The sequence below is a fragment of the Crocodylus siamensis genome, chromosome 7 (genome assembly GCF_052110815.1).
Source record: "Crocodylus siamensis isolate JL-2025a chromosome 7, ASM5211081v1, whole genome shotgun sequence".
Taxonomy (NCBI): Eukaryota; Metazoa; Chordata; order Crocodylia; family Crocodylidae; genus Crocodylus; species Crocodylus siamensis.
This window is the reverse complement of record NC_143401.1, coordinates 76687483-76809378: the sequence shown is the minus strand read 5'-3', so window position 1 is coordinate 76809378 and position 121896 is coordinate 76687483. Positions and strand designations below refer to the sequence as shown.

The 121896-nt window shown below is 40.1% G+C and overlaps 1 long non-coding RNA gene across 1 annotated transcript; it reads left to right on the top strand.

Moving 5' to 3' along the window:
* Positions 1-5340: 5340 nt before the first annotated feature.
* On the top strand, positions 5341-83138 carry LOC149859992 (uncharacterized). Its single transcript, XR_016443670.1, has 3 exons — positions 5341-5404; positions 82021-82068; positions 83101-83138. It is a non-coding gene; the product is annotated as an uncharacterized LOC149859992 (long non-coding RNA).
* The last annotated feature ends 38758 nt before the right edge of the window (positions 83139-121896 follow it).

The window sequence follows — 121896 nt, the reverse complement described above, 5'->3', positions numbered from 1 at the left end:
TGACTATACATTTTAGGCCCATAAAATGCCTTCTCACTATTACCAATTATGTGACTTCTCTGTTTGTGTCATTTCACCTTTTTGTTCTGAACAGTTGTTCTTCTCACAAAATAGCTCCATTATCAGTGCATTTGCCTGTTTGCTGTAATGAAGACAACTGGATTCGTAATAGTCTATTAAATGGTCTGTTAAATAATGTAGTTGCTGGAGGGACCCTGGTAATACAGTATGGAGTGACAGGATAATAATTCTGTGATTCAGATGTTTCATGGATTTCCTTTCTATTACAGCTGTTTGAAACATTTTCTTGAGAGTTTTCATAAATCTTTCTACTTCTCAGTTGGCCTGCGGCCAGCACGGATCCATTTTTTTTTTTATTAGAACCTTAGATACTCAGTATACAAGGCAAATACTTTACTGTTAAACGTGTTATTCCATTATTGGGTTGCATGACTAGTGGTATGCAAGTTTCAGAAAATATCCTGTCCAGAGCGATCATCTGGCTGAAGTTAGAATTGCAGTTTTGGTTATAGAAAATATAAATCTAAGTAATGCCAGAGAACATAGCTACAGAGTTGTTAGCGTATGCAAGAGGGCAGAATATGGCCCAGTAGCCACAATTTTTGTTGATATTTGTTTTTGTATTATAGTCAAACTTATAGATCTCAACCACGATTAGAGTCCCTTTTACCTGATATTGTCTAATCAGATATTGTGATAATCAGCTTTTGTGCTATTGGAGTTTGAAGTTTAAATAAACAAGACAGGCTTTTAATGTTGTTATAAGATCATTTTTGAAGATGGGAAGTGAGGCGCAGAACAATTAAGTGAGATTCCCAAAGACATAAAGAAAGTCTGTGGCAGAGTTAGGAACTGTGCCTGTTTTGTTTTATTTTCAGGATAAGTACATTTTCTTAGTTAGACTATGAACTTTCACTGGGACTGTCATAAGCACCATGATGAGCAGTTTGCTGTAAATTACACAAGATTATCTTTCTCTTTCATGTTTGGTATGTATACCCAACTGTTTTGCATTGAAAATAACTAAGAAGCAATGCAAATAACACAGCACTTAAATTTATCTAAAATGCTTCTCTTCTCAGCACTGTTTTTGTGCTCATGTCTTGTTGCTTGTACTTAAAGCTGAATGATTAATGCTCTTTTTCTCTCTCTGACTACTTACGTTCTTGACAAACAATTTTCGACATGTTCTTATGGTATTCTAGGTGCTGACTTGCATCCGGGCGAAACCAATGATATCTTTAACAGTTTGGAAGCGCCCTGCATTTTAAGAATAAGACCCCTTTTTTGGTTTCCATCCTAATTTTGGAGTGGGTATGTGTTGGAGGCAGGGATGTGAGAAATAGTAAGTTTTATATTGTTTTTCTACTAGTCTTAGATAATAGGATAACATGTTTTTTCAGAGAAAAAGCAACATATTTTTTTCCTTACAAAACTATCTGCCATGAATCTAACTCTTGGGTCTGCGATGAGCAGAAATCCCCTGAAGCCTTGATGTTCTTAGGTGACGTGTAGATGTTACACTTAGATTGACTTAAATAGGGTTCGATCGATCTAAGTGATGAACTGTGCATATGTTTGGGGAGTTTAAAGTGGACAGAAAATGGCTGGCCCGATCTAACTTAGTTCACCTAAGGAGGTGCATTATATAGATGAAACTAACCCATGCCCGATATAACCAAATGCCTGTGCATATTTGAAGTGCAGCCCTGGGGCTGGGAAAGCCCAGCTGCTCGCCTCAGTCCAGGGCTGCACTTTTCCTACCTTGCCCCCAATGTTGACCAAGCTATCTTTAGTCCTCTGACCCCCCTTCCACCCCTGGATGGACGATCACCTCCATGGGCCCACCACTTCTCCACATCCTGCCAAAACCCACTGGACCAGCTAGCCCTGACTGATCCTGCCTGCACCTCCTCTCACTCCAACCTACGTGGCTCCCAGCACTGGTGACCATGTACACAAGCAGGGACCTGATCTATGACTGTGCATCAGGTCCCACAAGCAAATGTATGTGCCCTTAGTCTCAGAGAATGAGGAAAAGCTAGTGCCCTAATGGTGGCTCTAGTCCTCCTCATCTTGTCTTGGTCAGCAAAGCAGCTGCACCTCCATATTTACTACTTGTTTTTTCTCTCTCATTAGCTCTAACATATTGTTTGCATGTCCTTCCAGGCAGGTCCATATTGTTGTTAACATTTTTGTTTCTGTTGAGTGCTTTGCATCTGTTGTACAATGCCTGACATGGCTGCGTTGGCATTGCTTCTTTAGTGTTTTGGTTATTATTATTTTTCATTGCTTCAGTTACTCTTTTTTGGCACTTTGACAGTTGCTTTCATGTTGCAGTGCCTGTTTTCTGGTGCATTGCCATTTTGGCACCCCATTTTGAAACGCTCTTTAGGGCTCACACTTCAAACTGTGACTGCTACCTTTAGGGACCAAACAACTTCAAAAGCTTCCAGTTTTGTGCCCGGGAACTGAAACCCTTCAGTGAGGACTCTTATGGAGTGATACCTCTGGAGAAATAGAATTGCATGTCTATCATTTTTCCTGTTAACTGTGTGTGGACCTGACTCAGATGCATTTGCTCAGCTTCTAAAATCACGTGGTTCGTACTAGACAAGGTCAGAGGCTTAACAGAGTGACTAGCCTAGCATCCTTATGGTTATGTAATTCAGCTATTTGTACTTTCAAGAATCCAGTATGCACAGAAAATAAAGTAGCACGATGGGAGTAAGGATACAGTTTTATTTCATGGTGATCACCTGGTCAGATTTATTTATTTTTTAAACGGCAGCTATTTTAAAAATTAGTCAGCTATAGCTGGTTTGCAGTACGATGCCAGTTGGCACCTGCACACTCCTATATAACCAAACATACATCATTATCCTTATGGACTTAAAACTCAAATCATTCTAGTTAGTTCTTTAGCATTTCTAGGCATCTGTAGGCTATATATTTGTAACAGTTAGTTTTAGGGGAGTCAGTAGTTTGGTTTTATCATTAATTTGAAGAGTTCTAAAAATGTGTCCTAGGCCTTTAAAATTATGCTAATAAATTGAAACAGTTTGGGGAATCTGTTCATTTAAATAGCTTATAAAGTGTAAAAGACAAACTACTTTTATGGCACAAAAGGAATGTCTGCCTACATGAATGGTGGCAAAGATTCAAAAAGGGGTGACTAGAATATTATGATTCAGTGGCCACCTGGGATTTATGGGGATGTTAAATCATGCCACCAATCTAAAGCAACTCTCTAACTTTTGGAGACCAAATGAGACCTAATATGAGCGAAACATTGCCACCCACTTAAGGGTACCTGTTCTTCATCTTCAGCATCCGGCACTGGCCATTGTACGAAGCGGAATAATGGAATGGTGGATGGCCATTTGGCCTGGTTTAATATGGCAATTTCTCTGTGTGTGTATTTATATATAATATAAATATCGTGAACATGGGCTTACCCTCCTATAGAAGCACATCGGAGTCTAGAGTGTTTGTTGTTTATATTAGCACTTTAAATGCGCCTTCCTTACCATCCTCACTGATCATTTTCTAATGTCATTAAGAATCACTGGGGTTCCTACTTCTATGAATATCTCAGCTAGCCCGAGTTAAAAAAAAAAAAGCCTTTTGCTTTGTCAGATATGTGTGTACATATTTGCTGTTATTGGCAGACTGTCTATAGTGAGCCTGAGTTTTTATTTGACACTGTGAGGCATTTTTACAGATTTGTGTTTCTGTTTCTTATCTGCAGTCAATCTAGATTTGCACATTCTGCCAAAATGGCTACATCTGCCACAGGCATGACAAGCTCTCTTTTTGCTGGTTGGGTAATAGAAAGGGTTCATGCTACTGTATGCATGAGCCACCATAACTATATCAGGTTTCCTGAGGGTTGCCACTTGTTTAGGATTTGCTTCTGTCTTCCAATCCCTCTGAGGGAACTTTTTATTGCCATTACACATCATGAAACTGGATCACTTATTCTCTCATCGCTTTGCCTTGCTTGCATTTCTCACATTTAGTAAGCTCTAAGTATGTCTAAAAGTTTTGTTAGCTTATTTTTGGGTCATATTTGGCACTAAGGCCTGGTTGAAAAGCATCTTGGATTTGGATTTTATTTATTTCTTCGTGCCAACCTCTCTGTAGCAGCAAATTTCTTGCTGCTACCAAAGCACAGTTTAATCTTTCATTTGTAATGTATAGCATATGTATCATATTCATTCTTCCATTATAGTTAGAAATGCCTTATCGGTGCACAGTCTCTTAGTTCCTTGTGTCTGTTGGCATATCAGAATTTTCCTGCTCAGGCTCCTTTGCATTAACAGGTACATTCCAGGATTCTCATTACTGTCTAAAGGGTCTAGTCTCGTTTCAAAGCATTTCAATAATTTTTCCAAATTAGATTCTTACGGTTCTTGCCACTTTCTGAATAGCAAAGGCAAGAAAATGCGGTGGGTCTAGGATTGGCATTTAGACTCTGTAATGCAATATGATAGAACCTGGTGATTCACTTTGTGTGCACACTAGCTAGTCCTGACTGTTTTGAGAAATTATTTAAAATGATCACAGGTCACTACTAGGTCCCTTGTGCAGAGTAATGGGTTGCATCATATGAGCATTAGCTTTTGCTCTTTTTAACAATCTGGGTAGGCAAGAATCCACACTGAGGATGCCTGCAAGTGAGAGAGGTCTTTAATGATCTGGAAATTGGCTTTGGCTGGTGGGCTTGGAGCAATAAAAGGGAAGATTTCTATGTGTTCCAGGAGTCCTGGATTCTCCAGGCAGCAAAGCATTGGAAGTACTCCAAGGACCATATGCTCAGCCCAGAGAGTACTTTGCCTAACAGATAGATACTGGACTAGAAGTCAGAGACCTGGGTCTGCAGAATGGAGATGATACAGAAAATGTCACATGAGAGCAGGGATTGTTCAATCTGGCTGACTGAAGAACACCCCTCAGGGATACACAAGCAAGCAAAATCTAGCCTCCCTTTGGAATGGAAAATTACCATGATTTAAGTTCTTTAAAGGCTCTGGGAAGAGAGAAAAAGAGTGAAAACAAGGACAGCCTACAGGTTCTGCTTCCTGCAGCTAAATTAAGTTTTGACAGGACTTCCTTGACACAATGACATTATGCTGTTGTGCATGCAGTATTGAACCCTGCAGAGTAAGCCTCTGAGTCTGTTGTCATCCTGGGAAATCACAAAACTGATACGTGCATTTTATGCTGCATCTACGCTGGTGAGCAAAACTTTGGGAAAAAATGAACAAGAAGTACCTATATTCTTGTTGCTATTGTTGCACCTCGTAACCGGCGTACCCTTGACCTACGAACCTGGGTCAGCACGACCGGCTTGGCGCAGAAGGGATAGATGACCAGACAGGTGGGGAGTAGCAGCGAGTAGGAGTCAGGAGGCTTGAAGCGTATTGGTTGTATGAAAGGTTTATTGTACTTACGCTACCGATGGTCGCGGCGTAGGCAGGATAGCTGACTTGTTCAGTTACAGTGTGTAAAACAGAACGGTCTAAAGGGGTCTGTTGGTTCACGGGGTTCCTGAGCCGAGCCCTTGCTTTCTAACCCGGAGGCTAGGTGTGGCTGCCCGACTCAGTAGTCCCAGAACTGGTCAACAGCTCATGCACAGGGAAAAACTATAATGCACTTTCAATCAGTAAACTTCCGAGAGCTCTTTGATGAGAAGGACAGACGAACCGGTGAGAAACGAATACGCCAAAATGAAGGACGGTGGTGGGGAGATGTCTACAGGTGGCCAATCTGCTGACTGCGTCTCCTTGGTGTGCTCGGAGTTCTCCGCTTAATGGCGGGAATCTGCTCTTAGTTATAGTCAGCAGTGACCAATCGCTTCATGCCAATGGTGAATATTTACTGACCGTCAATTACATTCTTACACAGTGACCTAGATACATATTCATCTGACCTAGATACCTATTCATTTGACCTAGATACATTATTCATCTGGCTGCCCTCAGCGGGTTCAAAAGGTCAACCTTATGACTGGCACCTGCAATACTTATCATTGCAGACAACAAGCTTCTTCTAAGTGTGGAGAACAACTTTTAACAAACTCCAACTGCAATGCTTCTTTTAGCAAAGAAATAAAGGCTACTAGTAGTGAGGGGTCTTTATGGCCTGAGTCCTTACTAAGTTATTATGGTCTTTTGCTTTGCTGGCATCGGCACTCTAACTGACAGGTAAAACTCAGACATGACAGCTATGTACACTGCTGCTGTGCCAGAGTGGATTTTCAGAGAAACCAGAGAAGTATCCACAATGCTAAAAATGCGCAATGCTAAAAATGCTTAGAAGAGATAGGGCTTCCCACCATTTACCCCGTGGTAACTTGGTTTATTCACTATCCAGCTGTAGGAACGTCAGAAGTATAGGAGATGTAGATTTCTTCAATGGCCACCTGATGGCAGCACAGTTATGAATGTATTTCTCCATTTCCCTAGCACAGTATTGTACTGAAAGCCAGATGCTCTTAACTGCTCCAATTGCACCACATGCTTTCATGCTAATGATGGTTCAGGGTTTAAGCAATCAAAGAAATAATTCAGCATATTTTTCCATGATATTAACCAAAGATTTTTTTTTTGTTTAAATCCTATGTTAAAATGTATCTTTAGAAAATAATCCACATAGTTAAGGCTTATGGGAAATTAATTGCTGCAGAGGAAATGCTGCAGTGAGTGTAAAAAGGACCTAAGAAATTCTCAGCATGTGGTCAAAATATCTATTTTCTGAGTGAAAGAAACTGGGTTTTAGAGTTTATGCTTGTGCTACTGGAGCCTAAATTAAGTCATGAAAGAAGATAATACAATGTACCATCATTTTAAAGTAATTTAATCATGAAAACTAAAAATTTGGAAGCAAACAGATATTTTACTTAATAGAAACCATCTGCACTGTACAGTAGGCAAATTGTATAAAAATGAATAAAACTGTCTCTGGAGGAAAATGACTCAGGCACCAGCTTATATAATGAAGATGTATATGTGCCTTTTAGCATTTGCATTGTCTATTAGACTAGGTAAATCGCAGCACTAGTGTAACTGAAACAGTTACAAATTTTATTACCATCATATGACTGATGACAAATGCAGTAATAGAAGTAATGCATATTAGACAGGGCTTATTCCAGACCCTAAATAGCTTTGTGTTCAGGTCACTCTTATGTAGCTAAATCTTTATTGAGTGGTGGGTCACTAGGACATTTTAGTCTAGTTACTATTACTTTAGTTGATAAAACCCACAAGGACAGTCTTTTAACTTGTTTAGGCTCTGAGTGTACTGTTTGATTTGGGCCCACTAGGGAGGTGGCTAATTTAAACATGTCTGGAGTGGCTTGCATACTGGACTTTCTACTTGAAGAATCCAGGCAGATGATCTTTAAACCATTCCTTTAGTCTTATCAGAGAGCAGCAGAACGTACATACAGATGCTTTTCATCTTCTGTAACCACTGCTGACATGTAGCTTCTCCCCTGTTGTTGAAAGACAGATTTCTGTATTTTCCAAAATATTTATTCATTTACCTTTGGCTTCAGTAAATGATCACACATAATGTGAATTATTCAATATCAAGGCTATGGGAGGATAATCGACTTCTCAAATGAAATTTATAATGGCTGCTTTTACCTGCTGCAATTTAACATTGCAAATAACTGTGCTCTATTTTTAAAAGCTCTTTGTCACTTCTGTAACATTCAAAACCAAATCTGTTACTAAGAGAGCACGAGAATTTTCTGTGATGCAACATTTTTATGAACCATAGAGTTGCGGGGGGGGGGGGGGGTGGACATCTCACACTCAGCCCTCCTGATGACATTTATACTAACACTTCTCTGATGGCATTTTAAAAGAGGCATGGGGGGAAATCTGTGTAGTTCAAAAGCAGATTTAGTTTTTGTTTTATGAAGAACAAGTCAATGAAAGCTGAATCTGCTTCTACTTGCATATTAAGTATATTTGGCAAGAAGAACATTTCACATTAACAAATATGTGAAGTAAAAATACCTCCCAAAAGATTAAGACTTCTGTGAATTCAAAACAAATTAGATGCAATTTTCAGTGCTAATATTCTTACTTTCTGTTTTGCTTAATGTTGTTCTAATGTAAAAGTCCAAATGTGTAACCTGCACTAATAACTAAGCAGAGCTACGCTGAGCTGTTGAGCTGATATTCAAACTCTGGAGAATAAGCCCCTTCCAAGCTCAAAAGCTTTATTTTGTGTGCTCTCTGACATCTCCCTATTGTATCCCTATCATAAGTTTGTGATGAAGAGCATGTTGAAAATTGCACCACTGAGCTGCCATGTCCCCGGAAAAGTTCAAGCAGTTCTGAGCAGACTGGGGTAAAATTCCAACAAGACAAGGATTTCCTGGTGCCTGTTGAATCTGTGTGTCCAGTCCAGGGGGTGAGTGAAGGAGAGAGGAGACTGGGGGAATATCAAATGCGTTCTTATAACACACATTTTTTTTAAGTGCTTTTAATCTTTCTGAGCACAGCCGTTTATTTCTTTCCCCTGAAAAGGAAATAAAACAAGAATATGAAAAGCAGGCATCATGTTAGCAGTGCAGGGACCTTACGTCTTTGAACACCATCCTTTTCATTGTGCTACTCTGGAAATGAAGTATTAAATGTTTTTTGTCAGTAGAGGGAGCACAAAACACTGCTTTTGTAAGAGTCCCACAAAAAAATATTTTGGTGTTTTTCCCAACGATTGAACTCTGGAGCTCTTTTTAAAAACAAATACTTGGAATCCAAAGGATATTCCTTATTAGATAAAAATAGTTTCAAGGTAGGTTAAATTTTGGGCATGAATTGTTTAGTAATGAATTTATAATGGCAACATACTCTCAAAGGGCCTGAGCCAAACTTGAAGTTGATACAAGTCTTCCCATTGACTTCAGTCAGTTTAGATTAACGACTCATTAACAAAAATGTAGCTGTTTTGTTTACCCTGCACAAGCTGAGCTCCATAAAAATCTAGCTATCAGTTTCAGTGGAATAAGGATCATCCCCATCATTTTAAATTTCTTTCTTTTTCATAATATTTAAATGACTTACTATTAGAAATTTAAACAAAAGAAAAACTCCTTTTTTGCTTCCTCTATTAGTACACAATTTGAAATGTGGAGGAAAAAGAACCTTCTTCTTTAATTATTTAAAATATAGTCAGATTTTAACATGCAGTGTTAAGAATTTGGACCTGCTTAACGTACGTAGAATTTAGAGCCTTCCAAAACACTCAAAAAAATAAACTCTTTTCATTTAATGATACCAAAGCCTGGGCATAAATATCAAACAGTTGCTGTCTGTGACATTATCATGAAATTAAGTAAAGCATAATAAATCGAGATGCAAAAATTCACCTTGTCCAAAAGACAAAGAAAATCATTTCAGAATGAAAGCTTTTAATTTATTGTTGCTTTCCTGTAACACGGTTTATTTAGTTTCAAATGACTTAAGCTTTTCCAGGCAAAAATGAGTTCTACAAACAAAAGACAGCAGTAAGAATTAGACTCTTTCCCCCTTCAAACCCCTCCAAGCACCAAAATAATGATTAATATTGATGATCATGTAAGAAGAAAATGAAAAATTTCACAAGCCAGAAATGGATAAGCTAAATAATGTTAAAAAATAGACTCATTCAGGAAATAAGTGAAAGATGCTGAAATTTGGTGATTGTAGGATAGATTTTAAAGTGACTGTGCAGTTTAGGATCACAGTCCCCACTAAAAACTGATGGATTATGTGCTCCTAAACCACTTAAGCTTTTCTTAAAATCCTACAGTAATTCTTTTGTTTTGCTACTTGATCAGGTTTTTGCTTGTTCTGAAATCCCACTGCTTTCTGAGTCTCCCAGAGAGTTTCCCCAAAAGGTGAAGGCCAACATATAAAAAAGTGACCAGTGATTTTTAGGTGTCTCAATGGGGAAATGAAATAGTCAGTTTGAAAAGCCTTAAATGAGATTTTTAGGGATGCTGAGTACCCACATTTAACTTCCACTAGTAATATGAGGTTCTTGGCTCTTCTCAAAATCAGGATCAAGGTATATAAAGTTGGGCACCCACAATTAGTGGCCAATCCAGGTGATTTTTGGCTTAAACTTGCACAATTCTATCTGAATTTCAATCAGTGTCAAATGGAGAATGTTCATTCACTTACTGCTCTTATACACAAGATGGCACTCTTAAGCTTTCAAACAATTTTGGTTTCTCAGTGCATTTAATGTGAAATCTGTCTTTCCCTCTGCCAAAAAACTAAAGTGGGGGGTGGGGGGGGGGGAAGAGAGATTAGGGGAGTGGAGAAATAAAAGTTGGAGTCCCTCTTAACCTGAGAAGTTCAGGTTTCATTTCTAACCATGTGAGACAGTGTCTCCTGTCACCCTTTCTATCCTTTTTACTGTTTGCTTGCACTTAAAGCCCATGCTTTGCCTTTCTTATATGTGACATATCTTTGGCCTATGTTGGGTGGATCAGAACCACAGCTGAATCCCTCTGGGGTTTTATTCCTGTGTGCCTGACTCTGTGAAGGGCTGAGTGCCTTCAGTTGTCACTGATTTACAGGAAGCAAGAATGCTCAGCATCACCCCATAGGATTGGGCCATGTTGTTTGAAGGGGAAAAGAAAGTAGTTAAAAATATTAATTCAGGGACATCAAAAAACTGCTGAGAAACCTTTGGAGTAGCAAGAAAGCCATAAGCTCTGTAGCTCAAAGGCATACTCTTATTTGGACATTTATGAGCCAAAAGGTCATATTTTTGTTTCATGGCTTATTCTGCTCAGACTAAGCTGTACAAAAGTCAGAAGTGCAGATAGTTTCTTGCATAGCTTTAGCAAGTAACAAAAGTCTTCTAAAAACAAAACTTTATTGCTGTCAATCTGACATCTTCTGTGAAGTGCTAAATTCATTCAAAATTAATGGTGGTGGTGAGGGCGAGCGGGGAGGTGCTCCTATTTTTCTAAACCCCAGTTATTGTAATGACTATATCTTCCTGTCTGGGAGATATGTGTGTGCCTGTCTGAAAAGTCAGCAAATCACTGCACACCAGCAGGGCCATGGAAACAATTTCAACTCCTTTTTCTCTGCCTGCCAGGTGGGTTTGGCTGTTGTGGATATGGCTATGGGAAGATTTTCCAGCTCTGCAGTTTCACTGCATATGGCCATTGTTCAACCAGTCTATACTTAGGATTAAAGCTCTATACTTAGGATTAGATTTGTGCAAACATTATGGATCTGACATATTTACTCTGTATTACTCTCTATTATCTGGGAAATGCAAGGCCTTGCTCTTCTTCACCTGAATGCACTCCATGCGTCATCCTACCTGATGGAGTCTATTGTATACAGTTCGTTTTTTATGCATATAACTAACTAGGGTTACCATATATCCAGGCTTTCCCAGACATGCCCTCTTTTTTGGCCCACTCTCCTATCCAGGCAGGTTTTTAAAATGTAAGCAAATGTCTGGGTTTTTGCTGTGCCTCTGCTTTCCCCAGGCACTTCCAGCTTGGCTGCTTGGGACTGAGGGCAGTGGGGAAGGTGATTGGCTGTCAGGGAATCACATGCTCGGTGCATGGGACTCTGCAGCTGCTTGCAGGTAGAAGAGAGAGACAGAGACAGAAGTGGGGAGAGAGCGTGTATGCATGAGCTGCATGGGCAGTGGGCAGCAGGCAGGGACTACAGGTCAGGAGTGAGGGGCACCGGCAGGGGTGTGGGGGAAGGGGGCTGTGGCTCAGGACTGAGGGACACCAGCAGGGCTGCAGGTTGGGAGTGAGGGGCACCGGGAGGGCTGCAGGGTGGGGTGTAATATATCAGGAGTGAGAGGCAGCAGCAGTGCTGGATGGGCTGTGGTTGAGGAATGAAGGACAGGGATAGGGCATGGGCATATCACTATCCCTTCCCATAATCACATACCTCCTCTCCCTCTCCTTTACCTCCCCCCTTCCCCCCCCCCAAGGTGTCCTCTTTTTTGATACTGGAAATACGGTAACCCTAAACTAATCCATTCATAGCACTGATCACGGGGTCATCAGTCATATTATTGGGTGGACAGCACAACCTCACTTTGTGCCACAGTTAAGTAAGCTGCTGTGTAACAGAAAACTCACCAGATCACTAGCAGCAGCAGTTTAATACTATTAGGCACCTATACATGGGCGTGAAGGCTGTTCCAGTGCACTGGAATTCCAGCGCATTGCAGTCTGTTGGAATGCAGCAATCGCTGCGCTTCAGCAGCCTCCTGTGTCTTGTGTATCAATGTTCCCATGCTTAAAAATGGTAGCGGAGACAGTTTATCTCAAGCTCATTGAATGAGCTTTAGTTCAAGTCACCCTGCCACTGTTTTGAAGTGGAGATGCTAATACATGAGATGTAGTGGCACTTTAATTGGAGTGGATCTTGGAACTGTGCTAATTAAAGCACTGCCCTGCCACTCTGAAAGCACATGTAAAAGTGCTCGGTGTTACTACTACCAAGTTTTTATGTATATTGTGCCTTTAAGCAGTCAATCTCCAAGTGCTTTTGAAAAGGACGTCATTATGATAATCTGCATTTTATAGATAGGAAAATTAAAGAACAGAGAGGTGAAGTGACCTGCCAAGGTTATCTATTAGGTGAATGGTAGAACAAAGAACATAACCCAGTTCTCCTGACTCGCATCTCAAGCCCTGGGGGCTAAAGTTAGGGCCTTGTTTTGCAGAACCATATGCATGTTTTTACTTTATAAAAGCAGGGTAACAACACTACACAGGGGAAAACAAAAATTGCTGGGCAGCTTCAGCAATCATTACAGGAAGAACGTATCTCTGATTATTTGCATACAACATAATGCATATCAAGGGGCAGGTCAGTGATGCCATAGATAATGCACATCTCCAAATACCTCAGTGAGTTGCTGGTATTTGTTACTACAGATCACTAGGAGGTATTGACACATGCTCTTGTGTTTCAGCTCAAGGCCTTGAATTGAAAGCTCATTTGGTACCAGCTACAAATATAAGGTTTCATAGATTTCATAGACATTAGGGCTGGAAGTACCTTGGAAGATCATTAAGTCAGCCCCCTGCCCAAAGGGCAGGAAGTCAGCTGGGGTCATGGGATCCCAGCAAGATAAGCATCCAATTTACTCTTGAAGGTGTTCAATGTAGGTGCTTGAACCACCTCCGATGGCAGGCTGTTCCAGACCTTGGGGGCTCGGACAGTAAAGAATTTCTTCCTTATGTCCAGCCTGAAACAGTCTTGTAGTAGTTTATCTCATCATCCTTTGGGGCGCTCTGGTGAACAAACGTTCTCCCAGATACTGGTGGTCACCCCGATAAACTTATAGGTGGCCATCAGATCACCCCTGAGCCTGTGCTTTTCCAGGCTAAAGAGCCCCATGGCTCTCAGCCTGTCGTCGTAAGGTCTGTTTTCCTGACCTCTGATCATGTGCGTGGCTCTCCTCTGGACTCTTCCACACTTCTCCACATCCTTTTTGAATTGCAGAGCCCAAAACTGGACGCAGTACTCCAGCTGCGGCCTCACCAAGGCCGAGTACAGGGGGAGAATGACGTCCCGGGATTTGCTTGAGAAGCATCTATGGATGCAAGCCAGCGTTTTGTTTGCTTTACTAGCTGCAGCATCACATTGCAGGCTCATGTTCATCTTGTGGTCAATGATGACTCCGAAGTCTCTTTCTTCTGTAGTGCTAGCCAGCGTAGCACTGCCGAGCCTATAAGGATGCTGTAGGTTTTTCTTCCCAAGGTGGACAACCTTGCATTTTTCGGTGTTAAACACCATCAGGTTCTCATCCGCCCATTTGCTGAGGTAATTAAGTCCTATCAAAAAACATGCTGAAGAATAAGTCTAATTCCAGAAGGCACCATGTACTCTGTTCTGTGCTTCACTTGTCTATTCATGCTAAACTCTGCATTCTCTTCTGACAATATTTTGCATGCCATGGCAATTACAGGGTTGGGATGGCTCAGGGGATGATTTAACAACCCTGGAAACTTTACAGTAGGGCTGTGAGAAACTTCGGACCCTGATTAGATTTGGTGGAGAACATGAGCACTTTTAAGAGCAGTTTAGAAAGAGACATATCAATGCTAGGGCAGATGACATTAGTTACAAGCTGTCAAGCTGGGGTAAGAGACCATACTCAAGTGAGTCTCCAGAGTCAATATTTTGAGAGACATTGGGTCCAGTGCAGATGTTTTGCAAAAAGGGTTCAGAGAAGCTTCATTACATCTGGGAAAGCAGACTAATTTATTACTTATCTCTACCCCCCCTCAAATATTATAGTAGGATATGAGTCTTAAGCCTTAAATAGTCACACACTTACTTCATGCATGAGATCAATGCTGTGGAAGATAGAACCAAAATGTGCTACTCCTTGGTTTTAAGGCAAGTTCCTGATATGTGAGTGATCAGAAATAATCTGTTTCTCAAACTTCTTAAGTTTCAGGCTAACTGAAAAGAAAATATTTGTACGAAGCAGGAAATGATCGCTCATTAGCTTTTAGTGAAGTTCATTACATGTTAAATATGTTACAACTTTTTACTAGATAATATATGCTTTTACTGTGGTCTACCATTATGATTAGAACCAGTGTCCATTATGTCCCAAAGCCCAGCTACTACTATATGTTAATTTCAGCATGTGTCTTATTACAGTGCATTCAATAGAAATGATGTGTGGGTTTCCTAGACATTTGATCATGCATATAAGCTTATGCTGAAAAGTGATTCAAATCAAGCATCTAGATGCCTAATTTCCCCAGGCTCTGTTGCAATTCAGTACTAGTGTAGATCGGCACCTAAAGACTGTCTCCAATCTTTTAGCCATATGCAGAGCTTACCTAACAATTGATTTAATTCAGTGTTGCACGTTTCAACTTTCTCTTTCAAGCATGCCTGATGATGGTGGCTGTGTGGTACCTATATTCTACACAAAACCCTAGAGGTTAGAGCACTGTTTCTCAGTCTTTTTTGATTCAAGGCATTCTTTCCCTTAGTTTTCACTCATTTTTTGACTACAAAAAAAAAAATGATAGGGCAATTTTTCTATTGCCAAGAGCCCAGAAAGACTGCAGCAGGTCAGAATGTTTTTAAAAGTTGTGGATTCCTATTCAAAATCTCTGGGTTTATCCTGTGATTCTCATTTGCATCCCTAGCTAACATCACATAGCACCCTGTGGCATGCTTGAAAGGATCTAAGGGCACCCCAGGGTGCTGTGGGACCCTGGTTGAGAATCATTGGGTTAGAGCAAGTGCCCAAGAAGTGGTAGACCTAGTTTCTATACTTCTTCAGCCTCAGGGGGCTCAAACTCACCTTTTCCACTTGCGTATTATTTGTTCCTGTTACTATCAAAATACCATTGTTGGGTGAGTGTATGGTCTGATATGCACCAACTCTAAGAGCACACTGCAATGAAAGCTGTAAAGCTGCAGTGGTTATTGTACACAGGAAGGATTTACCGCTGTATCAATATTAAGTTATTTACAATACATTTATTTCTATTTTAGTTAGAAGAGGAATGTGGCAGGGATTCCTCAGTGCAAATGTTCGTTGCAATTAATGTAGACCCCCTGGGCTCACCTGAGTTTTCAGCTACATTTATCTCAAAGGGAGTATAATTTATCCCTCTTCATTTTGGATTTAGGGAGCAGAAGACACACATTACTTGTCTGATGAATGCAGTATTTTGATGTTATATTTGTAATCTTTTCCTCAGTACCTTCCTCAATTTCAGTTGAAGAGGACTGCGCCTCAGTTTTGTTTGGTGGGGATGGGGAGCAAAACTGATCTTTTACTTAGAAAATGCAGAATGTTCAATGGATGGCAAAAGTGCGTTTAAAAGGGGCTCGTGGAACACTTTGAAAATATTAATTAGTGTGTTGAAGCAGTCTGCATAGCATATCATAGTAAAACTGCTCCAGGGGGTTGCTTGGAATGAATTATTAATATGAATCTTTCTCTCCCTTATGCTTCACACCCTGATTTTATGGGATTTGGCGTGGGTTGGGGTGTCTATTAGATTCACTTATTGCCTGTTTAGTGGGAGTACTTTGTGGACTGCATCAAAAGGTCATTCTTCTTTGAGGGTCCCAAATGAATTTGGTAAGAAAACAAGATTCCCCAAAATGCACATGACAAGTGATTTAAAAGAGAGAGAGAGAAAGAAAAAAACAATTCAGTTGAACAACTGAGGATTATAACTTTATCATTGTTGTGTAATACGGAACTTAGTTGCTGGCTGCATGAATTGTAATGATCCCCTACCCCCCACCCTTCTTTCTGGAATTCGGGGGCAAAATTTTCCTAGCTATAAAACTTGGCAGTTGTATCACATGTGTATACACACACACCCTCTCCAAATTGTCAAGTTTCTGGGATAGGAACAATGTAGTGCATATGTGTTTATTTAAAATATGCTCAGGATCTATAGTTAATATAGTAATGAATTAATCGGCAAGTGAAACAGGTCATTATAGTCTTTTTGCAGGGCTGTGCAAAGGTTCAGGTGCTGATTCAATTCAGAGGAGATCTGGCCCGATTCAGTGGCTGAATCTCCAAATGTGAATCGAATCAGGGGACCAATTAAAAGGTCCAGATTGTTTTGAAGCTCTCTAAATCTTCAGAAAAGATTCAGAGAGCTTCAATAATTTGGATAGTCCCTGGTGGCTGCAGCAGGGAGCTGCAGCCGGACTTGGAGCTGGTAAGTAGGGGCAGGGGAGGGGGGCTGGAGGAGGGGAGAGGGAACCATGGGGGGACCCCTGCCTGCTCCCCCAGGCCCGCTGACCCCCACCCATTCCTGCAGCCCCCCACCATGGCTGCCCTGCCCATTGCTGGACTGGGAGAGAGGGCAGGGGGTGGGCCTAGCCTGGCTGAGTCAGAGATTCAGCAGCAGCCACATTTCTGAATGAGTTTCAGTCGAATTGATTCCGGACAGTGATTCAAATCATCAAATCAAATCACTTTTTCCCGAATCGGCTGAATCTGAAGCAAATACTAGCCACTGCGGTGAGGCCTATCTTTTTGTTAACAGTAAAAGAGAATGAGCTGAATGTTGAAGAACCTTAAAAACCTAACAGTCAAACAAAGTACTTTAAAAAGTAGAAAACGTATGAGATGATTGTTGGCTGATCTACTCAGTTTCATAGGTGCCTGCTTTCTAAAAATATAAATATCTTGAAGTAATTTAAAATTTTGTGTTTTACTTTAATTCAGATTTGGATTATAGAAATATCTGTATAGCTATAAATTGAAGCCATGCATTTTAGATTATCTGGTTTTAATTCTTCTAGAGCTGAAGACATACTAAAACAAGGGTTTGTGGAAAGTAATACCTTCTTTTTATACATGCTGAATATTATAACAAAATGTAGTTTTCATGTCCTAATTCTAAGGCTACAGATGTAACAGAAGAGAGCCAGTGCTTTAGACCTGATGTTCACTCTTTGTACACTCAATATTCCCAACTTAAATATGAGCAGGAGATGACTTTTATGTACAAACAGTGGATGACTGGGACTGTTGGAAATGACAGGAATGTACTATCATGCGTTTTCCCATAATATTTGAAAACATAAGGGCATGAATAAGGGGAGAAATTCTTTCTGCTCCTGAAAATAGCTGCTTAAAAATAGATCCATCTAATATTTGAAAGGCTGAAAAGAGAGTTGATTGGGGTTTTGGTCAAAAAATGGGCTTAAGTTAGTCTGAAAGGGAAATTTAGTCTGGAATAGCATTAATGTTCTTGAAATGTATTAGTTTTCAATGAATCACAATGCTAAGCAATTACCTTATTTACATAATTATTTTTAAAAAGTGAATCAGAGCCTTGTTACTTGGTAATTTGGAGCAGCTCCTGGAGCTCTTGGCAACTGGATTTGTCTGCACATTAACACCTGAAACTAGTTTTAAGCACTTGTTATGCAGCTCAAAGTTACGCCACTCCAGGGCAGTATTATCTCTGATCTGTGTTACCCAGCCTGTGTTACACTAAAATGTAGCCAATGCAGGCTACATCTTAGTGTAAATACTCCTTTCTCCCTGCCTCCCCCTCCCCGCAATGGCCCAGATCTGGCCTACTCTGTGCCTCCTGCTTACTTGTGGCTGCCTGTCCCAGGGGAGCAGGCAGGAAAGGGTTAATCTGCCTGCCTGGTCCCTAGGGGCCACCACTGATGCTTTTTTTGTGGGGTGGGGCACTCATCCTGGAGAAGAACAGCAGCCCAGCAATGGCAAGCAGGCAGGTTAACTCTCCCCTAGGACAGACGGTGCAGGCAGCCAGAAGTAAGAGGGGATGAGGGTAGAGGGGGAGCCCCAAGGGCAGAAGGAATCCTGAGAAGTAGCAGGGGAACCCCCGAGGTTGGGGAGAACGGGGAGAGCCCTGAGGGGCAGGGGGGAAGCCTAAAAGAGTTGTGGGGGGGTGGGGGGCAGGGGGGAGAGGAAGAGAATTCTTACCTTTTAGTCTTCCAGGCCTCTGCTGGCCCGAACACGTGACTGCTTCAAACTCTCAAGAACACCAATCAACATTTGTGCATGTGTAAGGCATAGCAAGACCCTTGTAGTGATTTAAATATCAGGAAAATCATTTATCAAACCAAGTGTTAGATAAAGCTGCATATAATGCTGCATTCTAGTAGATATTAAAGTCTGCACCTTCTGCAATATATATTCCACTGCAAACCTTGAAACATATATACACATGTATATACATATTTTTAAATTTGTTTTTCAACTGTGATGTATTATCTAAAAGTACTGCCAAACCAGGAAATTAGCTGAAGTTTTTGGTTGATGACTACTTGCTGCAATTATGACAGGAGCTGATCATTAGCAGTCAGGGAGACCTTTCATTCAAGAAAGTCAATGGCTGTTTCATTCTTTAAGAAAACAAGTTCTGGATCAAACCCTGTTTCAGGAATTAAAATGATGATGGATTTTTCTAAGGAAGGGATTGTCTTACCATTTCTCAAGTTGTGAATGTTATTGCCTATATAATGTGCTTTTTAAAATGTTGTATAAGTTTCAGAGTAGAAAGGTTTCCAGCTAATTCATATTTTAAACATGTAGACAACTTGCAGACCTTACAATTCAGAATCAGATCCCCACCCCCTCAAAAAAAACCCCCAGCTTCTCTGTTAAAGACCCATTTCTAGAATTTCACATGCCCAAAATTAAGCACAGATAGAAAAAATGAGTTCAGCAAACAGTTAAAACAATATCATATGTAATCTCTGTGGAGTTTGGTTAAGATTTCAGCTTCTCTCTTAATATTATGTGGGTCAGTCTTATGATGAGACCAATGAATGGGAAAATATGTTAAATTTCTGAAGCTGAATCCTATTTCTATTTAAAGAAAATGGTGAAAATTCTTAATGTCGTAAGGCTGGAATGCCAGTTTGAGCATTAATATATGCACAAGGTAATGCAAAGCAAGTTGTAGTGAGCTACAATGTGTTCCTCTGGATAATTTATGAGGAATTATTTTTATTTATTATTCATCTGAGACTTTAAATATTCCATATTCTAATCTAAAAGTGTAAACTGGAAAATTGAAGCTTTGCTACAGAATAAGATAGATTAAAGAGATGAAAAAGAACTTTTTTTATAGCTCTAGTTGCCTGGCTAAATTCCAAATCTGTAATTACTTTTTGTCTACCCAAATTCTCTCTCTGTTATCTAGTGGGTAAGCTTCCCCACCCCCATTACCCTTCCTGAACCCTGTCCTCCAGTGTAGATCACAGGCTAATAGTAATCCTTCTGTACACTGTGGGCCAAATCTTGCTCTTAGTCATGCCGTTGATTTGATCAACATTGGAAGAGTTGGTCAAGAATTATGGTAGTGGAACTATGGACTCTATATGGAATACAGTCCCAAAAGTGCTTTGAAACTTTTCAGTTGAAAAACACTCTATTTGTGTAGAGCTGGATTCTAGTCTCATTTACCTGGTTTCAAGAGTTACTTTTGATTTGCATCCATATACCCAAGGGAAGAATCGAGTACCTAGGGTCTCACCCAAGATCCTCCGAAATCAAATTGGATTAAGTGAGCTTTGGATCAAGCTATTCCATTACCATAGTTACTTATTATTTTTATTTTCTATCTATCCTTATTGCCAAATTATGTATTGTATCAGTTGTGTAGATTTAGGTGGTAACTGAAGTGTTGGTCATGAACATATATAGGTATTCTGTAGTATGTAAAGTCATTCATGTTAATGACAACAGGATCAGTGTTTCATGAAAAAAGAAAAGAGGTCCCTTCCATCTTCAAAGAGCTCCACTGAAGTTGGTCAGGCCTTGGACAGATCTGACTCTTTCCCCACATATATCATGTTGAAGGCTGAAGAACAGTGTACACTTCATAAGATTTCTAATGGAAAAATCTCTCTCATCTCTATTGCAAATTGAAGGGATGCATAGTCCAAAAAGAGTCAGGCAAAAAAGAGATATGCTTGACTTGAAGTAGGGAGGGCAGGGGAAAAACCAGATAAATCTGGCAGTACTCAGGTCTAAAATCACAGTGGCTTTTGGAAAAGCCACTTAAATATATTCAAAGACCTTCATGTCCTTCAGCATCCTATGATTTTTATTCTGTTTCCTCATTAACCTTTTCAGTCCTTCACAGTACCCAATATTGTGTTATCATGATCATTTTCTTTTGAGATTAGTGCACTATTACGATATATCGGTGTACTGAACAGCACAGCATGTGCATTCTACCTGGACCTACCTGCAATTTTCAAATGGAATTAGACTGGATGCATATTCTTTTTATGGTAAAATCTGCATCATATATATCTGTGGAGAGGCGCACATCTGTTGTAAAACCACAGATGTGCATCTCTGCAGATATATATACTTCAGTGTGATATATTATGTTTTATAATTAAAATTTTATTGAATTTTAATATAAAAACAAATTCATACATTAAAAATTAAGTAGAGAACAAACATGTGTGGTATCAAGAGAATACGAAGCTGTGGTACTGTAGGACAACAACATCTGACCCATAAAAACACCCTGCTTTAGTTATAAAATACCTTTGTGGCCAGGAGATTAGTATGATATATTATTGAGGTTCTCCATATTTAGAAACAAATAACCATTTTGTCACTAACTGTGATTTAGCAGCAGTTTTAGTGTCCCTTTATTATACATTCTAAACCAAGTAGAGTTAGATGTGGCATAAACATGGTCTCACTACAAATAAGATAGCTATTATTTACATGAGTAGAGAGAGGTAATTAGTCATGTTAGTCTGAAGTTAGGCAGAAGGCAGTGCAGGGTAGTGCCTTTTGAAACTAACTCATTCAGAGAGACGTGCTTTTACAGGCTACAGTCTATTTTGTCAGATGCTGTGAATGGATTTATAGGCTAGGGACAGTTGCATATAAACAGGTTTCAGTGATCAGAAACTGGTTTAAATCTGTTAAATTGGAGTAGAAGGAATAGAAGTTCAGTGCACATAAACCAGTTTCAAAATGGTTGAAACTGGTTTAAGATAAATCTGGTTGAATGTAGGATAAGACAGGTATGTAGAAAAAACATTTAAAGCTGTGTCTATGTCTAAATCGCCAAATCTTTCCAAATCTCTCCAAATTGATTCGGAGGGTTCTGATTCGATTCAGAGAGATTAAAGCAGGGGTGGGCAAAATGTGGCCTGGAGGCCAGGCCATTCTATCTGACCCACGGGGCCCCTAAAAAATTTAGAAAATTAATATTTATCTGCCCCGGCTGCCTATTGTGTGGCCCTCAATGGCTTGCCAAAACTCAGTATGCAGCCCTCTGCCCAAAATAATTGCCCACCCCTGAATTAAAAGGTCCTCTGATTCAGTTTGGGTTTCGAGATTTGGCCACTGAATTGGGCCAAATCTCTGCTGAATCGAATCAGGGACCGAAAGTTTATACAGCCCTAGTAGACAGGGCAGGGAGCAGAGAGCATAATAGCAGAACAGACAGGGAGCACAGGGCAGGCAGCAGAAAGCGGAGTAGGAGATTATGTGGGGTAGGGTAGGATTGGCATGATAGCAGGGGAGGGTGCAGGGCTAATTTGAAGATTGGCTCTCACTGATCTAATATTCACATTACATGAGATAAAGATAAAAAATAATAAACCTCATGCTTCAGGGAAAGAGCCCATAACCAACTGATGGCAACAGGGAAGGATTTCTCCAAGTTTTTTCCACTATGAAATGTTTTGCACCTTTCTCAGTCTTCGAGTACTGGTTTCTGGAACAGGGATCAATTTTGTAGCTATGTTCGTCTGAAAAAAAGAGATACACAAAGCTCTTGTGTCAGAGGTGATATATTTTACTAGACCAACTAAATAATGGCAAAAAAGTCCATTCTTTTCAGGCACATACACCCTTCCTCAGGCTGAGGAGAATTCAAAAGATTTTAAAAGTCCTCCTAGGTAGAAAATAAACTCTGTTTTGCACAGGGGAGGTAGAAGTGGAAGTGTATTCCCCTGGGAATCTGAGAGTCCTTTTGTGAGAGTGTTGCTCTGTGATGTGCACATTAGGTTGTCTTCATCCCTGGAGGTGCCCAATATCTCCTCAGCCTGAGGAAGGGTGTACGTGCCTGAACGCTTACAAAGAATGGATTTTTTTTGCTACTTAGTTTTTCTAATAAAGGTATCGCCTCTGACCCAAGAGCTTTGTGTATCTCTCTTTCTCAGACCAGCGTGGCTACAAAATTGATCCCAGAGACATGGAAGATATCATATTTTAGCCATTTGGAAAAGTACCCTTCTTTTTTCTTTGGCAATGAAGGTTTTTTTCACCTCCCTGGCTGCCTCTAGGGAGGAAGGCAGCCTAATTTTCACATCTAGGAGCAACACTCTCCCAAAATGATTTTCAGATTCCTAGGGGAATACACTTTGTACCTAGGCTGACTCTTACAATTGTTGAATTCTCCTCAGCCTGAAGAAGGGTGTATGTGCCCAAAAGCTTGCAAAGAAAGGAATTTTTTTGCTACTATTTAGTTGATCTAATTAAAAGATATCACCTCTGACCCAAGAAGGTTCTATAACTGACGCTCAAAAATAGAGGACCACCAGTTTCTTGTCAGATAGGCATAGCAGTTCCTTTCTTCGTTCCTTGTAGTGTGATGATCTTCATTGAAAAAATGCAGTAAAGCCTGTGTCAGAGATGCAAAGTAAGATAACATGGATGTAAACAAAACAAATGTAACTTTTGTTTATTTTAATGAGTTTCAGCAACTTTTGTTAATCTGCATTTTTTTCAAAGTAGTACGCATCAGGAAACACAAACAGATATTTCTTTGGTTAACAAAGACAAGTATATCATGATTACAGAGTCTAAGAATTCAATGAACAGATTTTCTATTAAAAATAAGAAAACCCCACATAACAATGGCATGTACTTAATGTGACTATGGTCCTTTAACTTTTAACACACTTCCCCAATTAAGCTGTTCAGGGCTCACACTTAAATAGCTGTCCACAGCTGCTGCAAATTGATTTATCCCCTGATGACAGTCAGAGCCACTGACCAAATTGCTGGAGAGAAACAGCTCTTTAATTTGGGAATTTTTTCTATGGACTTTAACCTGTTTTATTTTACAGCTGTTCTAATGTTTTCACAAAATATGGAGTTTACACTAAAATACATTCTTACATTTTATACTATCTGGAGTTATCTTTACTTCTATCTTTTTGAGAGAATGCATTAAAATCTGACTTTACTGAAATACATAAACCCAAGATAGGACACAAAAGTTGTTTTCTAAGAGAACATTGTGAAGAGACCCCAGTTTGCTGCTTACTTCAGTGGTGCCAAGCTATTTTGTTTTAAGATCCAGCTGAAACAGTGGATTTCAGAACAAAGGTGACATATTTATTCAGTCTGTGAAAATATGATGGCTTCTTCTCTGATGAAAAAGTGGTATTTTCCTCTACCCATACATTTACTTTGTTAATCTGCAGACTTCACAATACATCTCAGCATGCAGCTGAGTTATATACCATTTACAGTTTATATTAAATGTTGCAGCCCATCCAACATAAACCCGTGATGAAAGACCGTGTTATACACAGATAATCTATAGCTCTCTCAGATGATCATTTTATGATCGTGCATACCAAGAACATACTTTTGGTCGTTCCTCTTGCTTATTTTTGGTTAAAAAAAATGCAGAATGATTAACTATAGGCATCAGTCATCTGTTTTCCAGAGACAATGTCTTTATATTATTGTATGTCCCATTATCCTAGTAGAAGGAGATTAATTATATACAAACTTAACGGTGCTTTCAATTATTTAAATTGGAGGCAACATCCACAATGGAGACAAAAACTGGTCTTCAGAAATTAGGGGTTGGCATGTTTCTTATTAATATCCTTGCAGCCAAATTTTTATATAAATAAAGATGGGAACAGTTTTACTTTTGTACTCATTGTACTAGTTATTACTAACCCCAAATAAGCTGTTTGAAAAAAACCCTTTCTATTAGAGATGATAAATTCTGTGAATAAAACAAATTCCTGGAGTGTTATGCTAACTCAGTACAATCCTGGATATTTTAATTAGTATTCAGGCAGAAATAGGACCAATAATAACCTTTCTGAAACACAACTGTAAGTCAGTGGGCAAGGTTCCTTAGTAGAGGATGTGATGGGTGTTAAGGGAAGACTTTCTAAGTGAAGTAACTCAGTTTCCATGGCAAAGGTATGCATGTGGGGCCAGATAGCGCTCTCGGTTTGTGCATGTAGCTCTCATTGACATCAGCAGGACTTCTGTGAGAGCAGTATATGGTCCTAAGTAGGGATGAGTGAATCTCAGAGAACATGAAGCCTGACAAGCCTGTCATACTTATGTTTGTGTGCATGTGTGGGAGGTGAAGGAAGACAAACCTGGTTATAATTCACAAGCCTCTATTTTTTCTGAAAGGTGATTCAGTTAACCTCACTAATCCCCGATATTTTGCCTTGTCGAGTTTTGTATTAGGGCCAAAAGTACCCTTTTAAAAGCTAGGTTGGGGCAAGCTAATAGCCTGTACGTAGAATGTGTATTTCCAAGGGAAAAAAGAGTTGCAGTATTTTTCTAATTTTTGGTCTCTCTTTCTCCCCTACACATTCCTTTTACTAAATCTCTCTACTTGCTTCTCTCTGGTCCAGTTTCCACCCAGATTTCCCACTGGATTTTTTTCTTCCCCCATAGATTCTTCTGATCCAACAAAAATCAAGTGCTTGAATTCCATATTCATTCTCTTTGCAAATGATTCTAGTCGCATCTTTATTTCCCCCCCTAGTTTCTGTAGTGTTGAAGTTTGCACAGTTTGAAGACTTTGGATTCCAGGCTACCTGCACTGATTACCACAGGTAAAGATCCAGTTTTAAAATAGCTATTTTTATATATTGAGGATATCAAACTCATCCAGCTGAATGAGGGGCACAAGGCAGGTCCCATAGACTGGCACTGCACACCAGAGCCAGTGTACACCCCGCACACCCAGAGCACACTGCAGGGAGCACCCACACCAGACTGGCCCTGCACACTGGATCTGGTACACATGGCAGATGTATGGGCCCAATCCAGTATATAGGGCTGATGTAGCATGGATGTCGCCTGTAGTGTGCACCCTGGACCACCCCCACACAGCACATGCCATACGCAACAGACTGGCTCTGATTGCCATGAGCAGGGTGCGGGGCCAGTCTGAGACCCACAGACACTACTGCAAGCTGGATGATAGGGCTCCACAGCCTGGATCCAGCCCTCAGCCCATATCTGTGACACCCCTGTTATATATTATAGGGCAAGATAAGGGAAAGCTGTACTGAAGGTTATATCAAGACTTCTAACCCTTGGTTGTTACCTAATGTTCTGGAAAATTCACCTTTATGGTTTGGTTTAATCCCACAGATAAGGATTTTTTTTAGGTTTGAGGAAACATCCTTCAGCAATTTTGATCCTTATAGATACATTTTCTATAAATGAATAGAAAATAACATTTATGTAGGATTTTTTAAATAAGATACCATCCTATAAGAGTGGATAGCGTGTTTTATCCTGCTTACAGCTATTTGAAGAACTGTATTTTTATAAAAAACCTGGATAAACATTATCATTCTCCATTAGGTTCTGTAGGTTTTTGGACTGAAGTGTATAAAACATTTAAGCCATCATTTAAAAGCATATAGAAATCATCCTACTGAATTCAATAGGAATGTTTTCTAAAGGGATTTTAAAAAATCCCAATTTTCCATCATGTTAGGACTTTCTCTTGCACATGCACAGCTCTAAAATATCTGGAAAAGACCTGAACATTGTACATGTTAATAGAACGTAATGAGGAATCCAGCCTTTGCTAATTTGGAAAGAAAACAGAATTAAGCATCTGAAAATCATGACTAAAACAAAGGATGGTCATTTGCTAAGTATCATATTTTGCAGTGTTTAGGTCAACACAGAGCATGGGTTAACCACAGGCTTTCCAGTCTGAAAGGTAAGGATTTTCATAGGATTAGTGTATAAATTGGGATGGGGATTGGGCTCAGCTCATGCAGCCCTATCCCCTGCAAGTAGCGTCAGCAGGGGATGGGGCCATGCTAGCCAAGCCCCAAATCCAGCCCCAGTCCCATCCAAGGTCCCCTGCAAGCAGCACCAGGGTCACAGGGGACGGGGCCACTACGAGCAGCGCTGCCAAATGCTGAGCCCAGTGCTGCTCATAGTGGATGAGGCTACGCCAGCTGAGCGCTGAGCCCAGGCCCAACCTCTGAGAGTAGCACCGGGGCTTAGCATTTGGCAGCACCGCTTGCAGCAGACAAGACCAGGCTCAGCGCTCAGTTGGTGCAGCCCCATCCCCTGTGAGCCCAGTGCTGTTCTCAGGGGATGGAGACGGGGCTGGGCTCAGTGCTCAGCTGGCACATCCTCATTTCCTGAGAGTGGCACCACCAGCTTTACTTGCAGGGGATGGGGCTGTGCCAGCCAAGCACTGAGCCCAGCCCTGTTCCCAATTTTTTGATGCGGCATGGTATACAAGTTGAGTTTGATTTTTAAGACACAAAAATTGGGCTTCAAAACCCAGCTTATACACTGTGGAATATGGTAATATTTATACAAACTCTTTGAAAGCCTAGCCTCCACTGTGACATCAAAATGCACAATTTCACTCCTGCTTGGGTTGCTAAATGGTCATTTTTGCAGGGCCACAGATTATAAATCGATTATGAAAACAGTCTGTTTCCTAGTTTAACTTTTTCCTAGAATTGTAGTAAAATGTCTTCAGTCAAACAGCCACCGCTCATTCACTTCTGTTTTCCCTGCTGAATACTGTTGGGCAATTTTTCTGGGAATGTGGGTCTCTCTAAGCTGTAGGTTTGTGAGTCTCAAGAGTCACTACAAGCAAAAGCTTGAGTTATACACTACTTTCTGTGAGCTAACTGCAAAGTACCACACCTTCAAAACCTTGCTACTCATTTGGATGGAGAAGAAGCACAGAACTTTCTTTAAACATTTTTTTCAACCTGTAGATAGTTCTAGTGACAGTCCAAACAATGGTTTGGAGAGCTTTCACACAGGCAAAAGCCCAGACTCCTCTCCTTCACACCTACTGTCATCATATTTTCTCAGGCCTGCCTCCAGCATACTCCCAGTCTATTTTCTCACTAAGTCTTCCTCAGGATCACTAACACCATACTTTCCCTGCCAGGAAAGTCGCTGCTGCCAGGTCAGTGTAAACCAGCTGGCCTGAAGAGCAGTTAGAGTTCTGTTTTTTTACCGTGTGGCCCTTCTCGCTGTCTGGGCAGATGTCAGATGGCTGGTACAGGATCTGTTGGCAGGAGGGACAGGAACAGTCATTTTAGTCTGTACTCGAGTTGATTGAATATTTTTTTGACTGCAAAAATTTTCCAGGCCTTTTTGCTCTGCAGGCATTCAAAACTCACTATTGAGGAAGCAGAGGCATTTAAAGGACAAGGGTTCAGAACATCGCAGTGTGCTCCTGGGCAAGCTGCATCAGTCTCTCAAACGTCCATGTGGGGCTTGGGCACCATTTTGCCCCATAAATTGTAGGTGCAATCAAGATCAATCCTGTTCTAAAGTAAAAAAAAAACCCCCACCAACATACCTATTTTTATAATAATACACCTCCATTTTCATATAAATAGATTCCTATGTACAGACTGTATACATCCATGGCCCCTACTGAAAACATACTATTCCATGGATTGGTCCCCTGTAGACCTCATTGAAATCTGGATCATCACTTTCTCTACAGATTTCAGTGCATACAGGATTTTTCTAAGAAGGAGTATTTCTCTGGGAAAATTTCTCTGAGAAGGAATATTTCTCTGTGGTTAGCTGATGCTAAAACATTTTCTGATTGCGCAACCTATTACAATCTCAGCCTTTCCTAAGTCAATGCTGCTTGCCGAGTTTGATCTGGCTGTCTCCAAAGCAACCAGAATCATCTCAAATCTAGCCACTCAGTATACTATTTGTTACATAAGCTTCATTTTTGGTGTCTTTTGTTTTGTGTAGGTGACCATGAGTAGCTGTCCCTCACAACCCAGACTCTTCATATCTCTAGTACAACCAGCTGGGTCCATGAAGTAGGATGGCACCCTTCTTCCCTGGCCTTAGTTCCAAGTGCAATGAAAAGTCAGCTGGGCCATGCTGCAGCTTCAACCTGCCATTTTCAGGAGGTTTAGGTGGGGGTGGGGAAGGGAGCCTCCCTTGCCACTTGGCACTGGCTCAGCCGACAAGACCCCAGCCAACAAGCTGTGGGGGGGTGGCCTTCATGTTGCGAGGGCTCCCTTATTCATAGAGTTATAGGTGCTAGGGTCAGAAGGGACCTCAGTAGGTCATCGAGTCCTACCTCCTGCCCTATGCAGGAAAGAGTGCTAGGGTCAGATGACCTCAGCTAGGTGCTTGTCCAGTCTTCTCTTGAAGACCCCCAAGGTAGGGGAGAGCACCACTGCCCTTACTGTGAAGAAGTTCTTTCTAATGTACAACATAAATCTGCTCTCTGTCAATTTGTGGCCATTGTTCCTAGTTACTACAGGGGGTGCCCTAGTAAATAGAGCATCTCCTATTTCCTGCTGCCCTCCCCTGATTAACTTATAGGCAGCCACAAGATCACCTCTTCCAAAGGCTGAAGAGATCTAGGTCCCTCAGTCTCTCCTGGTAGGGCCTTGCCTGCAGGCCTCTGACTGTATGAGTGGCCCTCCTCTGGACCCTCTCAAGATTCCCTCTTGAAGTGCAGTGCCCAAAACTGGACACAGTACTCCAACTGCGACCTGACCAGTGCTGCATAGAGGAGAAGCATTACCGCCCTGGACCTGTTCATCCTGCATCCGCTAATGCATGATGAAGTGCGGTTAGCTTTGTTGATCACTTCATCACATTGATGACTCATGGTCATCTTGGAGACAACTATGATCCCTTTCTGCTGCTGAAGTCATTCCCTAGCCTGTAAGTATGTTGGTAGGTTTTTTTTGCCCAGATGCAGCAATTTGCACTTGTCTTTGTTGAACTGCATCCTATTTCGTTCTGCCCATTTTTCCAACCTGTCCAGATCTGCCTGGACCCATTCCCTACCCTCTGGTGTGTTAACTTTGCCCTGTAATTTGGTGTCATCTTAGAACTTGGACAAGGTGCTTTCTACACCCTCATCCAAGTCACAGGTAAAGACATTGAATAGCACCAGTCAGAGGACCTAGCCTTGTGGGACTCCACTGCCCACATCTTTCCAGGTAGATATGGACATTTCCACCACCACTCTCTGGGCATGACCACCAAGCCAATTTGCCACCCACCTGACCATGTAATCATTTAGATCACAGCCTGTTACTTTATCTAAGAGAACAGAATGAGATACTGTATCGAAGGCCTTAAAATCTAGGTAGATGACATCTACCTCAAGTCCCGTGTTTAATCATTTTGTGACCTTCTCCCACCCCACCCCTGGGGCAAGCCTCCTGACAACAACAGCCAGAAGTTGTAGCATGGGGCTGCCCATCTGGCTTTTTGCCATGCCAGGAACTGGGGCTGCTGGGGAAATGGAGCCTCTCTGATGCATGGACCTGGCCTGGCCCCCATGAAGACCCAAGCCTACAAGCCTGGGGGGAAAGGCTTCCTCCCCCATATTTCCTGATGGGGGAACAGAGCCTCTCTTCCATGTGGGTCTCCCCCAAGATTGTGGGCATGGGTCTTGGTGGGAGCTGGGCCAGGTCTACCTGGCAGAAAGACTGTGTTCTCCCAACCCTCTGCCTGGCGTGGCAGGAGGAGACGGAGCCTTTTCTATCTTCTCTTGGTGACATCCCAGGGGTAGCTCTGGGTAGGTGCTTGCCTGAAGCAAATAAGCACCAGCTGAGGCTAGGAAACCACCCAGTGAGGGGCCCTAAGATGGTGACAGAATACGACCTACTTTGTAGCATGGTGGATGTGGGACAGGAGTTCAAAAATTGCTCTAACCTAAAATGCTTTAATTTAATACCACGTCCATTGACGGTTAACTTAGAGCCAGATCAGCCATTTTTAAAGTGCTGTGAATGGCTGTTCTGTTACAGCTTCAAAGTACTTTCTGTGTGCTTAGTGTGTGTTAAGTGTAATGTTTATACCTAGCCTGATGATATGTGTACATGAACCTTTCAGGAAATAAAACACTACCTTGTATTGTGCATTTTCTCCAAAGTCTACCCGAGAGAGGCTGGTTTACTAGAGGTGGTTGAAAAATGTGATACATAAGGAAGTCTATATACAGTCTGTCTTCCTTACTCTTCTTAGCTATTGTCCATTCCCTTTCTACCATTTTTATAATGGTTCTTAGTCCTAGAATTTGGTGTTTAGGTTCAGGTGTCGTGATATATCTGGTTGGCACTGGCTCCTGTAAATTTCTCTGCTATCTGAAAAAAATGCTTAGTTTTCACTGGAAAAGGAAGAAGCAGAAAGATGGTCCTGGTTCTGGCTTCTACTGACAGTGAAAAAAGGAGTTGTTGAAAAGTGGGGAAATGTGGGCATAGGGACTGGAGAGAGATCTTTACTAGCATACCAGAAATTTCTGCACTGCTTAATTATTTTTTTTTCAGCATAAATGCAGTCTGGGCTTGCTGAATTCACAGAGGTAATGGATCAAATCTCTACTTAAGTGTTTGGGTCCCCTGAGTCCTGTGAAAAGTGAACTAGGGTATAATTGTGGGGCAGGCATGCAAGATGTTTCTCTGTACCAGGAGCAAGTCATGGACCTTAAATCTCCCCTGTATGGAAGACTTTATATTTAAAAAAAAAATCTTTCAGATCTTTGACACCTATACAGATTCTTCACAGGACAGCCTCAATCAGGTAACACCATGATCTAATCACTGGGAAATATGAGTCTCTAAGCTGCCTTTATCCTGCCCAGAGACATGGCAAGCTCCTTCAGTACCCAAGCAGGGGAGGGGAGGGGTATGCCATCCACTGTAGACCAGGGCAGGGGGTGAAGGAAAGTGAAGTCTTATCTGCCCCAACTCTCTGCACACTGAGGCAGTCGCTGCTGCTGTAACAGCATCATCTCAGGTGGCAGCAACCTCATAGCGTAAGCTCCTGGGAACTCTCCTTGGTGCCTTGTCTGCTCCATGCCTCCCCACCAGATATGCTGTTGGGAGCAGGACTGTGCCTGCTGTGGCAAACACTCCTCAGTGGGGAGCATCATTGGGGAGCACTCACTCCACTTGCCTCCTCAGTGGGGAGCACTCACTCCACTTGCCCCCTGTTTGCCAGATTAGACTGCTGGGCACAGGGCTGTGCCTGCTTGGTTTCTCTAGCCTAGTAATGCAAGGCTGCCTTTGCTATGTCAAAGACCCCTGCAGGGGCTATCCTGGTACCTTCTCATAGGTGGCATCCAAGGCTAGTGCTTCACTTGCCCCGCCTAGCTATACTACTGATTGTGTCTCTTAGGGTGCTCGTACATGCAATAAAACTGGCCTTTAAAGTGGCTTAATCCTAAATCAAGATTTTCATCAGCGTACTGAACTTCACCGACAACTAAGTAATTCATACAAAGATTTGAATACTCATGGTACATATGCCAAACAGATTGCCCTATTTGGAATGTGGGCAGCTGTTATCATGAAACACATGTAGCTTTGATATGGCCTTCAAGGTATTTCTATATAAAGAATATTGAGAAACTAGCTTGGAGTTGATGAAAATGTGGAAAGCCATTATGAGGTCAGAGCCCCACCCCCCAGCTTGTACTTATTAGCAGTGTAAAATGTCACAATTAATAACTGTTCCAGATATTTGCTACAAGAATACACATATCCTTGGGTGTGTAATATAATAATATTTGTTCAGGCTTCATAAATTCCTGAGGTTAGATCCATAGTTATGTACAAAGTTCACTTTTGCAATTATTGTTGAGATAGAGATCAATTTGAAGAAATTGATTTGGGCTGCATGCAGACATTCAGGGAGGTTAAGGGAGATTAGGTAATGTTAAAAATGGCCACCCAATCTAATTGAGTTTGCCCAGGTGCAGACCTTGCACTAGTTAGGTGGATGTTGTTGTGAACTGTACAGAAGTTCAGGACAGTTAGATTGGTCTAAAAATGGCCTACTCAATCTAAGTTAACCCTACCTCTGAGGTATACTCAATGTAGATCAATTAGCCATTTATAGGCTGATCTAACTGTCCTGAACTTCTGTACAGTTCCCAGTGCGGCCCCATGGCTGGGTAAACCTAGCTACTGGCCACAGCTCTGGGGCTGCACTTTTCCTACCCCCCCCCCCCCCCACTCCAGGATCAGGGATTATTTTTAGCACCTCCCCCTGTCTCCCATCCCCAAATGGACAGCCTTCCCAGCCCCTGAGCCCACCAAACCACCATCCCTCAAGCTGCTCCTAGTGCCATTTTTACCGGTGTTCCCCAGTGTCAGGAGCCAAGCAAGTAAGTCTGGGTGGGGAGAAGGGCAGGTGGGATGGGGGAAGGAAGGCAGACTGTATATAGACTTCCTTATGTATCACAGTTTTCAACTACCTCTAGTGAATCAGCCTCTCTTGGGTAGACTTTGGAGACAATGCTTAATACAAGGTAGTGTTTTATTTCCTGAAAGGTTCATGTACACATATCATCAGGCTAGGTATAAACATTACACTTAACACACACTAAGCACACAGAAAGTACTTTGAAGCTGTAACAGAATAGACATTCAAGGCACATTAAATATGGCTGATCTAGCTCTAAGTTAACCCTCAATGGATGGGATGGGGAAGGGGAGAGGTTAGTTTGCTGCAGGGAGTTGTTTGTCTAGGGGTCAGGGAAATAAAAATAACCCCTAGTCTCAGGGGGTGGGGAAGAGAAACTCCATGTCCCTTCTCAGACCCTATGAGCTCTCCTGATCCTACCAAACCCTTCTGCAGAACCTGCTAGCCTCCCTGATTCCCCTGTCCCACAGATGCCACCTGCTCCCCCCACGATACACCGAACCCCTCCCATGAAGTCTGCTTGCCACTCTGATTTCCCCCATCCCAACTTACCTTCGCTACTTTTATCTCAATATAACCTCCCACTAATCTCCACAAATGTCTGTATGCAGCCTATTAGAGAAGAGGGTTGATATGACAGATATATCAGCATGCACTGGACTTACTGTGGAGCTGCTAGAATTAGTGCATCTGGGCGTATTTCTCATTGCAGATATACATTGCTTTAGGAATGAAACTGGATGAAAAAGACCCTGACAATCTTGAGAGATGTGTGGAATTGTACCAAAGAAAGAAAATGTTACATATAAAAATGCAATCAGAATAGAGAGTAATTAATGAGTATACTCAAATTAAAATAGAGTCAATGAAAAGATAAAAGTTTTAGGTGAAAAAGATCAAGAATAAAAAATGGTGAGTTGCCCAACTGAGCATCTTTTTGAACCTGAAAAATGTATCACTTGGAGGTCAGGTATTGGTACTGGTCTGGCATAGTAGTGGTGGGTCCAAGAGTTGGCTATATGTATAATTCCATTAACATTATAGAGCATCAGTGGGAATGAGGACATTCCCCAGTTTTCTGTTATGCCTATCGTTTGGAGCTGGTATATAAGTTCAGTTCTAATCAATTGCAGTACATTAAAGTAAATAAGGCAAGCAGTGCCTCAGAAGATCTGCCAGTAGCTTTTCTGGTAGTGGGGCATACCTAGACAATTAGACCATGCCAGTCATCTCAAAATGAGATTTGATAAACTGCAATAAGTGGTGAAATATAACTTTTTTTTTCTGAATAGCCAGACAATGTTTTATGTTTTAATGCTTTGTAGAATCAAGAGGGCAATACATGTAGGGACAGACAGTTCCTACAGTGAACTGTACTGAGCAGATGTTACAGTTTGAAAGATCATTGTGCAATGTCTACTGTAGCTTACCCAAAGCCACCTAGCAGGGAATTTTGTAGGCTTTGCAAAAGCCTTTAAGACCTTGTAGTTACCTATTGGAGAATCCTCAAGACGCTGCCTCATATGGTCAGGAATATGTATTTGGGATCAAAGTGTTAACACAGTACCAGTGGTGGGAATTCTAAGTGGTCGGTGATCACAAGGATGTAGCAAAATAGCTGCAACCTCTTAACCACACCGAAACAGATTGGGCAACGAGGCAGGTAATGAACAAGTGGGACTATGAGGAGACATAATTAGAAATGACTGACAGGCCACATTTCCCTTCACTGGAAGGATGAACAAGAAAGTAGATAGGTAGAGGAGGATGGGCAAATCTGTTAGTTTTTGTATAAAACACAACCAAATAAAAATTATGAAATGAACATCTTATAGAGGTGGTTTTATGGGAACCAGCATCTAAATAAAGGACAAAGTAGAAAAGTAATTGGAATTAAACCAAAACATTTTACCAGTCTGAAAGATCTAGATGACCCAGGTAACCAGCAGGAAGGTCAAGCTGAGGCATAGTACAGGATCAGCCAGGAAGTGAAACGGTGGCAACTTGGGTGGGTTGCATACTTGCAGTCATTACCTACTGAGAATAATGAAGGAGGCAACACATAGGATTAAAAATGTTATAACTGAAACCAACCCTAATCAATTTAACTTAGTCTTCAGATCATTTGATATATTTTAAAACTGTGAGGAATAAATCAACTGTATGCCTTGGACTGTGATGTGTAAGTACACAGGGTAGGGCTATGCAGAGCATGAAAATAAGAAATGCACTTATCTTGTTTATCAAGAGTGTAGTCAGTGCTTTTCCTGACATTATGCAAAGGCAATAAGTTTTCAGTGACCTAAATTAGTTTAAAAAAGGAACTAATGATTTATATTCAGGTCAATAGTACTTTCCCCAGGTTTCAATAATCGGATCAATTATCTGAATCCAATAAAATCTTATTAAAAAATTCAGATTATCTTTAAAATAGCTGGCCTTGTGGTCCCTGAGTAGGTTACAAAAACTGCTATGAAGAATTACTGTGACCTACTTTCTGGGATGATACAGATATCATTATCATATCAGAGGTACAAAATGATAAGGGAAGATGACTACCATCCCTTATTGAAGATAATTTGTGAAATGATGAGCAGGAAGCTTTAATCTAAGTCTACAAATTTAATTTGTTGTTTTAGAAAGATCTAGTCAAATAGAAAAATTCCTATGAAAGAATTGGTTCCATAGATAGTGTAGGTATAGTTATCAACAAAACCATGAACTCCTTAAAATAAATATAAGAGGCATGATTTTCCACTCTTTTGAACCTTGTATACACCTTTGAAAAGAAGGTGCAATACATCAGTCACTGTTCTAGCAGCACTTTGCACCTACTTTGCACAGGTTTAAATGATGCAGGCGAGAGAATCAGGCCTCCTGTTTCATACAGGCTAATGGGAAACCTTTCAGCCAAATTCTACCAGATAAGATATCCGGTTATTGTACCATTTTTTGAGACAAAGGCTTGCTAAAATATAAACAGGAATCACTTCTTTTTAGTTCTGAGTTGGTGATTAAAATCTGCAGGGCTTTCAGCGGTTAGTTACACATGAATGAGAAATGCTATTCATGTAGTTAAAACTTTGAAAACTTTAATCAGCTTTGTCTCCTTTCTAAACAGTAGCTTATTGGGTTTTTGTTCTTTATGCATTTTTCATGCATTTGCTAATATAGTAGAGCCATATGTTGCATGTATTTAAAATGCATGTTTTCTTTCCTAGTAGTACAAGGAAGGGTTCAATCCTGACTGCAGTGAAAGTCAAAGGTTTATTAATAGCTTTAGTGGGATTCTAGGAGTGCAGCTCCTTTATCTACATGGGCATGATGCTGCAGTCCTCACACAGGAAAAACTTCTACTAAAGTCACTGGTAGTTGCTGCTTTAGTAAGAATTGCCTGGAGCAAGACTGTATTACCGATTATGTTCTCCTCCAAATTTTAGCATGTGCAACCGGACAGTCTAACTTTATCTTGTTTTTTTAGAAAAGATATCCTGGGAGAAAAAGCATTCTCATTCCCATAACAAATGTTAAGTAGCTCTTACTAGTCAGTGTAAATACACTAAATTTTCCCTTTTTCAAATAGGTGTTATGTAAAGTGTTACGTTATGACAAGAAAGGAAATATCAGCATGTAAGGCAAAAACTGTCTTATGTCACTAGGGGATCTACGGAGATGGCATTGGCAGCTCTTTAAGCTGTATTTACAGCCACTCCTGTGTCATTCAAACTGCTGTTGCTTTCTTCAACTTCTCTCCCAAACAACACTTTTCCTTTCTCTCCCTGTAAAGACATGTAGCCCTCACCCTTTAGACTGCCACTGGGGGGAATTAACACAGTACAATCAGGAACATCAAAAGCCTGTACATTTGTTCACTGGGGGAGTTGGAGGTTCAGCTAAGGGACATCCAGTCTGATTTCTCTATCTCCCTGACTAGGTTCAGACAGTAAGGAGGGACAGTGCATTTTTATCAGTTAATTAGAAACCTGAGCCAGTAGGAGCTCACACTGTTGGGCTGCTTTCCACTTTGAGAGTGCAAAGAAATAGTGGTCCCAGCTGCTGTACACTGGCCCCAATCACTCAAACTAGCCAGCAGAGTGAAGCCCTCCTCCCTTCAAACTGACTATCTTTGATCTCATCAATATCAAACTAGTTAAAGCCTCAGTAGGATGGTAAGCAGGCAGCAGGCACCACAGTAGTTAGTGGTGGCATGTGGCTTAGGGCAGGCACCTTATCTCTGTGCAGTACAGTCAGCCTACGATCTGCAGCATGACATCAAGGCAGGTCCAACCGACTGGTGCTTTAATTAGGAGGCTGAAATTATAATATTATGTTAAAGAACAAAGAGTCTCCAAAGAAAAATATGTGCTGCGTATCTGACAAAGATAAATTGGATTATTCAAAATATTCCTGATGAAATGTTACATTTTGCAACTAATTATCAATCTGTTTTATCTCCAGACCAGCTGGGCATTTTTGTGCATGCAAGACCTGCCTTACCAATGATCTTAAGATGTCACTGTAGCGTTTACATCTTTTATTTCAAGATTTAAATAACTAGGAAGTAGCTAATGTAATTCACTGCTGAGAAGAAAGGCTAGTTAGTTGAATTCTTTCCAAAGTGATCTTCTCCTAATGAACTTCTTTGGACTGTGAGTAATGAGGCTTTATTCAAATAATGTTTAAGGAAGGTTTTTTATAATGTAATTTTTAAAGAAAGAACAATATTTAATACATTTAAAATATCTTTATTAATCCTATATTGCCTCATCTAGCATTAAAGCATTGTGAAAATCTGGTATTGTTCTTCTGAATGCTACTTCCAGTCCTAACAGGTTTTAGTTGCAAGGGAGATAATAGAAATAAGGCAATTAGTTCACATATGTTCAGAGATATTTTACAAATTACATTTTGACATGATTACAATACCATTTTGTTGTAAGAGCATGCATTTTTAAATGTATTTATATATCATCATAGTATATACTTCAATAAGCCTGATAGTACATCTACTTCTGTACAGTGCACTGTGCTACCTCCATTATAATTTGCCATTAGGGACAACTGTGATCAAATTAATCTAGAGTGTTGTCAAGATATTTTCTTTTGTGTGAAGGTTTCATGGTAGTTTTGAAATGAAATAAAAGAAAATAGCAAATAAATTCACTTAAATAGCATATTGCATTCCTAGGGATATTTTAAAATCCACACTGTTGCCCATACAAACCAAAAGGCTTCTTTGGAATTTGTCATTCCTAATAATCATTTCTTATAGATGTCTGGATTATAAAGGTGGCCAAAATAAAACATCTTTGAGGTGAGTCTGAGATGCGTTAGTTGCTAGTGATGGACCATATATATTTGTTCAAACCCCCAAATTTTGCCAGACACTAATGAAATATCACCATTGAATAATGACTGATCTGGAACTTTTAAAGACACTTCAGCCCTGCACATAGGTGTGTTTACTGATGCTGCATATTGGATCCCATTTTGATATCTTATGTAAAGAAGAAATACATGTTTGAAGCATGCTTTATTCATCCAGTACAGCAAAGAACCTACTGAATAGCGACATATTTAGAAGTTTAATTATTTTCTTAAGTCTCTAGCGCTAAATCAGATGCTCTGCATTTAGCTCATGGGATTTGCCCTGTTGGTTAACGTATTCCCTCCCCTCGCTCTCCTGAACCTGATTGGTAGGATTTGGCTGATGATTTGGATTGCTTAGCTGTTAAAAGCATTAGTGGCATTGTTTTTTGCTTCCTAGAGTTAATATATAAACTCACCTTTATATGTTGTCGGTCTGAAAATGTGAAGGTTGAAGGTATGGCAGGTAGGGTAAACAAAAGCTATACTTGCTCAATGTTCATTTTAATGAAGGATAAATTGTCTCCAAATCTAACCATTTTAGCCATTCATGGCAGCTTCCACTAAGTTATATAAACAAATGCTTTCTGGCTTTTTAATCAGTGTCTTTTTCAAGCTGCACATTAAGTTCTGTATCTTTCTAAGTGATAGTAGAACCTGATTTTTTTTATAGTGCTGAGTGTTTTCTGGAAGGTACTCAGCACTCTCAACTTCTCTTGAAATCCATGAAAGTTGAGAATGGTCAGCATCATGAAGGATTTGTCCCTTAGTTTGCTCAAGTCTTGCTCTATTTAAATGTTTCATAATGTATGTTTAAATAGTCACAGCTAGCAAAGAACTTGGATGAGGCAAAGGGGTAATTGGATTTTCTTGTTCTATAATTAAAAAGGTATATATTACATCCACATTAATACCAAAAGAGTTCTTCGTGATCAATGTTATTACAATGAATACCAAAGGATTTAACAGTGATTGGCCACTTAGTTTAAAGCGTACCTGAAATCATTAAATTGTTTGCTGGAGGGCTTATGAAGGCCTATTGGATCGCTTGTGACTAAGTCTTTTTAGTACTGGCCTGCAATGTAAGGTTTGCCCTTACAAAGCAGGAGCACAGGGGTTATCATGGTCCTTTATTATTCCCTTATTGACTTCCAGTTAATTTTAATCTTGGTATTAATTGACCTCTATTAAACATGCCATGTATCTGATTAATCTGTCAAGGTTGAGACCAAAAAATGACCTCTTGTACCTTGTCAATTGTCCTACACAGAAGCCCTCACTGTTAATCAACAAAGAAAAAACTTAAAAAGTGTTGAAGCATAATGTATTTGAAGTGTATATTATTTTGAACATTGCCTTCTATCAGCTACATACATATTTTATTAAGCAAAACATAACATTGAAAAATTTAAGATCAGAAGTCAAGAAATTAAAACAATAAGATTAGATATAAACCCTTAACTCTCTGCCCTTATATGTATACCCATTACAATAGGTTTGAGTTACAGGATCACATAGGTTTTCTTACCCATTACAGTAGAAGGTACTGTGGCAGGGCATTGTGGATGCCTGCCACTTCAAGGGCCAAGCCAAGCAGCCAGAAGGTGCTTAATTGCAGCAGCCATTTTAGATCCATGGCTGCCTATATAAACACGGGATTTTGCTGCTGGTGGCACAGACAGTAACATCACTTGGCTGCAAGGCTGCTTGGAGCATCCTGGAGGTAAGGGCAGGAGCTGTAGGGAATGGTTTGGAGGCTCCTGGTCCTCGGCATGACCTAAAACTGCACCCTGCCAGGAGTGGGTGGCCTGGTGGGGCTCTCAGTGGCACAGGAGCCCCCAGGAAATGCCAGGCCAGTGATCTCCCCAGTGAAAGGTGAGTAGGCGTGCCTTAACTGTAGCCCTCACTTTTGGGTGGGCCATATTCCATTACATCAGAGCAGGGTAGGCCAGGTAAGCTTCTGGGAGTGCCTGAGCCTGCTGGGAGAGTGACCCCACAGGGCCAGGCATGCTTCCAGGAGCACCTGAGCTGAGAATGGGGGACCCTGATCCCTAAGGCAGGCAGGCGGCAAAAACCCTGCTGAGGTACTTGACTGGTCCATACTGGGGCCAGGACCAAAGGGTCAAAAGGGCCAGGGGCCCACCGTAGCGGATGCCCATGAAGAGGGCAGAAGCTCGGGGGCCTGACTGGGCCTGAGATGGGGCCAGGACTTACGGAAGCTGAAGGTCCCCAAGTTGGGGGCCACAGCTAATGGGCAAAAGCAACATTTTAGCTAACTGCCTGAGCTGCCATCTGCGAGGCTTGGGCTGTGCTGTAGGGGTGGAATGGAGCTATGGATAGCCCCCCCCCCAATATCAGAGTGTCACAATGGGCAGTCTCCCACCTTAATTAACAACTTAATTCATTACCAACAAGGCATGGTGGGTGAGAGAGGTGAGCGGTGTGCCCAGGAGCAAGTGAGAAGCTAGCCCTGTGGCTAGCCAGGGATTCCTACTTCATCACAGGTCCTTTTTGCAATCCTAAGTATCCTTTTTAAAGATATTATAGTTCTATTTTTGTATGCTATTTTTATTGGTATAATTGTCCAGTGTATCCTGCTTGGCTTTTTATTTAAATTTTGTTGTTTTTAAGGCATGCATATTGTCATTTAGTCAGCAGCAGGATGTTGTCAACATTTTCAGTAACTTTCTTTTTGACTAGGAGTGCTGAATTTCAGAGGTACAATTTTTAAATGGTGCATTAACTGCAGAGAGGCCTATTTCTCCAAGCAAATTTTTGCTTTTACTTTTATATTTCACACTTATCAAATGTTTCAAGTCACTCTCTCTATTGTAGAAGGGAAGTGTCCTTCTTTTTGGGTGTGTTTACATGAGGCACTTTACTATACAGTTGAACAAATTACTGTGCAGTAAGTGTCATCATCTATACGTGCAGAAACTTACTGCGCAGTAATTTGCTCTACTCAGCAGTTCATTTGCTACCTGCAAATGCAAATAGCAAATGAACTGCTGAGTAATTACTTCTCAGGAGGTGTGTCTACACATTTATTGATGAGTCATGCTTACTGCTCATTTAGTTTAGTACTTTCTTAAAGAAGGGTTAATTGAATGTGCAGTAACTACACTTACTGGGCCAGGGCACTTTTTTGTGACAGTTACTGTGCAGTAGCTTAATAACATTGTGCAGTAGGTTATTAGCATGGTTTTTGAATGTCTTGCTATTGTGCAGTGTTGTTAGGCTACCATGCAGTAAGCATCTCATGTAGATGTGCCCAGTAAGGCGCACACAGATAGCTGACTGGGAGCAAATTTGCTCCCGGTCAGCTGGGCAGAAGGGGGCAAGAGATTGCTTCCTGCCCTCAGGAGCTGCCTGCTACTAGGGCGAGCTCCACCACTGCAGCACTGGGTGGAGGCAATGTCCCTCTGCCTCAGCAGCAGGGAGCCCCCAGCCGCTGCTCTACAATTGTGATCACATAGCAGGGACACAGAGCCATCAGTCTATGATCCCATGCTGGATCTGGCTGGGACCTACCCCAGACTAGGATTGCTCTTGGCCACCCTCGGGCTGTGCAGGGAAGCCTGCATGTGCAGCCTGGAGCTGGCTGGGGACTGTCTCGTTTTGGACAGTCCCCAGCCAGCTCCAGGCTGCATGTGCAGACTTCCCCATGCAGCCCAGGGCTGGCCAGGAATTTTCACAGTCTAGGGCAGGTCCTAGCTCTGCAACTGTTTCCAACCCCATCCCCTGATTGGGTGATTGAGGCTCAGAGCTTGGAAAGAGTTGTGGGGGAGGGGCTGGTCCCTGCCAGCTCCCTGCCCCAATCCATCAGTGAGGCAGCTAGCAGTGAGCCACAAGCTGGGCAGGGAATCCCAGATTGACTCACTGCTAGGTACCCCGCTGGCAGATTGGGGCAGAGGCTAGGACCTGCCCCTTCCCAACAGTTCTTTCCAAGTCCCCTGCCCCTGATCAGGGAGCTGGGGCTGGGAGCTCTCTGCTACCAAGGCAAGAGGACATTGTCCCCACTTGGGCTAAACCACCGGAGCCTGCCCTGGCAGTAGGCAGCTCTTGGGGGCAGACAGCAGTCTCCCAGCCCTTGCCAGGAGACAGCTGTCTCCTAGCCCCAAGCTCCCTGACAGCCGCTCTGACTGTTGCAGGGGTCTGGTGCAGGACTGGGCAGGCGGTCGGAGCAGAGTTCTGCCAGGAACAGCAAATCTGCTCCCATATGGGTGCACATGTAGATGCCTGCCCAGGGTAAATTACTCTGTAGTAAACCCATCCAGCAGCATTTGTCCTTTGACAGGCCCTTTGTCATCAAAACTTATCCCACCTACTTCATAAGTATTGGGCTATGGATTGGTGCCTAAATCTTTAGAGCTTATGATCTTAAACCTTGAATTAGAAGAGAGGGCTCTTATCAGACTGTGGCCATTACCTCTGTTGTTTTCTCTGTACACTTAAGTTTGCTATGTCTATCTTCCTGAGCAGTACCGTTTTCCAGGCCAGCTGGACTCTTGGTGGAAGATTAAATTTATTAGAAAATGTTAAAGTTCAGGTGACAAGTTTCAAGGCAGAAGGAAATACAGAAGACCCAAATGAGGGTGGGGGTAGAGGTGAGAATGTAACTAAGTTACATATAAAGCATGCAGCCAACTAAGCCTGGGGGTGAGAAGTGGGAAGGCGGAGCAGGGAATGCGGCACATATATACAGTAAGTAATATATTGGAGACCCTGCATAACTAATGTCACACTTGGGTTGGGAGATAGTTCATAAAAACACTCACACAGTTACAGATAATGGCATGCAGGATACAGTTGTGGGGTTAGGGAAGAGTCCAAGATGAATGAAGTCCTTGAAATTCATTAGGTGTAGCAGAAGGGGGCAGTCAGGTGGTTCCCCCCATGTCACTTCCAGTTGTCTGTCTGGCAGGCTCCACGTACTGGCGCTGTTCCATGATGTGCTCCAAGTAGGTGTCCCTGGACTAGCAGATGGTGTAAGACACCGTCAGCTTGGCATAGTGGCAGAACCAAGGCAGACACACAGGATGCTTTTGTTGCTGGTGTCCCATGCTCCACGCACCCTGGCAATCAGTGCCTCAACCATCACGTCATTTCTCCAGCTCCTCCAGTGGCTGGAATTTTTCTCGCTTCTGCTTGCAGGACTGGACATGAAGTGGTTATGTAATGTTCTGGACATGAAGTGGTTGTGTAATGTTCAAAGGCTCAGTACTTCAAAGAAAATCCAGTATTCACTACAGCATTCAACAGCACCTTTCCCTGATGGAGGGCCATTCTTCTGCTACATTTTGACTTTTTGTTCTTCACTATTTCAACTCTAGAGCAGTTCCATAAAATACTGGGAGAATATTTTTAGTAGTATTTGGAAAATGTACTATAAGTGTGACTGAAAACATGATTGCATCTCAGCTTATTGTGGTAAATCCTGCAGTAATTGCTGTTCATGAAATCGAGTGTGCATGATTGATTTCACACTTACACACACATGCACAAACACACTTTATAACCATTAATATATACTTGTTTATATAATTATATATGTACCATATTTATTTTAATACAAGATAGGGTTTTTTTCCCCCAAAGTGGCACAGGGGGAAAAAAGCCCTCATCTTATAATCTCATACAAGGAAATCCCACTAAATACTTTACTATCATAAAACTGCTGCCAAAAGCAGCAATGGAAACTGACTAAGAAGTTGATTAAATGCAGCCAAAACTGAGCATGACTATAAAACACATGGCCCACATTGGGCAAATATACTGATGGGAATTTTTTTTTTTTTTTTTGGCCGTTAAAACAAAAACTAGTGTGTGTTCCCTCCATAGGGAACTGGCACTAAGCCTGGAGATACTGCAATAGCAGGCCAGCACCTGGAGGGCCAGAGCCAGCCCTGACATCTTCCCCTTGGTGCCAAAAATGCTTGATCTTAGCCAAAAGGCTGAGATTTTTTAAAAATATATTTTGTCTTCCAGGTTCAGCCAAATCCATTCTAAATCATATCAAATGAGCAGAACTCAATTGTTCCAAAAACCATATAAATTGATCACGCAGAACTGAATCATTCTAAACACCATGTACAGTGCTACAACTGGCAAGCATCCTCTCTTCCAGGCTTTCACCCTGGGACTTCAGATACTCCCAAATCCATTGCCAGGCATCCTACATGCAGGCCCAAGCCCAGAGGTCTTTGGATTTGGATGCCTCAGCTGGATCTTAGGCCACAAAAGGCTGAGATGCTGATGGGAAACTACCACAAAGACACATCAATGTGACCCATCTGAATAAGACATATGCTAAAGCCTATTAAGTGCAATCTCCCTCATCAAGTCAATCCCCCTCAAAGTCATGGCAAGCCACAACATTGCATACAGTTCACCCAGCATTCGTTTGTTATGCTCACTCTCAGTTTGGTGCATATGATTAGTGTGGCCCTGCCCTTCATGATATACAGCCAAACCAGGTTGCCCTGAATCTCATCTGCACATACATTTTTGGAGCATCTCAGGACCTGTGACAAGGACACCCAATTCCAGTCATGAGTGGGGGCTAATTAGCACATGGATCCTTTGGGGGGAGGGTGGAGAGACCGGGACTATACACATGTACTGAGCATTTCTGAGCTGTGGGGTCACTGGGGGTGGGGTGGAGGCATACTAATCATATGTGCTAGGCTGAGAGAGAGCACAACAAAGGAATGCTGGGTGAATTGTATATAAGATTGTGGCTCACCATAACTTGATGAGGGGCTGGGACCTACCCCACCACTGCAGCTCTTTGATTGGGGCATGGGGTGGGGCAGGTCTTACCCCCTATTCTGTGATTCTGGGGCTGGAGAACTTGTTTCCTGCCCATCTCCATGATTGTGGAGAGGTCTACAGCCTGTTCCCCAGGTGATTGCAAAGCTCAGTGGGGAACAGTTCCTTCTCCATGGTTGTGGAGCCAGTGGTGGGAGATTCTTATCTCCCAGAACCAGCTTGTGGTCATATATCTCAGACTGGGAGATCCTTATAAGAATCAATATAAGGATCTTATAAGAATTCTTATAAGGGTCTCTCAGCACTCTGTTCCCTGATTGCAATGGCAAAGCAGAGGCTGGGAGATAAGAATCTCTTTAACCCCTACTCCACATTTGCACTCTTAGAGTGGGGGGGCTGGTGGAACCTGCCGCAGCAGCAAGCAGCTCCTGGGGGCAGGGAGAAATTTCCTGCCCCCTCGCGGCCAGCTGACCAGGTGTAGGTTTGCTCCTGGTCAGGCATCTATACAAGTGCTACTGTGCAGTACCTAATTGCAAGTAAATTTGATACTTGCATTTGCAGGTAGAAAATTTACTTGTTATTAGAGCAGTTTGCTGCGCAGTAAGCACATGCACAGGTAGACGTACACACTTACTGTGCAGAAAACTGCTCTACTGCGCTGCAAAGCATCATTGTGTAGATGTATCCAGTAGGTGCCAAAGTACTGCTCAAAAGCGTGTCTATGAAACACCTGTGCTAAACCTTGTAGCAGTTTTAAAAAAATGCAAAATCATCGATTCTGGGTGAACTAAGTCTATTAGTACTCCATGCAAATTTCTCCAGCCATGTTTTATTTCAAGGCTATTGTTTCAAATTTGCTCTTCACTTCCATGTGCTCAGGGAGAGCAGTGTCTGACAGTAGGGGAAGAAGGAGAGGCTGTCAGGAGAAAAAGTTGAGTGGAAGCAAATGGCTAGCTGATTGCCCAGATTTATTTTCCCTGCTGTAGCAGTTGGGTGGGGACAAATGCAAGGCAAACTTTCAATAATTAGGTTCTATACCTGGAAAATTATAACAAATTTATAAATTTTCCATATATAGAATCTAATTATTGGGAGGTCATTTTATAATCAGGGTTGTCTTCTACTCAAGTAAGCAAGTAAATACTTTGTGTGTGTGTGTGTGTGTGTGTGTGTGTGTGTGTGTGTGTTTATTGGCTCTGTGCTCCCAGAAACCCTTTTTACTATGTAAAACTGTCATGATGGGAGCTTTTTAAAATTATTAGTTGGTCTGTACCTATATTTCTCTCATCCCTGATTATTTTCTCTACCTAAAAAATTGTGCATTTTTCTCCAGCAAAGCAATTTGTAAAAAAAAAAAAAAAAAAAAATCTAGATTAATCAAGTTAATAAATGTCAAATATTACTACTCATTTTTTATTAATTATTTAAACAAAATACCTAGTCTTTGATCCTTTTGTGCTCCCTGAAGGAGCTGCTGTTATACATCATTATTTTTGTGTATTTTACAGTATTAGTCTCCTATATATGCTTGGTGAATCATCTGACAGCCGCAGTAGCTGATGCACTGTGTTTTGTATTTACAGTAGTGCTGTATAGGAGTTCCTTGGGTCTTGGAAAACATTACTAAGGATTATGACCCTTGGGGAGGATAGACGGACAATTCCATGTTTCATACTAACCAAAAGCATTTACAGTAGATTGAACTTATTTTGCTGGTAGTTGTACAAGTTCTTTACCATGAATTGACCCACATGAAAAGTCATCTTGGTCATAGTTTGGGATTTGAGTAGTTTGCTCGACAAATATCAGATGTTAAAATCATTAAAGCCTAACATTTATAGTTAAATCTGAAGTGTAGCTATGAAAACAAACTTCTAAATTATATCAGAGATTCATAGATACTCAGGCCAGAAGGCACCACTATGGTCAACTAGTCTGGCCTCTTATATAAGGAGACAATAGAATTCCTCTTAAAGTGTGTGTGTGTGTGTGTGTGTGTATCACGCATTTGCGCTATACAAGATATCTAGAATAATATCCAGCTTTGACTTGAAGGCTTTCCATGGCTGAGACTCTGTGTCACTTGAAATCATATTAGATCAAGAATGTAGATCATGGAGGTGGGATTCTGCGTGCGTATAATCACTGTGGGGATTTCCCACAAAACACTTACAGTCTTGCTGAGGTCCCTTTTTTATGCTACTGATTGTATGTCTACAACATGCAATGCAGTGCCATGTTGAGATGCATAGAGCTGGCCTAGGTTACATCCTGGAGTCAGCTAATATATGATAGCATCATGCAGAGATTCCCCAAACTATCTCTGCATTCATTAGCTCCAGATAAGTATAGTTACATTAACGCAGTGCTGAACCCAGGATAATTTATTCTGCTGAGAAGTAGGCAACTTTTTGTAATACAGTTATACATACACAGCTTCTGGTTATGAAACGAATGTATGCAAAAGTGACTCAGGCATCTGTACAGATCAGCCTTCTACTATACACCCTAAAAGACTCATCTCTGTAACAGACAGAATCATGCGTTCTTGTACATAGGGTGATTTCTTGTAATCTATAACCACTAAGTGTGGTTCAAATCCAAATTCCATTTTATGTGACCCACCAAAGATGACCATAGCTGTATTGTGTCATGTTTTGGTATGTTTTTAAGAGAAGTAATAAAACTGAAATTCTGTTTTATGTGACTATGGTGATAATAGGCAGTATATAACATTGCCAAACTGTTCTTAATACTTTTTCATCGAGTCATTTATTTTTTCCCTATGCTGTTATATACACCGGGCCCAACTTGCGGGTATCACCAAGCTTCATTTAGTGCAATACTGGGAAACAAGGAGAAAAATGTTTTTCCTTTGCTTTCCTTGATTTCCTTGGTGAGCCTAGGGCCAGTTTCATTCCTTGTATGGCCTCAGTGTCTCTGCAGAGTATTCAGCTGCGGCTACCACAAAGGCCTGTTCTGCCAGCAGGGAACTGTCTGTCCATTTGTATCCATTCCATGCCTCCTTACATTGGGGCCTACAAAAATGGGTAGAGTTGAGTCATTACAACAGTTTTATTTTACTAATGGTAACTTTTATTTTGGGTTATTCCCCAGGAGACAGATCTGGCCAGTTTATGACCCTTTATGCTAGTGGGGCAAATGGATGGTAATGGATTGCTGAATCAAGTCTACTTTATCCGGGCCAATTTTGATGCTATTTGAAGTGGGCATAAGTGTATTGAGAACTGTATCTCCCCACACCAGCAGTTAGTTAGACCCTTTCAATCAATATTTCTAGTGCTAGCTTCACTAATATATGTATTATACATTGTTTTTGTTCTGTTTTTAAGGTCAAGTGTACCCCATAGCTAAGCTTCAGAAGTGGTATGGACCTTTGGTATCCTTGCTAACTCACTTACTTTCAATATCAGGCCCTACAATAATATGACAGACAGCACAGTCTCATATTCCCACTGTAAGAGCCCTAAATGCCGTGGAAGCATTGCCATGTGTAAAGTTATTCTCCTGCTTAAGTATTTAACATTCAGGACATAGGTTTCTTGGTGAAATCCTGGCTCAGTTCAGCTGAAATCAACAGAGATTTGCCATTGACTTCAGTGGGGCAAGGTTTTCACTCACCATTCTCTGTGTGCTTTACGGGTCTACAATAGTTAATATTCTCTCCAAATTAACTATTAGAGTCCTAATGATCAGATTAAATACCTCCAAGAAGAAACAAAAGATTTATATTGCTTATTGGTTGTGATCCTGCTGACTTTTTGGTTTATGAGTAAGTTTACACCTTGTATTTGGTTAGGAAAAAAGGCCAGAACAATATATAATACTTAGTAGTTGGAACTACTACTAAGAAAATTAAGTATAAATCCTTACAGAGCAGATATTTTTCACATTATCAAGTAAATGAATGAAGATGGGGATATACATATCCTTATACACGGTGTATAGAAAGTTAAAGCACATATATAAAATATATATCACGTTCCTTATAGATGTGTTTCTGTGTCTGCTTGTTTACTGTGTCTATTGTTCAACATAACTCCAAATACACTATGTTTAATAATTTAGACATAAACTAAGAATGCTGAAAATATTTCCAAAGAATTTAATTTTAACTGTCCAAATAAAGTTCACAAATATTTTCATGACTAAGGCTATCAACGATTCCCTTTTCCAGAGAAAGTATTTGACTTAACATCACTGGTCAATCAAGTGTTTTATTCTCAGGAGAAAGTGGAAAAATCACTTGAAAATGGCTGGAAAAAATCTTGATTCCAGAAGGAGTTTTGAAAAGGTGGACTCAAGGTCAGCAAAGTGCTAAATGCTGTTCCCGACTCTCGTCAATCCCTTGGTGCTCCAGTTCATATAGCTAGTTGATTAGACCAGAGTTGACTACTTTAAAAGTGACTTGCAGCTGGCCATAGTGCATCTGTTAGACTCATAAAAATATGTATCTTAGTGAAAGCCAGGGCATATTTCTTTGGATTGTCTTTGAAAAGGAAGAACATACACACAGTATCTTAAAAGATACCAAATTTAAATCCTAAAGACCACATGATTTTAAAAAAAGCCCTCTGATTTTCCCAAAAGGCTCCAAAGAACTATGTAACTTTTACATTTAACTAAATCAAAGTAGAGTATAATAATTGAGCCTGCTGCCTTTATGTGATAAAAATATTTTTTCAATACAGAAATTAGTCTTGTACCAGAAGCAGTTTTTAGTTTGCTTAGTCCTGTTCTGTTAAGCATGTATGCATAATATGCTATTATCAAATTAATGAATGTCATAGTTCTGGAGGTGACTCTTCTATCTAGAGAACAAATATTGCTATTGACCTGAATCCTGATAAACCGACATTATTATGTGCCAAGCAGTCATCTTTATATTAAAAATAAGCTAGTACATGTAGAATTGATTATAAAAGCTGTATGCTCTTGGGATCACCTGCACTGAAATTAAGCTCAACAAGCTCCCAGGAAAGCTAAACAAACTGTCCAAGCTTGTGAGGCTTAGTTTTGGTTTAGGATACTGCTACTTAAAGGGAAGGGAGTATTTTAAAGTCTTTTGAAGCATGTCTTGTCAAAAGATCACCTCTGTTTGCTGAAGCACCTGCTCAATTTTTCTAGATAATAAAAATAGGTTTATTTTCATTTGTTCTCTTCCTGATCAGTCCTTTTATCAACTCGGTCTGTTTACTGATGCTTTGAACTAAATGAGAGTCCTGACAGTGGGACTGGTTATTAGTGGGAAGAATTAAGTGATGTGTCTAGATTTGGGTCCTGGTCCTACAGTAGCATGTACCCAAGCTTAGCTGAGCAGTTTCATGACTACATAGGAAGAGGGCATTACAGGGTAAGTAAAAGTATAGGTTGTTAAGAAATACAATATGCCTTTTTCATTGTAGTGAGATAATCTTCTTTCCTCTTAATACACTAGAAATTATTTTTCATTTCATACATTAAATATGGTTGTTTGTACAATAGTTGTCTAATTTCTGTTTGTTTTGGGTATGCTAGCCAAACTGTTTTCTCTCATTTAAAAATGTTGTTTTCTTTTTTAGAGTTTATGTTTTAAAAAAATGAACTGTTAACAGTTTACATTTCATATGAAACATTTTAATATATCTATATCTATATATGTATGTGTGTATGTATGTGTGTATGTGTGTACAACACCTATATATATAATATTAAACTATTTATGAATTCAACTAATTTGATTTTACCTACCTTCTCTGTCATATGTTATATGTAAAAACATAAATTAATACACTTTGATGCTACCTAAGAAAACCCCAATTTTGTAATTTACCTATAAGACATTTTGGCTTATTTCTGAGATTCATTGGTTAAAAACTTGCAAGATATATCATTATGTTTTTGAAATTTGTGTACGATATACTAACCATTTAAAGTGAAGAAGCATAAGAGAATCTATTTAAATAAAACTCTTGTTACTGAGCTTTTTTTTTACAAAACTATTTCTCAACTTTTTTAGAAAAGTATGCTTTTTTGCCGTGTGTATTGCTACTTGAATCCCTGGCTAGGAGGACCTACATGAAAATCTGATTCTCCCTAGACGTGTGAAGGTTGTATGCTAAATAAATGAAGACAGAGAAAATTCTGGGAGGTATAAGATATATTTTATACTATTGCTTAAACTTCAGTAGACTTCGCATTGAATCAAGAAGTGATGGTCTCTGGGGTTTAACTTTAAGACTGGTTTCATGCTAAATAAAATGACTGTTCTGATCACTGTATTTTCTAAATGGAATATTTATCCCTCACATTGTAAAAAGGAAACACAAACCTTTCCTCTCCTAGTGCTAAGAAAAGAAAAAGAGTCATACTTTCCATATTCAAAGCTTAATATTATTTTAATGATATTTTTTCACACACAGATATAAATTGTTTGCTAAATGATATCGTTAATAAAGATAGGAGTATATGTCTAGATAAAGAAAGGGAGAAATGTTGCAGTAGTAGTATTTTTCAAGTACATGTACTATGGGTAATCATGTTTCATATTATCCTTGTACTTTTACTTCTGCTATTCATTAGCAAGAAATATTTACTTCTAAAACTATCTCAATTAAGTGTCCTTAGACACAGATTAATAATACTAAAATCCAGTTTCTAATCTTGTTTACTGAACTTCTGGTTGTTGAAAGGTTAAACTTTCTGTGTTAAGCTGATCTTTCTTTTCACAAATATTCCCCATAGTACAGATTTATTTTCTCCATGCTTTTTGTGTGCGCAGAAAATGGATTGAACATGAAGCCAATCAATGTTTAAAATAAACATTTAGGAAGAAGATATTTAGGGCCCCGAATTTTTCAAAACTTATCTTTGGGACTTGGTTGCTATTTTGCCTGAATATTCTTCATGGCAGGTTGCATTTATTAGTTGCTTAGTATCCTGCCCAAAGACCATCTAAAATAGGACTGTCCAATTGGTGGCCTGTGGACTGCATGCTGTCTGTGAGAGGCTAACATGTTGACCTTCAGACTCCTGCTTAGTCACCGACCGCTCTTTGCAGGTGATCCTGATGCAGCCGCGGCCGGGGGTGCTGAGCTCCCCTCCCTCCCTGGCTTCTGCTCTCTGCTCCCGCTCCTGAGGGCAGGGCAGAACAGTGGGATGGGGTTGGGGTGTCCTCACTGTATGTGCAGTGGAGGATATGGCTTGGCTACTTGTGCTGAATGTATAGTAGAGAGGAGCGAGACTGCCTGTGCTGTGCATAGCAGCAGAGAAAGAAGCTGGTCTGTCTGTGTTGCATGCATGACAGCGGGAGGGGGAAGTTGCCTGCACTGAAGGCAGCAGCAAAGAGAAGAGTTGCCCATATAGTACATCTGGCTGAGAGTGGGGTGAGGCTGCATGCGCAATAGGGAAGAGCCAGGCTGCCTGGGCTAGGCATGTGGTTAGGGTTGGGAAGGGGGGGGGGGGGGGGAGGGGAGGGGAGCTATCCATAAAGCAAGTGTCCTGCAGCCCCCGGGTCTGCATGGGTACAGTGTAGCCCTCAGCTGCTCAGAAGTTGTACAGTCCTGATCTAACATATGTGGCTGCTAACTACTCTGGAGGTATAATTGGACAATGGAATTGTTTTCATATTTGGGCATAAGGATTCCCTCTTTCTGGAAATGTTTTCATGAAAATGAGCAATGTAACCCTTAGGGTTTGATTTTGACTTTGCATATGCAGGCAAGCTCACCTGCATACTAAGTAAAATTACCTCCTAATGTGCAGTAAATAGTCCTATTGATACGTGTATCTCTAGGTACAAGGGCTATCATAAATGTTTGTAGAATAAAAAAAGAAACACAAATACATTTCAAAACCATTTACTGTGGTTGTTAGGTATATGGTAACTAGTAGATGTGGGCTGAAATCCTGGACCCCTTGAATCAATGGGCATATTTCCATTGACTTCAAAATAGTTGGGATTTCACACCATGATTATATTCTCTGCTTTTGCAACACCCCATGAAAACTTAACAGCAGGCCTGTCTGGCCTTGGTTATGTCACTTAACCTCTGTGCCTCAATCCTTACAACACTGAGGTTTAATTTTATGTCTGAAGTGCTTGATTTTGTGGTGCTTTACAAGTGCAGAATACCATATTACTCAGTGCAGATGAATACCTTTACAATTCCATGTCTGTTTTAAAGGTATTCTCCCGTCGATGTGGAGAAGGGTTCAGGTGCCTCTGTGTGTGTTCTTTCCATGTCTGGTATGGACTGGGGCCATATCAGAGGGAAAGAGTGGAGGCATATTGTTTCACCATTTATCTGTTAATTCATCCACCCCAAAGAACATAGCTGGAAAAGTTACTGGATTTACTCAAATCAAAGATGAGGTTCTCCCTTCTCCATTTAACATGGGGGAAAAAAACTCCTCATCTTGGATTTGAATACTGGGGAGGGGAGAGGGGTGGCAGGTGGCTGCTGTGTCTCTGGCTCTGACCCCAACCTGGGCTTGCATTTGAAGTCAGAGTTGCAGCCTGTGCCACCCTGCCTTTCTCCTCTCCATGTTTCCCTGCCACTGCCTCTGCCCCTCTATCATCTGGCAGCCCCTCCCATTCTTCCCTTGCCCCTCCTGCTGCTGCTTACCCTCTGGCAAGGAGCAAAGGTCAGGGTCAGGCCACTTAACTTTCCTGTTGCCTGCTCTTGTACCACCTGTCCCCGGTCACTATTTGCCCTGCTGCAGAAGTTGGGTGGAGTGGGGGAGGGAGTGAATTTAAGATGGTCCTCCAAGAGGTAGATTATAAATTTTATATGTGTTGTATTACTGGGGGGGTTGTCTTAAATTTAAAGTCATCTTTTATTTGGATAAATAAAATAATTCTGCTGTTGCTCGGATTAAAGTTGGAGGGTGGATGGTTATGTCTTTACTCGTAATTCCAAAGACCATTCCAGGTGAGTTTACACTGCCTCAATATGCATCACTTTTCCATATGGTGAGTCAATCAATGACCACATTGATCCATTGCTGTGGTTGTGTTTTTCCCAGAGGATCCTGCAATGAGGCAATATAAATCATTAGGACCTGTGATAAGGAAATCCTCCCGGTGCAAGCAGACATAGAGTTCACATGCTTGTTGTCACAGGACCTAAAGAGCTAACACACCTAGACCTTTGTTAAAGGTTTTTTTTGTGACTAACTTTATAGACATATGCTGTGTTGCTTTTTACTATGGTTTAGGTATTTAGAAGATTTCTGTGGGAGCAGATTCGATTAATCTTCATCAGCCTCAGCATCACATGTATTTAGTATCCCCGCTGTAACAGGGCACCGACCCTGGTGCAGTCACAACCCAGAGAACTTCACCTGACACCAGCATGGAGGGAAACTTACCCACATGTACAGGGCCAATTAAAGTATATTGCTGCACACACTGACAGGGTCCCAGGTGTCTCCATTTGTCTGCACATAGTATACAGTGAGGGAAACGTGGGGCCGGCGAGCTAGTTCTCATTGGTTCTCAGAGGGTACCCGGAAGTTACAATAGGGTTAGCTCAGAGAATCAGAGCCCCAAAGAGGGGATGCACGAGGAGCAGTAGCTCGTGCATACTCTGTGGAGGTGCGGGATATTATCTGAAGAGACCAGTAAGAGAGTTGGGAACTCAAGCTACAGTCAGGGAAGAGGAAACATGTATACCTTTTGGTGAAGAGACATTGCTGGAAGCTCAACAGGGGTGAGAGAACAGTGGACCTTGGTGAGTCTAGTCTATCTTGGTTTTCTCCCTAGTGAGTAAAAGGGGAAGAGAGACTGCTGGACTGAAAGTCCTGAAGGAGGATTTCCCGCTATAAATCAGGCAACTTAATAGGAGCACTTGAGTTGACTCAAGCAAGAAGGTAATTGATGGTTGGACAGAGCGGGGGCTAATAACTGACTGGTGAGCCACATAACCCTTGGGTTAAGAGTTACCAGAGTATCACTACAGGTCTGCAAGTAATGCACCTGGTGCTGAGAATATAATTAGAGGAAGAATAGAGTGACCAGGACTGTGTCGACTACTTCATTAGCTAACTAAGAAGCCTGATCTACCCAAAGAGGGATGACCTATAACTATGGATGAACTGAGGCATGGCCAGGTAGATAATAAGCTTGAGTGGGAGGGCTGAGGAGGACAGGAATTGCCTCACTGGAAGAAAAGAGATAACATCCCAGGGATGATAACTGGACTAACAGAAGCCTTTAGGTAAAGACATAGTGGCAACCGACGTCTAAAATATCGAGGATAAACAGTTGGTTACCAGTCTCCTTGCCTTACTTGCTGCAAGGACAACACTGAAAGAGATCCCTGATCTAGATCAGCTGTGGTGTGGTGAGGATAGGGTGTAGGGGCACTAGAGCCCTGTGAGTAGATTTATTACCACTACCTCAATACAAAAGCAAACTGAAGATCTCACCTCCCACTGTTTGCTTCTCTTTCTTCATATTTATTTTCAAAACATTAATGGTGGGCATCAAAAGAGATTAACCTAGCAAGACCAGTAGTGGCCGATCCAGGTTCCACAAGTGGGGAGATCCTCACCTCTGCCCTCCAAAATGGCAGCAGAGATGCTGTAACTAAAGTGGATGCTGATACACAAAATTCTGCAGGGGCTTTAATTAGAACACCTCCCTTGTCCTCAACTGAACACGTGTAAAGACAACCTTTAGGACCCCAAGTCTGTATTTGTTACACTTCTTGAAGACTCCAGACTTAGCCAGCATGGAAGGGAGTATTTCCAGTGCATCAGCAGCTCATGTGTTGTGATTTTTTTTCTTCTTTCTGTAGGCATCATAGAAAAGAAGAGTTTTGAAGAGAGTTTTGATGGACGATAAAGAGAGTTTGTGCATGATGGGTACAAAAAGAGAAGGAAAGAAAGAAAATCTTAACAACTGGGTTGTCAGTGTGTGGAAATCACTGCCTATAGGGTAGACTAGTATTGCCTCATTCAATCCTTGTGCTTCCCATCTGTCTGTACCCATCTGTTGCCTCATGCAGATCTTCACAGGTGCTCAAAGTGGCACCCAGGGAGAAAGCACAAAGTTCTTGTTTCAAAATTTAACAAGTGGGCAATGAAGTCTGAATTACAGGTTGAAATTATGTGGGAGCTGAAATCTCAGTTGTGAATGAGAGATGATAGGGAGACCATGGAGGGCCTGAAATGTAGAGAAGAGTAGGTTACATTTGATATGACAGAGAACAGATATAGAAATGCAAGAACAGGAGTGAAGCAGACTTTGTAACAACAGTCTGAAGGGGCAAAAAAACATTCAAGGCCAGAGTGAAAGGCATTGCAATAACTGAGACAAAAGACAAAAAGAACCTGAGTAAGTATTTTAGTGGTACAGATGGATAGGAAGGGCTTAATCTTAACCATGTAATGCAGAAAGAATCTGCTGGAAGGGGATCAATGACAGAGTCATAGAAAGAGGAGTAGATGCCTTTCAGCAAGGAATGATGGAGTTAGAGGGGACCTGAGGGAAGGAAGAATGGAAACCCAGGGAAGATTTGATTTCAAGAGCATAGCTAGCTGTATCAAAAATGTCTGGCAAGTAAAGGAGGCTTGAGAATTGATTCTCAGTGGGTGCATCTACATGTGCTATGGTGATGTAGCATCAGCGAGCACTGGGATGCCACAACTATGTTGCCATAGCAATGTGCTCGCTTGCATTGCTACGGTGATGTAGTGGCTAAAAAGAACTGTGCACCACTGGCACTGTACAGTGCTGGCTGTTACTGCACCGTCACTTAATACTTCCAAAAGGCAGTCCTAATTGATGGCATGGTAACAATGATGCCATAAGGGCATGTGTTGACGTGGCCACTTTCAGCTAAGAAGAAACTAAGACAGTGTGAGTGAAGTAGTAGGGGTGGAAGTATGGACTGCGGAGAGTCTAGGATGAACTGGAGCACAGAAACTGCAGGCTATGACTGCAAAACTAGCATTCAGTGATCTTAGAATGAAAGAGCCTGGAGAGGAGACTGTCCTTGGTGAAAAATAGGGTCATATGTGGACTTTCAAAAGATGGGAGAGACAAAAGCATACTTCTATCAAGAACATAAACACTCAGAAAAGACATAGATTAAGGAGAAGAATAGTGATGGGATTGGATCAAATGGAGCAGGACACGAGAAGGAAAACCTCTGTGTCTGACTGTGGGGAAGAAGAAGAGATTTGTACCAGGAAAAGAAAGAAAGGAAGGCAAGCCAAAGGTGTGGGAAGAAAGTTGCATAGTCTTTTGGAAGAAATTAGTGATATTCTGTTTCAAGAGAAAAATGGGGGCAGAAAGGGAGGGTTTGTAGAGGGAATTAAAAAAAAAAATGCAAAACAGCCAGGAATGGCGGTATATTTTTCAATTAAGTTGAAGAAGCAAAGTGTTTTTCAAAAGAAAGAGAGCAGCCAATAAAACTGTTTTGAAAAAGATGAATGGTAAACAGGTCCTTGCAAGCTTTTCTCCACACTTTGCTAGATGGCTATTGTGTGGCACTTTTAAAAAAACAACAAAATAAATATTTTAATTGAATTCAGGTAAAGGGACATCACAGGAGATGTTTCTTTTTGGACTGCTTTTCTCAATCATTTCAATAATGCTATTTATGTGGGAAGTGCTGTCAGTATTTAAAATATGATTTTAGATCTGTCATGAAGCATGCAAAGAAAAGGTCCTGAAGTTTACTTACTGACTCTGAGGAGAGGTAGAGAAAGGGGATTGTTATATTTGGAAACAATTCAGGAATTCATCACATTAGGAGTTGAAACCATCAGTTTGGAGGAAACCTGTATTCCTCCTGGGTTTTGAAAAAGTTTGGTCAAACTTGCTCTGATTTTAACATTCTGCTGTATCCTGGTTCCATTTTGGGCTAGAAATAGTAGTTGGAGACAGCTCCTTTAGATGCATATTGTTTCTGAGAAACCAGGAATTTAATAAGATTGCTTGTATGATATGTCCAGTACAGTTTTAAAACCAAAGAAGTTTGGAGAAGGTTTCCATTTAGTATGATATTAAGGAGCACAATGCTTGCTGTTGGAGAGGTCATCTTTCTGATGAAACATAAATCTAAGGTCCTGACCAATTATTACCATTAAAGATCCCCTGGCACTTTTCATAACAATGGAAGTGTTAGCCCCGGTGTCCTGGCCAAATTCCAGCTTTGGGTAATTAAATTCTGGCTTCCTAACCCCCACCCTTTTAGTTTCAATTGAATACAATATTCTTCATTTCCTGCCCTAAACTGTTGTGTAGAATTGCTTTGTGCTGTTAAACAGCTGCCACAATTCACCCCAGAGGAATTGCCACATTTCAGTAGTGAATCACATGTATTATTATATATATAATATACTACCAAATTTTGCCCTCAGGTGCACATATATAGTTCTCACAGGCAGCATTTAAGGCATCGTGTGCACAAAGTATAAAGCCTGTATTCTGGCCTGAGATGCCTACTTGTAAGGGATTCATATTAAAAATAGTTTGTGCATTCATTCAGCCTATTGTAGTATTAACAAGTTACCTCTTTGCATTATGAGCTCCAGCTAAAAAACCCTGCTACTGCTAAAGAACGAGGGAGTTGAAGTGTTGCTGGTATAGTTATACTTGATTTCTGGATATTGGTCATACTAGGTAAATGGTTTCATTTTCTTTGCTGAGGAAGAAATCTTGAGTCCACTTCTACTGGGGCTTGTTAAGTTGTTGCCTTGGGGGCCAGTTGATCAGTTCTTAAGTAGTAAGCAGCTTTGGCAGTCAACAGGCATAGGATCCCCTGCAGCTACTCCAGCCTGTCTGTCCTATCATTCTTTATAGTGGTAGAAGAGTATTGTCTTATAGTAGTAATAAAGAGAGAGAATATTAACAAGGTAGTGTACATTCGATTTTGTATGCACTGACATTTAAGTACAGTGTAAGTGATCTATATTGAGGTGTGTGTGTAATTGTAAATAGGTGATATGAAAAGACCTGCTATTTTTTACAGTATTTCTTATAGGTGATAGAACAGGGATTGCAATAGAAGAGGAAATTGTCTAAGAATTTTAGAACCAATATCTGAATGCTCCTCAACAGTTTTGGTATAGAAATATGTCCTGGCTGTTATCACCTAGGTACAATTTACTATGGTAAATATGTGTTTCAAAACCAATACAAAGGATGAAAAACTGAAGAGCAGGCTGCAAAAACATTTTTCCACTTTTGTGAAAATCCCTGCAAGATCACATGGAATCACGCATAGTTCAGGGGAAAGCTGACACACTTTAGCAGACAGCAAGAATGTTCTTCAACTGAAATATCTTCTCAGAACTGTGCTTTCAAATAATGCATTTTTTACTCCCTAATGGTCTGAGACATATTTACATAAAAAGAGAAACATATTCTAAATATTGAAAAAGCCATGCCTCATCTGTCTGTTCTGTATCTCCAGAAGATTTCAGTGGTTGCAGAATAATGTATGCTTCACAATCCTATGTGCAATAGGATGTTCTCTCTATCTGATTTCTACTTAGCAAATAGCAGCAGGAGTAATTCAAAGTACACCGACAGATTTCCACTGTTTGGACACCAGTAGGGTTTTTTAAAAACATATTTTATGCTGGGGTTATTTTGTTTACTTGTTCAGTTGACTGAATTACCCATATTCCTTGAAACGGTGTTTAGTAATTCTCGGAGACTGCAGAGACACCTACTGGGAAGTGGTCAACTGATCACAACAAAACTGACTAACTCTGGGCTCTCCTACTGCTTTAACTCAAATGCACTTTCTTATCCAAAGCCAGAACTCTTGGGAAAATCCCAGATATATACTTCACTTGAATCATGGTTTTAATATTAAAATGGCTATTTGAAAAGACAAAAGATTTGGAAGGAATATTTGGTTTCAAAGGAAATATTGTTTCTGGGGGTGAACTTATTGAAAACAGGACTCATGTTTCCTGGTAATGTTTACTGCATGGTATTTCTTCAATTAGAGCACTTTCCCCCTGTTGCGTGAGGATAACTCCTGTGGACGTTAATGGGAGCTACACATACATATGAAGACTGGATATAGAGTTCCTCTAATATATGAATAATTAATCAAGAAAACGGAGACTTAGGGGATTTCTTTATTTATGTCTTACACTGTGTAGGTGCCATTTTGCTTATATCCAAAATATAGTGTATTTTAAAAAATTCAGAAGTAAGTTCCCATTTACTTTGGTGACAGTTGGATCAGGCCCTTAGGAAAGTGGGGAATGAAAATAATGCCTGACACATATATTGTACTGGCATGAATACAGCATCTACTTATGGAATTCTCTACTACTGATAAGTGAGAGATGGATACTTCATTTCATAGTACTAGAGGATTAGGCAGTAGTAGCTGCCTGTTTCCCACAGGCTCATGACATAGGCCAATTTATTTGTTAGATATGGGTAACTGTGCATTAAAGGTATTTAAGCAATGCTTTCAAAAGTGACCAGTGATTTGAGTGTCCCCTCTCAAACATCTTAAAATGCCCTTATTTGCAGAGTGTAGGTGCTTTGTACAAACAGACCAGGGTCAGTAATTGACTCTGAAATCACCAGTTACTTTTTATAACATTAGGTTCGAAATATGACAAAATCAGCAAATTTCATAACAAATTTATTATTGGACAAAGGAGATGGGTAAAATTCTGTAGAAGATATGGAGGGCTGAGAGTCCCTATTGCCTGTCCTAATCCTTGCATGAAATCATGTGGAAGGTGCCCACCTGATCCTTATTAATGTTCCCTAGGAAGGACTCTGTTAATCTGTATGAGCAAATCTTCTCCCGAGTTCTGAACTGAGGATCTGACCTTACCTCCATGGAAATCAATGGGAAAAGACGTCACTGTGTGAAGGACTTCTTCTCCACTGATGAAGCTCCTAAGTGTGATCATATTTCATCCTGTTTGAGTCCCTAAAAAAAAATCCATTAATACATTTTTTGTAACATGCTGTTATCTCGTACTTAAAAATGGAGTTGCCTTCCCCAGCCTCTCCCCCTGCCCAAAATATTGAGAAAGAGGAGGACTTACCTGTGCTTTGTATTAGCAGTTTTTAGGGACTTGAGCAGGGTGGAATAGGTGTCTAAGTCCACTTAAGCACCTAACCAATGTAGTTGGGTTTAGGTCCTTAGTAATTTGTGCCACCCTATGCATATGTGCAAGATTAATCACAGTTAAGTGACAGACACTTTTATGTCCCAAAATGCTGTTCTCATACAAACTGTTATTTGTTATTGAAACTGAATAATAACCTTTCCACCAGCAGTTCTAAGAGGAAAGAAAGAATGTTTGATATATGGTAGGTAGGAAGAAACCAGAGAGATGGAGAGTTGGAAATGATTAATGTTATAAATAATGCATTAATATCGATAACAGCACTTGAGAGGCAGACACCTCGTTTTTTTCTGAAACTTTCACACAAATTTTCTTAGGTAATTATTTTACAGTTTCTTGACCATTGTTTATCTCAGCCCTATCCTTGTAGCTAAGGGGTACTAACATGTCTGTCATGCTGATTGTGATTTCCACAGTCATCTTGCAGCTTGCCTCATAGGAGACCTTCTGCAGATCTACAAATATTCTGAAGCCAAACCATTCATATATCTTTTCTCTAGACTTCTATTTTTTATCTCTAGGAGAAAACTACCTTTCAGGTTTTCAAATAAAATAAAAGAGAGGACCTACTGATGATGGCAGGAATCACAATCCTGAAAGTAGCATCCTCTGCATGTTGGATCTTCAATACATCAAACGACAATGCTGGCATTGTTTTGAGAGGGTTAACTAAGATTAATGAGGAAAGAAACATGAAGCCATAGAGGATCAACATTACAAATCAATGACTGAATAAATTTAATGTGTATTCCATCTGTAGTTTACTTGGCATGAGTCTGATTCTTAAGAGTGTATCTTTTATGCTTCTAAATAACCTACTAAGACATGTACGCTGCTACCAGTTTAATAATGCTTTATTTAAGGTTTATACAGTAGTCAATGTATTGATCTAGGAGGAATTTGTAGAATGCAGAAGAATGTTTAATAAGATGGACATAAAACTCCTACAGCTTTCACAATTCCCCATCCTTAGCAGTTGTGAATTTGTAAGTTCAACATTTTAACTCTGGAAAAAAATATACACAAAACACTAGAAAAAATCAGTATTGTTAGTATAAACTTAGCTCTTGCATGGATTAAACAACTTTCCTAAAATATGAACTCTTTTAAATTTTCAGAGTTTTCTCTATCATCATTAAATAACTTTTAAAAGCACCACTTTTAGCAGCAGATACAAAGAGAATGCATATTTTATTTATTTATACCTAATTACTGCTTAGAGCTAGGAAATGTGACTTGTGTCTTTGAGAATTAGATCCTTTGTCGTTAAACCTCACAGTGGAGATGGTTTCCTCTTTTCTTTTAATCAAAATGCTATTATCCTTAAATTGCCTCTTAAAATTGCCATTTGTCTAGCAAATCTGATGAAGTCACTTACCTCACAATAATTATATGTGTAAAAACCAACGAAAAAAGGAGACCTTTTACATGTGTGAATGGTTTCACAGTCCAGTCTTATAATCAGATTCCAGAAATTGAACTTGCAGAAAGTTTGTGCTAGCCTTGTGGATTTTCATTTCAGATGTTGTCAACTCAAGGGCATTTGGACCAATCAATATCTGTCTGTCTTCTCGCACACAGAAAGTTGGCTATTAGAAAAGAGAGGCTTACAGCAGGCTCAGCCAATACCATTAGCCCTAGCCTAAGGGCAGTTCTATCCATGTGCTGGGGTAGACACCTGCCCCCTCCCCTCCCCCACCATTAAGAAGGCCACTTGGGATGTCATTTGGACATAGCGGGCAAAGAGCACTTCTTTATTCTTTCTCTTTTTTACACCCAGACTTCACCAGAAATCAATAAATCTGTTCTTTGCTTATTTTCAGAACTTTACTTCAATATAAGCAAGGACTTTCCTTCCAGCTACAAACTCAAGTAACACCAAGTCAGGGTTTTTTGTGTGTGTGTTTTTTTATTTTCCTTTCTCTGTTCCAATTTGAGAAATAATTGGAAATAATATCGGATGTTCATTTTTTCTGCTAAGAATTTCAGAGATGAAAGACCTTGATCTGCTGAGTCCTTTCATGATTCAACACTTGATTTTCTTCTCCATGTTCTCCCCCCCACTTTTTTTTCCCTGCTAATGATTTTATGAAATCAGGTAATAAAACATTTTATTTTTCTACCCAAGAAACTTGCCTCCATGTTGCATTAATTATCTCTCTTTTCTGTTTCAGGCCAGTGCTACTGATGCTGCTGCTCTGTTTTTTTTAAAGCTAAACTATTAATCCTACCTTTTAACTATAATAGCATTTCAGCATCAGGGACCAGGAGGGCATTCTGCAGGGAAGTTTACAGCTCCTACTTTGGATTGTTCTTTGGGGTACTTGGTTTCTTTTTATTATTCTACTTTGCTGGGTGGCTGGAAAGGGTAGGTAGGTGGGGATTGATTTGAAAGACAGCTCTGTAACCCTAAAGCCAAACCAAAAGACAGTGGTTAAGTGGCAGTGGCATCAGTGACAGCAAAGCAAAACTACATACTGGTGACATTTGGAAGCAAGGAAGTAAGGTAGTCCAGTATCTGGATAGAACAAATGAAGGGTGAGGATAGGTTTTTTGACCTAGAAGAAGCCATAACAGGTATGAAAGAGAGGACAGGAAGCAGAAATGGGAGTGCTGTAAATAGAGGCAAGAGTTGGAGAGTGAGATTAAGATGGTTGTGAATGGTGGATGGTTAATGGGCATTAAACATCTCTAGCCAAATGTGTTGTCCCAGGGTTGGGATATTATGAGTTTCAAGGAAAATTTTGTTTTAACACATTTAAACAAACCTAAGTAGAGACTTGGTCACATTCACATTAGTGAATAAATCTGAATGCCAATTTTTGCTTTCTATTCAAACTAATGGAGTTGGATGGGTTTAACTGAAAACAGAGTTATTAAAATAGTTCAGCCAAAACTGTGTGTGACAGAATCTGCTGACTCTGGTTGTTTTAGAGTTGCAGACAGAGACAAGGTCCTGGAAACAGAGTCCTATAACTTTATAGGCAAAGGCTACAGTCTAGTGACCTGATCCATCCAAGAAGCCTGTAGTCTGAAAATCTGAAATTTTAGTTAATTTTTTATGGTACAGGAGGTAAAATAACACTACATTTTGACTTTTTTATATATCATTTCTAGTGCTGAACCTACCTTAAGAAGTTTAAATACATGATTCAAATAAGTATCCGAAAGAAAATCGGTCTCTTCAACTTGGGTAAGTCAGTGAAGCTCAGCTATACAGATTTATGCCAGCTGAAGACCCAGCTCTAGGTGGTAGGTTAAATCTATTTGATCAGCAAAACTGCACAACAAATTCTGCAATTACAGCCTTCCTATCAAGAAGGTATCCTGACCAGAAAATTCCACATCAGAAAGAACCTTTTATTTCTTGCTTGTGTCCTGGCTGGAGTCAGAGAAATGCAAAGATGAATGAAACTGGAAAAAAGCGAGACAACCTCTATAAAAACTCAACCAGAGAGTGTGTGGCAGAGTGATGGAGGGGGTGAAGAAGCTCTGGGCTGGCTTATGTTATCTGAATGGATGCACTAGTTCCTAGTGATTTCACTATTTAAAGGCAGAGGTTTTTTAAAATATATGCACACTCTCCAAAATAAAAATTTTAAAGTTATGGGAATAATTAGCCCTTAGTACTTGAAAAATTTCAAAAGATTAGCATACTTTCAGTGTCATTCTTAATATACTGGCTACGAAATATCTCCAAAGGTCAAACCTTAGTGATGCAAAACAAGCACTGTAAGTTCAGTTCAGCCAATCATGACTTGCATGGTTATGGCTGGTAGAATGAGTTTACTGCTAATGCTGCATTATCAGCGTTGCTGCTTTGGTTTTTAATGCTTTCATTAAACTATAACTTCATTTTTTTGGTAGCCTGTTAAAACCCAAGACTGCCTTTTCAGGGAAAAACACAGAAAAAAAGGACTTAATTTCCCACTGAAATCGATAGAGAAGTTGCAATTTATTTTAGTGGGAAATAGCTTAAGGCTCCAAACAGGAAAATCAGGATCAGGAAACTTTCTTGCTGCACTGTTTTAAATGAAGTTAAGAAGGCTGTTTATCCCCAGACCTTGCAAGTAGTAGCCCCACCTCTCCAAAGAGCCAGAGAGCATCACAGCTGGTTCCGTCAGGAGACATCAGGGAAAAAGAAGGGTGTACAGCTTGTAGGTTTCTTCTCTTCAATTCAAGAGGATATCATTAGGTAAGTGGCAAATTCTTAGGAGGGCAAATTCTGCAGCACTTGTGGATATGAAAGATATGGTAGGTTTATGCAGGAATACTCCTGGGTGGACAGGACACAAAATAGCACAAGGTTATCTAAGATGTGCAGGCTTAGGGCTCTTCTCAAAAGTGTTGATAAGAAAAGTTCATATAACTGTGTTTGTTGCATTATTGAAAAATAAACAACACTTAAATAACCAGGTTGCCAACTATCCATAAATTTACGGACAGTCCATGAACTCAGGCTAAAAGTGCTGTTCGGGAAGTTCATGAAATGGAAAAATAAATGGAGCTATCCATAAAAAAACCCTAAAAAACTGTGAGTGCATTGAAAAACCATCATTTCTGTTAGAATAAGTGTCAATGGCAAGACTGACCATAGCACTGCCATCTGGGGTCTAAATGGAAGAACAGCTTGGTGCCCGATAGGGAATTGTCTGTCAGTCCTTTCCCCACTCCCGCCCCATCCAGCTGCTGCCAATGCATGCCCTGGCTGAGGCCTGTCTATAACCACTACTCAGTGCTCAACTCAAAGGTGGGCTGGGCAGGACAGAGCTGTCAGGTTGCAGAAGAGCTGTGAGGCTGGGAGAGGTGGGAAAAGCTGGTGGATTAGGGTCTGGGGGTAGGGAGGCAGTTGGGTTCAGAAGTGAGCTGGTGGACACCCCAGTTTAGGGTGTTGTCAGGGGTTATCAGGGTGTAATAGGGAACCCCCATGGTGGGGGCAACAGTATGTAAAACCATTGCTTCAGTCAAGCAGGATTGCCAACCTAACAAAAAAAAAACAACTGACAATCTGCAAACTTTTTACTGACAACCACAGTTTTTCACTATGGTTAGTTTCTCTAAATTTAAACCTAGTCCTTCTAACAGCTGTCCAGAGCCTGGAAGAAGAGTTAGATTTACATTATGCGACACATATATTGGTAACAATATGTATCACTAAATAAGTTTGGTCCTTAGTAAAATGTTTGCAGAGTGTGAGTAAAAAAAATAAAGAAATCCTGGGTTGGCAACCATGGTACTAAACAGCACAATCTTAGGAACACTTAGTGGAATTTAAAGGGTTAAGGTAAGGATATTGCACAATGCAAAGCCTCCAGTGGAGACAAAATTAGGGCCTTTCTTAAGAAAACCCTACTGCTATGTTTCATTTAATTAAGTGAAATGTATCTGGAGGAAGAGATGTGATATCGTTTACACCCCAGCTTGTACAGACAGTAAAGTGTCTTGGAACAGCTGATGGTTTAGATGAGGGGTGTGTATTTTTTAGGTGCTTAAATTATCTTGATGAGGATATTTTTCAGTGTTGTGCAGAGGCCTGTTATGCTGTTGTTAGATGTTTATCATTTTCATGGATTGTTTAAATGATGTTAGGATGGCTAGAATTGGGGTGATATTGCTTATTTTTGGTATTTAAATGAAAAGAAAATAAATACCAGATCCCTTTCTGAGCAAATACTATAAAATAGCTAATCAATATGGACTGTAAGAGGCAGATTGCTCCCTACCTAGGCCTGGACCTGACGCTACTGAAGCTAATCTAAATTTTGTCTTGACTTCAAGAGTGTGGGGCAAAAGCCCCATGTGCCTACCGTATCAAAAGGTCTGAGCAAATCAGTCATTTCTTGAACTATACACATGTCATTATGAGCACTGAGCAATTTGCTTAGTTTTCTGGTAACAATAATGTTTACGTTCTTTTGTATTTTTTGTATTTGCTTTGGAAATGTCATATGGGATTAATTAGATCTTAGAGTTAACAACCATGATATGGGTAAACATAGCATGGACGCAACTAAGCATAGCATGGACCCACCATCCTGTCAGTTCTAATACATGCATTTCCAGCTGATTCTTCAACTGACTTTGAGAAGCTCTCATATGTAAACAGTGCACTTATATAATGCAATATAGTAACAGCTGTTGAAATAGAACTATCAAATGATTCAATCATACTTGTTTTCTTATCTGCCTGTTACTTTCTAATTTGTTTAAATTAATAAGGGCTGATTTTAAAATTCTACAAATTAATCTGACCTACAGTACCACACTGAAGTATGGAACATGCTAAAAAGTAATTTTAAAATGCCAGAGGTTTCCAAAGAAATAGCACAGGAAGGAGAGAAAACACCCAACAAATACAGTACCAAGAAAATAATCAAGGAATATTAATTGCTCACGTTGTAGTGTTCTTGTTAACATCCTTTATATAAAGTATTTGCCAAAATGTTTCTTATAATTACATTCATGTGGAAGTACTTTTAAAAGAAGACTTGAAAACTGCTTATTATATAACCTGACTTTTTTTTTATAGTAAGGTTTGGAGCTGGGATAATTTATACCCTTAGAAAATTGAGTCCATGGTTTGATTTCATATTAAGTGAAATATTTTCACACATTACATGTCAAACAGAGACTTGCAGAAGTGGCAGTGAAGGAGAAGAGCTCATATAAAGGCACTGAGATATCTTGATGATGGAAAGGTAAATGCATTGTTAGATGGAAATGAGCTCCCAGGCTCCAAAATTCGGGCTGTTTCTCTTACAGGCTTATAAAGGCCACAGGAGTCTTGCTGTTTTTAAATGGCCCTGCCTATACAGCAGTGAGGTGAGAGTTTATATTAAAAAAGAACCTGGGAGGAGTTGGAGAGCTGTTTGAAATGCATACTACAAGGTCTTTGTTTTACCTTGCTTTAGTTACTTTCTGTCTGGTCAGACACACTGTCAGGTAAATGGTGGAATAAAGCAGGAACACTGAAGCTTTAGGATCCAGCAAGCACAACTTTCAGGATCTACTCCTTGCAGTTCAGCAGTTGCTGTCCCCATTTTGGAATGTCAAGCTAACTGATAGAAAAAGCAGAGCACCAGGAAGAAAATGGGCAAGGATGCACTGAATGTAGTCAGTAGATGCAACACAATCTGGTGATCTTTTGGAGCAACTAAGAAGCTTCTGAAAAGGAAGTGAATTTCTGGTTTGCTTTAAGCCCCTGGTTTCCCTTGCTGTTCTGTTGCAAGGATTGCTCCTCTGGGCTTCCGCACCCACAGTCAACTATTATTTTGGATATGGGACAAAGAGTGGAAATTTTAAGGCATCCAAACCCTTCACCTCATTTCACTGTCTGAGCTCGAGAATAGTTATCAGCCAGAAAATCCCCTTAGCACAGATTCTTTGATCAATAATGGTCAATATTTCTATAGCATTCCCATGAGCCTACTTGACATGTATATGATATAGTCTTGTACTATAGATGTTACACAGCTGGTAGAAATGCAATACTTCAAACAGGGAAGAAACTGCAGCCAATCCTAAATCAGGATAGCTGCTGAAGTCATTTCTGATCTAGAGTCTATATAATATGATGTCACAACCTCATAGAACATGCACAGAGCAAATCATCGCTGTATTATTATGCATCGAGAATGCTGTGGGAGTCATATAAGTAACCCCTGGTCTGTTCTTCGACAGATACATGCTTAATAGGATTTTGTTAAAATTCCAGAAAAAAGTGGCTTGAAGAAAGTCTTCATTAACAGTTCAGATCACATACACAAACCTCATGGTTCTTTCAAATTATAGGATCACATAACATCTTTAATAAAATTGCATCCTCACATTTTCATATTTGATGCAAGACAATATTAAAAATATTTCAATGAATATGTACTTAAACTTGGACAAAAGACCACCCATATTTAGATATCTTTAAGTCTAGTACTTTACCTCAACACATTCCTAAAATTATTAAAATATACTTCTGTTCTGCCTTTATTAAAATATCACTTTAATTAATCATCTCATTTCTGTAGCTAGCATAACACATAAATGCATGCAAGGGAAGGGGAATTGAATGATGGCTGCCCCAGAAACCTACACAGAGTTTAGTATTAGTCATTAGAACTGGGAGTGCAGGCTTCCCCCCGCGTACATCTAGCCAGAACTGTTCAGTCCTGACCTGGTTAAGGAGCAGTTTATTTCTCTGCCCGTTGGGCTCAGGTGAATCATAGATTTCCTGGTGTTAGTAAATGACCAAATTAGGTTACTTGCGGTCATGGCTTGCTGGTGTGGATGCCCATCTACTAGCATCTGGCTGGGAATGTCCACACAGAAAAATTTGGAGCTGGTTTCTATCAGGCAATCAGCTTCAAATCCATTAGTAATTCTCTGTGTACAGCATTAACATTAACAAATTAATTATTTTCTTTCCATTTAAATACCAAAAACTACTACTGCTCCGAATATGTGAATACCCCAAATATGTCCAGCTTCTCTATCAGTTTCACAACCTTGAAATTATTTTCAGTTTCTTATCAATATCCTGATCATAGTAAAAATGGTCATTAATGTCAGTAGCATTCTAGACGGTCTTCATTGTTGACTAAAATCTCCTACCTCAGTCCTTGCTCGGGCAAAACTGCCACTGAAGTCAATAGCCTAAATAAGGGTGCTGGATTCAGCCCTACTGCATACTAGTGCTGCAAAAAAACGAAGAGATATAAAGCTTTTTTTTTTTTTTTTTAATAATAATCTGACCCGTCAAAGGTCTCTAAGGAACACGCGGAATCCATGTCTTAGAATTTTTAAAGACCTAATAAATAATTTGTCATAACCACAGGGTACTGTGTTATCATAGAGCTGGGATGATATTTAATTTGATTATTTACAGCTTTAAATTAAACATTCTGTTAGTTTTTAAAGAATCTGAACATTTATTCGGGTAAATGTTTGAAATTTCACTGCTCAGCTCTCCACTGAGTCGTCTTGCCATCTTTTTGAGCCTTACATAGTTAAAATTATTCCATTATGCTATTAAAGGAGAGAGTGTGCAACATGCCGTACACCTCAAGGCATTTCTCAGTTCATTTTTTATCTTTTTTTAATACCTGTAGCTTCCTTTCTACACCAACATTTTACTGCAAGCATTCTATAGTAGCTGCCAGTTAACTTTCCCTTGAAGGCCAGTGGCCTTCTCTGCTCTGGTGGTCACTCATCTTGCCCCTTTCAGATCTCTGAAGGGGGTGGAAGGCAACAGAGTGAATGAAATATCAAGCAAATTCAGATCAAATGGAAGCATGACCCCCCAGGTAATAAACAGACATCAGGTATAAAAGCATTATGAACTGTAACTTGTCACTCTCCTTGCTTTTTGCACTAGGTCTTTATGCGTAATATATTGAGTTACATACTTTGCCCATATAAGTGCTGGAGCCAAACTAATTCAGCAGGAATAGCAATGTGTTATTCATTACAGGATCTCTGTTATTATGTTTCTTAATTAGAAATGCAATGCCAGGTAGACAATGGGCTTACTGGGGGGGAAGAATGAAGAGTATATAGCAACTGTATTGTTGATGCCTGTAGTCTCAGCTAAAATACAGCTCCTGCTGCATTTCTTCCAGCAGCACAGGCTGAATCTTTTCCCTCATTTGATACAGTGACCTCTCAAGTGCATCATTGCCCTGAGGGCTGAGGGCAGTCCAGCAACTGTTAAACCCCTTGGGTTGATAATCTTCTCCCACATTTGCCCTTAACACCAGACATACCACCATTAGCTACAGCTCCACTGGTGCTCATTAGAGCCGATCAATATAGACTAACATAAAGAATGCTGCTGCACCTTCTGTTATTTTCCAGTTACTGCAGATTTACAGACTTTCACATACAATACAATACATTGTGGCTACACTATGTAAAAGAGAGAATTTGATACCAAAAAAGAGAGGTTTTTATGTGCTTAAAGAATATTTATATTATTGTTCAGTATACTTTGTTACTAGAGCAGACTACAGGAGATGCTCTGTACACAATTTTCCTTAGGTTAAGTTTGCATACAATTGCAACTTTGTAGCTTCAGCTGCATTTGTAATCAAAGCAAAGGCAAACACATTTTACTGTAAGAGGGTAACTGAGACAATGAATCAAATGCAATTTTGGGAGGGGAAAAATCTTGTCTTTATATGTTTAAGCTTGTACACTGAGTCAACAAGCTGTACCTTAGATAGAAATTATACTGTGAGGTGATGGTTTGGGCATAGGTAGTGTGGCTATAGCACTGCTTGTTACCACCAGTAGGTGTTGCCAAAGATCATGGCAACAATGGACAACAGCTAACAATATTATCCATCTCCTTACCTTCCTAGCAAAAGTCCCCATATGCTAAGAAATCCCTTTTAAGTAGGAAAGTATCCTATTGTGTGCCCCTAACACACTATGAAAAATAAGGCAATCACAAAATAATCCTAAATACTTAGCATTTTAGTAAAATTAATTGATTTATCTTCACAAGTCTTCTGTATGCGGGTGTGGAAGCAAACATATAATATGTGATTTTTGACGGAAGAAAACTGAGGCACAAAGACTTACTGGGGATTACATTAGTATTTCAGGATGTTTATAATGAAATAGGAATCAAGAAGGGGCGGGGAAAGGGGGAAAAGTTGCATTTGAGTGAACAGACTGGGGAAAGAAATTAAAGTTATTGCTTAGATGTTACTACACCGATACATGGCCAGAAACACATATGCTTGAACACATATAACTAGTTGACCTACATTAAACATTTAGTGCTCCAGCAGCAGTCTTTTTCCTGTGTACTGAATAAGAAATCCAGCCAACTCTTCCAATACAGTTAAGACCTGTAGTCTCTCCTGTAGTCTACAAAGGCAATGGGTTTAAAAGTTCCCTACCAGCTTCCAGAAGAAAAGAAATGTTGAATAGTGACTCTGAGAATAGTATATGGTGAATTTTACCTGTATTCATCAAAATATTTTATTCACCAGTTAGTTTTAATATTTATCCAGGCCTGTTGCTGTTTAAATGTTATTCAGTGAATAATGAATAATTCAATGAATAATGTATTCAACAACTTTTGGGCAAATTTGGAGTAAGCAAAAATTGCATATGAAAAACTTCTTCAGTTAGAGCCCAGTACTCTTACTGTTAGTTGCAGAATAACACTGCTCCTCAATAAATACCATTTGATTCAGTCAAGCCGCTTGTAGCCTAAAGTACTACACACCATACTGAGTAGGGTGACAATAATAGACCCTCCATGAATAATGAGTGTCAGGTTCCAAAACAGAGAGGTTAAAATTTATCCCTCTGCAATGAACCCTCATTAAATGTGTCATACACCTTGTACTGTCCCTCTGCAGAGGGGTGAATTTCTTCCAGTGAGAATATAGACAATTGTTAAGGTGGATAAGGCAATGATATTGCAGAATAATATCGTTAAAATATTTATCGAGTATAATTATCGTCTCTTATGAAATTCTATGAAGTTTGTGTGTTCAATAAAAAGAAACACTGATAAACGAGCAGGGGAGAAAAAGAAATGGTGTAAATGATGAGTTTATAATTAACATTGGTTGACAATTTTCTAGCTTGATGGAATATTTTTTTCCATCAGAACATGCTTGTTTGTCAAAATTGAACCTTCTATAAGAATATGATAAATTTTTAGTAACAATAATTGATTAAATAGCTTTTAAATAAAAAAAGAATTAACTGAGGTAGAAATGAAACAATTTTAACTTGGGTGGAATGGAACATAGTTTCTTTCAGTCTGAAAAGACACTATGTTTTGAAATATAGTTTACATGAGAAATGTGTGTATGTCTGTTTTCCACTCAAGAATTCTTCCAGCTCGGGGATGGGGGGGTCTCTTTCTTCTGAAGGCCAAAGCTAAGGCTAAAGCCTTTTGACTGAACTATGCTGATGTTCCTGCTGGTATTTAAGAAACTCAGAGGTTCTTGGCTGAAGGGTCTTGCTCTTCTGCTCAGGGTCATATTGCTCATCAGATTTGGGGTCAGGAAGGAATTCTTCTCTAAGAAAAATTGGCAGAGATGGGTGGCGGGGGTGGGGGGGTATCTTCCTTTGTGCCATAGGGCATGATCCCATTGCTGGGATCCTCTGATACTTTAATTATTGGCAGTACTCTGATCTCCCTTACTTTTGTCCATGGCATTTTGTAGGGTGTTCTTCATGTTTTCTAGTTTTGTTCCGTGTAGCTGGGTTTGAAATGTGGTGTTTTGGGTAATCCTTGGGGAAATGGCCTCCTGTAAACACAGGAAACTGGACTTAGCTCAGGAGACTCCTTTTAGTCCTATATAGCTGTATTACATATGACAGCTAAAGCTAAACTGGGAGGTGGGGTGTCAACTGACTTCAAATGTATTTCTCGAACTTATTTGGTTTTGATCTGAATGAGAATGAAAACATTTTTTAAAATCTTGGAATTTTCCTTGGACTGCTGAATTTGTTAAGAAAGATCATAATATTAGGAAAAATATTTGGCTATAATCTAAGTAACTTAAAATATTAAATCATTTCTATTAAATCATTTATTTCATATAAATGAAGTTCCAAACTGTTCTAACTTTGAATACATTTAGCTTTTAACTTTTGGGGTTATGGACAAATGAAGGAAGAAGAAAGATATGCTCATTTTTTTGCAAGTGACTTATTCTTTTAAAACATCCAGGCCTAAATTTGAAAGTGCCTCTAGCTGGATATGCAAAAATGGAGATGCCCAAAATTTAAAAACCACCTTTGAAAATCTAGGCTTCAGTTGTGTTTTGAAATGTGGCATAGCTGTTGTGGGATCTTAATTTAATATTGCTTTCTTGTTGCACACATAGGGGCAAATCCTTACCTGATGCACCTTTGTGTAAATTGTTTGCATCCCCTAGTGTGGCGTGCTAGGAGTTTCTAAGATTTTTTGTAATATCCTAGGGATTGGGGAATTCTTGCCACAGCAAGAAAAAAGCTAATGCCAGAGACCTCGCAAGTAAGGTGCAATTCAGGGCAATGAGCTGGATTTGGAGGAGTAGATTCTTGCTTCTGATTTAAAGTTTTAAAATAGCTCATGACATTAATATACTTCATAAATAATATTAAGAAAATCTAAGAAAAACATTCATAAATTTAAGGCAAAATGCATACAGTAGGGATGGTTTTATGCAGCTTTACTGATCTGAATCTAAGACAGCCCTGAATTTAAGATGGCCTCCCAATAATTAAATTCCACTCATGGAAAATGTATTTAAAATGTTATAATTTTCCATGCATAAAATTTAATCACTGGAGGGTCATTTGAAATGAATTCCCTCACCACCTCTGCAGCAGGTAAAGCAGTAGCAGGGGACAGGTACTGGAGGAAGCAGTAGGGAGGCAGGCAGTGGGCAAAGTCATAGGGGGACAGAAAGTGGGGGATGTAGCAGGAGACAGGCAATAGAAGAGGCAGTGGGAGGGGGCTTTTGTGGTAGAGGACTCAAGCAACCTGACCTCTGCTGCCTGTCACCCTGCCACACTTGCCGCTTCCTCGCACTACCTTCATCCACCTTGTAGTCTGCATGCTCCAGCAATTCCTCCCCTGCTCATGCCTGCCCCCCGCCTTGCCCTCTTGACCCTCTTTGCCTGCATCTCCTGGCATCTGTCCCTCTATAACTGAGGGGCTATAAATGGGATAACCTGGTCTTAAGCAATTGCCTTAACCACTAGCTTATTGGGCCAAAAGTCTGGGGAGAAGGGGTGCGGGTGATAGGGGGCTGCTGCTGCTTTACTTTGGGGGGGAATCCTATTTTGCCAGAAAATTCAGTTAGACTCTAAACTGTGCTTAAGTGCCAACATTGATGTTATGTGGCTACATTGGTGCCACTTAGGTGCACAAAAGTATTTTATTTCATTCTACACTTTTCTATCAGTATTTATTATCAATTTATCTTTCCTGCTTCATAATAAGCAAGACAGTTTGCCCAGCAAGTCCTACATCATGTGTTATAGCCATGTACCTTAGTGATCAGTTCCAAAATTTAATACCTGAAAAGTTTTTTTTAAAAAGGCTCTTAATTTCCCTTTTGAAATTTTCTTGTTTTAAATTCCATCCATTTGTTTTTGACATACTTCTATCTGCTAAATTAATGAGCCCTATGATCTCTTCTGTCTGACCCTTCTTCAGGAACTAATAAACCTTGATCAAGTCTTTTTTTCACCTTCTCTTTAATTAGCTAATTAGATTGAAATCCTCAAGTCTGTTACTTAAGGAAATTTCCATATCTTGATTCATTCCTGTAGCTCTTTTCTGAACCCTGTCCAATTTTCCAACACTCTTTTAAAACTGTATGCCCCAAAATGGGATGCCATATTCTAGCAATGGTCTAATCAATCGCATATAAAGCAGTACTATCAGCTCCCTGTTATTCCCCAGTTTTCAAAAGTATTGCAGTATGGTAGTGACAATGATAGTACATCTGGGAATTATAATTATATATATGTTAATCATCAGGGAAAGGTTTTCAGGAACTTTATCTTTGCAGATATGGCTATATAGTTCAGGTCCTAATTATTGACCAAGTTGGCACTTCATGCACCAATGTCTTTGCTGGTTGTAAATTAGCTGGTTTTAATGGTCTGCAGCAATACTTTTAATATCCTCTTTAGTGCCACGTTTGAATGATGGAACCTGGTATAGATGCTGACACTTTTTATGCTTAAACACCTAATGTGCAATATGTTCCCGCGAGTTTTAAAGGGTAAGATGAAATGTCAGAATTGTTCAAAAGTATCATGTATATTTTTTTACTCAGAAAGTTACATACTCAAAAGTCTAATCAGTCCACCTGGACTTATGAAATCCCTTGTTATCATAGCTGTGTGAAAACTGGACTACGGATAAAGAAAATGGTATTTTTATAGAATAGTCCTTTGAGATGGGACTGCTCCTCTGTTTTCAATGCAGGCCAAAATGCCAGTGGGAAGTGCAGTACATGACCTTAGTCAATTAGCAGGGTCTCCCTAATCTCTTGGGATTACTTTGATCTGCAATATCAACTCTAACACCTTAATGAAATTTTACAGATAGTCACAGATGACATCCATGTAGAGAAAAAACAATTTCATTTTATACCTAAACTCCTAACACATGCTTAATAAATCCCCAAAAGGGAAATAATAACTATAATCATATTCAACATATATTTTTTTCACCTCTATGTTGCTGCTGAGGGAAAATAAGGGTAATAATAGAAGGTACTTTTCTTGTGAAAACTGGGGAAGTATCAACCCACTGAGTCACGTGCTTCTTGTAGAAAACATCTGATTTGTTGATGTTATATTTTAAATTTCTCCAAATAAGTAATATGTTTTAAATTTCTTAAACTGTACAGATTGTGTGACTTGATTTTGGCTCTAAAGGATTCCTGTAAAATATCATTATATACTGATTTGTACATACCATATTTTTAAGATTATGTTGAGCCAAATTCAGCTTCTCATGTTCATATGAGCAGTTCCACTGAATCAAATTGGACAACTCGTATGAGTAAGAGTAAGTGGATTTGATCATTTATGACTGTGATTATAAATAATTGTATGAAAAGTACTGTATTTTATTCATGTTTTTATTTGCTTGCAGGCAATCCTTCTGACTATTTTAAAACAGTTCCCCATAATTTCTCTTTCTCAGGGCCTGACCTATAGTCCTGAGGCAAAATGAAGAATGACCTTGGTGGTGATTTTGTCTGAGTTATGGCTTCAGAATTTACCACTTAGATTTGAAAACATATTCTTATGTGCAGTGCAGATGCAAAAAGAAAAGCAAGATGCAAGGCATGTGGATGAATTAGGCTGTAACTTTATTGGGAACTATCCAGCAATAACCTATACAGTGTAGGTCATCAGTTTCTCCTTAATCATTGCCACCTGGTGGAGCGTTGTCATCAGCTTTTCACTCCATGGACGGTTAGTCCTCAGACTATTACTAGAACCCTCATTTCCCTTCTCTTCTATGAGCTTTAAAGATTTTGGGAAAAGACATCATCTCCAACCTCTACCACAGATTAAGAGGAAGTCTATCCCGTGGGTTTCAACTTGTGGTCTACGGACCCCTGGGGGTCTGCAGACTGTGTCTAAGGGATCCGCAAAAGATGACTGTGATCAGTCAAAAGTATGTGAATACCCCACTTACAATTCAAAGGGCTCTGCACCTTCATTCAAAATTTCTAAAGGGGTCCGTGCCTCCATTCAAAATGTTTTAGGGGTCTGCAAATGAAAAAAGGTTGAAAAACTTTGGAGTCCTGCAGTGAAGCACCTCATGTCCAATCCACATGTGCTACCTCCTAAAATGGAAACAATGTAGAAACCTTACTGTAGCACTGGGGGTGTGCCAGTAAGCTTTTTCTCTTGTATTTGTGCAAGATCAATGCTAGAGCCTAGGCAGCTACATTGCTTTGGTTTCAGTTGTGTACTACAGGAGCCTACACACGATCCTCAGCTTCTTTTGGAGATACCTTCTTTTAAGTCCATACCCCGTTCCTGCTTTTCAGGGAATCACATGCCCTGTGCAAGAGATTCTTGCAGTGAATGCTGCTTCAAGAAGGTGCAAATAATTAGATTGGGTGGTTCTCCAGCCTCCCAAAATAGTGAACAATTTCTTCTTTAAAATCAGCCAAAATACATCTTCTCACTGTTCAAAAATGTGTACCCCTTCTGAATATGACAGATAGCAAATATGTCATTTTGGTGGGGAATTTCTGATTGTCACCATTCCCAGTGCTTCACACATCTTTGGGCTTTGTCTGTAGAGCCCTGGTGGCTCCCCACATACCTTTTGCTGTAGCATTTCAGACTGGTTTACAGTCACCCAGGGAAAAGATCCTAGATCTGCCCTAACTTTCTCATCAACACTAGTTTTCACTCTGGTGTATAATAATTAATTCAGGCAGCTCTTTGTGGCTACCAGCATGTTAATGTCACACCTGATTCTGTCACTGCTGCTCTGGCTGCCTCTATTATGATCCTGGGTTAGTGTCACCCTGTCCTTGCTGGGGTCAGGGAGCCATCCTGAGTTCTCTTGGGACCTCAGCATCTTCAAGAAAGTTCCCACAGTGACATGTAACTGTAGGAGGTTTCCTCCTGTTTCCTTGCAGCTGCTCAGTCATAAGACTGGGCTTAGGCTAAAGGTACAAGGTTTATATAACCTAACCCAGATGTGCAGGGGCCAGTGATATCACTGAAACTAGTAGGGTAAGTCATCGGAGTAAGATAAATTGGATTTGAACACTTATGACACAATTCCTGTATCACAGTGAAAAGTGCTGTATTTTATTCCATATTGCTTTTCCTTGTAGGCAGCCCTGCTGCTTATTTCAAGTGTTTCACCCACATTTCTCTTTTGTAGGGCCTGACCTTCACTCCTGAAGTCTGTAGAATGACTTCAGTGGAAATTTTGCCTGAGTAAGGGCTGCAGGATATACCACTTTAGGAGTACATACCCTTATTTCTTGATACTAGACATGCAGCCCACTTTAATTAATAATTAAACATGATTAAGACAACCATAGATGCTAAAACATTTCTTTATACATTTGCTTTTCCAAACACTGAAATTATGGTCGGTTGCTGAGTGCATTGAGGCATAGGCTGATTTTGATTTGCATTGCTTTATGCCTTTGTTCCAATTTTGTATTTGTATAGATATATAACCAAACTAAACCAGCCCTTCCCCCAGGCCCAACAAGTAAATGTACCAATGTGCAGAATTCAATGGATGATCTCCATAACATTTTCCATTTTCTAAGGCATTCAGTAACTATAAAAACCTATTAAAACTGAACAGGGTTATAAAACTCAGCTATATACAGATTCTCCTAATTAACATATGACAGATACATGCAATCATTTCATTGCGCTCGACTCTGATAACTACTTCACATAACTATAAAACAGCTTCCACAAGGTGGTGCAGACACTAGTTTTGTCTTCACACACATCTGTTGCATTTTTAAAGGAAAAATAAAGTTTTAATTTTTTAAATATTAATTTTAATAATGCACAAAGGAACAGCAAATTCTGCTTCATTCTCCCACAAGTCTCACCTTCTGTTTTGTTAAGCATTGCCAAATGGTTCCAAAATACCTTCTACCACTTCCATCTTACTGATTGCAGTGACATCCTCTCAATGATCAAGGTGAGAATATCCTACCGTATGTTGGCATCTGTTGCAATGTACACAGCTAATCAACCTGGTATGAGCCTCCCTAGCAACAGAGTAATGTATTTGTATTCTAAATTTGTAAATTTAGCTTAAAATACGCCAAATCATTATTCCTTGTTTGTAAAGCTGTGGGTTAGCGAATGTTAATAAAATTACAGAAACAGTGGGTTGGATCCTTTGATCAATCTGAATCATGCTTCGTGCTTTATTTGGGGACAGAACAGGAAAGGAGCTGTTGTGGGGTGGGGGCTAGGGGGTGGTTCATTTAATCTCCAGTGCATTTTAGGATATGTTTACATGGACACTGCATCATTCCTGAGGCTGCTGGGGAAAAATAAGCCCCACTCACTCACTCGCACTCAAACCTGGAGCCAGGGACATCCTCCATTGCTACACTTGCCAGCCTCATGAGTGATGTGGAGCCAGTGTAGAAATCTCTGTACAGCTCCAGGGTTGTTCTAACATTGCATCCAGGTATCAGAGGCACCAGTGGCCCTTCTGGCATGCTAGAACTCGCTGGCCACATTCCTTTGGACCTGAAGGGTGCACATAGGCAAGTGGGGCCCCTAAACTGAAGCAGAGGGGTTTTAAGAACATCGCTTCAATTTAGGGACAATTAAACCCCGCGTCATGCACATACCCTGATGACTTACCTGCCTCTCCGGCAATGGGGAGGGGAGGGTGAGCTGCCAGCAGGCAGAGCAGTCCCTGAGCTGCGGGGGGGGGGCTGGTGCTTCCCCCTGCAGCAGTGGCAGGACCCCCCACAGGCGGCACCTGCCTGCAGGCACCTGGCTTGGGTAGTTCCAGGGAGCACCGCAGTCATGGAGGGAAGCAGTGGGCCTGCACGCAGCTCAGGCAGGCAGGCTCTGGGGAGGGGGACGGGGGGAAATCAGGCTTGCTGCTTTCCCTGGCTGCTGCCAGGCTGCCTGCAGGCCTTTCTGCAGAGCCCCTTAGCTGCATGGAGCCTGGTGCTTAGCTCTGCGGCTGCAGGCACAGAATTTTATTTTGCTGCTCCCAAAGTCATTTAAGGCTCATCATGTCGCTGAATTTCCTACAGCGGCTGGAATTAATGCGAAGTACACCTCCGAGGAGTGCAAACACCAACACTATTAAAGCGGTGCAAAAGCATTTAGCCTGCTTTAAAGTGTCATTCACACATGCCCCTCATTTTGTCTACACATGGCGAAGACAGTAAGAAGAGAGAGCCACCATGGGAGTTCCTTAGGGTGGTAGGATCTCCAAGTACTCAGTTGAACTGGCTTTGTGTCTCTCTTTATATCTTCAGAGCAGCATAAAGTAGGGTTGTATCAGGGTTCAACATCTTCTGAATAAAAAAGAAAGTTAACTGTTACACCTTTTTCTGTCTTCATTTCCCAAAACTCTTCTAGCCAACAAAATCACTGCTGAGAATTTTCACAAGATCAGTGACTTCTACGTACAAATTATAGAATGTTTGAAAAAAAATTGGAATGTGAGTATTAGATACATAACATATATTTTGATTTTTGAATTATTTAAAAAAATATATACATATATATTTATATCTTTTTCTTTCAGGTGTGTGGTAAACATTTTGTAAACGCTTCGTACTGGTTCTTTTGCATTAGTCGAACACAGTGGTGCTCAAACCGGCTGAGCACCCCAGTCTAACACACTTCAGCAAGCATACAGTCATATTAAATTAGGGATTTACAAACATGCATTAAGAGTAGCCTCATCCTAAGAGTTTAAAATCTAAATTCAGAAGATAGGCAAAGGGAGAGAGGAAAGAAGTAGTATTATCCCCATTATACAGAAGGAAAATTGGGGCATTTACTACATCCATGTACCACAGGAAATCTGGGACAGGAGTTCATTCACAGTGTATACAGCTGACGAACTCAGCTTTGTGCTTTTGAATTTTGTAATCAGTATTAATGAACTCTTTATTTAAAGGAAAGCCTGATGAGGTGAAAAACCAAATAGCAAAATAGGTTAGAGCAAGTTAAACAAACTTGAAATTGGTAATATTCAGAGAGATTTGTTAAGCTCACAAGAGCAATACCATTCTGAAAAGGTACATGACATTATTTCCTGTTGTACATTCCAGAATATAGTATGATGTCCTAGTCCATGATGAGACACAGATGCAAGATGGTAAAATGCTTGTTAATGATAGCCACTCTTTTCATATTCACAGCTTAATATAACTGGACAGGAAAGATTCTTATCATGAGTAGCCTGACAGAGCAATATTTTTCTTCACGCAGTTTTTCTTCCTGTACGTTCTAGAAATGTGTTCCAAAAATGACATAGGTTCATATGGTATTTGTTTCTTTCTATACATTAGTCCATTTAAATTGTACAGGTATGTTCCATGCATGGTTTTAATTTAGTTTTAAATAATCTTAGGTATAAAAATAAAATACTAAAGATTTAAATACATAAAAATTCCACGTGTATAGTAACAGTTTTAAAAGATTGAACTCTCCAAAGCTTTTAAAAATTGGTAAATGTAGAAAAAGTTATCTTCATAAGTTTTAATTTGTTTTTCACTTTCCAAGTTATAATGCATTTTTTTCATTTTCCACTTAACAAAGGATATTGCTTTCTCCTGGAAACAAAAGGAAGTATCGAAACAGACCAAAGTGAGTTCTCTTTAACACAGCATGTAATTAATTTGTGAAACTCATTGCTATAGGACATTATAGGGGCAAAAATAAAAATCAGTTCAAAAGGGGATCAAAGTTTATGAAGGATAGGTCCATCCGTGAGAATTAAACATAGGTAAGGATGCAACCTCAAAATGAGGACTCCCCAGGCCTCTGAATGTTGGAGGCTGTTGTGGGGAGGAGCAGGGGATAGATAAGTATGGGTAGTCCCAATTTAATTGTTCTTATTTAAGCATCTGCCCTCTGACACTGAGATACAGGATCCTGGGCTGCATGGATCGGTGGCACGACTCATTCCTGATGTTCTTACAGACTTGTAAAGACACTTGAGGAAATATTTTGTATAGTAGTACTGGCTTCCTATCCTACGCCTGGGTAAGCTGTTAGACCAATTTAGGTTAATACTTGGCCTGTGTGAAAGTCCACTGGCTCCAGTGAGGATCTGCTTCAGTATCTGTACCTGTCCATTACATATATCGAGTTTAGGGCAAAATCCTGGCCCCACTTCAGTCAAAATCTTTACTGAGTCAGTGAGAACCAGGATTTCGCTTGTAAGCCATATCTACTTAGTAAACTGACCATACACCATACATGCCATAGGCAGCTCTGCATGGAGTAGCAGTGGAAGCAGTATAGCCCTGCTCTAGTCACAGCCAGCACTGCTGCAGGCACAGGATGTTTACCAGGCAGACATGCCCTGACTGGCCAGTTCTGTTCCCATCAGACAGATCTAAGCATTCAGAGGATATAGGTCGGCAGTAAAATACAGTTTGGGAAAAAGCTTTGGTCCTAGAGTCTGGCACTGAACCCATGAAGATCCAGGTGGCTCTCTTACTTGGTTCTAACTGGCGTGTCGACAAAGAGCAGAAGAATAAGCACTAGGGCCAAAACAATTGATATAAGTATTGGTCTAGGATTAAAAGTGGCTAGCTACACCTTTATGCCTTTATAACCAAAATTATGAGAAAAAACATTGTTATTAATAACGCTATTTTGTCCCTCTTATAGTGATCAAGGAATCCCAGAACACCTTAAAGGCATCCTTACGTTCAACTCCAAAGCACCTTCTAATAAAGGTAAATCTTACTGCTTCCATTTTAGTGATGAAAACAACAGTCACAAAAGAAACTGGTGGCAGAACCAGGATCAGACCCATTGATTGCAGGAAGGGTGAGACAAGGCTGTTGCTTCAAATGAAATGGCTGTATTTTGCATTCAGTACAGTATTGCTGCCATTATGGAATGCATTTATAAAGCATCAACCCTTGCAGCAAATGCAAAATTGCAGGTACAAGCATTAAATGAGCACTGGAAGTTCATTTATGTAAGAACATGCCCCCAGCCCTGCTAACATATGTATGCTGACAAAATACTATGACCTACAGTAGGACTTTATGCTGGCAGGCAAGTATATATGGGTTTTTAGTTATGGGATCAATGTAGAAATTGAAATGTTTCATTAAATGAAAAGAGAAATAAGAAATTGAAACAACTAAGATGATCATTTGCAAATTTTAAAAGAAATAGTAAGTTTAGTTAACAGTAGTTGACAACCCATAATGTTAGATCAACTTGTTTTTTTCTTGTCTAACATGATTGCTTTTTAACTCTATATGCCTTTAGGACATGTGAAATGAAAATAAAGTATTATTCCAGTTGAATGAGGTGCTTTTCTTTCAATTTAGAAACTATCCATAAAGTCTTGGCATCTGCATTAATGAATTCCACTTGGACATTGGAAGTTGCATCTAGTTTAGTTTTGGTCTCCAAAACTTATTCGTGGAAGTATTTGCAGGTGTTGGAGAAGCAAAGCTTTACATGTAATGAGTCATATGCTGCATTTATTGCTCTCATCTGTCCATATCCATATCTGGAAAGATATTCACTCCATAAATACAATTTTGGCTGGAATAGGGAATATAAATCACACAGGATGACAGTCATCCTTATGCAGAGGCCCAGCAAAAAACCTATCTACCACTTAAGTCCACAAAATGGGGCTTAAGTGGGATTTAAGTGGTGTAGAGGGCTTGTGTAGACCCTCCAGGGATGAGTAATTTCATGCACTGACTGCTGCAAGCTCAGAAGATCATTTTATTTCCAGTAGGTTTTAACTCTTGATGAGCAGTATTTTGATAAACTCCTGTAGATTTAGTGAATTTAGTAGTCGTGCAAATGTACAGAATCACTACTATTATTATTATAATAATAAAAGCAGCAGCAACAACAATATTGCAAAATACAGCAATTGCATATATCATAGAATCATGGAATAGTAGGGTTGGAAGGGATTTTCCAAAGTAATCTATTCCAATCCCATGCTCAAAGCAGGATCATCCCTGACTAAACTATCCCAGTTACGTGTCTGTCTAACTTGCTTAGAGGCGCATGGAGATTTCACAAGCTCTCTGGGCCCCATTCCAGTGCTTAACCATCTTCATAGTGAGAAAGTTCTTCCTTGTCTCCAACCTAAATGTCCCTTGATGCATTATCAGAATACTGCAACATAATACAAGCCTGTATCAGGATGTTGTTTAAGAAGTATGATCTCCATATGTGTATGCAAGAGAGCAAAATTAAGGTTTCAGTTGTTTTCAGAGTGTTTTGGGGCATGTCTACACTGTTAAGGCATTTACTACAAAGTGCTGCAGTACCTGGCATGACATATGCTACACTCCTGCAAGATGTAATCTAACACCCTTCGTGTAGTGCTAGGCACGCACCAATGATCATGCCTGAGACAGGCAGTTTATCATGCCTGCCCATGGCTGTGCTAAGGGCAGCTACATTACATCCTTTCAGGACGCAGTGTGGCTAGCGTGAGCAGGTTGATCTTCCCTGAGGTGCTCCTGAGCCTGGTGCTTTGATGGCTAGACATGTCCTTTTGATTGCTTAATTGTAAAATCCTAACACATTCTTAATATGTCTTTTGTAAGGAGTATTTTAGGGCTTTAAACTGAATTTAAAAAAGGGAAAGTAAATTAATAGGAGGAGTCCTTGTTTTCAGAGGTTAAAACCTATACCCACTCAAGTCAGTGATAAAACTCACTGACTTCAGTGGAGGCAGGATTTTACTTTAGGACTTCGAACCCATAGTGACTTTAAGGGGGAAAAAATAAAAAGGTGTTTAAATGATATAATCCAAATCCATAATATGAGCTACTGGTTACCATTTGTGCTGAATGAGGTGCTGATGGACTTGGCAACAAAAAAGAAAGGAAGGAAAAGTAAAAATCAACTGTTTATTTTTCAAGGGCTTGTTCCAACAGTCCCACTGACTTTAATGGGCACTGGATCAAGACCAAAATTTTCATTTCCCTAGAAGCCATTCAGTTCCGTCAGTGCAAGGCTCTGCAGTAGTCCGCAAGTGAGAATTGTTACTATGTCAGATTACCCCTTCCAAGTCTCAGCTTTATGCTTGGTAAAATTGATATTTTTATCATTGAAAAAGGAAATTTTCTCATTTTTTTGTGCTCAAAAGCCTAAAAACTGTTTTTGCTCAAATTAAACCAAAAATAAAACACTTTTTTGGCAAATGCCAGTTTAAAGGTAAAATCTTTCTAAAACTCAGTGACTGAACATAGGGTGCTAATATAAGCAATTATACAGCTGCACCTATATTATTATAGGACCATTGGAAAGTAGGGCTACAAGGTCATCAAGTTCAGCCCCTTTTGCAAGATAGGATCATCCCTGACTAAACCACCCCAGCCAAGTGTCTGTCCAACCTGCTCTTAACTTTCCAGGGATGGAGATTTCACAACTTCTCTAGGTAGCCTGTTCTAATGTGGGACCAACCTCATAGTCAGAAAGCTTCTCCTAATCTGCAATTGAAATTTCCTCTGCTGCAGCTCAGGGCTGGAACATTACTGTAATCCTCCATCTTGGGACAGGGGGTCACCTCTGTGGCAATCCTCCAGCTCCAGGGGTTTCCCACACTCTAGAGCCCTAGGGATTATGGCAACTGTGATCCCCAGGGTCTGGGGGTTTCACACACCCTAGGGATTGGGGTCTGTGTGAAAACCCTGGACTATGGGGACTGCGGTTGCCATGATCCTTAGGGCTCAGAGGTTTAATGCTGAGCATGATGCACCCCTGCAGTTGAGGGACCTGTCAGCTGATGGGGCTCCCAGCTGCAGGGAGGATGCTGCTACATCTGCAAATTAAAACTCGATAGCAACCAGCTCTCAAGTTAATACACATTCTTGAGATCTAACTTTATAGCTAGTTGGAACATTTTATTGTGTGATAGCTACTTTGCACGTGTAGCTGGTCGCTAGGTAATTGTACTATTAAACAGTTAAAATTGCACATTACCTGTAATGTGTAGAGGAGGCCCTAGTGTCCACTGCAACCCCTAGGTCCTTCTCTGCAGTTCTGCAGCCTGGTCAGTCATTCCCTAGTCTGTATTTATGCATGCAATTCTTCTGTTCCAAGTGCAGGACGTTGCATGTGCCCTTATTGAATTTTTTTGTGGTTGATTGCAGACCATTTTTCCAGTCTATTCCAGTCATTTTGGTGGTGTCTGCAACTCAACCCAAAGTCATCTGCAAAGTTACTAAGTGTGCACTCAATTCCATAGTTCAAATCATTAATAAATATATGAAACAATACTTGGGTCATTGTACCACAAATAGCAAAGAAGTTTGTGGCAAACATTTTCTGCCAGCTGAAACTACCTCTTTTGGTCTATCTAGAAACTCTCTTGCTGTCTGGAAGTGCTCTGGAAGGCTGATCCCTGAAGCTCTTTTCCCAAATGCATCCTTACTTCAATTCTGTATCCCAGCAATCATAAATCCAGCTGAGGGCTGCTTATTGTACTTGGAAACCTGCGTAATGCAATCACTTTCCCTAGCAGAGGAGTGGCTACAGAGGAACCTGACTGCTCCCTTCACTCCCTCAATATGTCTGCCAACTGGGTAACAAGGGACCAAGTACAAACCAAACCATGATGGTTTATTTTTCTATCACTAGATTACACCAATAGCATCAAGAAAGTCACAGTGGAAGAAACTAGACTCAAAAGGACCTTGGACTGAATATGTTTCATTAGCTCCTTCTGGCTCTCTCTTACTTGGTATGTTGGATAACAAAAGTTGGGGGCATGTTGGCCATACCAAACAAAGGCACTCAATTATGATAAAGGCAGAGAAAAAAGTGTATTACCATTTAACCCCCAAATGATTATTATTGGTAGAATTTTGACAAAAACCTTATCCCTAGTAAGTGGGAAATAAAGTGCCTGTGGCTTGTTAGCATGACATGTACATGCTTATTAGGACATTGCTGAATAATAATTTCTTTACAAAAGCACACTGGCTCCAAAACGCATGGTTTATTGCAGAAATGGAAAAACTCATGAGCACTATCAATGACAGTCTAGTTGCTTATAAAGACATGTGGGTCCTGTCCTAGGAAAAAATAAGCCTTGTGCCTTTTCCCCTTACAAGCTATAAATGATTCAAATGTCAAGCCAGAACTACATGCCTATACATTATATTTCGAGGACATATTCACTCATCAAAACAGAGGGGGAGGGATGTGGCTTGTGAGTTGTTCTCCTTATTTTACAACTACATATTTATGTTTGAAATCTCAGGATATGTTACCTAAGCTCACCACCTTCCCCCTCATCCATATTCAATCTATAACTCAGCCAGCCAGTGTAAGCGGGACAAAGAAGTAAATATAGTAATATGACATATTTATTTTGATTTGTTTTATGTATTTGTGATATGGAATGTTTTATGTACTTTTCTATATCTGTTTACTGTGTTCCCCTTTGTTTCACAGCGAGTTTGATAAGTTTGGAAAATAATATATCTTAGGGAGTTTGAAAGCTACTATTTTTCTTTTTCTTGCCATAATATCCTTTTAATTTTTGAGACTATTGGGCTTTATTTGTGCATGTTCACAGCTTTCATTTTACAGCACCTGCTCATATTTTGGTTACTCTTTTAATATTGTTTTGTTTTCACTTACAGTAGATCCCAGGTATTTTAATTGATTATCTCATAGCATCATCTTTCCTTTTCATACATTATTTCTAACAGTGTATTTTTTCAAGCTCCCTTGATAGATCTGGGCAGGCCTTCTATAAATTTCCAGCTTAGTTACACTAGAGTAACTTCTCCAGAGACTGCATTTGGAACACTGATTGACAAGAAAGCATATGATTCCAGGGTGCTATTGCAGCACTTCTGTATGCTCAGAATTAATACCAGTAACTTTGAAGCATGGGATGCGATAGTAGCACAATATTGGCATGCTCTTATGTGCCAGAGGGAGGGAGAGAATAGGTGGGGCCACCCATTTGGGTAATGCTGTAGCGCTTGTCTGGAACTAGAAGCTCTTCCTTTAAGTATGGCATAGTTTTCAGCAGAGACTAACCACCAACAAGCCTGAATTGTTGGTTTCTCCATTACTGCAAATACTTAAATCAAGACTGGATTTTTTTTAACTATATGCTGTATTCAAAGAATTGATTCAAGAAAGTCCTCTGACCTGTGTTAAAAGAGGTGAAACCCCCATGGTCACAATGGACCTTTCTGGTTTTATAATCTATGAATCTGTTAATTGCAAGTTCTCATTTGAAAGTCCCGATATTTCCAAGGAGGATGAGGTTTGGTCTGTAGGCAGTATATTTTTTCAAAGTGTTGCTGGGCAGAAGCAAAGCTCCCTTGCTCTTCCTTGTACTACCTCAAAATTTTCAGCAATTCTGATTTCCAGGAGAGCAGAATGCTAATTTTAACTCTATAACTGTGAATGCAGCACACTTAGCAACCTTATTTGAATGCAGAGCCAGAATTTAAACAAGAGAATGAAAATGAATTTCTTTGGCAGTGCTTCTGCAGACTAACCTGCTCATGTTGAAAAAATTAGATGTTTAGGCAAATTATATAGCAGGAGATAACTATGTGCTAGTCCATTAAGTGTGATAGGCATAAAAATGTATCATTTGTTGTTTGGTTTAAGCTTTCTAGACAAACCAACTGACATAAGAGAGCCTGAAGAAACATTATGCAGTTCCTTAGCATGACAATCACAGGAGATTTTCTCATGGTTGTTTTTTTTTACCTTCCCATAGACCAAATCAGCATAAAAACAAATCCAGTGCAAAAATATATTATAAAACCAGAAAAAATTAGAAGCATGAAAACAAAGGCTAGAACAGTTGTCATAAAGAAGACTGCTTTGTCATGTTCTAGGGAGTGAGCTGCCCAATATGAAAGTACCACTCAGTGCTGGGAAAAAGTGCCAGCAATAGAGAAGTACAGAAAAATATGCTAATTGAAAAATATGCACCCAAGGATGGTAGAGGAAGAGATCCCAAAGCTCACTGAACTTACCAGCACTGACAGTGATTCTCCTCATAGTGGCACAGAAGCCCCAAAGGGTGCTTACAGAAGTTACTGAGAATCCTTTAACTGCAATCACTTTAAATGAAGTCCCTAAGAAGATATTTCTTAGGGATATTTATTAGGAGACTTAAGAATATCAAGTCCATTGATTGGGATTTTGAAAAGTGCATAACTGATTTAAGAATGTGTTGGTATTGTGCTCTGAATTCATTTATGCACCTTCAAAAGTCCAACTCTGATGCCTCAATGACACAAAATCATTTCTAAATTTTTAAATCAAAACAAAAAGGCATGAAGCATCTCATTGTCTTGATAATGAATAAAATAGTAGTAATAAAACTATTCCTGAAGTTGGCCAGAACCTTAAGTTTTTTGGTAATACCTCAGTACTGAAGTAATTTGTAAACAGTCAACAAAACCAAACACACTTCAGTCTTCAGTGGACAATAATCTATGTTGCACATTAATTTGGCACACTCGGCAGCCCAAGATGAGCTCAGCATGGAGGCAACATGAAGATAAATTCCAGATCAAAGGTTAAAGTCATTGCCAAGCAAGTGAAAAGCTTGAAATGAAGTTGCTGGCACAACAACTAATTCAAAGGACCTTCGTTTTCCTGTGCACACAAGCACCAATATTAAAAGAGTAAGTAAAATTATATTTCAATGTTTATCTTTTCAATAAATCATTATTTTATGTAATAGTTTCTTTTTAACTGGAAGGTGAGGGTATGCAGCAGATTAGGTTAGTGACATGTAGTTGGTGGGTTTTCTTTTTAACTTGGTTTATTGTGCTTTTCACATTATTTATGAGATTTAAGATTTTTTCATGACAACAGTTAATGATTTGTAAATTCTCAGCAGTGAAATCAAACCAATCCCATTAATTTCAATTAACGTGTTACCTGTTTCAAGCTCTCCCCCCCCACCTTTCACCCCACCGCCCACCAAAGACTGTTTAGAGGATGGAAAGAATAAAATATTAATGCAGTCTATAAATAATATGTGTGAAGTCCAAAGGGACTAAGAACTCGCACGTCATTAGCTAAATTGATCTTTCTCATAGGTTTTGCTGAAATTTGAGGGTTTTATTGTTTATTTTTCAGGCAAAGTCCTCAATCCTGATTCTACATTGCTGAGTACTTGCTGTGCATCTGAGGCTCACCTTGCTGTTCACTGTTTCTTTCCATCTTTCTTCTGTTCTTCTTCCTTTTTTCTGGTAAGAAATAGTTGCAAAAGAATCACTGTTGTGAAAGCCATGTTAAAATGTAACCTTTATTCATGGAAGTAGTTCAACTGATGTATTTATATAACTGAGGGTTATGTGGGGCCAAAAATAGGAAATGTGAGTCAAAGTATAATTTCTATGTTTATGAGTAGTCAAGGGTATTTATAGCATGTTTTCTCTTTCTGTTTTCTGTAAAGGTTTAATTCTATGTTTGAAAGACCATTTATTTGTGTAACTCAGTCTTCCTTTACATACGTGTGATGGCCATCACACAACTATCTTCTATCTAAGAATATCTCTGATTAGGTTATTCTCAAGGTCTTTGTCAAGTAACTTAGTCTACTACAGCTAATCCTCTAAAAAAAAGCCACAGACTCAATAGAAAGGAAGGAGTACTTTGATAGTAGAACAAACATTGTTAAATCCAGCAATCATCTTCTTTTGCAATAACTCAGAGTAACTGCATGAGCAACTGGTGATTTTTATTAATAGAGATCTCCAATTTTGGAGTCTTTGGTAAATTGAGAACATACTGAGAAAGAACCTTATCTTCTGGATCATAGGAAATCTGTTTCCAAGTTGTCTGTTTTTCATCATATTAAAATTAGTTTCATGGGAATATGAGAAGGTTTTTATAATTAGATAATGGAAATTTGCCTAGGTTATCTTCCACTTATTTGGATGTAACATAAATAACTAGAATGTCACATCACCCCAGTGTTTACTCATGTAACTCAGCACAAATCCAGGGTCAAATAAAAAAAAGTTTCAAAAACATTTTAGTGCTTGTTGCTTAGAGACTATTTTTTAACCACTGGAACGGTCTCAGTCAAATCCATAGCTTGCTCAGCAAAAACCCGAAAGTCATTAGTACTTCCACGTCTACCTCAAAATTTCTATGGAGGTGGATAAACATTCTCAGGAGTCTGCAAAGTTTTCATGTGAAGTGACAGATAGATGATGTTTCCCTCTTTCCTGTTAGTGCTTGATATGGAAATCTGATAGGTAGATTGTACAGACTATCAGTGCTGTGCCAATTTTTCTTTCAATTAAATCAAATAGGAAATAATTGAAATTACCTTCTGCCATGTTTATTCGAAGCCCCATCATTTCCTCTTCCTTCACCACCTTCCTGATTGGGCAGCCCCAAATGGCCTATGTGATTGCTGTAATTTTTCAAACCTGTCAGGAGCTTCCATCTCCTATAACACAGCATCCTAGTCTTGCGTGATCCAGTGCTGCTGTGGAGGTTGAGGGCACAGCTGTAGATAAGAATCTATCAGAGTTTCCATTATGGCTAAGTGCAGGGAGTCAAAAATCCCAAGGCTTAGCTGATTCAATCTTCACAGGTTAGTCTGAGCTCCGTAGATTGAACTAATAAGCAAATAAACAGATAGTCACTTCTGATTCTGGAAATGTAGCCATATACCTGCAGTGCAATGTTCCCTCTAAGGAGTAGCAGTCTGTGAGCATGCCACTTTGGTCCCACCTCCCCCTTTCGGCCTGGTCCAGTCCACCTGTAAGTGTCCCAAAGTAAGTGTCCGTTAATCGGTAGAACTGAAAGGGAGGCACCAGGGCTGGCATGGGACGCTTACCAAAGGTAAGCTCCTCAATCCTCACCCAGGGCAGGCAGCAGCTCCTCCCCGAGGGGGGGCTGGGGCTGGGTTGGGCTCTGCCGGCTCTGGGGAACTGCTCCATTCCCCCACATCGCCTTGGGGAGTGAGGAGGCACATGGCGTCAGGGCTGGGGAGTGGAGCAGTTCCCCGGAGCTGGCAGAGCCTAATGCAGGGCAGGCAGCGGCTCCTCCCTGAGGTGAGGCAAGTCCGGGATGGAGGCTGGGGCTGGGGGCTGGCATGGGCTCTGCTGTCTCTGGGAACTGCTCCATTCCCCAGCCTTGACGCCATGTTCCTCCTCCTTCCCTGAGGCGATGTGGGGGAGCAGACCAGTTCCCCAGAGCCGGCAGAGCCCCAGCCCCCACCCCTGCCTCGGGGAGGAGCTTACCTTTGGTAAGTGTCCAACGCCACAGCCCAGCTCCTATTCCTGTGGGTACGTGGCCTCAAAAAGTTTGTGGGTGGCAAGACTTTTACTTGTGCGCAGCCACGCATGCACGCAGCTTAGCGGGAATGCTGCTGCAGTGGCCCAGACCAGAAGCTAGAGGGCGCGAGAGCGTACCTCTCTGCTCAAGTGGAGCAGACAGCTTCGGCCACGGCTTGCCCGCCCTCCCGGCAAGGGGGGAGGAGTTTTGCAGGGGAGATGCTACTCTAACCAGAGCCATTGCAAACTCTTTCCCCTCCCTAAGCTGCAAAGTGAAGAAAGCTCGAAACTAGACCAATGACAGCTTCAGACTATGAGAGAGAAGTGAGAAAGTGAAGGAACATTGACAGAGAATCAAAAGAGGGCTCGCAATTTTTTTTTTCATTAACAGCTAAAAAGTTTATGGGCTAAATTCTACTACTGGAGAGATATTTGGGCAAATGTCTTGATTACCTGAAAATCAATGCATTATTCAAAAATTTTTCTTAAACTTTCCCTGTCTGAATAGTAGATTTGACTATTTGTTTCTGGTTCTGGGGGAGTCTTACAGACTTGCCATGCTGAAATACACGGTCCATTGTTCATCCAGTAGGTAGCGCCATGTTTCACATTAATGATCAGTGTGTTATTGTTAATAGCACCTTCAGTTACCTAATGCTTTTCACTCATGGATCTCAAAGTGCTTCACAAAGGCAAATGTTGTTATATCCAATTATTTTAATAAGTGGGAAAAAAATCAAGAGCTTTCCACATCAAACAGTGTGTTAGTGATAGAGTTCCAAATATAAGCTAAGACTCCTGTTTTCAGTGTTATGCTTTCTCAGCTGAACCATAGTCTGATAATTATTAGATGCTTGTTTCCATTTCTAAAAAGAACACTTCTTAATAACTTCATTTAAATTTAAATAGGTTCTAATTCTTGTTGGAATGAATATTAGCTGAAACAATTTATTCTCAGGCCAATAACTCTAGAGATCTCACGATTGCTCCCAGAATGATTATTCTCGATGTCATATTTCAGAAGTTTAGATAGGTGTTAAAAAGGAGCAAAGGTCATGTCACTTCCAATGAACCCTCAATCAAATCATAGTTACTGTCACCAGATAGATTCCAAAAGTAAGAAGCAGGCTTTCCAGAGTTTTTTTAATATGTTGCATGAGGTCAAATGTCTGCTTTTTGGATTAGACACAGTACTTAGGCAATGGCCTGGATGGTAGAAAGGATGGCTCATGGGGTGGCAGACTTTTTAAAGAACCTGCATACTATAGCCTCGCTTCCATCTTACTGGTGATGTGCATTACTAACATCCATGACTCCCTCTGCCTTCTCCCCCATTGTACACCAAACGGTGTTTATTTTATTGTGTTCCCTTTCATATACTGTGTTCAAAATGCACTAAAATTAATGGCTGGATTTTAAAAGTTATGTAGAATTGTACACATATTTGGGCATGTGCATTTTATGCACATCATATGCATGTGCGTATAAAAAAGTATGTGATCGCTGATGTAGTACACTAGCATTGGGTGTTCAGCACCACTACCTCTGAAGCAATATCTCATTTAAATACAGCAGACATATTTTATTTCCAAAAGGAATGATGTGGGATTCTGAGCTGAAATATTGAAGCTGGAAGAATCCTGACCTGTAGATCTCACCAATGGTTCAACCCTTTCAATACATCAGGAAGAAACCTATACTGTAGGATATTAAGGAGATTTAGAAGAAGGGCTAAAATGCAGTAACTCAAATATGCACTTAAAGGGAGATTTTTCAGAATGTCTTTAAGAAATGGAAAGAGGCAAAGGGAATCCCCTAAACTTTCCTTTCCCCTGGCAACCGATTTACATTGAACATCACAGGAAGACCACCGAAGCAGAAATGTTCAAGGAACATCACACGTGCACAACTTGAGTTTCCTTTCTGAACGAAGATACAGAAAGCGGACAGCATTTTCCAACATGTGGGCTGAGCTTTGGTGCTTTGTTATAGACAGTCAGGGCCTGGCTACTCTTCTTTCCTAGTATCTCTTAAATTAGTACAAGAACATTTTATATGCCTAATTTACTTTAAAAAATGCTGCCCTAAATTTTGTGTGCTCACCCCCTGGGCACACGGCTGGTGAGAAGAGTATTAAATTAGTGCCTACAGGCTGAATTTTCAAAACTGCGTCTGTGTGATACTCATAACAATCCCAAATCACAAGCATAACACTGTTTAGCTTCTAAATGGAGAGGCAGGGGAAGGGGGTGGCAGTTACTGAATTGTGCCTGACACCTAATTATGTTCTAGTCCTTGGCAGGTGCTTGAAGATAACCTACCTCTTGCCAATCATCTTGGAAAAATGCTACTTTTCTCCCTGATTTCTTTAGATGCTTTTACATTTTTACACTCCTTAGCTACTCAATTCATGTACGTGATGGATCTGTGATCATCTCAGAGAAAAAGCCCCTGTTTTTGAGCATGGGGATGTGTGTATTTTTCATTCAGACACATGCTTTATGTCATACTGTTGTTTTCCTGGAAATGTAGGGTGGGAAGGTATTTTCTGCATTTCCCTTTCAGAAAATGCCAGGGTCTTATGTGCTTAGGCTTATAACAGTGTCATCACTTTCCAGGCAAACATAGCAGCTTGGGATCTTGTTAGCAAATCACTGCATGAGATTACCCAAGTCACCCATACTACCAGCCAGCCAAGAATAACTCTGTTTTCACAATTTGATCCCTTGCAAATTATACCCTGGAATTGTTTAAGCGGGTATATGTTGCCAGATCTATAATCATCTAGAAAGAGCTGGAGGTCAATGCAGCCAACAAGTAGCCAGGTAAAGGATATAAAGTTGTAAACGGTGCAGAGAAAACAGGCCAACAATACAGAGACATTTGAGGAAGCTGAAGGGTGACAAGTTCTAAACTGATCAAAAGCCCTGCTTTCCCGCACAGTACACGAGTACACTGTGGAACTTGCTGAGACAGGACATTGTTGAGCAAAAAAGCTTAGAAGAATTTCAAACAGGTTAGTCACATATGTCACTAAACATTATCCAGTGTTACAATAGCAAATGCAGTACAGCCCAGATTATTTGATGAATTGCAGCACATTGCCAAATTAAGGATGAGCCACTCCACAAATTGCTGTGGCTTTTCCTTTAAAGGGTGTCACTTCTTCACTCAGCTGCAGCATCTCAAGTGTCCTGCACAGATGTTTGCTTTGGCTGTAATACATGCCAGCTACTTCAGAAACCTTCATCTTTGCAGGGGTTGAGAGCCAAACCCTACTAAAATCCAAATGAACAGGAGCTTTAGAATGATTTGAAAAATTCAGAACTTCTATCACAACCTCTTAGTCTTATGGGTTAAGAAGAAATTTTCCTTTGGGGCAGATTATCCCTTAACTGCCTTCTGTAGAGTTCTTGACTACAGGAAATACTGCTCTGAGTCTGTGTGGCACTTCCTAGACTCCAGTGATTCGTAGTGTATCTGCAGCTAATAGGATATGTCTTGCTAAGTGCTTCCTTGCCCATTTTGAAAATCTGACGATTTTGGGTAAAATCCAGTGCGGGAAAGCGTGCTCTACTGGCAGCAGAGAAAACTAGGAAAATGCTCTGAACATTGAGCTACTAGAATGAAAGGGGCTGTTGTCACCAACACTAGATTTGTTTTGAAAAGAAAGAGTGACTCTCCTTCACAGTGTTAGCCCTAGTAACTTCTTTTCAGGGAGAATTTTAAACTGAAACCCTCAGTTTAAAGCAGAGGGAGGTGCCATCTAATTGTGCTAAGTACTGCGCTGAAGTCTCAAAGAAGGGTCAGCGTTACGAAAGATGTCCGTCCTCAATGCTTCCTGCTAGCTAGCCTATGTGGGTCTGTGCTCAGCATGCCAGTCATTGCAAATCCTGTTCTTGGTCTACTGGTAGAGAGAGCCTAACTGAGGGCTGTGATCAAACACCTAAATCCCCTTGTGGATCTAATCGGGGTAACCAGATTAAAACTAAGGACCAGCTTACTTGTTTTAAAGGGGCTATTAGTTGGTTAAAATAGCTGTGACAGTTCTGGTCAGTCATATATACTAGTGTATATGCAATAACCAACATATTTCAGCAAAATTGTCATTCCAGTTATGGTCTAAGTGGTCTGAATTACACAATTAAGAGGAGATGGCTTTAGTGGGAACATGTGAAATTACCAATTCCCCATTAGTACCTTCTAGAATACATTCCCTGAAGTGTGTATAACTTTCTGCAGTGGTTTGTCTATAACCGGTTCCCATTTTGAGCTTAAACAAATTTTTAAATGGACTGTCTAGAGGGCTGTGCTTGCTATAGCTGTAATTGTTTTCTTTCTTCCTAGAATTTTCTTTGTAAATTTACATGACTCTTTGTTTTTTTCATTTTTCAGATTGTTTTTAGATGAGAAGAGAGAAAGGAATACGAAATACTGAGCTCATCCAAAAGGGAGAAAAGGCAGAGGAAGATTCCCTTGAATGAGGAGAGTAAATCTCCCAATATTTAGGTAAGTTCCCAATAAAAAATGTGAATTTAGCTAAGGCAGTGCTCTACCTAAAAGAGAAAAAGACGAGATATTAAAGTAGTGTTTCTGGTTCATCTCCAAAATCACTTTTATCTGGTATAGTAGAAAAACTCTTTCACAATGTTTTCACAATAAATAATCTGCTATCAAATCTTCCAATCGGTGAGACTATCTTGCTTTACTTGCAAGGTCTTTCCCCTGATTTTATCAGTAGAAGCAAAAGAAGTCAACACTGTAAAAAAAAAAAAAAAAAAAAAAAAGTGCCAGAGGGCTAGTGCACTTATGTGGGATATATTTATATATAGCTTACTATCTGAACTGGCTAGTTGCTGAACTTGCTAGTGCATGACTGTTGAGAAGGATGACAGTACTTAACATCTTCTGGTAGAGGCCTGTAAATCTTCACCCCATTTAGCTACCCCATAAAGTCTTCTAAAATTTATTGGGAACAGCAGGATATACCGATCCACCCATCCACAAATAAAACAGAAAATGCCAGCCTCAATGGAACACATGTTTTTTTCATTTTAGAAAGTCTGGTAGAGCAGTAGTTAATGGCCTCATTTCAAGGCCCACTGAAATGAATGAGAGCTGTTCGATTTTTTTCATTGGGCTTTGGATCAGGCAATAAGGGAAAATTGAAGAACATAATGTTTTGACTTTTGAGAAGATAAGCTTTTGATATACAATACAAGGGTTAAGTGGAGCCTTTGCAAGATGAACAGACTGTTTTTCACAATTAAACTTGTTCAGCCGTGTTGAAGCAAAAAGAATTGCCTGGGTCCACTGGAGAGCAGAATCTAGCCCAGTTTCAGTAAAAATTAGACCAGTCTTAATTACACGTGTGCTTTCACCACTGTTTGGAGAAATATTTTGAAAAGAAGAAGTACAATATTACCAAGTTTTGTTATCGATGAATGCTTTGTGTAGAAAATTATGTTCAAGGAGGGATTGGGGGAGGGAGTGATTTTTAAAGACACAGGTGGTAGTTAGGGATACAACTCCCACAGTACATCTGTCTGAAAATGTGAACTCTGTAAAAATGAAGAAGACCTTCATAAAGATGGACATGTGAACTGATTCCTTAGCTTATGTTTGTGCCTTTCAAAATCTGCCCTCTAAGAAATCCATTATGAAAGACATTGAACTCTTGCTTTCAAAGGGAGAAAAATAAAAGATGCACTGAATGATGAAAAGATAACGTAATTGAGATAACATGAATGGGAGAAAGGAAAGAAAGAGAAAGGCAGACAAGTCTATGAAGAAGTAGCCACTCTCAGTTTAATTGTGCCATTTTCCATGTGCAGTCTAAAGTTTGGTGAAGCACTAAGTATGCTATTACTGCTAGCAAACCAGTGCATCAGGAAAAGTTTTCACCTTCTCATATTTTGGAAACTTAATTAAATGACAGTGAAATGTTACTATGATGGCATACTTCTACACTCTTATTCATAGTTTGCAAATACAAACCATGCCACATGTTTTACCACTTAATCATGGCAAGGGGTTACATTATGATCCTTGCACCATATAGTATTCCTATTAATGGCCCACATACTCTTAAGTAAACTTGAATCTGGTGAAAACCAGATAATGTTTTTACACATTAACATCATGGGTGGCTATTATTCAATAGAATATCTGCAGAAAAATCCACCCCGGTTTCTCAGAAATCCTTCTCTTCCCTTCCATGTTTTTCACCTAAAATGCTTATTAATACCTTGCTCGTTTTACTCTTAGATAATTTCAACCTCTTTCTTTCTGCAGTCCCAAATTTCCCTCTCATTTATAGTAATTAAGTATTGAGCATATTTTGAAGTGCTATAGAAATAATAACGTGGAACTGATGGCTAGAATCATTGGCCCCTATACAACAGTTACACAGTCATAGAATGCTATAAACCCTTCATACCTAACAACTTCATAACATTTTTATCAGGTGGATTTTACAGCTTTTTTGTGCCAGAAGAGGGCAAACACACTTTTATATGAATGAATAGAATTCACAGAAGCCCCTGCTTAGAGACGCACGCTTGCTCACTCACTCATTCGCTTGCTCGCTCAAAGAAAACACTTAAATACTGTTCCCAGCAAACTCTGAGGTTTTCATATCTCATTCTGTTTTCACTTGGCAGATTTGATCTTCCCAAAACAAATGAGATCAGCTTCTAGAGAAGCGTAAAAAATATCATCAACTCCTAAGTCTAGAATCAAAACACAGGAATAAGGAACAAGGTTTCCTATTGCATTGCTTCCATGTGTAAAGATCCAGAAAAACCCAACGCAAATAAGGAGTGTGAATTGCTTTCCTCTGGTTACAGCAGCCATGCCCATTGAAGACTAAATTAGTATAAGGAAATAAGAAGTGCATCTGCTGTCAAAAGAAAGTGGGTTTAGGATTAATACAACAGGGATATTGTTCAAGTGTGGTTCATCTGTCTGAGAATATGAAAATATGAGCCCTGCAATGCTGCCAAGGTCAAGGAGACCTATGTGTCTGCTGCATAAATGCTGGTCATGCAAGTAAAAGATACCTGGAGGCAGTAATCATTTCTAGGTCCAATTTCTCTACATTTTAAAAAGAATGTGTTGAATAGAAAAAATATGAGTAACTTGATTTTTTTAGTCTAAGCCTATTTCTACCTTCATACATTCTGCATGGTCTGTTTAAGTGTCAGTATAATTACAGACACACCTATCTATCTAGCTATCTATCTATACACACATATGCATATACATATATGTTTATGTTTATAGCATTTTAACTGGGGTCTGAAATCTGACCCTCATAAGTAGTGGAAAACAGTGAGACATATAAAGATGGCTGCATTTTTAGCCACGTGAATAAAAACATATTAATTCCATAAGCAAGACAAGTTCTCAGAATAACCTTTTCTTACAACACAGGAAAAGGTAAGATCAGTTATCTGTTGCCTGTTTTTTTCGCCTCTGTGGTGTTCCAGTCCTGTGAGTCATGCAATCCTGGTACATAATCCAGTGGTTTAAAACCAAAGCTTTCTCAGAACATCCATTGCTCCTAAGGCCTAGAGTTGAACACAGCTTAATGCTGAGAAGCAAGCAGGCCTTGTAAAGGTAGTCAGGTTTTTATATAAATCCAGGTCCCATTTCTCAATTATTGCCTCATTTTCATGGAAATTGGGATGGGTTTATAAACCCCAAACCAGGGGCACAATTAGGGCAGAGTGACCAAGGCAGCGATCCCTGAAGTTGACTTTTGGGGGAAGGGGTGGGGAAAACATGGCAGTGCAGGGGCAGCCGGAAGTCGCTGCTGTTCTTGTGTGTGGCAGCAGCCCTGGGTACCCGGCTACATTTTCACATCTTTTCCCCAAATCTCCTGACTCTGCATGGAGTGGAGTGAGTTAAACGCTACCTCTGGCTGACACCTTGCTGCAAGGACAAACTACTCACAACTTTGCACATGTTAAGCAAACACAGTATCAGAAAACCAAACAACCTCTATGCTGACTGGCAAGCAAACAGTGATGCTCAAGTTGCCCATGTAAATCCTGAAATTGCAGAAGGGTACATGCAATTTCTCTAAGTCTATTGATATCCAAGTTGTCAGTGTTTAAGTCAATGAATGCAAACTCTGCACAAATGCACTATCTATGGCAGGACTGGCAAATTCACCCTTTACCCTGGGCCAGAGAAGGACCATGGGTCGTCTTATGTGTCAGATTCGTGGAGGCAGAGGCCACAAGCTAAGCATGGCTGTAAAAGCATAACTCTTACTCACCCCTCACCTCTGCTGGCTATGTCCAGGGGGCCCTGTAGCCTTGGATCCTGTGGCAGTGCTGCAGAACTGAAAATATAGCATGCAAATGTTATTATATATCTTCCACACATGGATAATACATAAATGTGCTGAATTCTAGATCAGTGGGTGCATCGACATCTTCATTAATGTGCAGTGGTTATTGCACATTAAATTTAGCTCTTCTGTAATTGAATACTAAATTAATGCGCAGTAACCAGAGTTACTGAGCAGTAACATTGGCACGCACCTTTTTAGTGATGCTACTACAGTAGCCTAATGATACTGCACAGTAGCATATTAGCCCTGTTTCTGCTGTAACATGCTACTGCACAGTATAATTAGGCTACTGCCACAGTTAGTGTCTTGTGTAGATTTGCCCAGTATGTAATCATCGTGGATCAGGTATTCTGGTATATATCACTTTGGCCTCTTAAAGTAAGAAACCCCAAATAAGCTTAAGAATTTGTATGTTTTCCATTATTTTAAACATAAAAGTTATATCCATTCTTGGTGAAAGGTTTTCCAATTGATTGGGTAAACCCCATGCAATTGTAGGGACCAAAGGGACCCTTTGGCCCAGATACAAATGTCTAAAGTGGGACTTAGGTGGCAGCCTATAAGTATATAAGGGGTGTACATCAGGAACTGGGAGAATGTCTGTTCACCAGGGCACAAACTGCCTGCCAAATGCTCACAAACTGCTGGAAGACTGTTTTAGACTGGACATGAGGAAAAACTCCTCTACTGTCTGAGTCTCCAGAGTCTGGAATAGACTCCCCGCAGAGGTGGTGCAAGCACTTACTCTGGACACCTTTAAGAAATGCTTGGATGCTTATCTTGCTGGGGTGATCTGACCCCAGTTGACTTCCTTGGGCAGGTGCTAGACCTGATGATCTCACTATATCCTTTCCAGCACTAATGTCTATGAAATGTATGGAAGTTTGGCCCTTAAATCCAAAGTTTTAATTCTGAGGATTCCTGTTCAGCTGCTGATGGAAAAAAAAAATCCATATATAATTTAAAGTCCATAGGTCCTTATAGGACTTTGTCAATGCCCCTAACCTCTTCAGTCTTCACAGGGCTGAATGGCCTAGGGCCTGGCTTATATCCCCTTCTGGATATGATGGGGATCCAGCATGCTTTCACTCTCAGAGAACACCCGAGACACATCAATATAAGAGAGTTCCTTATAAAATGTAGCTACTCTGCTGAATATGTGACTATTTTTCTGAAAATGACAGTGGCATGTACAGGTCACCTTTCCTATAAGGCCCGCACACACAGGATTACTTTCTCTGCATGAGAAATACCTTTTCCCCTTGCAAGAGAGTATCATAACTGCACGTGATAGATGAGTCTGGGCTGGTGACTTTCCATTTTTGATGTTGAAGCTGTGGCACTGTGAAGAAGAGTGGAATCTTCCTGGGGCAGAGACAGAATACAAGAAGCAGCACAATTCTTTAGGTTAGTGGGAAGAGTGGGAAAGGAAGGGTTAGTTCTGGGTTCTTGTTCCTGTTTCTAGGCTGCCTATCCATTATATCCTTTGAGAGTTTCACGTAAAGTTCATGAACAGTCCCTGGAACAAGTACTCATGTCTGCCTTCTTCCAGGTGACTGGCGAAACCACTAAGCTACAGAATCATGCTCACTGCCGTTTTCTCTTTTGGTCTAATGGATTGTGAATTCTTTTCTGCATAATGGAACAGCTTCAATAAGGGCTGAAGGTATAATCCTCATCCTCTATCCCTCAAGAATGGTCTATAGCTTGATAGTTAAGGAAGTGCTCTGAGAGGTAGGGATGCCAGTTCAAATCCTCTTAGGCAAAGGAGGTTATTTTACCTGGGTTTCCCATTTTGTGTGTGGTGCCCTATTCACTTGGCTATTGTATAAAAAGGACAAAGAGGGCACCATCTCCTTTTCCTCCTCCCAAATTTTCAAAAAGAATAGTGAACCCCATTTGGTCCTCACAAAAAGGGTATGCACCTATTCTCTGGGTCCTGAATCCCAAGTGGATAGAGACACCTTCTTACACTCCTGAGTAAGGGACCGGATTCAAGACACACTTTTGTCCTTAGTGAGTGTGTCTACATGTGCACTTTAATGTGCATTAGCCTATTTTAATGTACATTAAAACATCACACTGTGGGCGCTTTAATTAGAGCGGCTCTAAGAGCCTGTCTATAAGCACTGTGTGTTCTTTAGCTAATGCACGTTATAATAAGCTAACACACATTTTTCTAGTACCTCACAATGTAGGTACTAGATTTAATGCATGTAACCTAAAGCACATTAATGAATGTGTAGACATGGCAAATGTATCCCTAACTCCTCACTCTATAGCTAGGGACAGACATTCGAAAAGCCTGAGCCTGAATTGATTCAATCTTTGCAGGTTAGTCTAACCTGGCTAAGCTGAACTGGTTTGTAACCAGACAGACATTCTCTCTGGACTGAGGAAATGCAGGCACATGCCTGCAGTGGCTCAGGCTAGAAGGCAGGGGGAGCTAGAGCAGTAATCCATTCCCTTACACAGTGCTCTGATTAGGAAGGTCTTTGTGCACCATCCCAGGCTTTTGCCTGCTGGCTGCTCAACGGGTGGGAGTATTGCCAGACCCCAGGCCCCTGCTAGCACTCTGAGGTAAAGGGGGTGGGGGTGTGTGTGCAGTGCATGCATCTGTTGATGATATGGAGCTTTTCAATCTCCCTCCCTGATTCTTCATACTGTCTGCAGTAAACTGACAGGCAAGCAAGTGAGCAGGGGGCTGATAATAGTGTTTTTTACCCCATCAGCAAAACAATAGCCTCTCTCCATTAGTTCAGATGCTTCTTGAACAGCTTAGCAGCTGACCAGTTGATTAGCTCCAAAAGCTCTGGAATGGGCTCCCAAGTGAGGTGGTATTCTCTTCTACCTTGGGGGTCTTCAAGAGTAGGCCAGACAGATATTTGGCTGGGGTGATGTGATCCCGGCATCCATTCCTACCCGGGGCAGGGGGTCGGACCTGATGATCTGTTTAGGTCCCTTCCGGCCTTAACTACTAAGATGATATTATGACACTGTGAAGAGCCTTAAGTGGTCATTGTTTTGTCTGTCTGTCCCAGTGAAACAGGAGAGACCCACACACAAACACCTTTCGGTATTAGCTAGCTTACTACATGCCTAGGGTCTGTGGGGCTGGCGTCCATGCTGTGGGAGATGGGAGAGAGAGAGAGGGGGATTCCTGCTTAAGCAGTGGGGGGTGGGATAGGGCAGGGGGAAGAGAGGCAGACTCTGCTGTGACTGAAGTATCTGCCAGAGCTCCAGCAAGGGAGCAGAGGGAGGGGCCAGCTCTGCTGTGGAGCAGAGAGCCCTGCCCAGCCCAGCCCAGAGAGCCTGGTTTAACTTAAACTAGCAACAGATCTGGGACAGACATCACAAAGACCAGTTTGGTCCAAATCAGTTAAGTTTACTACATTCAACCAGGTTTATCTCAGACTGGTTTCGTCCATTTTCAAACTGGTTTATGTGTACTGAACATCTGTTCTGTTACAGGTTTAAACCAGTTTCTGATCACTTAAGCTGGTTTATGTGTAATGTCTGTCCCTAGCTTAGGTGATTGCAAGCAGAATGCATTAATTTCAGTCTCCACTCAGCTGCTGGCTGTTTTGCAATCCAGTCAAAGCCGCCAAACTCTTCCTATGCACTGTATTGGGAATGTAAATGCTGATATCATTTCTGGAGAGGATCCATTTCTGGGTTTTGGACTCCACTCTATAGGCTGTTAACTTTTCAGTGACCAAGTCTTTTTGTGTTTCTGCCTCTTTCCCCTCACCCCCCTCTGCCCATCAGATTTCTGCTCTAATTGACTAGCCTGCAATAGAAGCAGGGCAAGTTAAAATTTTGCTTTCTTAATTAATGGAAAGTTCTTTAATTGGAAGAAGACAGCTAAGTGGGAAAAAGGCTGAACTAAAGTGGAAACCAATTGCCTTAGTGAGCAGAGAAGCTTTGGTATATAAGAAGTAAGGATGTGCATGTGTATTTCACTCTTCCTTCATTCCCGATGTACATCTCAGTGATAGTGAAGAGGGGTGAGCAGCTGTTTCCTGTGTGGCAAGATATAAGTCTTGTTTTAACTTCTAATTCTGCTTTATTTTCTGGTTCAGAAAATACAAGGCCAGCATTAACCTCAATCCTTTATCTGAGAGAACATATAGAGTAGGTCAGTTCATTAGAGGCCTACAAAATTGCACTCTGAAACATGAAGCTATTTTGGAGTACTGTTTTAACATATACATTGCAAGACTCTGGTGAAAACCCAGGGGTTATTCACTTTATCTATATTTGTAGCTCAGAAATGGCTAAATTGATACTGTTTTAAAAATAAAGTTTAAAACAACTGATTTCAGTTAATGCCTTCTAGTTCTCACTTAGTTTGAGAGATATTTTATGGCCTGAACTATAAAATCTTAAGTAGGCTTTAAATAGAGACTGAGGGAAAGTTTTTACCGGTTATATTGGTATAGGTAAACCAACATAGTTCAACTGATATAAACCCCCATAGGGACACTCTCCTAAAAGAAGAGTAGCTTTTGTAGGTTTAACTTAAAACACCTCGCCAAATGATATAAACTAGGCTAGAGGGGAAAGAAGGCAACCTGATGCTGGAATTAGGATGTCTGTAGAAAGAGTTATACAAGTATAGCAGCAGTATTTTAACTTCAGAGCCCACCTTAGGCTGGTAACATACATCTCTTACCTGTAGATGAGCCTTGCTACTTTTTGAATTGTAACCAGTTGTGGCCAGTAAAGTTCTTTACAATGCATGGTATCTTCCTAATAAGTGCCTTTATTCTTCATCACTTAAAAGGTACACGGCAATAAAAAGCTTTGAAAAAAATGCTATACTGAGCTTCAATGAGTGTTTTTTTCATATAGCCTTGTACCTGTAGGCTAAAAAAGAATCCTGCTATTTTTTCTGGATTTATTTGTATAGATTTAGCACTGATAAAAAGTACCAGGGGAAACACCACGCATGTGAAAGCCTCCTTTCATCTGCAGAACTGGTCCTGCAACACAGAAAGTAAGAACACCATACCCATAGCATATCTAAAGTTACATGCTCCCAAATCCACTGTGTGCCCCAACTCCCATATGTACATAAACTCAGAAATGTGGCAGGTCCCCTGCTCCAGAGGCATTCCCAGTGCTGTTCTTAGACATACCAGAGATTGAGAGCTCAAGAGTGTCTACGGAGAAACAAACATAGGGCAGCCTCACCTCTGCTCTTCTCAGTTGGGTAGAAATGTAGATATGCTGGGGACATAGTGTAGATATACTTTCTGGTATGGATGAAGGAGAGGAGGGGAGGGAGAGGTTGGTCTTTTTGGATCTTTTGTTCCTTTCGCTTAGTTTGGTAGAGGAAAAGAATATGTTAGTAATGTAGCTTCATAATGTTGGAGGAACAACCCAGCAAGATAAACATACAAGTGTGTCTTGAAGGCATTCAAAGTGAGTGCTTGAACTGCCTCGGGCGGCAGTCTATGCCAAACCTTGGGGGCTCGGCCAGTGAAGAAGTTCTTTCTTATGTCCAGCCTGAATCGGTCATGGCGGAGTTTGTGACCGTTTGATCTTGTTATCCCTTGGGGCGCTCTGGTGAACAGACGTTCTCCCAGATCCTGATGAGCACCCCTGATAAACTTACAACGAAGAAACAGCAAGCATATTGTTTATGATCCATACTGGAAAATTACCCCATCCCTGTGCACCCTGGGAATTGTATCACTACATCGATTTAGAAAAAAATATAAATGTAACAAAGAGAACGTAGACAATGTAAAGAGAAAGAAACATCAAGGAGTCGAAGAACCTTTGTTCAAGTCTAAATTAGTTGAAATCCTGTTCTTTATACAGCATTAATCATTTTTAAAGTTGTTTTAAAAGGTTTTGACTGTGTATTATTTGTTTCTGAAATGGCCTATCAAGTCTTCCATATTTTAATTAAAACACGCTGTAATTTTTTTAATCACGTACTAATCCTGAATACAATATTACTTAAAATACATTTTGCCAACCTTTTAACATTTAAATGCTTTGCAATTAGCAGCACTTTGGAAATCAAATAGCTATTTTTTTCTGGGATTATTATATAATCAGGGCTAATTATGAATTTTGGTTTTCTTTATACCTGACCATTTTGTATTGTGTTGATCATTTAAAGATACTGTTTCTGATATTGCTTTATTCTGGCCTCTGAGCATAAGGTGGAGATGTTTTATTGCATATCTTGGTTGCTAGGGCCCATATTCTCAGAAGTATTTAGGTGCCTATATAAGAGTAAATATGGTATTTTTGATGATCTAGCCTAAGAGGCCTTCCTGTGAGGATCAGCTAACTAGAATTAGAAGCACTCACCATTTCTTGGACAAGTGTTTTGATCTTTGCCAGATCCTAAATCTATATCTCTTTGGTGCAGTCAGATTCCAAAATAGTCTATGCTGCCTTTTCAATTAATCTCTCTTTTTAAAATGTTCTTTCTGTAAATTCAGCAATCTTGTCCCATTCATTTTTGTTAAGCTGCATGCTTTGTTTTCTCTTCTACTTTTCCTTTCATGGCTAACCTGATTAATTTGGATAACATAGCTTCTTAATAAAAGGATACATGTTAGAGATCAAATGGGATTTCCCTGTTCTTGACCCTTCTTCTGAGACTGCCAACAAGGGGTCCAATTAGTGTCAGTTGTCATGGTGGCTTTTGTGATCTAGACACTTACTTAAGCTGGACTGAAGCTAGTACCAATGCACTTTATGTAGGTCCTTGTGCGGCTACTAGCTAGTGAAGGAGATTTGGTCATTCCTAACCTTAGTTGTCTTTAAACTTTTGACTTAGAAATACATTTATAGTTCCCCTCGCAACCATAAAGCCCAAACCAACAAGAAAAAAAAATCTTCAGTTCAGTGCATTTATATAGGTGCCTATTGTGCCATTTTCTTTAGTGGAAGAAAAATATGAACAGGGAAAAAATTGAAATCAGTGTCTGCTTATGTTACTCAAAGTCAACAAATTCCAGACAGGAAAAAACCCACCAACATCATATGAGAAAGTAAGTTGACCAGAGGTTAACATATTTCTAGGGATGTGCAACTTTTTATTGTGCAACCTCAAACCAAATGCACTTAAAATCAGGTAAACACTATGTGATTACTAAGAGGTTTGCAAATTCGATACAAGCTCCAAGTGTCAAGGCATCTATTAGTAGAATTTCTACAAGATCCCAAAGTCCCTTCATTGCAAGGCAAAAGTCAGTGCAAACTGTGTCTCAGTTCTTTAAACTGGAGATTTAAAAGGCATCTCCAGAAATACGCTTTCATTTGCATCTTGAACGATCATCAGAACTTTTTAAACTTAATTGGATTTAAAATAAATGCCACCCATTAAACATGTTATTCATGATCACTGAAGAGAGTTGGAAAGGATTCAAAGTTAATCATATTGCAAGATGTCATCAACACACTATATAAACATAGAAAACTCAGATGTGGTCATGCAAATTCTTAGAGACAACTACAGTTTTAGAACAAACAAACTGGATGACAGAAATCTAAGAAAATCATGATTTTATGGAGAAGAATGGGATCCCAACAGCAGTGGTGTCCTGAAATATTTATTAAGCCCTTTCCCAACAGATGTAACATTTCCCATGCTTTCCTTGCATTTCACAACACATCTCCGTGCTCACGGTGTGAACTTTACCAATACTGATTTTTAGTGGATTACTGGAGGTGAGCCAGGAGGCAATGACTTCCAGGCATCTCTGGTCTCCAAATTTAGATTTCCCCCGACATCCTTCCAACCTGTGCCATTGCTGATGGATGCCCGTGTAGGAGATGATTTGGCAGAACACTCAACTATGCTCATTCAAAGGGTTTTTGTCACTTGGGTCTTGCAAACCTGGATGATCTGTAGAATTTTTGAATTGACAAAGACAGAAAAAGAGATAAAATAAAAGAAGGGCAAGATATTTTCATTCTCTCATTAAGGAGTCAGCCAAGATGTGCATGCTGCAGGAAGAGCATTTTGGCAATCTTGGTGTACAGCTTCAGGATAGCAAAAATACTCAGAACTGCATTATGCAAGCTGGTCAGGATGTACAAATTCAGATCCCAGGAATAGGCCAATATATATTAGGCAGGAAGCCTGCCAGAAAAAGTGGTTGTAACAGAGCTTTTCATACTTACCAGCCTGTGTGTCTTTAGCATCAGCTCAAAACAACCACAGGGTAGAACTGAGTAATCAGGATGTCTAAGAGTTTACTAACCATAGATGCTAACTATTTTCTACTACTTTCCCCAGCTTGGTGTCAACTACAAACCTGCTGAGGGTGCACTCTATGCTGGTGAAGATATTGAACAAAACCAACCCCAGGACCGATCCCTGGGGCACTCCACTTGATACTGGTTGCCAACTAGACAATGAGCTGTTGATTACTACCCTCTGAGCCCAATACTCCAGCCAGGTTTCTATCCCCCTTACAGTCCATTCATCCAGCCCATACTTTAGCTTGCCTGAGAGAATGCTGTGGGAGTCCATATCAAAAGCCTTGCTGAAATCAATGTACAGGAAACCCTTGCAATTCATAGGGGATATGAGAATGGATGCATCCTATCTGGCCCCATGGACCTACATACATCCAGCTTTTTTAAATAGTCACTAATCTGTTCTTTCACCACTGTGGGATGCTCACCTTCTCCCCAAACTGTGCTGCCAGTTGCATTAAAGGCCTTTATTTGGGCATGAAAAGATCCTAGGCATCTAGACAAAGGCAACTGCATGAGTTCAGAAGTAAACCACCCCGGCCATTTAAATCCTACCTACACTGTCGTGATCCAAACCAGCATGGGAGGTGCCTAAAGTATGCCCAGGCCCCAGAACATACCTAGAAACAGTTTGAAAGCATGCTTGCAGCTTATAACAAAGCATATCTGCTGGAGGAAAAAAGAGGGAATGGTTCGGTTCACCTTTTTCCCCAATCATCTCTTGGCTGACTGTATTGTTTCCCTTCTGCATTGCCTTTTGGAGGCACCAACTGCTCCTCCTTCACTGTTGAATGAGCACAGGAGTATTACCCTATTGATTTGGATCATCATCCTAAGACAGGTACTGACATTTTAGGCATTTGAACACATAAGTGGAGGGTAGCATTTGAGGTTGCTTTGGATCTGGACCTTAGCTTCTAAATAAATTTAACTTCTTGGCTAATTGAGTGTTGTCTTTGCATCTGAAATTTGCTTTTCAGGAACATTTGTATGAATAAAATTTCCCTGGGAAAGGTACTTCAGAAACTCGATGAGTTCTGTTTGCCAATGTGCATACATTCTCGATTTGCAATAATGAAGTATCACTATCCCCAGGTAGTTGGTAATGTTTCTCAACACTCTTTTCCCAGCTGTGCTCACAGGCACTCCTCAGCATAGGTCCATTTTAAATATAATAATTCTCCAGATTGTATCCCCTGAGCCAAATTCAGATCTAGTGTGAGCACATGCTATTCAGTTGACTTCAGCTACTATTAGGTAGCTGAAATTAACTATTGGGAAGATAATGCAGATAGTACTGTCTGGAACAATGTTCTCACAACTGGGATGTGCAGATACTGAGTTCTCCTAGTATTGACTGTGCAGCCTTGGCTAACTAATTTTACCTTTCTGTCTAATTTAATCCCTTGAAACATGGTGATAACAGATTGATGAAGATTAGAACGAAGAAATAATAGATTTTTGGTTTGGTTTGATGGCTGAACCAAGAAATTGCAGGAAGAGAAGTGGGCTACTGGAGTAGAATTTTTTTTTTAAATCTGAATTTCTTTACAGCCGTTCAGGTCATATAAGTCGAGGAAATCAATTCCTGCATGTATCTGTGCTTTTTTGAGATTAGCATGGTGAAGTTTCCTAGGAGCATTCAGCCCATCTGGAAGATAACCATCCCAGAAAACATGGCTGATTGGTCAGCCTATAAAAGGTCCTGAACAAAAGTCAGTGGGAATGGGAGCAGAGTACTTTATGTCATTCCATGTAAAGGAAGGAAAACCAACTGGTTTATATTTTTTGTTTCTGCAGTGAGCATAGGGGGTATGTTCAGCTGAGTGCACACATTCAGGGGCATGCATTTGCCACAGCAACTGTAACAGCAGCACAAATTTGTGCCACTGCTTTTTGCCACTACGTGTGCCCCTGAACATGGGGCTTTGGGTAGGGAAAAGTGCCCTGCTTCCCCACTTTTCCCATCTCCTGGCAGGCTGGTGGAGCCAGGGGACAACTAGAGGAGAGGAGATGCTCTGGCTGGCAGCCAGACCATTTCCCTGGAGGACCCACCCAGCCTCTGTGTTGGTCAGCATATACTTGGGGAGCACATGCTGCACCACACTTTTTTGCAGCAGTGTTTTTGATGCCAGGATCGCCCAGTGCCAAATTTGCAGTGTAGTGAATGGATGCACGTGCACTGCATGTAGTTTGTGGCACCTCAGACAGCTTCAGACCTATAAATGGGACACCTTTACCTTTACCAACAAGCATGTGATTTAAAATCTGGAGTATGCCACTTGCAGGTTTATGATTCTGAGCCCCGAATTAAGGTTTAGAAACCTTTTGGATGCTACCTTACAGTGATTTGCTAATAGACTTGCTTGATCATAATGTGGCTATCTACCTCTGAGAAATTTTGATCAGTCTCACTACAATTAGATATTTAACTAAAATAGCTTCATCATAAACAAGTAAAAAATCCAGTCAAGATGATCATGTAAAGTTAAACAAGAGTTTATACTAGAAAACGCCAGCATCCAAATTGATTGGTGTTACCACAGCTAATCCATTCAGAAATTTCTTAAAGGCTTTTTAGTAAGAAGTACAGAGTGTAGCAGTCAGCAAAGTGTGAGGAATGAAAGGAGTATCTAAACTTTTCTAAAATGAAGTCCCCAGGCAGACAAGTGAGTCCTTGAGACAATGACATGCTCAGAAGAAACGGCAGGTTGTAAGTCTGAATTGAGGAGAAAAAAAATGTCTGTCTCTTTAGCATTAAATTTATGACAGGGAGTAGGAATATAGTTTTAATATACAGCAATAATTTTTGCCTTCTTGCTAAATGGATTTGACTCTGCTGTTGCTTCCTCTGAAACGAGTGCATTGAACGATAGGTTTGTTGAAAAGTTTATACATTGGGGAGCTGGTAGTCAAGCTGGAAGCAGAAGAAATGAAAGTTTACTGAAATAGGTAGTGATAGCTGATAGACTTCTTGCGACCAAGACAGTCAGTTACAGCAAATTTCATAGCACAAAGTGTGGTTGGGAGACTGTGAAAAACTGTTTATTCACATATGATTTTTTTGGCTGTCTCTCTGTAAAAGCTTAGTTAACAATGTACAGTACAGCAAATGCTAAATGGGATTGTCTGAACATTTCCTGTTTGTATTATATCTACTTTACACTCAGTACATATTAATCAGCACATTACGTAAAAATCACATTTTGTTTTTCCATAGCCAGTGTTTATCTATTGAATGAATGTGAATAAATTGGATGTAGTTGGAAGCAAAATATTGGCAGGAAGGAGATGAATGCAATTAAGTGATGTTGATGCTGTGAGTGTCTTAAACGTACACGATCTATGTAGGTAATTCTTACATTCATGCATCTATATGTACTCAAGTAACCATACTGTATTACTTGTCTGTAAATTTTCTCTCTCTCACTCTCTCTGTCTTATGCTTAGTTTTCCCTTATATTTCTCATGATTAAAAGGTGCCTTTGAATGAATTAGCAAGTACTGATTGTGGAAAACCCCACAGCATACTAGATTTGAAACAGCCTCCTTACTAACAGCTATTGATCTCCCCAGGTTCTCAGCTTTTAGGGTTAAATTTGATAGCCATGATCTGCTGATGTTTTGCCAAATATGAACAAGTGAAAAAGCATTGGTATCAATACTACATTCTTTGGTTTAAAGCCATTTTTAATCACCCGTCTAAAGAAGTGTCAAAAGAACTGATATTGTGACTGATTATTTTTGGTTGTCAGCTACGTTAGACTGATTTACACTATTTGTATTATATAGAAAGATGCTAGAGTAATGTTGCGTGATAGCTGTCCCCTTGGTGTCCTCACCGAATTGAGATCTGTATTTCTCGAGGCTATCCTAGTGAGCAACATTGGAAATAAGTAAAATAAATAAAAGTGCAGTTAGGATCAGATAAGTGATGCTGTAAAGCTGACACTGGGGGGTTCCATGTTTATTCCCTGCCAGTGAATTCCTTTTCAATAGTACCTCCTTTGTAGATCAGAACAAGACTTTACTATGTGCCAGCTCTGAGGACTCAAACAGATCTTTGGAAAAGTACTTTCTCCTTCTTATGTCTTCACCAACCATAAAGATTTTAGATTTAAAGCAGAGCCAGCATGAGACAGAAAATAATGTAGGTTTGTGGTGCCGATAGAGTAAAATGCATAGGAAACAATGCCTGAGAGAGAAAACTATATTGATTGCTTGCCCAGCGCAGACACTATTAAATACTTACCTTTGTGAGTAAATGAAGCAGAACTATCTAGGGAGAGGGAAGATGTTTGCACTAATAAGGTTTGTTTTCACTGAGTTACTTTTCTGGCCATATCCTACTTTACAAATTTTCATGTTCTATTTATTCGGGCTGAATGTCACACCAGGTCTTATTTTAATTCTGAACTACTACATTTTTAAAGCTTGTTAGAAGTTCCTCCTGTTCAGCGTTTTTTAATTTGGATTTAAAAATTGGCCGTGCTGCTGCTTGCAGATGTTAAAAAACAACAAAAAAAGTGCTTTACTAGAAGCAGCAGCATGTTACTTTGACCTGGCTCCATGGTGTCTTTATAGACTGGGTGCTTCAACAGGACTTTTTGGAGCTAAAGTGGATTCAATCAGCTATTAGATAAGTGACAAAAAAGCCCCACTAAAGTGCCCGATCTATACAGATGTTGGACAAATTGGGTGCAACTAATACACTGCCTCTTCTGGGCATGTGCCGGGCTCAGTGCGGGAATGCGCTGAGTTTACAGTAACGCACCGCTTTTTATTTAACATCTGCAAGCAGCCATCAATGTTAATTATTTTCTCCCTGTGCCACAAAGGTTCAATAGGAAAGTAGGGCTGGAAGGGACCTCATGAAGTTATCTAGTCCAGCTCCTGCTCAAGGCTAACTAAACCAGCTCAAGGCTGACTAAACCATCCCAGCCAAGTCTCTGTCTAACCTGCCCTTGAAAATTTCCAGGGATTTCGGTAGATAGCCTGTTCCAACACTTAAGCGCCACAGTAGTTACAATGTTTTTTCCTAATCTCCAACCTAAAGTTCCTCTGCTACTGTTTGAGGCCATTGCTTTTAATTTTGTCCCCTACAGCTATAGAGAAAGCTATCTCTATCAGTTTTTTGAAGACTGTTATCATATCCCTTCTCAGTCGTCTCTTCTCCAGACTAAATAATCTTCGTACTTTCAGTCTTTTCTGATATAACCTGTTTTTGAGGCCTGAATGATTTGTTTGAAATGGCTGAAAGGAACTCAGTTCTTGATGTTGTCCTGTCTTGCCTGATACCTTCTGTTGGCATAAGGAGCAGCAGGAGTACTTGCTTCCCCAGAAATTGTCTGAGTTAGATGGCAGCAGGCTGACTGAATCTCATTCAGACAAAATTGAGAGGGGACAGAGGGGAGCACCTAGAGATCATCTGGAATTGGACTACATTTTCATGAAGGCGCACCTTTCTAAAGAGTTTCACCATCTGTGGGTGTTCTGACTATTGCTGCTATCTGGAAATACATATGCAGGACTTGGAAGCTTTAGCTCTTTTTTGTGATGTGATCCTAACCACCTCAGTCTTTTTAACTTCTACTATGTGCTCTGCATGGATTTACTTTTCAGTCTGAACTGATGTAGGATATGGATGTCTGCTTCTCGCGTGGAAAACATTGTTTTTGGGTTCTTCACTGTCTGTAGTGTACACTTGATACCAATTTGCCTCCTGGTGCAAATCAAGATTCTGACTTGAATCTACCAAATAGAGTGCAAGGTTTGGGATTCCTTATAGACCACCCCTTCCTTTGGCATTTTCCTAACACTTGTGTCCAGTCTTCTGATTTATAGGAGATTGTAGGTGGAACTTCCCATAATGGATTTTGTTTCTATATTTAGTCCAGTAGCAAGGACAGGAATGATACACTGATTATTATGGGCCATGTCTATTTTGGTACAAGCTGATTGTTTCACAACACATTCAGCACAGGCTTCCTTCTTTTAAATGCTGCTGAGTGGTCCCAGTTTTAACTCCTGACTGGTGTTTCTCATGCCAAAACTGTGTGAACAATAGCTTTTTCTTGTGGTCAGAAAATATACCCTTGTATAGAGTTCAGTCAACTGCTTTTGTCTAAAAGACCTGAACAGAAGAAGATTTGGTATAAGATGTAAGAGGTAGGGAGGTCATGGCGTTCTCTTTCAGATGGAACAAAAATAATGCTGAATTGGATCTGAGTAACTCCTGCGGGAACATTTCTGAATATCAGTGACATTTTCTTCTGAAATCTTCAGAAGGGTTAAAGGCACCTCGACCTGAGTTGGTTAATATGAAGCAGAAGCTTATTCTTCATAAACAGGTGCTGGTATATGGAGTGGGAGAGGTGGAGAGAGAGTTTTATGTTTCTTTATTTGACATTATTTTTAAAATGTGAGTTTTTGGACATTTAGCCATTGTAATTGTATTAGCATTATGTAGTAATATACATATGATGAACATGAAACCTTGGAAGTTACATAAACTCTGCAAGCAGATACATATACAGTGTATGAACAGTTAATTAATCTAGATAAACTGGTCCTAAATAAGGCACATAACTGAAAGCAATTCATTTTGTGCATCATAAATCTTATTTATCTGCTAAATGCTATAAAATGTTGAACAATAGCCATAGTTTTTATTGATTTTTGAACTGCAGAGCACAATGGATGGGATTTGATCAAAGAATATTTACATAGTGTGCTCAGCTTTATATTACTGTTCCCTCCTAGAAAGGATTCCTCTTGCAAACTGGTCTACTCGGGGAAAAACAAAATGAAGCACGTACTTTATACTGTATTTGCTTTTTTTCAAAGGATTTTTTGCTATTTTCCTCTGAGATTAATGTAAAATATTAACCTTAATCTACTAGCAACAGTTTAGCAAAGCAGAAGCCTATACCTGCTAAGGAAAAGGAGGTCAACCCATGGAGGATGGGTATTTTTTAACCTTTCAAAGGCAGTTGACCATCGCAAGATTTCTGCACTTCCTATCTCCATAGGCTGGTAGGAAATTTGACCCCTCACTGTCTGGGCTGGTACCTAGGATTTTGGAGAAAGAAAAATATATATTTTATAGACTGGAATTATACAGTATAAATGGGTGAGATTTATGTCTGTCCAGACTAGGTGTCACCTATTCCTCTTGTGGAAATAGCACCAGAGAAAGTACAAAGTGCAAGTAGGATTCTCTGGGTACAGATATACATACAGTACCAACTAATGCAGGCATGAACAATTTGCATGGTTTGGTATTCATACAGTAACAACTAAGCAGTGACTATTCAGCAGCATGAACCAGAGGTTGTAGTGTAGTTGTGCAAATCTTGTCTCTTTTGCTGGCTGACTTATCATTGCTGAACTTGATTAATAAAGCCAAAGATGACATGCATTTGGACAATAAAGTGGACTTCTAGTTGCATCTACTATGTGTCTTTAAAGCTCATTACCATTTTTGAACATTTGTTTAAAATGTATATCATTTTCCTGTAATGACTAGTGAATTGTCCTAGTTACAATATAGCTGGGATCTGTGCACCTGAATTGGTGGAAGAAGGGATGTGTGAGGTATCTTTGGATACTGAGGGTAAACTGCGTCTGCATGATCCTAGAACAACTTTCCCTGTCCTATCCTCCCCTGACCATGTGTTCTTCATGCTCCCAAGCCCAAGACAGATCACAGTTACACTAACAAATGCACCGGGATGCCAGTTACACTTCTTCCTCATATACCTAGATGATTCTTTTTCTTCTTCACTGAAATAGTAACATTTCCCCCTTTGCTTAGTTGATAAAGAATAATAAGTCCATATTTGCATGCAGGTAATTTACACTGGGAAGCTCTTCTTCATCACAGCTCTATGCTGTGATTTCCCTTTTAATCCCAACCCCAAGGATAAGGATTTTGAAAAAAGGGCTTGTAAGACATTTTTTGCTATTTTCCTCTGAGATTAATGTAAAATATTAACCTTAATCTACTAGCAACAGTTTAGCAAAGCAGAAGCCTTTTACAAAAAGACTTATCAGCAATTGGTAGCTCTGAAACTGCTGCAAAAGAGGGATGTGTTTCTAAAGGACAGGAGGGGACAGACTTCATCTCTGTACATACATGCATCACACAAACTAAAATCATATCTATATGCATCAGGGAAAATCTGAAGCAAAATGTTTATTTTGTATTAGGGATATATACAGTGTATGATGACCTGGAGAATAACTAATGAAGTCAAACCTGCCCACTATTCCCAGCCAAGTTTCTTGAGCTATGAAGCCATGCTGCAGATTTATTCTAGGCAACCAATTACCTAAAACTTTTGCTACATGGGGTGAATCAGGAGTAGAAAAAATAATGTGTATATATATATATATATATAAGGTGATCTTATGACATGTAATCTGTACTGCTACATGGGTAGACCCATTGTAAAATGCAGTGGAGCAGATAAGAGTTGCCCCTGAATGCCAAAATACTTAGTCTGTAGCAGTAGTTCTCCTTGACTGGTCTCTCAGAGTCTGACCCTTCCCCGTGCATCTCCCTATGTATCAGTGAATGTATAGGGAGTTCTTCTTGGGCACCAATGAGTTGGGTATAGAGTCCTTACCCAAATCACCTTGGATACATACATATGGATAATGTTTCACTGTCAGAATAACACATATAGTCTTTGGTGGAACTCTTTGCCATAGAAAGTGATTGAGGCCACAACGTTAACAAGATCATTTACATGGATTACAAAAATATCTAGAGTTATTGGGAGTTGTTAAAATGTGGAGGGAATGGTAAACCCTATGTGTCATGGTTTAAGACAATCTCTGACTATTAGGGTCTACGAGGAGCCCTGATGCGCACAGTCGATTCTTTCACATCTAACTCTTGCAAGATTCTTAGACCTTGCGAAGCACCTGCTTCTGGCAGCTGCTGGGGATGCAGAAATAAACCAGGTGGACCTTTGGGTCCACTCCACTTATGACAATGCCTACATCCTTAAAAACCTTTATGTATTGGGATTCATACACCCATACAAATCCAACCTCACTGCGAAAAAGTTAACTTGTCGTCATCTGGTTGGGTTTTTCACTGAGCTTTTCTTACGAAGATTCTGGCTGTGAGAAATGACTCTATGGCTTTCATGGGTGATAATACTTTCTTTTGAGAGGGCATGCTGCCAGCCATGCTTATGTATTGCTGTCATTATTTGAGTAACTTTTCTGAAATCCTTGGCCAAATAGATCCTCGTTCTCACTTTTTTTTTCTTCATTTGAGATGGGGATTGTGGTTTTTCATTGTTTTCTCTTCCATTTTAAAGGCAGGGTCTGGAAGCATTCTTCTCAGATACTAGGTGGGTAGGTTGCTGGGCAAAAACAGCTCCTGACATTGTCTCTCTAAATAGTTCATCTAAACTGGAAGCAAGTGCTTCTTGCTAAAACTCCATCAGACAAAATCTTAGAATGCTAAGGAAGGAAATAAAAAGAAATCATAAAAATAATTAGCATATACTAATTAACTATAATAATAAAGTTTTGAATTGCTGCCTGGAAGTACAGTAGTTTTGGCCCTGTGCCAGATACAATATCTACGGCCGCTGTCTTTCATGTGGTCATGCATCCATTTTGAAATCTGACAGTGATGATCAGTTTTTAAACATTTAATTGCTGCCATTGTTTTATTGAAGGAATTTTATAGTCTTACTTAGCCATCTAATTTCACACAGCAGCTGCTATTGATGTCAATGATTTAGGTATTTTTAAAGAGGAAAAAATAAATGCTGTTAGCCGGCTTTTTTTTTTTTTTTTTTTTAAACAGATACTAGGGACAGGACTTAGAACAAGTTGAACAGTCAACACCAGAGAAACATCCATATCAGTAATCAAATAAGCCTTGTGTTTTGCCAAGTATCCCGGGCTGTCACATCTGCTGTCACCACCTGTGATAATTTTCTTCCACTTTTGCACTAAATAATCAATTACAAGATTCTGTTTCCCCTCCACACACACACAATTATTACAACTGGCTGAGGATACTGGTTTTGATAATGCCGGCAAGAGAACATAGGTGATGCTGCACAGCATAGGCTTTTTGAAAACACTAATGGCCAATGTGGAACCCCATACACTAAACTACATAACATTTTCTATCCATCAGGTATGTCATTAACGATGAATGACCCAGCATGTGTAGATGAGGAATTACTGAATAATCAGAAGTGTAAGAGCTTTACAATTTTACATTACACTCAAATGAGCTGTGTTTTTGGAGCACTGGATAATACCAAATTGAGCAAATTTGCAGAATCTTTATTCCCAGTGATGGTGGGTAAGCCAGAAAGAGCTCATCTTAACTCTCATATTTCAGGATCAGTTTGCAGGGCTGGAAGACAGGAAAAGCAAACAGTGAAACATGGTCACACTGGCAAATTGGGCAAATTTTATCTGGAATCACTGTGAGACAATGAACACAGAATCCCAGGATGCCACTTCTACGGAGTTCATTTCAGAAGGGAACTTCACTGTAAGGGTAAGGAATGTATAAAATCAATTTAAAAATTCTTTATATGCCAAATGTATATGTATGTGCTCTGCCAAAGGTAGCTGAATATTCTTGTCTGATATATGCTGACCTAAATATTCAATTTGTTCCTACTATTACCAATGGTAACAGTTGCTGTCAGTAACAGACCCGGGATAAGAATGCCTTCATCAAGGGAATCAAAGACTCAGTGTATTTCTGAGTATTTAGTCAATTCAGTTTCTGAGTGATGTTTAACCCAGTACATCCCAGGAACTCTCTGCTTCTAGGCTTTATTCGAAGGAGAATCCTTGATCTGTACTTGTTGTATTCTGAGGACGGAGCCATGTCTCACTACCGTTGGACGTCTCTGAAGCAGGATTCCTCAGACCTGGCAGTTCTGTTTCCCTGTCCTCCATCAAAGAGTTTGGAGGCTACCTTCCCTGGCAGCAGAAAGGGGAGCAACCCCTGGCACTCCAGCCTCCAAGGAGAAAAGGGGAAGTCCCTGAAGCTTTGGCCAATAAAAGAAAGAGCAACAGTTTAGAAAGAAGTGGAGCATGGGTAAAGGATGACAGGCAGAGGCCATTTATAGTTATGGATATGAATATTGCCTAATAGCCCCTCTATATATGAATGCTGATGATCCAAATAGCAGCCCATTTATCTGCTGTTAGTTAAGAGTCAATGCACTGCTTACTGGTATGGTGTGAGATGGTAAGGACAGCTGAAGACTCGCCCATTTGTGGCATGAGGATTTTTTCCAGAATAAGTGGAGGATTTCTTCTAATATTCTGTGGGAATTCCATTTTAAATAATTATGTTTTCTTGTTTTAACTTCCCTGGCATTTTAGTAGTCAGTGGTATTGTTTTGGTACATGTCCTAAGGGGAAAAGAAATCTGTGATGAATTCTAAAAATTGTTATATCCCATCCCCAGAATGGCTACCTTTTTAAGATAGTTGAAGCAACTATCCTTTTTAAATATAGTATGTAAAATATTTTTGGTTCATCTGGTTTGAGAGGCACTGTGAATATATCAGATATTGTTTTAATATGCATAAAATATTTTGAGTGGTATCTGCTTAGAAAAGTATTATTTCCCAACAACCTAAAAACTTACAGTTAGCAACTTGATTGTTTTTGTATGGAGACCACAGTTTTCAGCATAGCAGACTGGAAGTTCAGTTGTGATGAGCTCTTTGATACAAACTCGAAAGGTGCCTTTTGATGAGTTTGATGGTATTACTCCGAGGTTTACTAGGCCTCACAGTTGCAATGATGCATATCTCTGACTATTTGTTTTTCCTTATGCGACCTTAAGTTGTATTAAAGATGATTTTGTAAGAGGCTTTTCTATAAAGACAATAGAAAACTGTATAGGGAACTATATTTCAAAAAGGACAAAATATGGAGTATACAAATAAAATCCAAAACTTGCCATGTTTGAGTGCCTTTAAAATAGTGACATCCCTTTAAATAGTTCACATGTATTTTTTTATAATCTTATAAATAAAATGTTAAGTGAGAAAATATATCTATTTACCATACATGGGATCAAGTTCTTAGCCAGCAAAGGTCTCTCTAAATAAAGCTAAATAAAGCTCAGCTCAAAAATGCTTGGGATATGTCCAATGAACTTCTAAAACTTAGAAACGCTTGTTTTATTTATATGTCATAAAGCAGATTTTAGCAACAAAGATATGTTGTAGCTATTGCACATTTTTGAGATCTTGACTTTGAGATATGAAATTTAAAAGAAAAAAATACACTTGCAGGATGGAAAAACCATCCAGCTCTACTTGTGCTAGCTTTCTGATAGACAAGATGATCTAAACTCAAAGATGTAAAAGCCCTGAATTTTGGCTCAGCTCAAGGTTTTTAGATTACAGCTTAAAGTGAAATTCTGCCTTTGTGTGCTTGCACTTAATTCCTGATGGCATCATTGGGAGCTGCACAATGCAACTAAGAGCAGAACTTGGCCAAGTAGGATAGTTATTTAACAGTCCAGTGATAGGAATATTGAAACCAGTAGTGCCTTACTGATTGTTTGGGCTG